General features: G+C 37.8%; 2 protein-coding genes across 3 annotated transcripts; both read right to left on the bottom strand.

Annotated features, from left to right (window-relative positions):
• Positions 1-28,337: 28,337 nt before the first annotated feature.
• LOC149833089 (putative methyltransferase PMT18) lies at positions 28,338-32,628 on the bottom strand. The gene is made up of 6 exons (XM_090014898.1): positions 32,358-32,628; positions 30,812-31,506; positions 30,302-30,512; positions 29,537-29,834; positions 28,983-29,450; positions 28,338-28,856 (listed from the first exon to the last, which is right to left on the bottom strand). Exons 2-6 carry the CDS (start codon positions 31,499-31,501, stop codon positions 28,637-28,639), a joined length of 1,887 nt encoding a protein of 628 aa, XP_089871024.1. The 5' UTR covers positions 31,502-31,506; positions 32,358-32,628; the 3' UTR covers positions 28,338-28,636.
• Positions 32,629-62,230: 29,602 nt separating this feature from the next.
• LOC149833088 (ARM repeat superfamily protein) lies at positions 62,231-141,185 on the bottom strand. Of its 2 annotated transcripts, none has more exons than XM_090014896.1 (27): positions 140,911-141,185; positions 139,923-140,015; positions 138,360-138,532; positions 136,741-137,014; positions 136,600-136,667; positions 136,445-136,514; positions 135,998-136,354; positions 122,590-122,669; positions 122,453-122,504; positions 122,114-122,267; positions 121,842-121,929; positions 120,907-121,009; positions 120,741-120,831; positions 116,798-116,877; positions 111,762-111,959; positions 95,784-96,032; positions 94,964-95,059; positions 94,757-94,851; positions 94,582-94,639; positions 93,775-93,865; positions 93,609-93,682; positions 65,672-65,899; positions 65,482-65,555; positions 64,429-64,535; positions 63,825-63,943; positions 63,661-63,738; positions 62,231-62,707 (listed from the first exon to the last, which is right to left on the bottom strand). In XM_090014896.1, the coding sequence occupies exons 1-27, from the start codon at positions 141,070-141,072 to the stop codon at positions 62,474-62,476; spliced, it is 3,546 nt and encodes a 1,181-aa protein (XP_089871022.1). In that variant the 5' UTR covers positions 141,073-141,185; the 3' UTR covers positions 62,231-62,473. The 2 variants fall into 2 exon arrangements, with proteins under 2 accessions (XP_089871022.1, XP_089871023.1); XM_090014897.1 differs by having other exon boundaries at positions 122,462-122,504; positions 140,911-141,179.
• Positions 141,186-142,114: the final 929 nt, after the last annotated feature.

Raw genomic sequence — 142,114 nt, 5'->3', positions numbered from 1 at the left:
CACGAGCTATTTTCAGATGCAGAAAAAGCTGACACCCAAGCAAGCTCGATGCAAAATGTTCCTAGCTGAGTTTGACTTCATTTTAGAGTATAAGGTGGGGAAGACCAACGTTGTTGCGGACACCCTAAGTCGCAAGACTGAACATACAGTTGTACTGTCAGAGCCTTCCGAAGTTCACTTGAAGGGCGCATTGCTGGACCACATCTGCGGAGGAATGCAACAGGACCCAACAATGCAACACTTTGTCTCTCTGACGTAGGCGAGAAAGACTCGACAATTTTGGCTACGGGACAACCTCTTTATGACTAAAGGGGGATGTGTCTTCTTGCCACAATGGAGAAGCCTTTGTCGCGAACTGCTTAAGGAGTACCATGATACTTTATGGGTCGGTCATCAAGGTCAGGAGCGGACCTTAGAACTCCTTGAGTGTGGTTACTATTGACCACAAATGAGAGACGAAGTTGATGGGTATGTGCGAACGTGCATCATCTGTCAGCAAGACAAGGGGACAAACAAAAAGATTGACAGTCTCTTTGAGCCTCTACCAATTCCAGAACGCCCTTGGAAAAGCATTTTCATGGACTTCCTTGCTAGTCTGTCAAAGGTAGATGGCCTCAACTTCATCCTGGTGGTGGTGGATCTTTTCTCTAAGTACGCCACATTTATCTCAGCTTTCAAGGAGTGCCCTACAAAGAAAACTGTGGAGATGTTCATAAAGCATGTGGTGAAACACTGAGGTGTACCAAGAAGCATTATGAGCGATCGTGATGCTCGCTTTAAGAGCAAATTCTGACGTGAAGTGTTTCGGCTACTTGGCTCCAATTTGTTATTTTCAAAAAGTTTTCACTCACAAACCGATGGGTAGACGGAGTGCATCAACGAGGTATTGTAGTAATACCTCAGGAACTTTTTTAGTGACAATCTGAAAGACTGGGTAAAGCTCCTAGATGTGGCCCGATTCTGCTACAATATTTAGAAGAGTGAATCATCTTGCCACAACCCATTTGAGATAGCTACGGGGCAACAACCGCTGACCCCACACACTCTAGCCGCACAGGAGAAGAGAAGGTCATCCTTTGTCTATCAATTTGTTTGAGAATGGTACGAGCAAACTGAGCTAGCAAAGGCATTTTTGTATAAGGCGGCCAATAGGATAAAAAAGTGGACAGATAAGCATCGGCATTCCGCTGGGTTCCTTGTTAGGGACCAGGTGTTGGTGAAGCTCTATTCGGACTGCACATGTATCTTCTATGGACGACACCGTGGACTGATCAGGAAATACGAAAGATCATTCACCATCACCAAGAAAGTGGGCAACCTAGCATACAAGCTGGATTTATCCCTTGACTTCAAGGTGCATTCAGTGTTCTACGTGTGAAACCTGAAACCATTCCGTACGGATGAGAAGAATCCAGGACGTAGTGTGTCACAATGTGTTTCTATCATGTAGAGGGCCCCGATAGCACAACGAGCCAAGAAGCATCTCAGCAAGATCCTTTGCCACAAGGTAAATTACTTGGGTGAAGCAAAAAAGTATTTGGTGTAGTGGGAGAAGAAACAGAGCCGACGTGGGGGCCAACATTCTAGATAAAGAGTCATTGTCCGGTTGAAGTCAGAGCATACCGTGAAGCAGATGGCGCTGAGGGCGGTGCATGATTAAAAAGAGGAAGCTTGTTCTCCTGTGACCTACTTTGTACAGTTGTGTCCGGAGTTTGTTTTGCTTTGATTGAGTCTTGATGTAAGTGTCGAGTCACTTGTAACTTTCTCCAGGCCACCCTTGCACTTTGGTTCAGGTTGATAAATACCCTGAATGGTTACCCCGTAGATCTGAATTGTAATGAGCCTGTGTGCAAAATTGTGAATGAATGCAAATGCGTTGAGCTTTCTTTGTTCACCCTCGTTGTGATTGCTTTCAAGTGATTGCAAATTCTCTTCTCTGTCGTTCTCTCTCACTCTCTATTATCAAATCTTTCGCAGCGGCAAGCGATCGATCGAAAGGCTTGTGGCGGTAAGGAAGGATCGTCACGTCGCACTGGCCTATTGAAGAAGTAGATCCGTGACAATAAGTGTCACATGCTAAATTCCAAGGCCAAGGCTCTTCGAGATGCGCAACAATAAGAGTAATAATGGATAAATATTTAGTATTGTATGCAACTATTGAAAATAAATTACAATTTTTTTTTATATTTTTTAGATGTATAATTGTTTAGTAGAAAATAAGTTTTGAACCACGTGATTCCAACACGGCCTTCAAAAATTAATCACTTATAATATACCAAAGTTTAATGTCTAAAAAATTCATAGTTATTACATCCAAAAACCACAATTGAATAATTAATTTTCGCTAAACAAAATTCATATATATATATATATATATAAGTGTGTAACCTTTATGTCGAAGTAACGTCGGATGTGAGCTATTCCTTTTGTGTGTTTTAAAGGCATTTAGCGGCAGTCTTGAAACGCTTTTAAATGCCTGGGCGGAAATTGACCTTTAGTGATGGTAAAAAAATGTTAGTTTTTTTTTATGTAAAACGGGCGCCTGCCGCTAGCGTTCGATAACAGTGGACGACCATCTCTGCTGTTAAGTATTGTATGCTTAAAAATCAAAGAAAAAGAAGGAAAACTAAAGAATTAGGATTCCTCAAAAGCAGTTAACCAAACCAACTTTTTATTTATTTTCATCATTGGTGCAATCTATTGCCAAGGCGATCTTCACTATTTTAACCAACAACAATTCAACAGCAAAAACATTAAAAACAGCTATAAAGTGTGCATCTTTTTCTTGATTGGTGATCCAACCAACTGTATAGTCCTACGGTGGTTGTGATTTGAGCATGGATATCAACATCGTGTGATGAAGAAAGCAACACAACAAGTCTATGGGCTCATTAAATCATCTCAGGAGAAGTCCAACCTAATACATATTTCATCCTGTTTTCCAATGTTTGTAAATCTTGGCTTGGAAATAAGGTTTTCAATGGGTTTGTGTCAGATACCCGACCCAAGCAGAACCTAAATATCCAAGCATGGGAACAAAAAAATATCCATTAAGTGGCACGATGAGGCTTCCTAATCTTTATAGTTTCATATTTTAAAGAAACAAATGTGTTTTTTTGCTTCAGTGTTAATCTCATAAGCCACAAAGATATAACGCCAGTTCTTCTTCTAATCAAGCAGACATGAAAAGATAATGTAATCGACAAAATCTGTATAATGTCATCTTAATTGCATATGTTCATCTATACCTTGATACACACACTTGTACTATTTAATCCATAAGTTGAATAAATTAGAAATATTAAAGATACCACAGGCTATCTGTTGTAAGCAGCTCTCTAGTAGAAGAAGAGCACCTCTCTTTTAAGTTTTTTTCTAATGACAAGGAACCTTTACGAGAGCCGGGTCACTTAATGGGTCAGTCCCTGCAACCCTTTAAGCAGCCCACCTATTGAACACACCCTGTGGAAGTCGAACCTAGGATGAAAGGGTTAGCACCTTTTCCACAGGCCAGCTGCCACTTGGGTGATCCGAGCATGTGTCAGATCTCCTTTAAGTTAAATATAATAGAATAGTAAAAGCATTGCAATAGAAATGCCCGTAAGCAGCTCTCTAGTAACAGAGAGCAAAGGCTGACTAGGTATGCTCGATCGTTTTCGTTTTTGGATGGAAAGAAAAAGTTTCATTAAATAAATCAGGAAACTTTATAAAAGATCCCCTTATCATATAGCTAATAAGAAGCTCGGCCAAAGCCAACAAGGGTTTCGTATACTTGGCTAGATGGGTCAGCTTAAGGCGTTTAAATTGAAGGACATTAGTTTGATACGCGAGGCTGTCCCTTACCACAAAATTGAAGCCAATAGAACTACAAAAATTGAAACAGGGCTATAGTCAAAATGACAATTCTCAGATAAGGGGAAATCCAAACCATCACGATCGTTTCTCCCAGTCATAAAAAAAAAAATCATAATTAACATCATCTCAACATCTAATGCGTGATTGGACCCTTGGGGTTGAAGGGTTCGGACACAGTTTAGGTCAAGGTCTAAATGGGCTAACTCAGGTAGAAACGGTAGTGGGTCCTGACAGGTTTGGGGGAAAAAATAAGTTCTCTCAATGGGTGCAGCAGAAAAAACTTAAAATTTGAGGGATGATTTCAGACCCCCTATTACCAAATTTGAGGGTCAAAGAACTTGGAAACAAGGAGATGTAAATTTTAGAAGTTGGGGGAGATTTCACTGGGTTTGGTACAGACAGACCTGACTTATAAAATTGAATTCTAGATGATGAGAACACAACAAATCATAAAATTCAAAGGGTTAGTTAGAGACACACTGAGAAACACAACACTCAAAAATCATATTCAGATTCTTCACGGTTTGGGCTGGGGGATTTTTGAAATCTGACTAAGTTTGGGAAGGTAAGGACCGCTAAAACTCTGATTGGCTATATATTTGGTTGATCAGACCTTAAGTCCTTAGGCAACAACCTAAGCTCCAATAAGAGTGCACACAACCTACTGGAGGCCAGTAACCAGAGAGTGTATATATATATATATATATATATATATATATATATATATATATAGAGAGAGAGAGAGAGAGAGAGACGCCCTTTAGAGAGAGATTGAGAAAGAATTTCAGATTTCATTCATCATATCTCAAAGGGATAAAATAAAGGACCTTATATATAAGCATGGGAGGCCCTCACAAGTACATTTCACAAGCTCTTGAAAATATTAAAAGTAGACTAAATTTGGTAAAACCTTCTTGGATTTCAAATTTGACTAGCCTCCATAAATAGCCAGGCCTCTTCCCTATTATTGGCCCCTTCACCTTCTTAGCTCCCTCATAATCAAACCTACACGCCCTTCCAACAAGTCCAGAAATAGAAGGTGATGCCCCTTGAGTGGACCCCATCAACTCAATAGTTCAAAATTAAGGGAAGGAGCCTCATGCGTGGGCCCCAACTACCCAAGCAATTAGATCCTTGGGTCTCAATCAATACGATCCATATCAACATCTTTTCTATTGGACTTTATGTCCTTAAGCTCCCAAGCAAAAGCATGACAGAATGGTACTTAGAGCAGACTTTTGGGGAGCAAGAGCAAGCCCCCTCCCCCCCCCCCCCTCCCTCCCATATGCATGATAGTCAATGGATCGGATTCAGATCAGCCAAATACATCGAAAAGCCAGATTTGGATTCAGATCATCTTAGAACAGCCAAAAATCATAAAAATGCTCATACAGGATCCAGTTCGTTTGCATCCCTACATGTGGTACTCACATGTAACAAAGATGCTTCCGAAGAACACCGTGTAACAACCAATTATTTACTGGAGAGGGGCCTAAGAGAAGGTTGCCCCCCTCTCCGCTCTCTTTTTCAATATTATGGGAGAAAGTTTCAATGCCCCTTTTCATAAAGCAAAGGCCGTTGGATTTATTGACAACCTCCAATTTTCTGGTTTGAAAGACCTTTTGATGCTTCAATATGCTGATGATATCTTAATTTTTTGGATATGCCTCCTCCTAGCAGTTGACCCGTCCAACTGATCGTGGTGGGTTGGGTAATAAACGATTTTCACTGTTGAACTCTGCCCTCTTTGTGCTGGTAGTTATGGAAAACTGCCAACAATGACGCTCCATGGTCTTCATTTCTCCAAAATAAATATAATTTGCACGGTAATCCTCTGCACTGGTCAAAGAATGTTGCATGGTCTCGTAGATCTGCGGTTTGGAAAGACATTGTCAAATGTTTAGTGATCTTCAAGCAGTTCGTGCTACCAGCCGATTACATGAGCTATTTCGAAGGATTGGGACTTCCCCTCCTCATGTTATGCAGCTTTGTGTGAAGCTGGGGCTGATTAGTTGCCGAGGGTAACCTTGTGGATCGTTGGACTATCACCTCGTGCAAGATTCTTCACCTGAACGTTGTTAGCAGGAAAGATCAACACCATATCCAGTTGGCTAACCGATGTATTTTGTGTAGGGATTAAGTGGTTATAGGGCAATTATTGGGGGAGGGACTTCCTCCAACAGTTGCATATCTCTCAAGAGTCACGTAGAAGTTATGTAACAGAAGAATAAACATAAACTAAAATGAAAGATAATAATACAAGTTAATATACAGTTACATACACTTGGATCAAGAGATGCAACCCTTCGAATTAAAGGGGCACTTCTCCATTGAAAAATCTTACAAGAATTTGGGAATCCCAGCATAATGAATTGAAAGGCAAGAGGTTATGAATAGAAATCTATTAGTGACAATTTATTGTGTAACTATGCACACCCTTGACTCATGTTCACTCATTTTCGTGTCTTATAGTTCTTATAGTGGTATGAGCGCAGTCAATTCTTATTTGTGTGTGCCTGATCGGAGTAAGCAGTCGAGCCTTGATACAGATCATGTAGACCTCGATCCAAAGACTCAGTCAGCTAGGGCAGTTGGGCTTGGTGGGGCCTACATAGGGGCATCCCCTTATTTTTCGTCAGGCTTGAGTGGCATGAAACCCTCTTAAGAGAGGGGTTATAAGGATGTTAAGAATAAAAAAGAAGAGAATAAAGAGTTTGGCTATTTCTGGAGGTCAGGATTTCAAAAGTAGCCTAGTCAGCTTGGAGCCTAAGAAGGCTTAACCAAAATTAGGAGATTTTAAATATTTCATGCAACTTGTGTATGGGATTAATAAAGGCCCCTTATGCCTATATAAAGGCTATGCATTTTTTTTTGGGAGTATGAATGAAAAGTATAGATCTCCTCTATTTCTCTTTGTTCACGTCTCTCTCTCTCTCTCTCTCTCTCTCTCTCTCTATCTCATGTATCTCGCTCTCTCTGAAACTCACCCTCTTATACTTTTTGCTCTAGTTGTATGACCTCCTTTAGGTCGTGAGAAGCTCTGTTTAGGTCTTCGGGTGCTGCCCAAGGTCCAACCAAGTCTACACATAAATGAGCACGTGGATCCAGTGTGAACAAATTGTCCCAAGCCTTCTCTGGTGAAGTAGACCTCATCTTGTGAGTCCAACCTCTTTTAAAAGTCTCTCCCTTGGTCTCAAAGGTTTGAGTAAGTCTGAATTTCCTTCCCTTATTACCTAGCTGAGTTTGAATTCATTGTGATCCAGTTAGGCTTACCCAAATCCTACTGTCCCTATAAAACCCGTTGGGCTTCAAAAAATTTCCTAGACCAAACTGTGAAGAGTCTGGTCTTGATTTTTGGACGAAAGGTACTTCAAAGTATCTTCAACCAACCCTCCAATTTTCAGAGCTAATTGAGTTTTCAGTGCATAGAACTAAGTTTTTTTTAGTCTGGATTGCCAAAACCATGACCAACATGTCCCTGCCTACCTGAATATTTTGGCTACTTCAAAAATATGTATCTTCTTGTTCCAGCATCCTCTAAACCTGAAATTGGGATTGAACCTATCTTACGATGTCAGAAACTCACTCACCAAAGTTTTTATTTTTCTATTATACTATTAGGCAGAATCAAATTTTCTCCTAGACCTTGTCTGAATTTTATGACCTTGTCTACCCAAGTTAACCAAATTTACTCATATTTGAAGCCTCAGCACATGCTCGCATGAGTTCATCAACATATTTGCCTAAGAGATGAACATGAAGTTTGGTGGTGTTGAAAATCGCATGACCGATCTCGAGACTAACCTCCAACGAATCACAAACATTATGCAACAACTATAAGGGAGCTTCCAAGCCGCTCAACAACAATTCATATTTGTCAACTATAGTGAAGGCTTCCATGAAGAGCATAACGATCTAGAAGACAAGGATACACAATAATTCATTCTTGGATCGCACTCGAGAGAGCGAGAAACAAGTCACAAAATCTTGGTGTTTCACTTATGCGATCAATAAAAATCTATTTTCCACTACAAAATAAAGAGGTAATAGATACGGGGTATTAAATACGTTTTCTAAACATCATAGTTAAAAGTAGTTATTAACCACGATTTAATAAGGAGTCGTAGCTAATAATGGGCCATGAATGATATGTTCTGACCAATGCTTTGCAAGTTTGTCCTTGTATTTTTTACTACTTCTTGATTTATAGCCGAACTTAGGAGGATCACTTGGAGCATGTGAGGGTGGTTCTACATATCCTAAGGGACCACAAATTCATAGCCAAGAGGTCCAAATGCAGCTTTGAACACCTTAGAGTATCCTACCTTGGCCATAATGTGGACAAACAAGGTGTAAGTGTGGACCCCGATAAGAATGAGACTATGCTTTCTTGGCCTATGTTCACATCCATTAAGGCCTTGAGAGGATTCCTTGAACTCACTGGCTATTATCAGTGGTTCGTAAAAAATTATGGTTATTGTTTTCCCCTTAACGACAATGTTGAAAAGGAATACATTTGCATGCTCAAAAGGGTTTGTCGCTTTTAAGAAGCTAAAGTGAGTCACGTGTGAGGCTCTCGTGCTAGCCTTAACAAAATTCTCCAAGGAGTTCATTATGGAGATCGATACATGTGACATCAAAATTGGTGTGGTCTTGATGCAAGAAGCTCACCAATTGGCTTTCATAAGCAAAAGCCTTACCAATCGTGCCAAGGCATCATCGACGTGCAAGAAAGAGATGCTCGCCATTATATTAGCACTTGAGAAATAAAGACCATATTTACTCAAGAGGCACTTTGTGGTCCACACCTACTATAAGAGACTTAAATATCTCATGGAACAATGTGTCTCAACCCCACTTTAGCAAAAATAGGTCGCCAAAATGGTAAGGTATGATTTCAATCTCCAACAAAAGAAGGGTCCAAAAAATCGTGTCCTCGATGCCTTATCTCGGCAAATGAAAGAAGTAAAATTAAATTTTCTTTCTGTTGTAATTTGTAAGGTGTGGGGAAGACTTGTAAGATAAAAAAAGAGAGTAAAAAAATACAGAAGTTGAAGAGGATCGTCGAGGAGGATCTGAGTAGCCACCCCTACTACCAGGTGAAGGATGAAGTGGTCTTGCAGAAGGAAAGGTTCTTACTTTCCGATGATACTGAAATCATCTTCAGTCTTATCCACCATTATCACCCGTTCCCTTGAGGTGATCATGAAGTGGTCTTTAAGACTCAACAAAGGATCAAGAGTGAGTTTTACTAACCCAAAATGAAAAAGGATGGGGTGAAGTTTGTTAAGGAATGTCTTGCTTGCCAAGCCAAAAAAATATGAGGCCATCAAACCCATTGATTACCTACCTTGGGTTGAATGGTCTTACAACACCTCCTTTCATTCCTTTACCCAAATGACCTCGTATGAATCCCTTTATAGCCAGCCTCCACCCAAAACCTTGACCTATGAAGGAATAAGTGTCAAATCCCTTGAAGTGGACCGACAATTAAGGACAAAAGATGAACTTCTGTGAGAACTCAAGGATAACTTGGCAAAAGCGCAAAATCAAATACAACAAATCCATGACAATAACTGAAAGGATAGAGAATTTCAACTTGGAGATTGGGTTTGGCTAAAAATAAGAACTTGAACACAAGTACCAGAGCAAAAATGGACCATTTACAAGCTTACTCCCATATACTAATGACACTTGCCAAATCCTGGAGCATATTGAAACAGTAACATACAAACTCAAGTTGCCACCATCTACAGATATCCATCTGGTATTCCATGTATCAAGGATAAAGGCACATCATGGGAACCTTTCTGAAGGAGTGGCGGCTACCCCAAGCAAGATAGAACCCAAAAGGCCAATTCAGGTTCTCAAAAAGAGGAAGTTATAAATCAATGATTGACAGGATAAAAAGCACCTTGTTGAATGGAGTGATGAAGAATCACCAACTTGGGAGTTTGAATATAACCTCTGGAATCATTATCTCGGATACTTGCATAGTTGACTAGGCAAAACTCAAGGAGAATGAGATGATACATATCAGATAGACCCGAATCAAGGAGCTTAGTCGGCTAGGCAGCTTGGTGGCACCCACGCAAGGGGTGTCTTCCTATTTTTTGCCAAGTATTAGAGGGGTTATGAGTATGCTAAGAATGAGAAATGGGGGAATAAGGAACTTGGCTATTTCTGAAGGTCGGAATTTCAAAAATAACCTTAGTCAACTTGGAGTCCAAGGAAGCTTAACCAAAATTAGAAGATTTTAAATATTTCATAGAACTTGTGTATGAGATTAATGAGGGTCTCTTATGCCTATATAAAGGCCATGTATTTCTCTTTTGGAGCATGAATGGAAATTATAGATCTCTCTATTTCTCAGCCTTGTTCACATCTCTCTCTCTCTCTCTCTCTTTCTATATCTCATGTTTCTCTCAATCTCGCCCTCCGCTACTTTTTATTTTGGTTTCCTAACCTCTCGTAGGTCGTGAGAAGCTTTGTTTGGTCTTTCAGGTGTTGCCCAAGGTCCAGCCAAGTCTACAACTGGTCAAGCTCGTAGATCTGTTGTGAACATACCATCCCAAGCCTTTTTTGATGAAGTAGACCTCATTCTGTGAGTCCAACCTTTTTTTTAAAGTTCTTCCTTTAGGTCCTAACGTCTAAGTAAGTTTAAATCTTTTTTCCTTATCACCTGGCCGGGTTTGAACTCATTATGACCTAGTTAAGCTTACCTAAATCATGCATTACCTATAAAACCTGCTATACTTTAAAAAAATTTCTAGACCAAATAGTAAATATTTTGGTCTTGATTTTTAAACATAAGGTACTTTAAAGTATCCTTAACTAACCCTTTAATTTTTAGGGCTAATTGAGTCCCCAGAGAACCAATTCTTTTAGTCTACTAGAACCATAAACAACTTGTCACTAACCTAAATATTATAGTAACTCCAAAAATCTTTATCTCCTTTGTTCCCATGTCTTCTGAACCAGAAATTTGGATAGAACCTTTTTCTTTAAGGTGGCAGAAACCCGCTCACCAAATTTAGGATGGATAACCAAATTTTCTCCCAGCTAAATCCAACGACCCTATCTACTTGAGTTAACCAATTTTACTCTAGTCCATTCTAGTATCCAAACCCTCGGCCCACACTCGCAATAGGCCCACGTTAATCGGTCAATCTCCATAACATTAAAATGAGATTAGCGTATAAGAGGTAGGTCAATACTCTTTGAAAATTCTTGACAAACAATGAGAATAATCTTGTTTGTGCAAAGCCATTTTCGATTTTTCGAAACAAGAATATCATACATGTTAAGTGGTGACCAATGCATAAGTGTGCCACCACCCATTGCTTAGAAAACTTGGTGTTGTTCCCAACATGAGAAAAATCAACACTTTTTTCACTATTCTCTAGACATATGAAGAAGAGAGTAAGATTAATAAAAAAATATGTGTTGTTGTCGAAGACCGTTGGTTGCCACCAGAGAAAAGTAACTTCTGAAGTAGACCTCCACTGGTTGACAAAAAACCACTGATTAGGCTAAGTTAGCAGTGGTGTCTGATTGCCAAGAAGGGAAGAAAGAAACCAAAACCTTAATATAAAAAATTTTAAAAGAGAGAGAGAGAAGAAAGAGAAGAGGCATTGCTAGATCATCGAAGGCACAACATGATAGTTGTAAGGCCTACGCCAGAACCTTCTCTGATAGACTGAGGTGCAGGTCACCAAAAATCCTTATTCTTCCCACCGAAAGATTTGGCCAATGGTTGTGAAGTCGTGGCCTTTCGGCCAAGGGAACAATTCAATCATCAAAATCAGAACATCACTGTTGCTCGATAGTCGGCTCTGGAAAATCTCTCTCCAGAAGAGGGGAGGAGAGGAACTTGAGCAATAGGGTTCAAGGTCGAGACCCTTCTTTTGTTATATATATATATATATATATATATATATATATATATATATATATATATATATATATATATATATATTACACTTTTATTTTAAGTGTTTTTAATTGTTTGAAATTATAGAAAGATACTCCCGAATATTTGATATGTGGTCGGCTTTCTGAGAAATTCCAAAAACAAACTTGTATTGTTGAAAAAGTAGAAAGGAAGGGTTTCAGTTGATTAGAAACAATGTTATAACTTTTAAATATTACAGAACAATGATATAACTTTTTGAAAAATTATAGAAAAGTGGTTATACTTTTTTGAAAACCATGAAAAGCTTCAAAATAATAGAAACATGATTCTAATTTTTCATATATTACAAAATATGATAATAACTTTTTGGATAATTATAGAAAAGTGGTTATACTTTTTTGAAAGCCACATAATTTGTTATTTTTATTGTTTATCATATAGAATTGCATAAAAATATATGTTTATTGTGTTTCATCGCATGATTAGATCTTATTAGTCTTGAATTGTTGCATGCTTAAATTTTAGGTTATAATTAAATATTTTATTAGAATCATAAAGTTTATAAATATCTTATTCTTTTGTGATCATGCCTCATTTTGAAGAGACTTACTACAACAACAACAACAACAAACAACAACAACTACGCCTTCATCCCAAAACAATTGGGGTCAGCGATATGAACCAAAAAAGAAATTCATTTTGGGTCTTCCACATGAATCCTTTTCCTCCAATCATTTCTATCCAACGCCATGTCCTCGGTGAGGTTCAAAGCATTCATATCCTTTCCTATCATCTCCATCCAAGTCTTCCTAGGCCTACCCCGACCTCTTTTAACTAATATATTTTCCCATTTCTCCAACCTTCTAACTGGAGCATCATTAGGCCTTCGCCGAATATGTCCAAACCACCGTAAACGATTCTCTCGCATCTTATTTTCAATGGGTGCAACACCTACCTTCTTACGTATCTCTTCGTTCCGAATCTTATCTTTTATTGTATTTCCACACATCCATCTAAGCATCCGCATCTCAGCTACACTCATTTTTTGAATATGATGTCTCTTGGCAGCCCAACATTCCGTACCATATAGTAAAGCGGGTCTAATAGTCGTCCTATAAAACTTTCCCTTCAACCGCAATGGCATTCTACGATCGCACAGCACTCCAGTAGCACTTTTCCATTTCATCCACCCAACCTTTATCCTATGATTTACATCTCCATCAATTTCTCCATACTTTTGAATGATGGATCCCAAATATTTGAAATAATCATTCACCGGTATATCTTGCTCACCAAGCTTCACTACACTCCCATCACTACTTCGTTGCTTACTAAACCGACATTCCATATATTTAGTCTTACTCTTACTCAACTTAAAACCTCTAGCTTTCAATGTTTGTCTCCATAATTCTAACTTAGCATTAACCCCAGCTCTAGACTCATCAATCAAAACAATATCATCAGCAAACAACATACACCACGGTACATTTTCTTGAATTGATCTCGTAAGCTCATCCATCACTATCGCAAATAGGAAAGGGCTTAAAGCAGATCCTTGATGTAACCCAACCGTTATCGGAAAATTGGTTGTCACCCCTCCACAAGTGCGGACATTGGTTACTACTCCTTCATACATATCTTTAATTATACTAATGTACTTGAGAGAAACACCTTTCTTCATCATTGTCCACCAGAGAACGTCCCTAGGTACTCTATCGTATGCCTTCTCTAAATCAATAAAAACCATATGCAAATCTTTGTTCCTCTCTCTATATCTTTCAATAAGTTGTCTAAGAAGATGTATAGCTTCCATAGTTGATCTTCCAGGCATAAAACCAAATTGATTCTCCGATATCATGACAACCTTCCTCAACCTAGACTCAATCACCCTCTCCCAAAGTTTCATAGTATGACTCATGAGTTTTATACCACGATAGTTTGTGCAATCTTGTATATCACCCTTATTCTTATATAAAGGCACCAAAGTACTCTTCCTCCACTCATTAGGCATCTTATTTGTTCGCCAAATCAAGTTAAAAAGATTTGTCAACCATTCTAAACCTTTCTCTCCCAAGCATTTCCAAGCCTCGATAGGTATACCATCTGGGCCAACTGCCCTTCTTGATTTCATTTTCTTCAAAGCCTCTGCAATTTCTTTCTTTTGAATCTTGCGCATGAAGTCACGATTTATCTCATGAAAAGGAATGGAGAAGTCTCCAAGATCTTGGGCATGACTATCATTAAATAGCTTATCAAAATAATCTTTCCATCTCTCCTTAATCTCCTCATCTTTGACTAAAACCCTTTGCGTTTCATCTTTGATACATCTAACCATACCCAAATCCTTCGATTTCCTATCTCTCATCTTTGCAAGCCTATAAATATCCTTCTCGCCTTCTTTGGTATCCAACTTGTCATAAACCTCCTTATATACCTTAGCCCTCGCGTTTCGAACAACTTTTTTAGCTTCCTTCTTTGCTATCATATACTTCTCCAAATTCTCATTATCACGACTCTTACTTAGATTTCTATAACACTCTCTTTTAACCTTAATAGCTAATTTGACATCCTCGTTCCACCATGATGTATCCTTACCTAGTGGTGCACCGCCTTTAGACTCACCCAATACCTCCTTAGCTACTTTTCTCATACCACCCGCTATCTTATTCCACATTGATTCTGAATCCTCCTCGAGACACCAATCAACTTCCTTAACTACCTGCTCTACAAACATTCCTTGTTTAGCTCCTTTCAGTGCCCACCACTTAATTCTAGGATCTATCCTATGTCTATCCCTTTTGCGGCATTGTCTAATTCTAAGATCTAAAATTAAGACTCTATGTTGTGTAGCTACACTTTCTCCTGGTATAACCTTACAATCGATGCAACAACCCCTATCTCTCTTTCTAAGTAGGAAAAAATCTATCTGACTCGTATTAACCCCACTTTTAAATGTTACTAGGTGAGACTCTCTCTTCCTAAACCAAGTGTTTGCTAAGATCATATCATAGGACAAACAAAAATCTAAAATCCTTTCTCCACTTTCATTTTTTTCTCCTATACCATAGCCTCCATGGATATTCTCAAATCCATCCCTACTAATGCCTACATGTCCATTAAGGTCACCGCCGATGAAAAGCTTTTCTCCATAAGATGTCTCTTGTACTACTCCATCTAAATCTTCCCAAAATTGATGCTTAATGGAATCATCTAAACCTACTTGAGGTGCATAAACACTAATAATATTAATAATATCCGTACCTAATACTAATTTAATAAGTAAAATTCTATCACCCTTCCTACGGACCTCAACTACATTATCTATAAACTGACGACTCATAACAATCCCTACTCCATTCCTATTCCTATTTATTCCTGTATACCAAATCTTATATCCCCAAGGTTCTATCACTTTAGCTTTCTCACCTACCCATTTGGTCTCTTGAAGACATAAAATATCAATCTTTCTCCTACACATAACATCTACTAACTCTACCAACTTACCAGTTAAAGACCCTATGTTCCAAGTGGCTAACCTAATTTTATGGTCTTGGACTAACTTCTTTACCCCCACCCGTCCAACAAAGTGAGGGAACCCTTGCCTATTTGACACCACACCCGGGCGCCGGTGTGACGTGTCGCTTCTGGGCGACGACCTAGCAACCCTTGCACATTTATCACTGCCTCCGGGCCTAGAGAGTACAGCGCGTCGCTCAGTAGGGAACGCCCCAACGAAATTCTCATATTGGTTCATTTTCATAGGATATGACAAAGTTTTTATGCTGGCTGTCACAGGCCTACCGCAACCCTCCTCCTTTATCCGGGCTTGGGACCGGCAGTGTATAACTACACAGGCGGAGTAGACTTACTATTGGATAAAATTAATTTATTAATCCTAGTATTCTCTCTCTTTGGGAAAATAACAAATATAATTATCATGGTCGGGTTATCAGAATTTGAAAAATTGAATTCAACCAATTTTGGCATACGGAGAGTGAAAATAGAATATTTGCTTACATGTACTTTCATGTTCTTAACAAAGTAAAACCCACACTCTCAGAAAAATTGAGTGAGGAGAAAAAGAAAAACCTTAATAAACTTGTTGTGGATGATAAAATTGCAAGAGCAACACTCTTAACATTCATGCAAGATAACTTAATATGAGTGTTCGAAGATGACATTGCTAAGAAAATGATGAAGGAGATTAGGGAAAAATATGAAATGACTTGATAGACGCATATCCAACTTCTCATGGAATAGTATAATTCATACAAGATAAAAGAATCCGACAATATTGTGAATAATGTCAATCGCATGTTAGTGACGATGAAAGATCTTGCATTAGCTGAAAATAAAATTCTATAAAAAATATAGATATTTGTTGTACTGAATAGTGCACATCCATTATGAAAAATGGTGTCAGTGGCCATAAGATTAAACCAGAAGAGCTTGACTCTAACCGAGCTCCCTTTGCAATTGGCTCTTGAACAATAGCATATGAATAAAGACAAAAAAGAGAGAGATTATGAACACACAAGCATCCATTTTTGGACCTTCTCAAGGGTATCGACCTAAGGGCCCAACATTTAAGAAATTCAATAAGTCAGAGAATTTTAAGGAGCGTTAGATGCAAAATAAAACTTCATGGGTTGCATAAAAAGGAACATGCTTTGCCTGTGAAAAATCAAGGCACTTTAAGAAATATTTCCCAAATAAGTCAGAAAGAGATATTCCAACAAAGCAAGTGACCGAATGGCATGAAATAATCTGCATAGTTTCTAAGACACTGATTAGTGATGACAACCTTTATGGACAGTGGATTGACTCAGGTGTGGCACGTTATATAGCCAAGACAAAGGAAGGAGTTGTAGAACTAAAAGAATTGAAACCAAGCGATCACAAATTGTATATAGGCAATAACACTTATAGTGATATGGTTAGAATTAGGACCTATAGACTACATCTAGATGAAAATAGTTTATTTTTTACTAATATTTTGTATATTCCTTCTATGAGAAGGAATCTTCTTTTTGTTATAGACTTTGTTAAAAAAGAGCTTTGAAGTTTGATTTCATTATCATAAGGTGATTTTTGGAAAACATAGAAAAATAAAGTTCAAAAGTCATTACAATGTAGATCATGGTCTATTTTGCTTAAATATTTTACTTCATTTAATGAATAAAGCATTCATTGTTTCTTAATATATTGATTATGAATTAAATATGGATGCATATTTATGAAATTTATGGTTATGACATATTAATGTTAACAAAATGAAAAGAATTAAGATCATGGGTTTGTTGCCTTCATTGAAAAACATGAATTTTAAAAATTGTGAACCATGCCTTTCTAGTAAAATGACTGGAAAACCCTTTCTAAATAAAGTGAAGCATATGAATTATTAGCCATTATGCATACTAATATTTGTGGGCCCTTATCAATTGAAACACATAAAAGAAAATCTTATTTTATCATATTCATAGATGAATAGTCTAGGCATAGTTACATCTACCTCATTTTTAGAAAGTCAGGAGCTCTATAATAGGTTAAGGCATATAAATATGAGGTTGAAGGGTTATTAAGAAGAAAGATTCAAATAATGAAAATTGATATAGGTGGTTAATATAACTCTAGAGTGAAGAAATAAGACCCTAATGGATATAGCTAGATCTGTGTTAGTATGTGCAAACCTTCACAAAAACTTTTGAGAAGAAGTTATAAGCACTACCATGTATATTCTTAATAAGGTCCCATCTAAGTTAGTAGAGTTTATACCATATGCATTATAGGCTGCCAAAAAGTTAGATCTTAGTCATCTACGAAAGTGAAGGTCGTCAATGTATATGTTAATTCTTAGTCAATTAAGAGACAATTTAAATAGTAAAACTTTAAAGTGCATTTTTATGGGGTACCTAAAAAGATCAAAAGGTTATAGAATGTATAACCCTAAAAAACATTTATAGAAAGCAAAAAAGTTTATTTTTTAAAAATAAAGAATGTAGCTTTGATCTTGAAGAAGATGATGTCTCTCTTGATATCTTAAATGAGTCAGAGGTGCAAATTCGAGAACTCAAACATCATGATTGAGTTATTAATGATGAGCAATATCCATAACCTTTAGTTGGTCAAAAAAGATTAAGAACTCCCTCATCTTATTTAGATGTTTATTACTTATATTTGAGTGAAGAGATATGTTATTTCATCAACAACCTTTAGTTGGTCAACAAATATTAAGAACTCCTCCATCTTATTTAGATGTTTATTACTTATATTTGAGTGAAGAGTTATGTTATTTCATGTGCATGAAAGAAACTCTTGATACTTTAAGTTTTCATGATATTATTGCTTCAAATGAATCTAAATATTGGATAGAGGTAATGAAAGATAAGTTATACTCCATAGAATGAAATGAAGTTTGGGAACTAACTATAGAGGGTTGCAAGGCAATTGGTAGTAAGTCGGTTCTAAAATATAAACTTAAGGCAAATGAAACTATTGATAAGTTCAAGGCAAGATTGGTTGCAAAAGGTTACTCTCAAAGTGAGAGAATAAATAATGAAAAAATGTATTCACTTGTAGCAAAATTACTGTCAATTTGTATAATATTAGAATTCGTGGCTTATTTTGATTTTGATCTATATCAAATTGATGTAAAAAAAAATTCTTAAATGATAAACTAAAAGCGAATATATATGCAACAACCAGAAGGTTTTGAAATTGAAGGTCAAGAAAATAAAGTATATAAGTTTAATAAACCCTTGTATAGGCTTAAACAATCACCTATGTAGTGGTATTTGACTTTTCATAAAGCTATAACCAAATTGGGTTCTGAAACAAATAATTTAGACCACTGTGTATATGCCAAGAAAAGTATGAGTAAATTTATAATTTTAACATTATGTTAAAATGACATAGAAATGATAAATAAAACTAAGACTTTGACTTCTCAATTTGAGATGAAAGATATGGGTGAAGCATCATATATCCTTAGAATTAAAATTTGAAGAGATGGAAAATTTAGATTATTAAACTTAAGTAAAAAAAATACCTTGACCACATCTTTAAAAAAAATAGAATGGAGAGTATCAAGGCAAAGTCTACTCTTGTAATTAAAGGTTTGAGATTGAGCAAAACTGATTTCCCAAAGGATGAACAAGAAAAATTAAGTGTTTCCTATGCACATACAATTGAAATCCTAATGTATGTTATGTGATGCGCTATGTATGATTTAAGCTTTGCAGTGAGTATAGTAAGTATAAAATAGAGCAATCCTAAAAAATTTCATTAGAAAGCTGTGAAAAATATTTTCTAAATGAAACAAAAGAAAAGTTATGCTATGAAGCAGATGAGCTAAAGTTTATGGGTTATTTAAATGCAAATTTTGCTGGTGATAAAGATGAAAAAAAAACTACTTTTGGCTGTGTTTATTTTAAGAGGTGGAGCAATTGTACGGTCATACAAAAAATAAGGGTGTGTGATACAACATGCTCAGAAAGTTGAACATATAACCTCTAACATGGTTGTCATATTTAGTATTTGGATAAGTCACTTCTAGAATGATTTGAAATTTGATATTCCAAGACATTCAATTCAAATTTATTGTGATAACAAAGGTGACATATTTCTAATTCATACCAGATAACTCTAAAAGTAAACATATTAAGATCAAATATCAATATGTGCATGACACGATTATGAAGAATGAAATATTAGTGAATTATGTTTCATCAAGTGACATGGTAGCTGATCACGAAGAAAGTTTTCTCTACGCATATGAGTCAAATAAAACTCCGGTAATTTATATATTAAAATGGTGTTTGTATATAACCTATAAAAAATGTGTGAATAGTATACAATGCAAGAAAGTATACTAATGCAAAACCCAAAAGTGAGAGCAAGCATGATAACGCAAGTTGCTCTTTATGGCCAAGTGAAAGATATTGGAATTAAGTGGTCATAAGGCAACCATTAGAGAGAGGTTACCTCCAATGATTGCATATCTCCCAAGAGTCATGTAGAGGTAATGTTACATATCAATAAAAAACATGAACATAAACTAAAATAAAAAATTATAATAGAAGTTAATATACAATTACATGCACTCTTAAACCCTTGGAGTTGAAGGGGCACTTATTCATTGGACATGTCTCAATCCAACCCCCCCCCCCCCCTTTAAGTTCACAAAAAAGGCCTTTGGGACTAGTTTTACATGGTATGAAAATTCTTACTAGAATTCAAAAATTCCAGCGTACCGAATTTGAAGGCAAGAGACTGTGAACAGAAATCTGCCCATGGTGATTTATTGTGTAATTGTGCATGCCCATCCACTTGGGTTCACCCATTTCAGCGTGTCTTGTAGTTCTTATATTTTGTGTGAAAATGACAATGAATAAGCATTACATCTTTGGTGGTGCCCATTTTTTTCAGAATGTATTCACCACATCCTGTCCTAAAATCTTGCTCCAAGTCTACTCAATATCTGGATTCAGGCAACTGATTATTGGCCCACCTTCTTTCAAGGCTTCGCTGAAATGGCTTAAAGTTTGGAGGTGAACGATCATCTCGGCCCTGGTGGCGCATTTGTTAAGAGCGGAATAACAGGGTATTTGGCAACCGGATGTCGAAGCGATTCTCTTTTCCATTCAGAATGACGTCTTGCTGCAATTTTGATCTGGTCTAAATCTGACCTTGCTTGGATTTACCCGTAAAACCCGACAGTGGATGAAGCCTTGTCATCTTCCATTTATTCTCTTTAATAAATTTTCATTATTCATGTCTAAAAAAAAGACAAATTAACCATTCATAAATACATCATCATTTTGTATGATTCCATTGTTTCCCTGAGCAATTGTCCTGCTACCAAGGATGATAGTTGTCACCTTTCCATCCAATTCAAAAATGATTGAATGCCAACACCACGCTTTTGTTTATGCATGCATATGATTAGTTAATACAACAACAACAACAACTACGCCTTCATCCCAAAACAATTGGGGTCGGCGATATGAACCAAAAAAGAAAATCATTCTGGGTCCTCCACATGAATACTTCTCCTCCAATCATTTCTATCCAATGCCATGTCTTCGGTGAGGTTCAAAGCCTTCATATCCTTTCCTATCATCTCCATCCAAGTCTTCTTAGGCCTACCTTGCCCTCTTTTGACTAATATATTTTTCCATTTGTCCATCCTTCTAACTGGAGCATCATTAGGCCTTTGTCAAATATGTCCAAACCATCGTAAACGATTTTCTCTCATATTATTTTCAATGGATGCAACGCCTACCTTCTTACGTATCTCCTCGTTTCGAATCTTATCTTTTATTGTATTTTCACACATCCATTGAAGTATACGCATCTCAGCTACACTCATTTTTTGAATATGATGTCTCTTGGCAGCCCAGCATTCCGTACCATATAATAAAGTGGGCCTAATTGTCGTGCTATAAAACTTTCCCTTCAACCGCAATGGCATTCTATGATCGCACACCACTTCAGTTGCACTTTTCCATTTCATCCACCCAACCTTTATCCTATGGTTTACATCTCCATCAATTTCTCTATCATTTTGAATGATAGATCCAAAATATTTGAAACAGTCATCCACCGATATTTCTTGCTCGCCAAGCTTCACTACACTCTCATCACTACTGCGTTGCTTACTAAACCGACATTCCATATATTTTGTCTTACTCTTACTCAACTTAAAACCTCTTGCTTCCAATGTCTGTCTTCATAATTCTAAATTAGCATTAACCTCAGCTCTAGACTCATCAATCAAAACAATATCATCAGCAAACAACATACACCACGGCACATTTTCTTGAATTGATTTCGTAAGCTCATTCATCATTATGACAAATAGGAAAGGGTTTAATGTAGATCCTTGATGTAACCCAACTGTTATAGGAAAATTGTTTGTCACCCCTCCACAAGTGTGGACATTGGTTACCACTCCTTCATACATATCTTTAATTATACTAATGTACTTGAGAGAAACACCTTTCTTCATCATTGTCCACCAGATAACATCCCTAGGTACTCTATCGTATGCCTTCTCTAAATCAATAAAAACTATATGCAAATCTTTGTTCCTCTCTCTATATCTCTCAATAACTTGTCTAAGAAGATGTATAGCTTTCATAGTTGATCTTCCAGGCATAAAACCAAATTGATTCTCCGATATCATGACAACCTTCCTCAACTTATGTTCAATCACCCTCTCCCAAAGTTTCATAGTATGACTCATGAGTTATATACCATGATAGTTTGTGCAATCATGTATGTCACCTTTATTCTTATATAGAGGCACCAAAGTACTCTTCCTTCACTCCTTAGGCATCTTATTTGTCCGCCAAATCTTGTTAAAAAGATTTGTCAACCATTCTAAACCATTCTCACCCAAGCATCTCCAAGCCTCGATAGGTATACCATCTGGTCCAACTGACTTTCTTGATTTCATTTTCTTTAAAGCCTCTGCAATTTCTTTCTTTTGAATCTTGTGCATGAAATTATGATTCATCTCATGAGAAGGAATGGAGAAGTTTCCAAGATTCTGAGCATGACTTCCATTAAAAAGCTTATCAAAATAATCTTTTTATCTCTCCTTAATCTCCTCATCTTTGACTAAAACCCTTTGAATTTCATCTTTGATGCATCTAACCATACCCAGATCCCTCGATTTTCTATCTCTCATCTTTGCAAGTCTATAAATATCTTTCTCTCCCTCTTTGGTATCCAACTTGTCATAAACCTCCTTATATACCTTATCCCTCGTGTTTCAAACTACTTTCTTAGCTTCCTTCTTTGCTATCATATACTTTTCTAAATTCTCATTATCATGACTTTTACTTAGATTTCTATAACACTCTCTTTTAACCTTAATAGCTAATTTTACATCCTTGTTCCACCATGATGTGTCCTTACCTAGCAGTGCACCGCCTTTAGACTCACCCAATACCTCCTAAGCCACCCTTCTCATGCAACCCGCTATCTTATTCCACATTGATTCTGAATCCTCCTTGAGACACCAATCAGCTTCCTTAACTACCTGCTCTATAAACATTTCTTGTTTAGCTCCTTTCAGTGCCTACCACTTAATTTTAGGATCTATCTTATGTCTATCCCTTTTGCGGCATTTTCAAATTTTAAGATCTAAAATTAAGACTCTATGTTGTGTAGCTACACTTTCTCCTGGTATAACCTTGCAATTGATGCAACAACCCCTATCTCTCCTTTTAAGTAGGAAAAAATCTATTTAACTCGTATTAACCCCACTTTTAAATGTTACTAGGTGAGACTCCCTCTTCCTAAACCAAGTGTTGGCTAAGATCATATCATAGGACAAACCAAAATATAAAATCTATTCTCCACTTCCGTTTCTTTCTCCTATACCATAGCCTCCATGGATACTCTCAAATCCATCCCTACTAATGCCTACATATCCATTAAGGTCACCGTCGATGAAAATCATATCTCCATGAGATATCCCTTGTACTACTCCGTCTAAATCTTCCCAAAATTGACGCTTAATGGAATCATCTAAACCTACTTGAGGTGCATAAACACTAATAATATTAATGATATCCGTACCTAATACTAATTTAATAAGTAAAATCCTATCACCCTTCCTACGGACCTCAACTACATTATCTATAAACTCACGACTAATAACAATCCCTACTCCATTCCTATTCCAATTTATTCCTGTATACCAAATCTTATATCCTCAAGGGTCTATCACTTTTGCCTTCTCGCCTATTCATTTGGTCTCTTGTAAACATAAAATATCAATCTTTCTCCTATACATAACATCTACTAACTCTACCAACTTACCAGTTAAAGACCCTATGTTCCAAGTGGCTAACCTAATTTTATGGTCTTGAACTATCGTCTTTACCTTCACCCGTCCAATAAAGTGAAGGAAACCTTGCCTATTTGACACCACACTCGAGCACCGGTGTGACTCGGCGCTCCTGGGCGATGATCTAGCAACCCTTGGCCATTTATCACTGCCTCCCGGCCTATAGAGTACACCGCGTCGCTCAGTAGGGAATGCCCCAACAAAATTCTCATATTGATTCATATTCAAAGGGTGTGACTAAGTTTTTATGTTGGTTGTCACTGGCCTACCGCAACCCTCCCCCTATATTAGGGCTTGGGACCGAACAGAAAGAGAAAAAGGAATTACACAAAAAAAAACCCTCGATGATGAATCATAACCAAAACAGAAATGCAACACAATGATCAAATCAGATAAATCCTATTTGTGTGAGGAAAGCATACCTGGAGGCCTCAACAGTGCCTGGAAATCGAAGATCGTGTAGGGTTCTCCGACGAACAGTGGTCGATGTTTCCTGAAAAAAAAAACATAGAAAGGAACCACCATGCAGAAAAATGCCCCAATCGTGAGGGAAGAGGCTGAAAACCACCGTGCAAGAAAAGCCCCAATCTTGAGGGAAGGAAGATGCCTCTTTCTAACCCTCCAATCGTGAGGGAATAGGCCGGAAACCATCATGCAGGAAAAGCTCCAAATCGTGGGGGAAGAGGCTGGAACCCACCATGCAGGAAAAGCCCCAATCGTGAGGGAAGAGGCCTCTTTCTGATCTGCCAGGCCCCAGGCCCCAGTATAGATGGGAAAATCAAGCAAACTCTAGGACGAGAGACCTACTTCTTGAGACGCCAACGACGTCGTTGGTTCTCCGACGAGGGTTGTCGGCGAGTGTCGAACGAGGTGTTGCCGAAAGATGTCGCAGGGGGAGACACTGGCGCGGGGGGTCGGCGAATCGAGGGAGATGGGGGCGAGGGGGGGAGGGGGTCGCCGAAAGATGTCGTAGGGGGGGGGGGGGGACACTGGCGCAGGAGGTACCTGGAAGGTGGCTGGTGCTGGGTGGGCTCTGACGAGGGTCCTGCCGTGCCAGTGGGTCGAGGTCAAGCGAGGAGAGGGAAGAGCGATGTCTTAAAACAGTAACGGAAGAAGCAACTACTAAATCTCTTCAAAAATACATTGCTTGCCATTCTCAAAGAAACAGGTAGGAAGTCATATGATTAGTTAATGCAAATCAATAATTTCTTTTGGTCATTTTAACTCTGAAGATATTCTCCACCTGGGGGGCAGGCCTCAGCTGAGGGTTTCTCATCGTCAAAAAAAAATGAAAATATTATGCTGGTAAGCTCTCGTAAACTCTGCCCACAAGGGCTCCGCACATCTGATAGGAGCGACTTGTGGATGTCACTCACTAAGCAAAGTTGACGGGGCGTCACAAGTTCAAACCCCACAAGTGAACCCTTGCCGCAAGGTCAAAATTGAGTGTACTCCTCGGTGGGCAAGGGAGACCCCCGGAGGCCAGCCAATGTGTAGTTGGTTGGGGGCTGTGTTGTTTCCTTTGCATTATCCAAAACAAAAGTTCTCATAAACTGTTACAGAGATCACTTAATCTATAATGGCACATTTGAATACCCATGATCTCCTCCCTTGAGTAAGGATGGCAGTGGACTTAGGGGAAACGGGACCCCACCCGGCCTCACACCATTTGGACAGGGGATGCAGGACATGAAACGGGGATGGAGGTTAAAATCAAAACCCATGCCCCGTGCCGCCCTATCTTCAATCCTCTTTAGGGATGACAATGGATCGAGGGGAAACAGGGTCCCGCCCCGCCTCGCCCAGTTTGGATGGGAGATGGAGGACATGAAACAAGGATAGAGGCAGGGATGGAGGTTAAAATCAAAACCCGTGGGGGGATGGAGGGCAGGATTTTGAGAAAAGGGGGCGCCCTGGTCCACTGCCATCCCTACCTTTGAGGTCGGATCTAGGGTGAAGCATGTACTTCTGGCCCAACATGGAGGGGTGCCAGCCAGAGATCCTCGGATATGATATCACAACCTCAGATCCCAAGGATCCATGATTATCTCGGGCATGAGATCGGAGTAATTTCCCTAGAGATCCTCGGATCTCTTGGCCCTGAGTAGGATCGAAAATGGGGCTCACATTAGATCCGACCCTCGAGCAAAGGAGCATCAGAGATCCCTAGAACCACAACAATCTCAGGTTTTCTGGTCCAACCAAAATTTCAGAGATCCAAGATCGTAGGGTCTCATATTCATTGCATCAGATCTGAGTTTCAAGGCAATTTGAACACTTCGCAATCGAATCATGAGCTGTCACTTTTTTTTTTTTTAGGATAAGAGCTGAGACTTGATTTACATAACATAATCAACAAGCCCTGATAGCCACAGTGGCGACCCAAACCGACTATTTAACTTAAGAACTTGAATAACTGTAGAACAAGGTCCCTTTGTTCCTATACCACAAAAATTTCCGCTCTCATTAGCCCTCTAGGGGCTGAATGGAACAATACAGATCCAGAAAAAAAAAATATTGATAACAAGATGAGAACCTCTAAAAGGAAGGAACAAAGAGGCAGAAAGGAGAGCCCACAGTAGGCCATGCCTTCAGTCATATTGGGTCACATGGCACACGCTTATAAAACAATTAGTATGGCATAGGTGGTCTGCATAACACTTGGGCATTTGGGTATGGCCCATAATGAATGCACCAAAGTGCTATGGGCCCCACGATTTCCAACGTTCACAATCATAGAGGAGAGGTCCATCTACAACCACTTCCTAAAACAAAAAGATTTACCATATGCAATTCTACATGCAATTATGAACAAGTTGAATGAACCTAACAGAAGGTATTCAAGTTTGGCTCACTTGAGGCAACCTCAAGCTTAAGCCAAGCCTGAGTTGCACGAGCAAAGCTCAAGCTGGCTCATTGATGAAAAATAACACTTTTTTTAAAGTTGAAAATAGTAGAAATTTGACCCTAATCAAGCTCAAATTAACAAAATAGATTCATTGTTTTAAAGCTGCGTGTAATTATAGGATTTGTGCCCTAAACTTATTGCTTGCCAAACAAATACTTCAACCAAATCCCAGCAACAGGATTTAACCCCCGGAGTGTCGATCTAAGATCTACCGGCTATCGGGGCTGGGTTTTTCCGTGTGACAAATAAAAAAATGATATAAAATATATTTATTATGAGCCTATAAAAGTCAAATCAGGCCAACCTGAAAACTCATTGTTCATCCTCGGCATGCCAAGCCTAGTTCATAAGTTTGAATGAGCCGAACACGAGCTAAGCCACGAATAGCCCTTTCCCAGCTCTGCTTGCAGTTTATGGGTCTAGCAAGATACCCACATATATCAGGCTTAGACAAGCAAACCAATGTTCTCACATATACTCACAGTCATGTTGGCAAACATTTAAAACAGCAAAATAATGGCAACCAAATTCTCCTGAGAAACAAATAATTTTTATATTTCTCATATGTTTGTCAGCAAATTATTGGCAAAAATAAATAAAACAAAAGATATTTTAGGAATAAATAGAAAATAAAAAATATAGAGAGAATTTAAAAAGTACTGTTTCTATTAAATAGACGAGATATTGGTACACATCATGATTCTTTTGTGTAAACAATAATGTCACAATATTTTGGCCATTTGAACAATGACCAAGATATATCATTTTTTGCAATATTTTCAAAAATAGGGCAATATTTGTCACTATGTTACAGTACCATAAAAAAATCCTATAAGTAGACTCAAATATTGGAAAGGTATAGATTAGGAAAATCATAGTCATGGAGGGCTGAAATGTTCTGAGTGGCGAAAAGATTAAATTCCCCGATCTTTTCTTGATAAAAGGAGAGAAGCATTTGGCCGGATGGTGTCCAAGTAGCTCTGGACTAAATCCTCCTCTTTAAGGAAGAATGATGCTTCCCCACTTGGCAATGGAACAAACGTATCTTTTTAGGGTGATGTTGCCTTTTGTATGTCATTAAAGTATTGGTTACAAAATAAAGGGGATTCTCTTCACAACCTTACATATACTTTAAGCGTTCGATTGCTGGAGATAAAATATCTTGTTGAATTTTACTTCCATGATAAGAAACTTTCAGAAGTTTTTATCCCAAGGAGAATTTATCTTGTGTTTGATGATATTGGAAAAATATGTGGGAGAATTTATCCTACGTTTGACAGCAAAAATGAAAAAAGTTCAAAAATTTAGCTGAGTCAAAAGAATATGTAATCAAAACAAAATGAAAATCAATATCAAAACAAAATCAATATAAAAAATATAAGCCACACAGTGAGGAATCAATTTCCACACTGAGAGAATGAACAGTAATCTTAAAAGCCATTAGAATCTGTCAGATCTTCTCCACAATAGATCAAATGTGACAGACACCACTGATATTAATTATGAATGTAATCTCAGGAGCCACGTGATTGGTCACAGACCTCATTGAAGATGCTGGAAAATGTAATACCCAACAAGAGCATATTATAGAATTGATTCTTGGTCAAGGATTCAGACTAAACCTGAATTAGGCGTTTAAAGAGAGATATCATGACCAAGTTGGTCAGTTTTGAAGCATCTTATGCCTTGTCACCAGACGGATCTATTTAAAAGATACCGTCATAGCGCTTTGATGCATTTTAGATCGTATTATATAAAATTCATAAAAATCCAGACATGCTGTTCTTTATACCGCATACAAAATAAGCCCCATCTTACAAATCAGGTGAGCTTACAAAGCAGAAGATTTCAATAGGTCTTCCCCACAGGTTGCTGCAAGTGACACAAACGTTCTCTTACAGGAGATTACCTAAAAACATGTGAAAACCCCCTGTTTTATTTACATTGATCTTCAAAAGGAAAAATTGCGTAAAACAGAAGGTGTAAGTCAAAAATAGAAGGAAAAACAGATGAGCCTTATAAGACTGCAAGCAGAGAGCCTTGTGGCACCCTAATTTTTGTGGAAACAGGAAATTCAGCAAAGATCCAAAATTTTCTACTACTGGTTTGCACTGCCGGTCCAATATGTTTTAACAGCTAGAAGGATTTTCTCAGGGTTAAAGGGTCCACTCTCATGGTCCTTAATCTCGCTTTTCCATCTCATCCCTTCTGTTATCCCTTGAATCTTGACAAGAACCTCAACAGTGTCTCTGAATATCACAGTTCCTTCAGGTCTCAGAATCCTATCCATCTCCAAAAGAATGTTGGTTATGTCACACCTGCATGTTATTAGAAGCTTCATTCAGTAAGGCCTCAAACAAGATGATGGCACTAAGATAAGCAAGCAAGCAAACATATATTGTGTGTACTACCATAAGTCTGTATATGTAGGTTAATTATGTTACCTGTCCTGATAAATACTGAATACACCGCCAGCATGTATCAGATCATAAGTCCTAGGATATGTGGAGAAAGCTTCACACCAATCTTGGTATGTACCAATGAAGCCTCGTTCATAGATTGCTCCGAGAGTATCATGTTTGGAATCAGCAGGGACAACATTCATGACCCACACAGGAGCATCAGCCAGTGCTGCTGCAAATCCTCCTAAATAAGCATTCATATCCATGACATTTCTGTAGCGTCCCTGTGTAAGAGATGGAATAATTCTCTTGTAATACACCAGGCGTTCCTTCCATAGCTGTTTATCCTCTTCAAATTTCTTGGCAGTGATTCCCGGGATAGAGCCACTAGAAATTCTTGGTGGAACAGCCATAGACCTCTCTGGCCATTTCTTCAGCGCTCCTCCAGCTATTTCATCTGCGCTTTGCACTTCTGGAAGTGGGGTTATACATGTTTCCATCTTTTTGTACCTTTATAAGAAGATAAATCAAGCAGCATCAGCAAGAGTTAATTGACGTTTACAGACCAAACCAAAGAAAGAGATGGGGCTGATTACCAGGCAGCATCAGGATTGTCATCCTTGCAGATATGTGGAACTTTATAGACCTGTCTACTTTTCACACATTCAATGTGGTTGATGGGTTTTTGCCAAACAGCAAGATCATTCTTCTCCACCACCTTCTTCCAGCATAGATGCTTGGCCACATCCTCAATGGCATCTTGCTCTTTTTTCAAATCTTCCGGGGTTCTCTGCCATCCTTTATAGTACTTTTTCCAGCGAATTGGAGGACCAGATAATATCCAGTAACCTCCTGGTCTTAGAACTCTGTCGACTTCAATCAAATAAAGCCCATCTGGAAAATAAGTGACAGATCTAATGCAAGTTAGTAGAAAAGTTGAAGCATGAACAAGTGCAGATCTGCACAATGAACAGTAAAACGCCACAAATGCAGGTAGCATTTTTTTGCTAGTTAAGCTGGGGATAGCCCCCATGGGATGCAAACCCAAGACCCTCGGTTATGATGGTGCCATCTGACCATCTAGATCTCATAAAACCTCAAATGTGGTAGCACTTTCTATCAATCTCATGACAAGATACTCTGGATCAAGCAGATTGACAGAGCTTGATTTGAAGGAAACAAATGAATTGTGATTAAATAACCAGCTTCCCACATATTCAGAGTGCAAGAAGTTAACATAGGTTCAAGAGTTTCCAGTTCTGTCATTTGAAGAAAGGAGAACACTTCATAAAGCAACATTTAAAGAACTTCTCAAGAATATCCAAGAAATATCAGATGAAAGCAAGGGAGAAGATGCTCACCAAAATCATACCAAGGGATCAAGCACCTTGAACAGTGGGCCATGTCAAAAGATCGAGCAGGATATGGGATCCGATCTGCTGCCATCACTCCAATCATTGCCGGAACACCCCGCTCCAATGCAAACTGAACCTGCGCTTCATGTGTATCCCTTGGCGCGAATGACATTGTCAAGATGTTTCTGCTCAACAGATAAGCACCCCAACTAGCCACCTTCATCAACCAGTCACGAGCACATTGATCAGATTTCACCCATAGGTTTCTTGCATTTGAGCTATGAATACGTTGAGCAGCTCAAAAAAGACCAAAAACAAAAAGCAAGAAAAAAACTTGACAAAGTAATGAGTGAATCTACCAACAACTTGAATCAAGTTTCATACAAGATGCAAAAGACCATTTGAAACCAACAAAAGAATGTTGAACTTGAGAAAATCATCAGATCAAGAACATCAACCACAAATCAAACACAAAAGCAGGTAAGCAAAGACAACTGGGTGGATCAAGGAACTTACTCCACATCCAGTATCAAGGGCAGTTCTGATGGATCCTGAAGCAAGGGGGATGAGCTCACCAATGTCATCAATATACGCATCAGCCCCTCGTGGAAACATGGTACCTCCACCAGGAAATCGGAACTTATCTGCCTCAACTTGGATCCAGTTCTGAACAGCTTTTTCGATTGTCAGCTCTTTGTGTGGGACATTGTTATACCAAGCATAATCCCGGCTCTGAGGCCATGTGAATGGGTTCTTATAGTTAGGCGGAGCAGGGATCAAACACGTCAGGAGCTCCTCCTTTGCAGGGCAATGCCGCTCTCGGTACATTAACATCTTCTTCTCAAATTTCCTCGCTCTTTTTGGATCTTGACAAGGGGTGTATTCACTGTATTTCATGTCGCAGGGTGGGATTTTCCGGGAGACGGACAAAGTATCATTGACTCCTAGTTGATGGTGAGCTTCGAAATCCAGTGTTGATGATGAAGGATGGACAACCGGATGGGAATATTTTCCAGAGTTATCTTCGCATCCCACTTTCGGAGTGATGCCTATCCGATCAGCAGTAATGGGAGATAAGTTTTGCCACGACCCAAGGATATAGAAGATAACACACAGGGCACTAACGCCTAGAACCCAGGAAAGACGTCCCCTCTTTGATTCCACATGATGGGGTTTTGGAGATCCTCCACTGTATTCATTAGCCATTGATCCTGTCATAGTAGCACCCATAAACATCAGACATACAATACGTACCTTGAGAGAGAGAGAGAGATGGGTATACAGGGGAAAACTCCATTAACAGTACCTAGTAGAAGATCTTAACAAGAGTTTAAACTTGAAAGACAGGTGCATGGGAAAGAGCTCATATATATCCAAAGAAAAAACAAAGAAGGGCAGCCACTTTCTGTCATTCACGAGCCAAAAATGGAGTTTATGGAGGTGGGTATGCTATGTAACGAATATACAGGCAGAGCTAAAACAAGAAAAATGCTAGAACTCGCAAAAACAAGAACCAAAGTAAGCAGAAGGGCCTACGGGAAGGGTCCAATCTGATGCTTAAGAAGAAGAAAAGGTATCCAAAGATCTAAAAAGAAAAGAAAACAATTCCTCCCGTAATAACCCATATATGTAAAATGACCAACAGGAGGAAAAAGAAAACCTCATATATTGGCAAAAAGCATCACATTACCAATTTCCTCATCAAAACTCTTACATAGAACCACATAGTACAGATAAGAGAAACAAAACAAAACCACAAAGCCCACCAAGAAGTTCAAAGAAAAGGGAACAAAGAAAAGGGAAAGGTTCACATCTCTACAAAAGAAACCCGCACTCTTACAATCGTTTTCCTTACCAAAAGGAAGAAAGATGTCACATTTGAATCAAGATACAGAAACAAAAAAAGAGCGCCCCCTTCAATCAATAAAAGGAAACACTTAGAAGAACGATCTTAATGAATATCAACCATCACAGTGATAGAACAAGGACAGACGTCAAGAACAGAACCAAAAGAACAAGAAACTCCAGTGAAAACCTGAAAACCCAGAAGCCAAAAACCCACCTTAGCTCAGAAAACCAGGAACCACCATAAGAGAACCCAACACCCCTCAGCTCTAAAAGCCAAGGCTACAAGAAAACCAGCAGCCTTCCTCACTCTGAAAAAACCACCCTCAAAATACAGCCCACCTACTAAGAGAAAAACCCCACATGAGTAAGACCCCAAAAACCCATTAAATTTTTCCAAAAAACCACCGACACAAAAAACCTCCTAAAAGTCGATGAAAGCAGCCAACCCCACGTCGTCATTCACCCCCAATAAGTAAAATAAGCAGAGAAACAATAGGGAAAATGAAGTCTGGAAAAGAAAACAAAAAAAGAACCACTTACCTCTCTGATTTGCGGTTTCCAGATAAGCCTTCACCAAAAGGAGCCTTAAGTATTGAAATATAATAATGTCCTTTCCAGTGTCGTAACCTGTAAAATACAAAGGAAAAAAATAAGGAATCCAACAAGTTTTCACACAAAAATAAAGAAGCCCACAATGACCATTTATTATATTATATCACTAAGAGCAGTGAAAAAGTAGTCTCTCTCATCTATGTTCATTTTAGACGTGAGGATCACCGTTGGCATGAGGTTTTTTTCTTTTTGGTTTTCTTGTAAAAAAAAAAGTCTGGGGCTTGATCTGAGATCGGTTACGTGGCAAGCATTCCAAGAGGCAAGAGAGAAGGAATAGGAGGAGACTGACCAGGCTAGAAACGCTCGATGAAAAGATGAGTAGGTTTGTATGTTTATCTATTCCTTTCATTTGTAGTCAAATCGGCTTCTAAAGGAAACAAAAGCAACTGAGTTTTGAGATGAGGATGATAATTAACTCATTAATTTTATTTAAGGGGGGTTGCGGATCACAGTGGCAAACGTTTTAAACCGTAATTCTCGTTTTTCAAAAACTCGTGAGAAATTGAAATTTTTTCATAAATCTTGCATTTTTTCGGAAAAATCTGGGCAATAAAAAAATTAATTTAAATATATATAAATTATTTTTTATAAGAAAATATTAATAAAAATTATTTAAAAATAAAAATAGACATTTTTTCATGATAAATTGCTGTTTAAAACGTAAATCGCGGTATTTATGTTTTTTCATAAATCTCACAAGAAATTGCCGTTTTAAACTTTCAGGCAATTTCTCGCGATATTATCGATTGTCACTATGGTATGGATGTTGTTGTTGGGCACTTTATTCCAAATTATTGGAAGAGGGCGCCTGATGAGATTATGCTTCGGCTTTGATCGAGTTTGACCATGGACGATCCAGATAGCATCATGGCAGCTACATTATCATTTAAAAGCTCCTTATAGCAAGACTGATTTGGAGGAAACGGTACCTTTTGTCCAATTTCAGGGGTTTAATACTTGGTCATGTCAACTTAGCCACAGAAATGAGCTAGAAATCATAGGTGCCTGCCTTGGTAACCTAATTGGACCTCATAGATGGATTCAGCATGATCCAAATACTAGGAACCCGATCTTGCATCATGTTTTTTCGATCAAAAAATACAATCTTATAAGCCTAGAAATATCATACACTATAAGCTATTGATTTTTGAAGACTCATGAAATGACCAGTATCCCAATTGGACTTGATGGATTCAGCATGATCCAAATACTAAGAACCGGATCTTGCATCAACTTCGCCACAAGAATGAGTTAGAAATCATAAGTGTGAAACCCAATTGAACCTCATAAATGGATTCAGCATGAGATCACAAAGACAGAAAAATAATTAAATAATAAATTTAATTTGAAGATTAAAATGTAATGCAATAAATGACATATTTGCTGACAAAATGTCAATGTAAATAAATAAACAATTAAGATCACAAAAGATTAAATAAAACCACGTTTATAAAGTGCCGTATTATGATATCATCTTGACACGAGACACACACGCTAAGTGAAATTCTCATTTCTCAGTTCAGTAATAAACGTTTGATCAAAACTATAATTATGAGGGCTGTACAGTTTTTACTAAAACTAGTTATGACCTAATCTGACCAGGAAAGTGGTCATAGCGTGCATTGAGCCTGGATTAGACAAGACAGGATAGAGCTATGGAGTTATCAACTAATATGGTCATAGCATAGTACTTGACCTAGGCTAGAAAGCAGCACGGACTTTGTACTTTGGTTGGTCTTACCAAAGCAAACTTAGGTGCTTGTGCATTTGAGCCCTAACCAAACCTAATCGAGTTGACATTGTGGTATCCAGAGCAATAATGGAAGAAAGAAATCAACGAATCCTTTTACATCCCTATCCCCATCAATAATAATGTTCTTGAATTCTTGAACTCTTATGATTTCTGAGTTATATGGATTTGGGTCGCTAATGCAAATGAACCAAACTTGGGTCCCCATTGTGGGGACATCTTAGCATCTGACTTTAACAGACAGGATCCAGTGGGTGGGATCTCTGTGACAAACATTGCAAGATTTATTTAAAAAAAAATTGTGATAATATCATGAGAAATTGCCTGAAAGTTTAAAACGATAATTTCTCACTAGATTTTCAAACCGCGACAAATATCGCGATATTTATGTTTTTAGCAGATATTTATCATGAAACCCTCGAGATTTTTACTTTAAAATGTATTTTATTTATATTTTCTTATAAAAATTACTTTTTATATTTTTTTTTTATTGCTGAGATTTTACCAAAAAAACATGGTATACATGAAAATTTTCAAAATCTCCCGAGTTTTTGACTGACGATATTTTGCCGTTTTAAACTTTTGTCACTATGGGTGGGATCATGTTTGACCATCCTTTGTGAGCACGCCATCAAGTTGAAACGGGGGCTCCTCGTCCCATAGAATTGCCACTGCCATCCAACTGGCCAATTCACCCACAAGGTAAACGTATCATGCACCCATGCCCACGCTGCTAATAAATGATTGATTCACAGCTGTTAGCTAACTTTTAGAATTCGTTATAAAAAAGTGTTTCGCAAATTGGTCCCTGACTTATAAACTATTTTCAAAATAGTCCCTATTATCTTATGCCACTTTGCAAATCGGTCGCTGCCTTTTCATCAACGGACAGACAACAAATTGACAGTTCTACCATTATAAAATGCCCACTAATTTGCAAAAGGTTACTACCCTAACAACTGTTTGATGAAGGGCATTTTGGTGACAGCCGTTGACAGAAGGACTAGTTTGTAAATAGCCATGAGAAAGTTAGGGACTATTTCGTAAATGCTCTATAAGGCAGTACTAATTTGCCAAAAACCCTATAAAAAGTCTCTTTGAATTTAGGTCATTTTAAAGTTTGTTTTATGACGAAGTCCCTGTAAAAACGCGTAACCCTCTGAGCCCACTAGGGAAAGGCACCTGCACACTCGGTGGGACTCAAACTTAGGACGAACGGACACCCTCCCAGGTCACCCCAGTGACAGTGGGACTGGGGAGAAGGTGTTGACCCCTTTGTCTCAAGTTCGACTTCTTCCACCGGATGTGTGGGTGCTTGTAATTGGTGGGCTTTATAAGGACTTGGGTGTCATGGCCTCACTTGAGAGAAATTATAGTTTTAAACTTTAGGGAATTTCTCGCAATATTATCATGAGATTTTTATAAATCTCACGATATTTGTCAAATTCCTCTGCTACATGGGGCTTAAGAGATATCTTGTAGGGGTATGCCTAACCCCTTGCCTTAAAAAAAAAAGGTCTTACCAACAGCCGAGCCAAGGGTGGGCATGAGTGGGCGGTCGCCCACCCCAGAATTAAAAACCGAGTTGACTTGGGACTCAACCGAGTCAACTCGACTCGGTGCCCAACCCCGAGTCTACTGCGACTCGGCCGAGTCAAGAGTCAGGACATTTCAAAAAATTAGGGATTGAGGGGTTGAAGTTTTCCATTTTATTTTCATCGTTTCATTTGTGTTGCTACTTCACCCATGCCCACCGCTCCGCCACTGGTGCCGACGTAAAGAAGCATCACTGTCGTCCGCCATCACGCCGAAACGTCAGACCACCGGTTGAAGGCTTGAAGCAGGTCGGTATCTCTCTATTTTCCCTTCTTCTTCTTCTTTTTCTTTCTTCTGTTCTCTTTCATGTTTTCTGAACGGTCCTTTTTTTGACATTTTTAGATTTGTTATATGTAAAAAGCTAAACAAAAAATACACAAACACTAACTGGGTCGAATGGTGTTTGTGTATTTCTTGTTTATATTCTTCTAAATTTTGAGTAACTATTAATTTCTTTTCCATACAAATCTCTTGGTCTTTTCTTTCTGATTATGATTTTGAGTAACATGGTTTGATACCTAGCCTTATAGAAGATTCTCATTTTCATTTTGCTCGATCTTTTTTTGCAATGAGATTTGACTCATAGAACATTGCCTTATTTTTTTTCGTTGCATAGGAATGGATAAGTTTATAAAGAAAAGGTCAATCATTGATAAATCTTCTGTAACTCGAGAAGGAGAACCAAGTCAGAAAATAAGCAAAACAGAAATTGATGAATCAGAGTTACCTGCAGACCCTGCACTTCGTCCTTCTATTTCTAGTTATCATCCTAATATCCAAGATAATGTTCGTAGAGCATATATGATCGGTGGTCCTTGTCAACTTCGAGATTGTACGTTTCAACTAAACCACCAAAAACAAAGGTCCATTCCAGCTTGGTATGATGAGTATAAAGATTGGTTGGAGTATAATACAAGTAAGCATAAAGCATATTGTTTGCAGTGTTATCTTTTCAGGCCAAAAAGCACAAAAAAGATTAGTGCAGAGGCATTCGTATATGAAGGATTTGATAATTGGAAAGACAAGAAGAGGTCTGATAAACATGTTGGAAGCTCTAGCAGTTTTCACAATTCAGCACGAATGAAGTGTCAAAATTTGATGCTACAAAAATAACATATTGATGCTATACTTTATAAACAAAGTATTCGATAAAAAGATGAGTATAGACTTCACATTTGGGCAACTGTTAATGCAATCAGATACTTGTTAAGTCAATGATTAGCATTTTGAGGGCATGATGAAGCTAAAAAATCTCTTAATAGAGGAATTTTTATTGAGTTGTTGAAGATATTTGCAAAGATCAATGATGATATAAATAAAGTTGTATTGAAAAGTGTTTCAGAAAATAACAAATTGATATCTCATGATATACAAAAGGATATTGTCAAGGCTGCTTCTATACAAACCACAAATGTTATTGTCATGGAACTTGAAGATACTTTTTTTTCTATTTTACTTGATGATTCTCATGATGTATCAACTAAAGAACAAATGGCTATTGTTTTACGGTTTGTTAATGAAAAAGGTGGAGTGGTTGAGCAATTTCTTACTCTTATGCATGTTCTTAAAACAAGTTCTATGTTACTCAAACAAGCAGTTGAAGAAGCATTTTGTAAGAATAAATTAGGCATATTAAGTTCACGTGGACAGGGTTATGATGGAGCAAGTAATATAAGAGGGAAGTTTAATAGATTGAAAAGTCTTATATTACATGAAAATGCATCTGCATATTATATTTATTGTTTTGTACATCAACTTCAATTGGCATTAGTTGGTGTTGCTAAAAAAATTCATTGCTTAATGTATTTTTCAATATATTAGGCAGGTTGTAAATTTTTTTCTCCACTTCATGCAAGAGATCTGAGCTTATTCAAGAAGCAAAATTTATGCAAATTGCTGAAGCACTAGCATTGGGTAAACTTGAAACAGGACGAGGATTAAATCAATATATAAGTTTCAAACGATCTAGTGATACTCGGTGAGGTTCTCATTACGATGCTTTGGTTAGTTTACTCAATATGTATTCTTCTGTTATTCAAGTGTTAGATTTCATTGCAGAAGATACATATTCAGGAAAAAGTTCACATGCAATTACTTTATATCATCAGTTGCAAGATTTTTAATTTGTTTTTTGCTTACATTTGATGTGTAAAGTTTTAAGAATAACTCATGATCTTTCACAAGCACTTCAACAAAAAGATCAAGACATTATGAATGTTATGAGTTTAGTCACTACATCAAAACAGTGCCTTCAAGGTTTGAGAGACAATGGATGGGACTCTCTCATAAACAAAGTGTTCATGTTTTGTAAGAGATCTGATGTTCTGATTCCTGATCTAGGGGACTCATATACACCTCAAGGATGACCAAGACGTAAGGTTGGAAAGATCACTATATTGCATCATTATCGTATTGATGTGTTTTATACTATTATTGATTTGCAACTTCAAGAGTTGAATAATCGTTTCACTGAAACAAATACATAGCTTCTCATTTCAATGGCATGCTTGAGTCCAAAGATTTTTTTTTTTGCTTTTGATAAAGATAAGTTGATTCGTCTTGCTGAGCTTTACCCTAAGGACTTTTCTAGAGTAAACATAATTAGACTTGAAAATCAATTGGATATATATATTACAGAAATGTGAAACAGTGATCAGTTTTCAAGTTTAAAATCTTTAGCAGAGCTAGCAGAGATGATGGTAGCAACTCAAAAGCATATTGTATTTTCTTATGTGTATCTATTGATTATATTTGCATTAACTTTGCCAGTTGCAACAACAAGTGTTGAAAGAGCATTTTCAGTTATGAACAATATCAAATGTCCTCTACGTAATAGAATGAGAAATGAATTGATCAATGATGCTTTGGCTACTTACATAGAGAAGGAGACATTTGATACTATCAGTGATGATGCAATTATCAATTGTTTTCAAAATATAAAAAATAAAATATTCCAATTGCAAAATTTTCATGAATTTAATTGTTTGTATTTCTTAAGTGAACAATCTTTATTTTAGTTTAAAAGTACAATTTAAGGTTTTATCTTATTATGTTCATAAATTTAGTTGTTTGTGTTTGTAACAATTGTTATTTTAATTCAGAGGCTTATTTAAGTTTTATCTCTCCACGAACGACTGTTCTTCGAGCAAAAAAATTCTTTTTCTGCAACTAGTCTGAATAAATGGATCGTCCTTCAAGACCATAGGATTATCCCTGAGACCCAAAGTCTGCCCACCTAACAAAAAACTTCTGGCTCGTACCAATTTAGCTAACAAAGAAGCACCGTCTTAACCCTCTTCATGTTGGTGGTGTGGCTGGAGCTAATGTTGTTTTATTGCATCCTATCACCGTTCAAAATAGGAGTATTCCTAGTCAATGGGCTATGTAGATCCAGTGTCCAAAACCTGCCTGATCGGACCTATACTGTCCAGGCTGCTGGGCATTGTCACAGGGACACGCTATTTTGGCTGCATGTCTCTATTATTGTTAATAATTTGCAGAGATGATGATTCGATACGGATTAGTTTGGATAACCTTTTATTATTGTTAATAATTTTTATTACTTCTTAATAATATTTTAATATGAAAGTTTTTTACTATTTGAATATGAAAAAAAATATTGAAAGTAAAGAATCGTGCCCTTGTGTCTTATTTTTGAAAAAAAATCTTCGAACTTGTAAGTTGAACCCGTGTCCTCGTGTCCACCTGTCTTTGTAGCATAGCTGTTGAGTGGCCCGTATAACTATGATCAAATGAATAAATAAGAACGCACCAACAAGGGCTCCATGTGATTGGTAGGAGCTGTCACTGCACGTCTCCTTGTGATGGGACGTTGCAGGTTCAAACCCCAATGATACGATTGAATATTAACCGGTGGGAGTCTGCCTAACCCCAGCTTGCCTTTCTCTCCACATTATTCACTAAGTTCAGATGTACGTGAAAGAGATGGATGCATTAGCATACTCTGTCCAAATGTACAAAGTGAAATGTACCACACAATTCGTATTATACGTTTGGTGCAGATTCTGCTGCCCTTTGCTTGCAGACCAGAATCCCACGGTGACGTGCTTTTCAAGTTCTTTTTATGCCACACCAACTAACGTAAATCTGCAGTTCTGTACCATCTAACCCTCCCGGAAAGAACGGTGCAGATGGCCCTGCAGTAGCAGGACTAACCCATTAGCTCAATCTTTGAACGATTCATATCTGTGTGAAAAACACCAACTTTATTTTACATTAATTATTGATCCAATAGGGTAGTTGGCAAGAGCTGTCAGTGTACGTCTCCTTGTGGTGTGACGTTGAAGGTTCAAAACCCAATGGTACGTTGAATAATAACCGGTGGAGGTCTGGCTAACCCCAGCTTGCACTTCAAAAAACAAAATATATATATATATATATATATATATATATATATATATATATATTAATCCACTATTCATGTGCCGTAAGAGCCTAACCCTAGTGAAAAAAATTGCACCGAACCCACAAAGAGACTGTTACATAGGTAGAGGTGCACCCAAGTTCGTGATTTTTTTTGAAAATTAGGGCAGGATAATATAGATTTTCCATTTTTAAAAATAAAATATATTTTTATATTGATACATAAAAATATATTTTTATTGAAATATAATTAAAATTATTAAAAAGATATTAAAATATTAAATGTTAGTAGTGTGTCCATTCATGTCACCGGAAAGAACGGTGCAGATGGCCCTGCAGTAGCAGGACTAACCCATAGCTCAATCTTTGAACGATTCATATCTGTGTAAAAAACACCAACTTTATTTTACATTAATTATTGATCCAACAGGGTGGTTGGCAAGAGCTGTCAGTGCACGTCTCCTTGTGGTGTAACGTTGAAGGTTCAAAACCCAATGGTACCTTGAATAATAACCGATGGGGGTCTGGCTAGCCCCAGCTTGCACTTCAATATATATATATATATATATATATATATATATATTAATCCACTATTCATGTGCCGTAAGAACCTAACCCTAGTGAAAAAAATTGCACCGAACCCACAAAGAGACTGTTACATAGGTAGAGGTGCACCCAAGTTGGTGATTTTTTTTTAAAATTAGGGCAGGATAATATAGATTTTCCATTTTTAAAAATAAAATATATTTTTATATTGATACACAAAAATATATTTTTATTGAAATATAATTAAAATTATTAAAAAGATATTAAAATATTAAATGTTAGTAGTTTGTCCATTCATGTCACCGGGACACGCGACCAAAATGGCGCATCCCAATGACATAGCAAACAGGTTAAAACAAATAGAATGTTTTCCTAAAAAAAACAGATAGAATGTGGATCGGTTACCCATCTGAATCACATTCATGTTTAAAGGATATGGATCACCGTACCAGCATCCATATAAAAGGTTGGTAGAATGTGGATTTGTGATGCAACCTGATGCAGGTGCTCCGAGCCATCCAGATTTATTGGATGATTTGGGATCCATTTGTTTTGAGTTTGGTAGTTTTTATTTTTTGAATCATTTGTAATGATACTAGATCTAAGTAATTGATCATCCTCTCCTTTTAGCATTTTAACAGTTCGGTAGAATTAGGATGTTTTCCTTTAAGAGATTATCAAGATAGGGATTCAGAGTCATCAAGATTGTAATCCATCTTCTATATATTGATGAGGTGGATAGAATTTAGAGGCGAGAGTTAAATTATGAGTTTATTTTCAGTTTATTGATTTTTTTTGTTATTTTTAGTTATTTCTTGCTTTTGCTTTCAATTTCTAGTTTTTCTTAGATATTCTTATACTACAAGAAAACATGTCATTACCGACCATAAAAATGGAGACCATAAATTATTAGAGTTTGACTTGGAAGAATAATTAGGGTAGCCAACACCATTTGTCCTCTAGTTGTTCATATTTAATCTTTTGTACGGACTAATTACCTCTTTCTCTTCCACACTTATATGGTTGCATTTGATGGGCTAGGCAATAATTAATTTTTTATTTTAAAGTGTTCTGTAATAGCAAAGTTTGATGTGTTATATTTTTATGCAATAATTGAAGTGATCTATAATAATCAAAGAGCAATTTTTGTAAGAAAAAAAATTACACAATTTCATGCAAAATTTTCAAGAATTGAATGACTTCCCATATAATTATGCAAAAAAATTATGAAAATTTGTATAATTTCATCCACATTTCCTTCTGATGGAGCAAATTTTCCTCAAACTATGTAGAAGTTCTATACAAATTCACACGATTCTATGCAATTTTCTTTCTAATTGTACAAATTTTTATTAAACTATGTGAAAGTTTTATATAAATTTGTACGATTTGATGCAATTTTTCTTTTATTTAAGAGAATTTTTTTCAAATTATATGGAAGTTTCATGCAAATCCACACGATTCCATGCGATTTTTTTTCTAATTGAGCAAATTGCTATCAAACTATATAGAAGTTCTATATAAATTCACACGATTCTATTTGATTTTTTTTCTAATTATATAAATTTTCATCAAACTATGCAGAAATTTTATGCAAATTTGCATGATTTCGTGAAATTTTCCTTCTAATTGAATGAATTTTTATCAATCCATGCAAAAGTTCTATGCAAATTCGCAAGATTCTATACAAAAACTATGCTAGTAAAAATATATTTTTTAAAAAAAAGTGACTTTTGCTCATGCTTTTTATCATTATCTATATCAAAGTTACTAGCGATCATATTTATCGTCAGTTTGCTTAATATAACTTATGATATTTATCATCGGCTACTTTTTAATATATATATATATATATATATAATGATAATTATTATCGAGTTTAATCTATACCCAACGATATTTATCGTTGGATATTTTTGACATATATGTTTTTTAATATAAATATGATAATATTTATCATCAAATTTAATTACTATAGCCGACAATATTTTATCTTTGGCTATTTGAACATATATAATTTTTCAATATAACCGACGATAATTATCACCGATCAGCTTTGAACAATATATGTGAAGATATTTATCGCCGGTTTTAGTTAGTATAGCCGACCATAAATATTGCCGCCTTTAATTACTATTACCGATGACATTCTATAGTTGACCATTTTATATTGACTATATCATATCGTCGAATTTATTTTTAGATACACAATGATATATAAATATCATCGAAAATAGTAATATAAACCATCGTAAAGAGCCAACAAAGTGCGCAATCATATTTATCATCATTTATGTTATTGGCTACCATAAATCATATATTGTCGACGATAAATAACATGGGCTTGTAGTGTTAGATTATTTAGCTTATAGCTGTGTTCGGGTATCAAATGTGTATGTTTCAGGAACGCTCTTCCGGAATCACTAAATCACCACCTTAACTGGATCTGGGTATGGTTCTTGAGAATTCTATGAAAATCCGATATATATGATATGTGAACGGAAAAGTTATAAACATCCTTGTCATGGATTATTCTGGTTGGATATGAAAAGGGGATCACAAATCCATATTATACCTGATGTTTATGTGGATATCCGATATCCTTGAACGTGCATATGGTGCGAACTTCAGATGGGTAATTGATTCACACCCTATAATTTTTTTAGATTTTTTAACGAACAAATATGATTTTTGATGATTGAATATTTTTGAGAATTCTAAACCATTGATTTATTAAGCCTTAAACTATCATGCTTATGTTTGAGAGCGGATCTCCATAAAACCTAGCATGTAAATTGCATCCTTACCGTGAGATTTAAGAAAAAAAAACATGAACATCTTGATTCATACTCCGGGAAGCATATTTCTAGCAAACATATTCTAGTAACTCTCTCTCTCTCTCTCTCTCTCTCTCTCTCTCTCTCTCTCTCTCTCTCTCTATATATATATATATATATATATATATATATATATATATATATATATATATATATATATATATATATATATATATATATATATATTGCCATTGTGTTTTTATCATGTTATTAACCCAATATTCATATTTTCATACATCAAATGTTTTTCTTATATTTCTATATATTTTTAAATTTAAATATACAGATATTTTCATGAGATTTTTTTTTAATCCATCAGATTTTTATGACCAAATCAAAAAATTTCTTTGAACACATTTTAGGCCTTTCCCTGGTGGCTGGTTGGACCTGCTGCCAATCCAACTATAGGCCATATAATAACCATTGCAGTGTGGGTGCTCTCTGTACCCCGTGAACAACCACTATGCCACCAAGATTTGGTGCAACCAGATTCTTGAAATTCCAAAATTGAGAAACATAAAGGATGATGAGTTCCTTCCTGTCAGTCTCCATAGTGCAAATTTTACCACAGTTTTTTCTTTATGACCAAGTCCTTCACCAAAGCAGGTAATCTGTCGGTGGATATTATCTCGAGATTTTCATAAATCTCGCTATATTTGTCACTGTGGCCTTTACGTTACCCACCAGTCAAAAGCACCCACGCACCCGGTGTGAGATTCGAACTTGGGACGAAGGGGTCAGTAGTACCTTCTAATTTTACTACAAAGGTGTTGTACCACCTGAATAAATGGTGAGGGTCCAACCAAAACAGTTCATTTTTACATTGGTGGTATCTAGGGGCAGGGACCACTGTAAAATAAAAAACCTTGTCTCCTTGGAGACATGACAAAGAATAAAAAAAAAAGGAGGGGAGGGGGGGCTCAAATAAACAAATAAGAACAGCAATAACTACAAGGTGGACCATGAACAGAAATTAAGGGGGGTAGAGTAAATTGCAAGAAATGAAGGTTACAACAAAGCAGTAGTGGAGAAACAAAGGAAACTAGCAGGGAAAGCGCGTCCTCTGCAGGTAAAGCAAAAAGAGATGCAGTCAAGAAAAAACTCAGTAATCTAAGTGGTCTCCATCAGGAAAGCTATTCAGTCAGTAGGCAGGGGTGGCTCACTGCTTAAGCTTTTCATGGAGATCAATCTTAGCATGATAACTTTTGGCCAACTTCAAATTTATTTTTTTTTTAGATTTATAATCCGAATAAACCGCACTTGGCATGAAGACCTGATTGTGCTGGCTCAACATGTCATACATATGGTCGTAGTGCTGACAGCATAAAACTCTGAGGCTAGGACCTCTGTTACCCTTTGGCTTATGGAAATTGAACCTTGCCCATCTACCAGCCAAGGCCCCACCCCTCTACGCCAACCCTTCTTGAGACAGCATCTTGAATTTGAATTAACTAATCATGGGTCATTATGGTTTGAGGCCTACCAACACGATCTTAAAGTCATTAATACATGTCATTAAGGTTGGTGGGATACTACCAATAAATGGACATTTATGGTTTCATGTGTTGGTCTCTTTTGAGTGGTGATTTGGTTTTCATTTGTTGAAGGTGGAAACTTGCAGTTTTGGATCTCATTCCATCTGTGTCATTCCCATTGCCATACTCCTTCTGGGATCTCATTCATGCAAATTGTTTCGATCAAATCTTACCCTATAAATAGATTCAGCATAGTAAAACCCTTGTTTTTTTTTCAAACATAAGATTTTTTAAATCAACAAAATTTGGCACTTTTATAGTGGTTGATTTTTCAATTACCAGTTTACCTATTTTCACTAAATGAATCATGTAGATCACATTTATGGGGCCATATAGGGGATGAGTGGAACCAAGTTGAAAACACTTTTGGGTTTGCTATGGTTAAAGATAAAAATTTGAGATACATCTTCTAAATGCTCAATAATTGAGTGATTTGTGTATTGGTAACGACACTTCGTAGGATGACGACTACCTACCTTCCTCTTTCACAAAGACAGGGATGCATCAGGAAGCACCTTGTCTTTTTGGTTAAATAGTTTTTGAGTGAAATGATTTTTCTTTTTGGGCTTTTTTGCAAATTGGTCCCAGCCATTTAGCCCATTTGCGAAATAGTCCCTGGCTTGTGCCATTTTGCAAATCAGCCCCCCGCCTTTCTCACTATTATTTCAAACCGGCCCTTTTTGTCAACAGCTGTTAGTTTGATCATGGTCCATGGTTAGCTGGTTACCAAAAATGCCCTTTATCAAATAGTTGTTAGCAAGGTTGTTAAATGTGATGAGGCTAAGCGAGGCGTTGAGCCTGCGCTTCGCCTCTGAGGCGTACGCCTCTCACAACATAAGACTCTCAAGTATCCGTGGTATTATCTAAAATATTGTAAAAATATGTGGCATCACACTCAACGCCTCGCACTAGTGATCTTACTTCTCTTGGAGGGCTTCGTATCACACTCTCAAGTGATCTTACTTCTCAAGTATCCGTGGTACTTTTTTTATATTTACTTTAAGCGCATCACAGCAACACCTCAGTACCTTGAGCATGCACCTCGCCTCTGAGGCGTACGCTTTAGGTAGTGAGGAGTACGCCTCTCACAACAATGTTAGTTAGTCCCTAACAATGTTAGAGGTATAACTGCCAATTTGTCAGACTTTTAACGGTTCCCTAACGTCTGTTAACCTCAATTGGATTGCAAACGGGTCAGATTCAAGAAGCCAAAGTTGCAAAATTTTAGCTGTTATCGTCAATAGGGAACAATTTGCAAACCAACATAAGGCAGGGACTATTTTGCAGGCAGGGATCATCCTGACAGGAAAAACTCTCTCTTTTCCAGTAAATTCTTTATGTCATATAACCATGGTTTTCCGTTATCCTGTTTCGCCAAATTGACTTTCTCAATCTCTTTCTTTTGAGCTACTTTTTTCTCTCTTTCCCGGTATGAATCTCAAATTTTTTAAAAGAAAAAGAAGGTTTTTCATGAATTTTTTTTTTTGAAAAGGAGTCCGAAAACAGGATCCGCCTTTTTTACGACGAAGGAAAACCCTCACCGAGAACTGGGTCACTTAATGGGCCCATCTTCCTGGATTTAGCTGATGTGAAACGGTAAAACAATTTGAGCTACCATTTGAAGCCATGTGAGCTTGGGCAGTTTAGGAAAATATCTTTTAAATAATTCTCTTTGGACCTATTCACTCAATCTCAAGCTTGTGGGGTACTACATGTAGGGCAAGACTGGCCTAACTTGACTCCAAAGATTGGCCACAATATAAAAGACAAGCTGGGCCCTTGAGGTTTGTCTAGCTAGATGGGTATTGTATATGTGTAGGGTAGATTCCGTTCTCATGTAGGGGAAGTATGAAAGACTTGTTTTTTTTTTAGTCTTACGTGGTGGCGCAGACACGTTTGGAGACTTGCATCCAAATTTGGCCAGCTTCCTTCAGAATGCTTAGATGGATATGAGCAATGTCAATGTCACAAATGGAAAATCTCAGCAATCATAATTTGACCTTCTTTAAAAATACCAACCACATAAAACATTTTTAAAATAGAAAAAAACATAGGGTAATTTACATATAGGCACTGAATGTATGAGAAATGTATGTTTAGCTGTCTCAGGTTTCAAATATTTAAAATAAGTGTGTTCATTTTTTTTAAGAAATTGCTCATATGACCATTTGAGTTATTTTTATTCACTTTAACTTTTAGTTAACTCTTTAAAATGACATTTTTCACTTTTTTCTTTTTATAAACTACTGGATGTTGCGTTTGTATGTCCTCATTCTTATAGCTACATATAAGGGTAAGTAATTTTGAGCGTAAGAATTAACACTGAGCTGCCAATTTGAAAAAGTGAGGTGTTGTCTTTGACAAACTGATAGTGTGAAATGGTAGGATTGTGCATGAATTTACTAACATAATTCACACTGAAAGAAATATCAGACCGTGTTATAGTTAAATATTAAAGAGCCCCGACTATACTTCGGTGGTGAGTAGGACCATGAAAAAGAGCATCTTCTCTGCTAGTTTGTCATCTTGTAGCCATGGGTGTATTGATTAGTTTGGAATTTTGTATATCGGCACGTTCAAGTATGTCTTGAGCATAATTGGCTTGACACAATATGATTCCTTCATCGGTGGATTTGACTTTGATTACAAAAAAGTAGTGGAGTTGTACTTGACATAAGCCCTTTATGTCAAACTCTTTGAAGTTTCAATATGAACAACTCAATAAAGATTTTCTAATTACTTGCAATAATCATGTCATAGGCATAAATGAGTAAAATGTATGGCATATATATGAACATAGAAGAATTTGCAACGCTGCAAAAGAAACCCATATAGAGAAGAAAAATACTTAGGCGATCAAACCCGGCCCAGCAGACCTGTTTGTGTCTGTATAGTGCCTTCTTCAGGCAGCAGACATGATTTGGGTTCTTTAATTAATCCTCATACCCTGGTGTTTTTTTCATAAAAACTCTTTCATTAAGAGCCTTGTGTAAAAGCTCATTCTTGACATCTAATAGTCTTACCTTTCCCACTGTTTTAGGATAGCTATAGACAATACAATTCTTATGCTCACAAGTAGGGGTGGCAATCGTGTCGGGTTGGCGGGTCGACCTGACGGGTTGGCAGGTCAGCATACCTCAACCCGAACCCGACCCTTTTATTAAACGGGTCGGCTGTGGCAAACACGAACCCGGCCCATTTAATAAACGGGTAACTCAACACAACCTGTCAACCCATTTAATAAATGGGTTGGGTCGGGTAAACGGGTTCTCAGGTTCGCGGGTCAGGTTGTCGGGTCGGGTTGACGGGTCGGGTTGGTGGGTTGGCGGGTCGGGCTGGCGGGTTGACCCGCCCGCCTAACAGCCGGGTTGGCGGGTTGGCATACCCCCAACCCGAACCCGACCCGTTTAATAAACGGGTTACGCAGGTCGACCCATTTATTAAACGGGTTGGCTTAAGCCCAACCCGAACCCGCCTAAGAGGCGGGTTGGCGGGTCGTGTCAGGTTTTGCCACCCCTACTCACAAGTCGTATGAAAGGTAAAAAAAGACTTGTAAAAGTTTGTTCCCTCAACCTGATTGAAACCACGGGTAACTAGGCGAGCTTTTAGTCATTCAACTTTTCCATCGGGTTTAAGATTAACCTTGTACACCCACCTGGATCTGTCTATATTCATTTCAAAAAATTTCAAAACAAGATCCCAGGTATCATTGACTCTTACAGCTTGGATCTCCTCATCCATGGTTGCCTTCCATCTTGGATGTGCAAGAGTTGCCTTGATGGATTTGGGTTCTTTTGGGATATTAGAATATGTCTCGTGCATGTTCATATATTTGGGATTTGGCTTGTATATCCCATGCATGATTCTTGTAATAAAAGTGCGGGATGTTTGCAAACAAGGAAGACACAAAAGTTACGTGGTTCGGTCACTGACGACCTACATCCACGAGGAGAACAAGACTGGCTTTTTTATTCAGTGCATTTGTTGTACCCATTACAAGTTTATATAAGCTCCTCACACCATGAGGTGATAAGGGCAAAGATAACAGCTGTAACAACTTAACAAAAAGATGGCCTCCAGAAGGAGACTACACAGCTGGGTAGGGCGATAATGTTTATCTAGAGGAGATAAACTTGCTATAGTTGGAATACCTATAGCATATCGGATAACACTCCCCCTCAAGTTGGTCTGCTAATATCTATGAGACCCAACTTGCACATATTCATTTGATGCTTTTCACGAGCCAATGCCTTGGTGAAAATATCAGCAGCTTGATCTTCGCTGCTCATATGAGTAGTAACAATCTCCTTTTGTTGAACCTTTTCACGAACAAAATGACAATCGACTTGTATATGTTTCGTTCTTTTGTGAAACACAGGATTAGCACCAATATATATAGCGGCTTGGTTGTCGCACTGAAGTTCCATTGGATCATTACTTTCAATGCCAATGTCCTTAAGAAAATTTTTCATCCAAACCAACTCACATGTGCATAGAGCAATAGCTCTGTATTCAGCTTCTGCACTTGATCTTGCCACAACAGTTTGTGTTTTGCTTTTCCAAGTGACTAGATTCCCTCCAACAAACACACAATATCCTGATGTAGACTTCCTATCGTTTGGGTCTCCTGCCCAATCAACATCTGCACATCCCAGAATTTTGGAGTGGTCATTTCTTGTCAACAAGATTCCCTTGCCAGGAGTACTCTTAATGTATTTCAGAATTCTATGGGCAGCATCAAGGTGAGTGGTGCTTGGGCAATGCATAAATTGACTGATGACATTAACAACATAACAAATGTCTGGGCGAGTAACAGTAAGATAAATAAGTCTTCCAACTAGTCGTTGAAAGACTGAAATTTCATCCAGAGCTTCTCCTTCATCTGTGCGCAGCTTGTGACAGGGATTCATGGGAGTATCGGCTGGTTTGGATCCGAGAAATCCGGTTTCTTTTAGAAGATCCAAAGCATATTTTCTTTGACATAAGAAGATGCCTTCTTTGGAGTGGGCAACCTCTATTCCCAAAAAATATCGAAGTTTTCCAAGGTCTTTGATCTCAAACCTGCGATGGAGAAAATTTTTAACCTCCTGCATAAAAGAAATATCATCTCCTGTAAGAATAATGTCATCAACATACACTATCAGTATAGTTATACCAGACTTTCTTTTTGCAACAAACATCGAGTAGTCGGAAGTGCACTTTTTGAAATTCAGTTCCTGGAGAGCCTCGCTTAGTTAAAAAAACCATGCTCTTGGGGATTGTTTTAATCCATAAATGGCCTTTTTAAGTCCGCATGCCATTTCTTCCTTTTGCTCATATCCTAGAGGTAGTTTCATGTAAACGATTTCTTCCAAGTTTCCGTGCAAAAAAGCATTTTTGGCATCCAATTGGAATAGTTTCCAATTTTTATTTGCTGCAACAGACAACAATGTTCTTATGGAGCTCATTTTAGCAACTGGAGCAAAGGTTTCAGAATAGTTTATTCCTTCCACCTGAGTATACCCTTTGGCAACGAGCCGAGCTTTGAATCTCTCAATGGTTCCATCGCTGTGATATTTAATCTTGTAGACCCATCGACATCCTACTGCTTTCTCCCCCACTGGAAGCTTTGCGAGTTCCCATGTATTGTTTTTGGTTAGAGCCTCTAACTCTTCGTTCATAGCTTTTCTCCACCTTGGATCAAGTTGAGCCTCTTCATAGGTAGTTGGTTCATGATGTTGATAGGTTTTGGTCAAGAATGACAAGTAGGAGGGGTTTAGACGGTCGAGGTCAAAACAAGTTTCAATAGAATGGGCAGTGGTATTGGTAGCCAAGTAGGTATAGTAATCTTGAAGTCGTGTGGGGGGGCGAGTGATCCTCGCAGAACGCCTGGTATTCTGGTTGCTTCCTTCCAATATGGAAACTTCATTGATCTCAGTTTGATCTGAAGAGGTTCCAGGTTCAGATGAGTCACTTGAGTTTTGAGGTACAAGTTTTTGAGAAGAAGAGATGTCATCACACCATGACAGACAGGGAAGAGTGGGAGAATGATCAATCTCCCCCTGGCTCATGTCCATGGAGGAACTAAAGAAAGGCTCAGTTTAAAAAAACTTCACATCTTGAGAGATAAACATGATGCGATTCTCAGGATTAAAACACTTATAACCCTTCTTTATATTGGAGTATCCCAAAAAAACACATTTGATGGCTCTCTTTTCAAATTTACTCCTATGTCTCTCTTGAACATGAACAAAAACCTTGCACCCAAAAACATGCATGTGGGACATAGAGATATCTTTGTTGAGAAGGGTCTTCAAGGGAATAGTATTTTGAAGAGTTCTACTAGGAAGTCTGTTTATAATGTAACAAGCAACACTTATGGCTTCAACCCAAAAAACAGATGGAACGTGCATATAAAACATGAGAGCATGAGCCACATTAAGCAGATGTCGGTTTTTTCGCTCAGCCACACCGTTCTGCTAGGGAGTGCCGGAACATGAGTTTTGGGGAACGATGCCTTGTTCATCCATGAAGGTTCTTATAGATTCGTTCACATACTCTCCCCCATTGTCGGATCTAAGCACCTTGATTTTTCGCCCATATTGTCCGTACACCATTTTATAAAAGACTTGAAAGATTTTTGAGACTTCATTTTTTTGCTTCAAAAAATATATCCATGTGACTCTTGACTTATCATCTATGAATGTAACATAGTACTTGTATCCTTCGTGGGACACGCTTGGTGCTGGCCCCCACACATTCGTGTGCACAAGATCAAACACATCATCACTTCTAGTGTTGGAAACTTTAAACGGAAGTTTAGATGATTTTGAAAATTCACAAGCATCACAAGCATGAGAAAGAGGAAGTAAATCAGAAAATAATTTCATCAAAACTGGATTAGATGGGTGTCCTAAACGAGCATGTCATAACCTGCTGGCTTCTTCCTTGCTTTGTCAAGCTATCAATCCGTGCATAGTCGTGTCTAACACATAAAGACCATCCCGTTCAACCCCTTTACCAATCATCTTCTTTGTCTTCATGTCCTGAAAAACTACATCCTTAGGTAAAAAAATAGCAAGACACTGATAATCCTTTGTAATACGACTAACTGATTAGGCTTGAGGGAAATTTTGGCACATACAGAGCAGTCGATTTACCATTTTGGAAAAAAGATGCAGTTCCCTCACCTTGGACAGGAATGGATGTCCCATCAGCTATAAAAACCGTTTTTTTTAAATCAAAATGTACGTTAGAGAGAAGTTGTAATTTTCCTGTCATATGATCCGTGGCCCCTGTATCGATGATCCAACTTTGATCACTTCTACTGGATAGTAAGGCAAGATGATTACCTGTAGGAGTATCTCCAGTGGTGGATTTGCTGCTAGTAAGATGAGCTTTGCTGATCTGCTGGAAGAATTTGGCCAGATCATCTATGCTGACAACATTGGCAGCATCAGATTTTGTACCCTTGTCACGATTCGATTTTCCATAGAGATCCCAACATTTGTCTCGCATGTGTCCCAGTTTTTTGCAATAGGTACAACGGCTCTTCTGACGAGTTCTATGCCAATCTTTGAAAGGTTTTTTTTCGGTAATCATAGCTGAGTGATCAACGCCTTTATCTATTCCTTTGACTTAAGCAGAAAAAACGACATTCTCTTGATTATGATTGTCAAGTTTGGGTTCAGAACGCATAACTCGTCGTCTACTTTCTTCCTTTTGGATAATAGAGCAAACCACATTAAATGAGGGTAAAGGAACAGTAAGAAGTACCTGACTTCGGATGTTCTCATAGTCGTCTCCAAGACTAGTCAAAAGAGAAAAGACTTTGTCTTCTTCTAGCCTTTGTTTCATGATGTTAGCGTCAGTCGTAGGGGGACGATACATAGTGAGTTCATCCCAAAGACTCCTTAATGCATTGATATGCACATGTAATGGCTTCTCACCTCTTTTGGCATTGACGATTTCTTGTTGAATGAAAAAAATACGAGCTAGATTATTCTATTCTCCATAAACTTCATGCAGCGAGTCCCATATCTCTTGAGTTGTATCAAGGAACATATATCCTTCTGCAATGGTTGGATTCATGGAATTCAACAACCAAGACATCACCAGATGATTGGTAGATTCCCATTCATCGAATTTTGGATCAGTACTTTCTGGTTGTTTGATCTTCCCCGTGACATAACACAGTTTAGATTTCCCGCTAAGGAAAAGGCTTGCAAACTTGGCCCAACTCAGATAGTTGGAGCCATTCAACGAAACTGTAGTGATCTTCAGCGTGGGGTTCTGTTCATGAACAACCATCTTCACGCCTGATTCTGTCATGGTGGAATAGTCGATCTTGAGACTGCCAGGGCTCCCTCTTGTTGGCCTCAATCACCAATGAACAACCCACAGATCACCCGGATAGCAAGGGCTTTGATACCATGTTTGCAAACAAGGAAGACACAAAAGTTACGTGGTTCAGTCACTGACGACCTACATCCACGAGGAGAACAGGACTGGCTTTTTTATTCAGTGCATTTGCTGTAGCCATTACAAGTTTATATAAGCTCCTCACACCATGAGGTGATAAGGGCAAAGATAACAGCCGTAACAACTTAACAAAAAGATGGCCTCCAGAAGGAGACTACACAGCTGGGTAGGGCGATAATGTTTATCTAGAGGAGATAAACTTGCTATAGTTGGAATACCTATAGCACATCCGATAACACGGGATTCATTACCTTGAGTGAAACCAACACATTCTCTATGAGTGGGTGCAAACGTGTTCAGATTCTTCATTATGTCCAGCTTCACCATTTTCACTTTGCTGATTACTATTCTGCTCGGCATTATTGCTGTCGTCATGATGAACAGACTGATTTGTATCCATGTTGACGATCTGGTCCTCTGATCGTTGTTCACCATTTGTGTCTGATGCAACATTCAATCTAAAATTAGATTGTTTAATCTGTTGGAAAGTAGGCATGTGAGTCATGTTTTCTTCATGAGAATTGTTTCATACATCGTTTATAGACTTGTGGATCATGTTTTCTTCATAAAATTTGTCCCCTGCATCATTTAATTCTTGGTTTTCTCAGTCACTGTTAGGTGCTCAAATCGGCCTCAATATTCTCTACCTTATAGAGAGAGGAAGGATTAAGAAAAGACATAATTCCTTCGTCAAAAACTGTCTCAGTTGGTGGGTGAAAGCACTTATAACCTTTTGACTTACACTGTAACCCAAGAAAACGCAAGGCAGTGATTTGGGATCAAATTTGTTTGAACAGTATCCACTCAAACATAGAAAGTACCTACATCTAAAAACTCTAAGACTAGTGTAGTATGGGTGTTTGCCAAAGAGTTTGAGAAAGGGTGGCTCCATTTTCATAGTGGAAGATGAGAGTCTATTTATTAAAAAATTTGTTATAGCAAAAGCCTCCACCCAAAACCTCTTCTGGACGTTCACATGAAACATCAAGGTCAACCCTAACTCCATGATGTTTATGTCTTTTTGCTCAGAGACATTGTTTTGTTTGGGTGTCTTTGGGCAAGAAACTTGATGTTTTATCTTGTTGTCATCAAGATATTTAAGGAGTATTCCATCCAAAAATTCACCTCCGTGATCGGATTGAAAAATTTTTATATGTTAATCAAATTGACACCCATTATATTTGTGAAAATAAAGAAACCAAACAAAAAAAAAAATCTCATTTTTTCATGAGCAGTGTAAAGCGTGTGGTCGTCGACAAATACAGCATAAAATTTGAAATTTTCTTTTGAAGTCACTGGTGCTAGACCTCACAAGTCAGAATGAATTTTTTCAAAGGGTTTCTCACAAATATAATCTGGAGGAAGAAAAGGAAACCTGAAAGATTTGCCCATTTGGCAACTTCGACAAACAAAGTCCTTATTTTGGCAATCAGAACTACTAATAACAATAAGATATTTTTAAGCAAGATGTCAAGTTATGTTGAGCTGCAGGTGCCCAAGATGCTGGTGTCATTTATTTTTTAGGCTCGCCTAAAACTATTTGAAAAAAAAAAACATGATTGTTGTCGAGGGCGTAAAGATCTCCTTGCCCACTCTCGGTTGCAATTGTTCGCCTTGTCTTTCTGTCCTTAATTTTACAACCGAAAGATAAAAACTCAAAAGTGTAAGGAAATTTAGACGTCAATTAACTTACTGAAATCAAATCCTTGGTAATCTTAGGCACGTATAAAACATTTTTAGAGTAATTGGCATTTGTTTAGAATCAATTCTAGCATCTCTGATGTTGATAATAGGAAGTTTTTTACCATTTTCGATGACAACATCATTGCCTGTATAAGTTTTGAGATTGAGCAACTTACCTACATTACCGGTCATATGTGCAGTGGGTTTGGTGTTGGGAAACCATTTGGAGTCCTGACTATCAGCAACAGTTAGCGCAGCGAGCGTCTAGGGTATGTCCTCATCCGGAAAAGAGTGACTGAATATGTTGTAACAATTTATGGTCGTGTGATTTCGCTTGTTACAGATCTTACAGACAACGTCATTTTTCTCCTTGTTTTGAGTTGCTTCTTTATCAGAAGCATTTTTTTTATTATCTCCTCTCTGTGGTTGCTTTCTTGCATCCTATTTCCGCCTAGGAAGAATCCTTTTCCTCTGGAATTGAAACGTTGTTGTCCTCCTCTGCTCTTTGAAAGTTCATTCGTGTCTCATAGCTTTGAAGCAGAGGCACAACGTCCTTGTAAGGAGGGATTGGAGGTTTCAACATTGTTGATACAAACGATTCATAACCGTGTCCAAGGCTCTGAAGTAACCAGAAAAACTTTGTTCTGTCTTCAACGGCCTTGCCAATGGCAGCAAGGTCGTCACGCATTGATTTAAACTTTAGAATGTACTCAGTTAATGGAGAGGGTGGTGTATGTTCTCCCCCCATGATTCACTTAATCCCACGTCTGTGGTGTTCGGGGGTCAGAATGAGCACCACGTATACAAGCACACGGGGCTCGTATTCCTGTGTATGTTAACATCACTTAGCATTGCAGTCCGGTGTGGTTGCAAAGACTTAAGTACCCTTTCTTACTATTATTCTTATAAAACCACGATTTGAGAAAATAATAAAAATGTCCTTCATTAAAAAAAACGGTTTAAAAAAAAGACAAACATGTCCTCCATCTAGAAAGTCGAGGATGATGTTGACTCTTCAAAGTCTACACAGCGAAACGAACCTTAATCGTTTCGCCGATGGTGATCCGGCGAAACGATGGTGAGTCGACGATCCGATGGTCATCCGGCGAAACGAACCTGAGCCATCAAAAATGTCTGTTTGAACTTTTCATCACCATCTTATTCTTCTTCCTTCTCCGTAAAACACCGTAAAACCCTCTCTCTCTCTCTCTAGAGAAGAAATTAAGGGAGGCAAAAAGTTTCCCCTGGAGAAGGCCATGAACATCAACCCTCTCACTCTCTGTCCCTTCTCTTTCTACTTCTGTGCACATCCAACAGATGATCCTACATTGCTCCATCAAACACCGACTGACCTACACACTGACTGTAGCATTGTTCAACTTGAAGAGTTGTGGAGCTTGATTCAGAGTTTTTACCCTTACAAAAGAGGGGCCTGAGGGCTCCTCCTAGCGTGGGTAGCATCATTCAACTTGATGAGTTGTGGAGTCTGATTTAAAGTCTCCAACAAGCCCCACAACGATTTATAGTGTTATCCGGTCTTCCAACAATGATTTGTAGTGTCTTCCGCAAATCACTATAGCGATTTGTAGTATTATTCAGTAAGCAAATCGTTGTAAATCGCCACCTAAATTAGGACCAACTTTTCAGGGTCATATCTCTCTAACCGAAGCTCATATTCCAAATCTGTGAAAAATGGTGTCTTCGTTATTGAGTCTAGTTTATTCTTATAAATTTTCAGCGATTTCTATGATCATTTCATTCCCCATTTTAACTAAAAACCCGCACAACTCATCAAGTTGAATGATGCTACCCACGCTGGGAGGAGCCCTCAGACCCCTCTTCTTTAAGGGTAAAAACTCTGAATCAGGTTCCACAACTCTTCAAGTTGAACAATGCTACCCACGTTGAGAGGAGCCCCCAAACCTCCCTTCTGTAAGGGCAAAAACTCTGAATCAGACTTCACAACTCATCAAGTTGAATGATGCTATCCACGCCGGAAGGAGCCCTCAGACCCTCCTCCTGTAAGGGTAAAAACTCTGAATCAAGCTACATAACTCATCAAGTTGAATGATGCTACCCACGTTGAGAGGAGCTTTCAGACCCCTCTTCTGTAAGGGTAAAAACTCTGAATCAGGCTCCACAACTCTTCAAGTTGAATGATGCTACCCATGCTGGGAGGAGCCCCCAGACCTCTCTCCTGTAAGAGTAAAAACTCTGAATCAAGATCTACAACTTATTTAGTTGAATGATGCTACCAACGCTGGAAGGAGCCCCCAAATCCTCCTTCTGTAAGGGTAAAAACTCTAAATCAGGCTCCACAACAGTCAATGTGCAGGTCAGTTGGTGCTTGATGGAGCAATGTAGGATTTTCTGTTGGATGTGCACAGAAGCAGAAAGAGAAGGGAGAGAGAGAGTGAGAGGGTTGATGTTCATGGCCTCCTACAGGGGAGATTTCTTTCTCGGATAATCCTGCAGTGCAGAGACTAAGTCTTAAATAATCATCTTCGAGACACTTAAGTCTTTACAACCACTTCTTTTCTAGAATCATCATTTTTTTTGGCACCAATGGAGGAGTGGGTACTTAAGTCTTTGCAATCGCATCAAACTCCAATGCTAATTAATGCTGACAAACATGGGGATACGAGACACACATGCTTAAATACGTGGTGCTTATTGGGACCCCCCTAACACAAGGTGTAGCTAACTGCCCTCTTCGGTGGGTCTGCACCTTTCTTTAGCATAATCATTTGTTGCTGGAACTCTCAATCTTGAGAGTCCTGTAAGAAAGCACCGATCAACAACATCCGTATCTCCCTCGGGGTTTCAAACCCGACGACCATCCCAAGTACATTATGTCACAACGTACTCGTGATCCACCCCTTCACCAATCTACCAGATTTTCGCCAAGCCACGAAAATAGCGTTCAGAACTTTTTTCCGAGCAGCACCATACTATCGGATACTGTTATGATCGGATATGTCATGGGAGTTTCATTGGTAAGAAATCCTTGCATGTCCTGACTCTCAACAAGAGCCAAGACTTGTGTTTTCCAAAATTGTAAGTTTGAGACATTCAAAGTTGCTGGATATGGGTAGATCGCAGTTGAAGATGATCCTAAGGTACCACTAATTACATTTGACGCAACTATGGATGAAGAGTAAACAAAACTCAACTTTGGCTTATGGCACTCTGATACCATAAAACGAGAAAAAAAGGACTGCAAAAGGTTTATGTGGTTCTATATGTGAGGTCCTACGTCCACGAGATCAAAAGCTCACTGTAAGCTCTATGTATTATTATTCATATCATGAGATATATATTTATACATGCAGTACACAACATTTTAATTTCCCTCCTTATCTTCTATTGTCATGGAGGGATTTTTTGAATCATAATCAGATTCTATATCCTTCTCTTTTTTTGGACAATTCTCCTTTTTTACGAGTCTTTCTTCTTTAGTTTTCATGCAATGTATATCACACTCCTGATGATTTTATGTAGTTTCCTCCTTGCTCTTGTTGTGACTTTTCTTTTTTATTTTCTTTGGATGAGCCTCATCTTTATTTCCATTCTCTTTGGTTTGTTGAAGATAACGATAGATCTCATTAGGTCCATCCTCAATTCTTATTTCTTTGGGCCCTGTTTGGATGTTGCCAAAAAAAAAACTGCTTTCCAGAATTTTCGGAATTTCTACTAGAATTTTGCAACATGATCCAATGGTTAGGTTTTGCTTTTGGAGCATAGATCTATGTAAATCAAGTGTGTACCTACATAGGTTACGGTGGTACAATATATATATGAAAAAATATTTTGTACCTTCATGGTTAAGGAACCCCCTAGTTGAAACTCATTGCGGAAGGTTGTTTAACCAAATCAAACTTCATGAGTGTACTCAGTATGGTCCTAATAGTACGAATAGACTCTTGGATCATATTATACACCATTGATTTTATGATTTTATGAAGGTTGAAAGTGTAGTACATTATACACCATTGATTTTTCTACCCTTGTAAAATCTTACGTACCCTTGGATTTGTTAGAGAACCAAGTCCTCAAGATCAATATGCAAGTATTGATCCAATACAGGATGTAGGTCAAAAACCCATCCAAGATGAGGTTGCCAAATGTGAAGTTCATGATAAAGATCTCAAGAGTTATGTTGGTTTGGAAAATCTTGAGCATGAAGTTAGCAGTTATGACTTTCCAAGAAAATTAGAAGATATAAGAGGAGGTTGCCAAGCTCTCAAAAGTTCTAATGTTGTTAAGAATCTCACAATGGGAAAGTGGTTGACGTTCTAATGTAGTCTCTATTTATAAAAGCATGATAAATAAAATTGAAAAAGGCGGAGAGAGTGAGAGAGGTCAATCATTATCGTGAATGTAGGTCACCCTGACCGTGCGCATTAATGCTCGAAATCGCCAGGAAATGTCAGTTTTTTACAACCCTCTTACAACTGTGTAGTAATTCTTTGAAAACCCAGAGAACACAAATTTCACTTCTGCCCTATTTTTTACAAATGATTTCTCATCATAGATCCTGTCTTCGAGAGCCCTCTTTATATTCCTGTAAGGGGTTGATTTGGGACACATCCCTGTGAGAAATTTCTTCAACCCAAGAGATACATCTCTTGATGTCTAAACATGCAAGTTTATATTAGTGTAGATTATTATTTATTTAATTTAGTTTAATCAGTTTTATTCTTTTATTGTTACATGTAAAATAGTTGTAGCCTTTGGGAGAGAGTGCCTCCCAACGGTCCTCTTATGGCCACACGACCTTAAATTTCAACTCATGAATATGAGATTTGTTGAGTCAGTTACCACCCACTTATCTATTATGTTGCATCCTTTCTTGTTTTATGTCATACTGCTCTTCCACCACAAGCGCCTCAAGCGCGCCTTCTAATAGCGTTAGGTTGTGTTTGAACGGCCCATTTGTGGTGATTAGGATCTAAGATCTAAGATCCTCTATTCCTGCTTCATGTGTGTGTGAGAGAGAGAGAGAGAAAAAATATTTGGTACCAATGAAGTTACGGAACTATTGATTAGAAATCACCTCTATTTTCATATTTTTTTCTGTATTTTGTAGATTAGAACCCACAAATTTTTGGCACAAATCTACATGGTTTATTTTGTAGGAAATGGTTTTTGAATTATGTGATTGACATAGGTTTCCTAAGGGTTTCAAAAATCAATGGCCTGCAATGTACCAAAATTTGATGGCTCAGAAAATTGTGGTTTTATGTTGAAAAAAAATGATCCAAGGTCCGATACTTTGCAAACAAACCATGTTGAACACATCTATATGGTTAGACTGAGTCAACACAGCTTGCAACAATGATTTCCACTTAAATAGTTTTGTTCCTTCATTAGTATCAAATATTTACCTTATATATATATATATATATGGGAAAATATTGACTACCTGCGACAGTACATACTCTCTAAAAGAAACAGCCTAATTCATCACATTTTATTGTTTTTTTTTTTGTAGATCAAACCCTACAGGTACGATTTACCTAGTTTATTTTGAATTACCCAATTGCATTGTATAAGCAGGATTTTTGAACGCTTCAAAATTCAACGGTCTATAATGTGTAAAAAATTCATGATTGAGAAAACCATGTTTTTGCATCGAAACTGCTGGACCAAAAGTGCATTCCCTAGTAAAAAGATGAGTGGAGCCCTAGTAAAAAGTTCAAAACTCACAGGTGGCATCCCTTGCCACAAAGTCAAAGCTAAGTGTACTCCTCGGCAGGCAGAGGGGACACCAAAGGTCTTATCAACTGGAGGCCAGCCAATGCATAGTAAGTGACGAGGAGTTTTTCCTTTAAATTATCCCAAAAAAAAAGAAACTTTTTTTAAAACAAGCAATCATCCAATTATAAGGAACTGTACTACACGGGCGGAGATGTAAATATTTGGGATCCATCATTCAAAAGTATGGAGAAATTGATAGAGATGTAAATCATAGGATAAAGGTTGGGTGGATGAAATGGAAAAGTGCCCAATTGTTTTGGGATGAAGGCGTAGTTGTTGTTGTACTACACACGGGCGGACAAATATGATGTCTGATTGATGGCTGTAAACGAAGAGACATAGACGCCCTGTTAATGAAGGGGGGCAACCACTACCTAGCGCTACCGGGTTAGGATCGAACACCTTATCTATTATCATTGAATGTGCTCTCTTAAACGAGTCCTCAAGTGTCTTCTCAACATTCACAATTGGAATTCCAGGTATAGATAAATCCTTGTAACAAAAGAAACTCATGGCACAGCAAGCACTGAAGGAACTAAACGACAAGAAGTTCACACTGGACACAAACGGCACTTATATACACTTATATCCTTTTGTTTATAAAAGGTTTGGTTTTAAATAAGTAGGCACTTTATTTTTTGACAGAAATAAAATGGTAGCTTTTGGCTTCCATGAAATGGTGGAAATAGGGATGAGATACGATCACCGAGTCCATGAAACACACAAGTGATGAGAAAAACGAAGACCTCGAAAGAGCCCAGTGATTCACAAATATTATTTGGAGAACTCTTTGGCATATTGTATTCGTACGTTTTCCTGTACACGAGAGAGAGAGAGGGTAGTAACACGCCTTCTACCTCTTAAATATTACTACAAGTACCATTTGGTTCTACGTGTTATTTTTTCCCTGACATGAAAGTAGTAATTTACAAAAGGCCTGAACACTTCACGTGCAGAACGCCTGCACTTATGCGAGGCCTTGATATGGTATATTGGCATCTTTCACAAAAAGGTGAGTTTTTCTTTTGTAATATTTTACAAAGGCCTGCATTTACAACAAATAAAATATTGGCATAGAACATAGCCATCGGGTCACATTTCAATTGCTACCAATATCAGGTACGGCAAGTATCGCCATACATGATGGCAAAGCAGCATTGCAGAAGCATCAAGACAACCGTACAATCAACTTCTGAAACCTTTCAGCAAGACAGTGGTTATTGCAAGATTCGTATACCTGAACTAAAGAGCTCAACGCCATAATCATGATTGTCTTCCTCCGAACAGCAGAGGCATGACTGTCATCCTCATTCTCCACCGTAGTAGTTTCTGAGGATTGATGAACTGCCTCGTAGTTTAGTGAAAACATGGACTCGAACCATTCTTCTAGAAAGGGTGCCTTCTGTAGGAAACAATGAAATGAAACTTAAATAAATGCAGAAATCCTAATGAACATTGAATATATGACACAAATATAATAATTTACCAGATAGTCATATTAACTCAACCGCGGGACTCAGCACGTGTGTGTGCATGCGTGATTTATGTCAGCACATTTTGATAACAGAGAATCTAGCCAAAGGGAACGCTAGGTTGCAAAAGCACTAAGTTATATAACTCCAGGTAGCAAGGCTGACTGCACCTCTACCCACTGTCCAAGGCTTCAAGCTCGTATAACTTGAGCAGAAGGGTTTCAAGCCCATAACAATTCCTCTTTTCAGGCCAGCCACCCCAACTGTGTGTGTGTGTGTGTGTGTGTGTGTGATTTATTGATCTAAAATACACACATATCACACCATCATTCATACTGCATAAAGCATAAACTACCAAGACAAGAAGTAATATCATTAAGAAATATGAACGACATACAAAAATATAAATGATTACAATGAAACAGCTACTTACAATTAAAATCAGGAGATATGATAAGAACATATATGGTCATCGACACAAAATTGACTGTAATAGAAACATGTTTATGTCTATAAGGTATCACAGCATATCCAACATCAGTGCCAATGCAAGTATGCAAGGCTTTTGCATGTGACATAGCAGAGAGCATGCAAATGGCCATGATGCCATTGGCAAATCCTGGATCTAAAATTCGCTTTCATAAATCTTTTTGCTGTTGGACCATGCATTTAATATAATCAAATACTGGTATACCTAATTAAACATTTCTACTTTCTCAATAGTCGTCATGGTTTTATAAATGTATATAGAACATGAAGATGTGCTAGATTCAGTTTATTTAGCTGTCTTGAAAAATACAACAAAAAAATTCTGGGTCATGTCGACATTCAGAATGAGAACAAACTTTAAAATCTGGAAGTGAACAAAGATAAGAAAACCAACCTTTAGGAGGAAATCTTTTATAGGCCGAGGGTCATCAGGTGAAGTAAGGCTAAGCACATGCAGTGTAGTTGATGCCAACTGCCAACAAAACTAAATTGTAAGACATTCTCCTTGTAAGGAACCAATAAATAGGAACATGCAAGATTTAGATTTCACAAATTAACCTGTTCCTCAAGTGCATCCCTGTACTTGAAACTTGAGGGAATTATAACTTGGTCTGACTTTAAAGTTTCAAGTACATGCTCCAAACCTTGGAGGACATCAGAAAAAAAGTTTCCAAAATCTGTACCAGATAAACAAACTATATTAGGGACTATATATGATTGGCAGCCAAAAGGATACTTAAAAGTTATTAGGTCCAAATCCCCCAAAGGAGACAGGATCATCATGTTCCTAATTTCATTAATTTAGTTAAAAGTTATTAGGTCCGCATCACCCAAAGGAGACAGGATCATCATGTCCTTAATTTCATTAATTAGTTAAAAGTAATTAGCCCCACATCAGCCAAAGGAGACAGGATATACCCAAAGAGAATAAATGAAAACATCCCGAACTAATTATTTTAGATAGATGCTAATCATGAGGTGAAAGATCAACCAACGATCAGCCATTGCAACAAATGGCAAAAAAGGTAAATGTCAAACTTGAGGGTAGGACACCAGCACATGGAGAGTTGTCCAGCACTAACACATTCATCTTGTCACAGGAAAAAATCAGAATGATCCAAAAGTAATAGGATATAAAACGGTTAGTTATTCTATTCCTTACCATGTTTTGCCGCTGGTACAGCCAATGCAGCAGCAGCATGAATGCGAATCTTGAAATTTGATGAATCGCGGAGGAGAAGGAGAAGAATACTGTAAACAGAAGGCGCCCTGACAAGAACCAATATATTGTTCAATGTTTATATGAGTGCAAGTCACGACATTCTAGTTAATCAAAAGATCTTCCAAGTCAATTAATAAATGGATTTCGTTACATGAATCATGTCCAAAATAAAGCAAAAAAAGGGCCACGTCAAAGCATTCTGGAACATTGCATCCAACAACCAACAAAAGAGGAAGGTCCATAACAAGAGACACAAACAGATATACTTTGTGCACCATTTGCTTCTATAAACAGCAAGGTCCATAATAATACTTATGAAAAAGAGGCGAATAAGGATAATTGCATCTTTAATGCATATGGAGTGGAGTGAAATATATTATGTCACATGGACACTTCACTTAACCTGTGCATACCATATGTCGAAGCGACATGACACTCAGACACACCAGGACATTTCATGGACACAGTCAAAACAGTGTCGGACACGGTCAATATTGTGTCATTAACATATCTATTTCCTTTTATGATCTTGATTATTTATTTTGTATTCACTTGCAATTTTTTCTGTTCAAAATTATCCTCAATTGCATTACATGCTGACTCATTCCAGCGTCCATATCTGTGTCACATAGATTATATGAATAAATAGTACATATCGCAGTTATAACAGAAAGTAGGAATAACAACCCTTTCCTTTAACTCTCACATAGTTTTGCAGCACACAAGAAAATAAACTGCTCCCTGGAGGTTTAAACCACCAATCATATACATGATTTCAGAAAATTGTAGTTTTTTATATTTGCAAGACTGATACTCCCCCTTGAATTTTCAATAAACACAATTCATTCGACTTTCCAACATGATTTTCATTTCACCAAAAATTAAGAAATTCAAACAAAATGAGGAAGAACTGAATGTTCCAAATCCTCTTTTGCATGATGATGCTTTCTATTCTAAAAGATGACATATAGCAGAAGAAATAAGCATGCTCACCAAGCCATATCATGTAGTACCAATGTTTCATTGAGGAAAAGATTGGAAAGAGCATGGCAAACATTCCATTGGACCTGCAGGACAACATAGCAAAGTCGATTCTTCTGCAAAGTCATTCTTCACATATCTCAAAAAAAGACATGAATCTTGTGCATAAATATCACAATTTTCAAATGAAATAAGCAAATACCTTAACATTTCCAGTAGTAACACATGAAACAAATGCTTGCACCATCCTTTCTAGCCAATATGAGCCATTGGATGTTAGCACAAATCTGATACTAGGCACATGATCTCCTTTTGCTTCACACAAAGATACACGGTCCATGCTGTTGCTATCTAAATTGGGACGTTTTACACCCATGAAATCAACAAATCTTGACAGATTGCCAAGAGCCCTCACTGCGTTTGCCTTGACCTGCACAAACAAAAGATATGGGGTCAGAATCTAAAACATGAAATCTGAGCAAGATTTTCTAAGGAATAGGCGCTCATAGACAAGATAATATTTAATAGTTGCATCAATCAGAGAGCTTCCCAGCAGCTGAATATGCAATAAGAGCCCAGATAATTGAAGTGTCCCTCACTCCAACCTAGGCTTTGATACATATTATTCTTATGTCCTACAACTCCAAGAACATATATATACACACACACACACACACAGTTCACGCGTGTGCATGATGCACACACATGCACAAGCACAGACAGGTACATACTTATAAAGAGTAAACATTTTCTGCACTATAGATAGTACCATAAATCTGACCCAACAGGTGTCTTTCATGTTCATTTCTTAGGAAACTGAAACACATATGATGGTTCATTTCTTAGGAAAGACACTTTGTATTATGTTGTTTGAAGAATAAAAAAGATCTTTCCAAATCATGAAATTTAGGTGCATTGTGGCCCGTTGATTAGTGAAGTTTAAAAAGCCTGTCCACACATCACAATCACGACTAAAACATGATTTTTACTAGATAAACTACACCAATAATATATGTAAAGTTTGATCCACACGGCACATACAATGTTAGAAAAAAATTGTGGTGTCTACTAGATAGCAACTATCATAGCACTTCATATATACATACATATGCATACATAAATGCAATTGTTACTGTCTAGCAGACCCCACTAATATAGGAACTCCATCACTAGGGATTTTTGCTTTACTACTGCCAGTCAAAGTCAGAAGGAATAACATCAGGTGCAAAGGAATAATAGAACGCTTGCCATATCAAATGGCCAACACATGTTCTACAAGTGGTGTGCTATGACAAGGCATATAAGAATGAAAAGTGGATGAAAAAACAATCTTTGAAGTAAATGAAACAAAAATCGATCAAAAATCAAAAGGTAATATCATGTTTTCAGACTATCATGGCGATAAAGGTGATATTATTTGCCAGAAATTCATAGGCCATGTCACATAGGTGTGGAGGTTGCGACACGGCAATTTCAAAAAACTTGGGTGCAGGGGTGCGGATATATATATATATATATATATATATAGTTAGAGAAAGAAAGAGAGTAATGGGTTTGTGCTAAATGAAACGTGCTAAATGAGTTTTGCAGGGTTTTTTTTTTTGTTATTAATTCTGACTGTACAGATGTGATCTATGTACTTGATTTTATGGAGATCAGCTCTTGAAGTGTTTGATTCCGACACATGGGTGGGTTTTTATAGCATTCGAAAAATCAACAGTCCAAAATCTTTGTACATTTTTGAGGCTCCAAATATCATTTTTTCATCAAAAACACATGATCCAGGTGTGGATTCCTCGTAAATCGGCCATGCCCAACACATTTATGGGGTCATAACTGCGAAAAAAAACACCGGAAGAGCAGAAAAACCCATTTAGCACATTTCATTTAGCACGGACCTCTCTCTCTCTCTCTCTCTCTCTCTCTCTCTCTATATATATATATATATATATATATAACTGGTCTTGGTTAGGGTTAACGGAGCCCACTTTTGTACAGAAATGAACCTGTGTGGTTGATTTCACCTGACACAGAGGAAGTCGTGTCCAAGTGTCGCATCCGCATTGGTGGGGATGGGACGTGGTTTTGTTGCCCTGTTAGAAGAGTACATGTTACATAGTTCATAGGGCCGGTAAACAATCCGAATAAACCGAACAGGGGCTGTTTGGGCTCGGCTCATTTATAGCCACTACATGTTCAGGCTCGGCTCGTATAGCCGTTTGAGTTGAGCTCGGCTCGTATAGCCATTTGAGTTGAGCTTGGCTCGTATAGCCGTTTGAGTTGAGCTCGGCTCATATGTGCCCGTGCCAAATGAGCCAATCTCTATCTGGCTCGCCTAATTAAAAAAACATTTTTATTAAAGAGTGCACTGCAAGAATGTAACCCTTGACCTGTTAGAAGTAAGCATACCCGTCCGCCCAGTTGACCTAACATGCTTTTCTCGACATATACGACAACAACAACGCCTTCATCCCAAACAATTGGGGTCGGCGATATGAACCAAAAAGAAAATCATTGTGGGTCCTCCACATGAATCCTTCTCCTCCAATCATTTCTATCCAATGTCATGTCATCGGTGAGGTTCAAAGCATTCATATCCTTTCTTATCATCTCCATCCAAGTCTTCTTAGGCCTACCCCGACCTCTTTTAGCTAATATATTTTCCCATTTCTCTATCCTTCTAACCGGAGCATCATTAGGCCTCGCCGAATATGCCCAAACCATCGTAAATGATTCTCACTCATCTTATTTTCAATGGATGCAATGCCTACCTTCTTACGTATTTCCACATTCTGAATCTTATCTTTTAGTGTATTTCCACACATCCATCGAAGCATACGCATCTCAGTTACACTCATTTTTTGAAAATGATGTCTCTTGACAGCCCAACATTCCGTACCATATAGTAAAGCAGGTCTAATTGTCGTCCTATAAAACTTTCCCTTCAACCGCAATGGCATTCTACGATCGCACAACACTTCAGTTGCACTTTTTCATTTCAACCGCAATTGATGGAGATGTAAATCCTATGATTTACATCTCCATCAATTTCTCCATTCTTTTGAATGACAGATCCCAAATATTTGAAACAATCATCCACCGCTATATCTCATCACTACTTCGTTGCTTACTAAATTGACATTCCATATATTTTGTCTTACTCTTACTCAACGTAAAACCTCTTGCTTCCAAAGTTTGTTTCCATAATTCTAACTTAGCATTAACCCCAGCTCTAGACTCATCAATCAAAACAATATCATCAGCAAACAACATACACCATGGCACATTCTCTTGAATTGATCTTTTAAGTTCATCTATCACTATAGCAAAAAGGAAAGGGCTTAATGCAGATCCTTGATGTAACCCAACCGTTATAGGAAAATTGTTTGTCACCCTCCACAAGTGCGGACATTGGTTACTACTCCTTCGTACATATCTTTAATTATACTAATGTACTTATAAGAAATACCTTTCTTCGTCATTATCCACCAGAGAACATCCCTAGGTACTCTATCGTATGCCTTCTCTAAATCAATAAAAACCATATGCAAATATTTGTTCGCCTCTCTATATCTCTCAATAAGTTGTCTAAGAAGATGTATAGCTTCCATAGTTGATCTTCCAGAAATAAAACCAAATTGATTCTCCGATATCATGGCAACCTTCCTCAACCTATACTCAATCACCCTCTGCCAAAGTTTCATAGTATGACTCATGAGTTTTATACCACGATAGTTTGTGCAATCTTGTATATCACCCTTATTCTTATAGAGAGGCACCAAAGTACTCTTCCTTCACTCATTAGGCATCTTATTTGTTCGCCAAATCTTGTTAAAAAGATTTGCCAACCGTACTAAACCTTTCTCACCCAAGCATTTCCAAGTCTCGATAGGTATACCATCCAGGCCAACTGCCTTTCTAGATTTCATATTCTTCAAAGCCTCTGCAAATTCTTTCTTTTGAATCTTACGCACGAAGTCACGATTCATCTCATGAAAAGGAATGGAGAAGTTTCCAAGATCCTAGGCATGACTTCCATTAAATAGCTTATCAAAATAATGTTTCCATCTTTCCTTAATCTCCTCATCTTTAACAAAAACCCTTTGCGCTTCATCTTTGATACATCTAACCATACCCAGATCCCTCGATTTCATATCTCTCATCTTTGCAAGCCTATAAATATCCTTTTCGCCCTCCTTGGTATCCAACTTGTCATAGACCTCCTTATATACCTTATCTCTTCGCGTGCCGAACTACTTTTTTAGCTTCCTTCTTTGTTGCCATATACTTCTCCAAATTCTCATTATCCCGACTCTTACTTAGATTTCTATAACACTCTTTTTTAACCTTAATAGCTAATTTGACATCTTCGTTCCACCGTGATGTATCCTTACCTAGCGGTGCACCGCCTTTAGACTCACCCAAAACCTCATTCGCCACCTTTCGCAGGCAACCCGCTATCTTATTTCACATTGATTCTGCATCCGCCTCGAGACACCAATTAGCTTCCTTAGCTACCTGTTCTACAAACATTCCTTGTTTAGCTTCTTTCAGTGCCCACCACTTAATTCAAGGATCTATCCTATGTCTATCCCTTTTGTGGCATTTTCTAATTTTAAGATCTAAAATTAAGACTATGTTGTGTAGCTACACTTTCTCCTAATATAACCTTACAATCGATGCAACAACCCCTATCTCTCTTTATGAGTAGGAAAAAATCTATCTGACTCTTATTAACCCCACTTTTAAATGTTACTAGGTGAGACTCCCTTTTCCTAAACCACGTGTTGGCTAAGATCAAATCATAGGACAAACCAAAATCTAAAATTCTTTCTGCACTTTCGTTTGTTTCTCCTATACCATAGCCTCCATGGATACTCTCAAATCCATCCCTACTAATGCCTACATGTCCATTAAGGTCTCTGCCGATGCAAATCTTTTCTCCATGAGATATCCCTTGTACTACTCCGTCTAAATCTTCCCAAAATTGCCCCTTAATGGAATCGTCTAAACCGACTTGAGGTGCATAAACACTAATCAATTAATAATATATGTACCTACTACTAATCTAATAAGTATAATTCTATCCCCTTTCCTACGGACCTCAACTACATTATCTATAAACTCACGTCTAATAACAATCCCAACTCCATTCTTATTCCTATGTATTCCTGTATACCAAATCTTATATCCCCAATGTTGTATCACTTTTGCTTTCTCACCTACCCATTTGGTCTCTTGTAAACATAAAATATCAATCTTTCTCCTACACATAACCTCTACTAACTCTACCAACTTACCAGTTAAAGACCCTATGTTCCAAGTGGCTAACCAAATTGTATGGTCTTGAACTACCTTTTTTACCCTCATCCGTCCAACAAAGTGTGGGAACCCTTGCCTATTTGACCCCACCCCTGGGCGCCGGTTTGACACGTCACTTCTGAGCAATGTCCTAGCTACCCTTGCCACCTTATCACTGCCTCCGGGCCTATAGAGTACAGAGCGTCGCTTAGTAGGGAACGCCCCAACGAAATTCGCATATTGGTTCATATTCATAGGATGTGACTACGTTTTTACGGTGGCTGTCACTGGCCTACCGCAACCCTCCTCCGTTATCCGGGCTTAGGACAGACAGTGTATAACTAAACAATTATGCACAGGATAAAAAACACGGCCTAAAAATGTATAAAAAGCAAGTTTTTTTTTTAAAAGAAACGACATGAAAATGCCAACAAAAGGAGAATTTGGTGGAAGTACATAAAAAAATACCTTGAATCGTCCCTCATCGAGGGGGGCATCCTCCGTCGCCCGTGTCGGATCGCCCAAAGCGTGAAAACCCCCTCCCTGTCGCTGAGAGAGAGAGGGAGATAGATGTGCGGTGGGAGCTTCGTCTACCTCCGGCGACTCAGGTTCCGACGAGCTTCCTGCAAGAGAGAGAGAGAGAGAGAGAGTTAATCGAGTTTGAGGGTTGGGGGAAGGCACCGACGAGCTTCGTCTACCTCCGGCGACCCAGGTTCTGATGACCCAAAGAGAGAGAGTATCTGGTAGTCGAGGTTTCAGATTGCGTCCCTGCTCTGCGAGGGGCGGACGCAGAGGGTATCGCCGGCGGAAGATGGCGCACGGGGGTTCTGGCGTCAGGTGACCTCCGCTGAGGTGGGGTGGATGCCGGCAGTGTGTCGCCGGTGTCGAGAAGAGAGGCAAAAAGAGGGTCGGGGCTAGGGGTCTGGAGTGAGGATCGGGTCGGGGTGAAGCCGACTGATTAAGGCAACAGGTGGGTCAGTGGTGACGTCGTGGGACAGGGAGAGGGTTTGGGGGTCGCCCGCAGGAGGAGAGGTGGCCGGAGAAAGGGGTGTCGGCCGGCGTCTGGTGAGGGTGCCGACGTGGGGGCGGCTCCGGCGAACAGAAGAAGACGAGGGAAGCAGGCGAGCGACAGTCAGGGTTGTTGGGAAACGGAGGCCATCGGCCTGCGGGCTGCCGGAGAGCGAGGTCGGAGAGAGGCGAGCAGGGGAGGAGAAAGGAGGTGGAACAGGGGGGAAAAGGGCTGGTCGGGGGCGGTGGTGCTGTCGCCGGTGGCTGTGCTCGCCGGTGGCGGCGGGTCAGGAAAGGCGACGAGAGGGAGAGGGCTGCGGCGCAGGGGGTTCTGCCCCCTCTTCGACGGCGGACTAAGGTATACAAATTTGCTCTTTTAGACAAATTGGTAATTTCCCGATTGCTTACCAGGGCCCTTATTTTCTTCTGAGCCAATGGCGTGGGGTGAAGCTGAGGGAGAGGATGGGTCCGCTTTTCTCGACATATGTGGTATATAAATTCCATATAAAATATATAAAAGATCCTATACGAGATGAGCCGAAATGAACACCCCTTGTTCATGCTCGGCTGGGCTATCTATACTGAACGATCTCATGCTCGACTCGCCATCCAAACGAATTGAACACAAATGAGTTTGGAATGAGCCGAGCCACGAGTCGCTCGGTTCGTTTCCCATCCCCAGAAATTCATGATATGTTAGGAATATTGTGTTTGTAAGGGCAAAATAATCAGATGTATTTTTATTATAATGTCATTAACTGATTGCATTAAGGGTAAACCAGTCTTTTGTCGCACCCTAACACAATGTTTATATATTGACTAATGATAACAGAACCCACAAGGGAAAATCGTAGGACTTTTTGCTAGACTCCTTTTGTCTTCTCCCATTCCCTCCTCACACATGTATACAAATCTCAGTCGAGGCACAAACTTTTATGGTATCAGAACTCAGATCCAGGAGAGTTCCATTAGATCCAAGCTTTTAGTCTTTCCTTCTTCTTCTTCTTCGGTTGTCTTTCTTCTCCTTCCATTGTCCTCCTTCTTTCTTCTTTCTCTTGTTTTACCTTCTTTCTTCTATTTCCTTTGTTGGTCACTGAATCAGGCAGTCTGATTCAAATCCATTGTCTTGTTGATCAGATCGTGTTGATAAGATTTGACCTGAACAGTATTATATCAGGTTCAGATCTGATATTTTGAATCAAATATCTCGCTGCCTACCCAGTCTTTGTTTATACAGATTTCCATATTTCTGATCAGATCTGATTTGGATTGAAACCGTCTTACCAACATCAGATCTGAATCCTCGCATCAAGATATGTATTGGATCTTGATTCCTATAGCCAATTCAAATCTGTGTGCCTCTTTCTGTTCTTTTCCTTTTGCTAATATTGTAGTCTTAGTCCTGTTTTATTCACATCCTGCATCTTTTATCAGTTTTGGATCAAAACATGTTACACTAGCTGATTGATTGATGCTCGTATGAACTGGTATTAACATTCACGAATTAAGATAACCTTTGTCGGATTGCTACAGGTCGTCTGAAAAAAAAGAGGCGCATGTTACATTTGTTGAGTTATCTTTCTTATTTTCTTTTCTGATCCAATTACATTAGTGTTTTCGATGGCTGCAAATTTGTCTTTTCCTCTTCCCATAAATTCCTTTTTTTCTTTCCCATCTTGTTCCAGAGAAATTGATAACTTCCAACTTTACAATCTGGAAGCGTCAAACTACTCCCTTTATTGAAAACTTGGATTTGATGGGACACCTGAACGATTCTAATCCCATGCCCCCCCCCCGAGTTCCTTGTAGAGATGTGTTGAGAAGCAGTCACCGTACATATGCATATGGGTAGTTTGGTAACTGCTTAAGAGGTCAAGGGCATTATTGTAAACAAGGTGTTTTAGTCTAATCTCTCTATTTAAGTGAGATTAAACCTAATGAGCATTAATGATTCTCTCTCTCTCTCTCTCTCTCTCTCTCTCTCTCTCTCTCTCTCTCTCTCTTCTCTGATTTGCTAGAAACCCTAGCCGACTTCAACATGGTATCAAAGCAGGACGTAGCTCTGGGTGTCTGACGTGATCGATCCTCACGCTGATTGGGTGGCGTTGTGTGTACATAGTGAAGAGCGATCTGAACAGAGACAAAGTTGATCGCTGTGTGCAGCAACTACAGCGATCGCTGTGTACAGAGTGTACCGCGATCTGGAACTTCTCCAAGCCAGTAGAAAGATGATCGGGTGGCGCTGTGTGCTAGCATGAACAGTGATCTGAACAGCGTGAACAGCGATCAGCCTCTCGAGCAGGAACGTTGATCGGGTGTGCGTTGTTTGTGTAGTAGCAGGTATGTGCGCGTAGCAGCAGGGAGACTCCGACTGTGTCGATGGTGGCTGATGATGGTTGTGTGGATGTCGACAAGGCCTGCAGTCTCCATCATGATGAAGTTGTGGTATGCGTGTTGTCGGAATTTTTTTTAGTCGTGGTATGCATCTTGTTGCAGTTTTTAAGGTAAATAGTTCAGATTTTATCAGGGTGATTAAAATCTGGTAGAGTCGGCTTCCCAGTTGATAGTTGGTGCACACGTTTGTTTTGGATCTGAACAGTGTATTACAGTTTTTTTTTATATATCAGATTTTATCAGAATAATTAAAATCTGGTAGAGTGGGCTTCTCAGTTGGTAGTTGGTGTGCTCGTCAGATCCAAGTTTTCAGCAGTTGGTAGTTGCGTGTGGGTGTATTTTCATGGCTGAAATGCAGAAGTTAAACATGAAGACTGAAACTGTGTCTGATTATAAAGCCTTTGCAAACCCTTTTTCATATGGATCATTTGTAAAGTTGGATGAGACTAACTATGCTAGATGGTCGCGTACGTTCATGATGTCTGTTTCAGAGCATCGTAGAAAACATATTTTGTAAGAAAATGAGCCTATGGACAAAACTGAAAAGTATGCTACATGGGAAGAGGACAATGCTATTGTCATGTCTTGGATTATGAATAGTGTGCAACCTCACATAGTGTGAACACCCCAAATTTTCCAAAAAAATCCAAAAATTCCTTCTTTGCCCCTGGGTCCATCTTTTTGAATGATCAGGTCAATTTTTGATAAAATTTCCATTCATTTCTCAGATTTGTTGGAAACCAGACCCAATTTTCATTTCTAACCCATTTTCTGAAGGATTTTCCAAAGAACAACGTTAAAACTCTCAAAGAACCCTTCCTTTGTAAATATTTTCAAATTTTATAAAATATTTTAAAGATCCTTTTATTTTCTCGTAAGTTTTAGAGTTTTATCTTAAAAACACCGAAAAAATGTGGAAAATGCCGAAAGAAAATGACAAAAATAAAAAAAATCAAGAAAATATGCCGTTTAAACCCCTTTTGAAACTCATTTTGCTAAAAAACTCATTTGAAAAACCATTTTTATGTAAAATCCTTTTGATGGAGCCCCTTTTTGGAAATTGGGAAAAGCTGTAACGGCTCCCTCCCACTCTCGAACTCTCTTCCTCTCTCCCTCCATCGCACCCTCTTCCTCCTCCACTCATCTCCAACAACTTCGATCCGTTCCTGAAGCTTCTTCCCCTTCTTTAAAAAGGGCACGAAGGAGAAGAGTTGGGCATCCATCTTCACCCTACCATCCTCCTCTCTCACGACCCGTCTTCACCCCACCATCGCCTCCTTCTGCATACATTGTCTTCCCTCTTCCTCTAGTGCTTCCCCTCTAAGCCGTTGAAGAAACTTCAAATCCTCTTCTTCAAAGCTTCGAAGTCTCACAATTGCAAACAAGGTAAGGACTCTTCATTTATCCCTGGCATCCCCTCATCTTCATAAAGTTTTAATGCATGTTTTAGAGTTCATTTTCCCCTATTTTCATCTTCGTTATCTGTATTTCTTCACTTGCGTTGTAATTTTTAGTATTTATTTCTATTTAAAGTCTACAGTGGATTTTTGATCTTTTCTTATATGCCAATGACCGACGATGCCTCACCGATTCATCTAGGTGTTTGGACTTCAATTTTATCTTTGTTATCATCTTACTTTTTTTTATTTCCTGTAAAATTTTGCTTATGGTATAACCTTGTATTGATCTTTATTTCTTTTCTCCCTTCTGAGGCATCCGTGATAGGATCAACCTGCTCTTTCTTAGCAGGACTGATCTATTATTTGCTACAGCAATGGAATATACAGAATTCCAACATTCCTTTTTTTTTTTGAAATTTCTTTAGCTTAGGCAATTTGAACATCTACTCGTTCGGTTTTTCCCCTTTACATTTTCCATTTCCTTTGTTATTGTTTCTTCTTTATTTTTATTTTATTTTTTATTCTTTCCCTTTTCTTCTGTGATTGGTGGTGTCATTACCGATCGTTCTTTGTTTTTCCGTTCAACATTACTTGTGTTTATTGCAAGTTATTTTTATTAACCTATCATTTCGTTTTTACTAAATTCACGCTTTCATCGGTATTTCACCCCCCACCCCCCTTTATTATAATCAGTGAAATATTCTCTTAGATCATTACCCATATTGCTTGTTGTTCTGCATTTTGGGTTCTTTCAGTTTATCATATTTATCTCTTCAGCTTTCGTATTAACCAAAATATTTCATATTTTATCTTTGCATCACTTTTTTTTTCTTTTATCATCAACCCATCTTCATATATACCTCTGCCCTCGTTAGTTGTAAATGCCCAGCGTGTCACCCGTTATTGTTTCCTTTAACATGTGGTGCTGCTGTGCTATCTTGCCTTAGTCGTTTTAATTCTGCATCTCGTTAATTGGCTACATCTCAATAGATTTATTATGTATCTTTCCCGTTATCATCCATCCGTTGTTGTGTAATGCATCAAACCCCCTGTGTCTTGCTGTTATATTTCCTTCTTCATCAGCATCCAATTCTTTATATTTCTGTAATCCACCATCCATTGTTTCACAGCTATCCTGCTACTCATGACCTTTTCCTTTTACCCTTTCATTTTATCATATTACATAAATCTCTTCATTTTGTTTCAGCTTCCTCCATGAAACAGTTTGTTTTAAACCTTCCAATTTGTACTATCAATTCATACAGCAACTTGTTCTGTGTCTAATTTTTTTTTTTTTCATTCCTTATGTGAAGTATTATTTGTTTATTGCTTCTGCATGGCTGAAAGTGTAGCTCAGCATTTTAGCTTTAGAATGACTCACAGAATACTCCTGCTATAGTGCTTTTGTGTATATGCTTCCTAAAGCTTTCATTATTGAACAGTTTGATTATTGTTCTGCTCTTTTGCAAAATGCTTTTGTCTGCGAAATTTGGCTAGCTTTCTTGTTATGCTTGTCCAAACCACCATGCTTCAACTTGAGGTTTGTGTGCATTTTAGTTATTCATTATGGTTTTTTTTTTCTCTCTCTCTTTTCTGTATGTGCATTTTCGTTTTCTTTTTGTTATCACTAATCGCTATCCTGCTGTCCTCCTGTATACGAACGAGGCATGGGTTCAACTATTGGACCCCTCTCGAAAGTAGTTTGTGAAATGTGAAAAATGGCAAGAGAGTGTCATAAAGGGGTTTTGATGAAGATTACTGCAGCTATCTGCTCAAGGACCAGCTTTCAACAGCTTCAGAAGATGGTATTGTTGTGTTATTCATTCTGTTCTGGCTCCATCAGATTGAGCCATGTCATGGGATTTCATTATCTAAGTTACTTGAAGAAACAGATCAGTTTAAATTTTCTTCCCACTGAATGTATGCTCACTCATATTCAAGTAGTAACCCCTTTGCAATCCACGTTCACCCTCACCCTCCTGATGCATACTCTCCATTGCTGCATTTATTTTATTTCATATATAGCATTTAGGACTTATAACTCCGCCTGTGTAGTTATACACTGCCGGTCCCAAGCCCGGATAAAGGAGGAGGGTTGCGGTAGGCCTGTGACAGCCAGCATAAAAACTTTGTCATATCCTATGAAAATGAACCAATATGAGAATTTCGTTGGGGCGTTCCCTACTGAGCGACGCGCTGTACTCTCTAGGCCCGGAGGCAGTGATAAATGTGCAAGGGTTGCTAGGTCGTCGCCCAGAAGCGACGCGTCACACCGGCGCCCGGGTGTGGTGTCAAATAGGCAAGGGTTCCCTCACTTTGTTGGACGGGTGGGGGTAAAGAAGTTAGTCCAAGACCATAAAATTAGGTTAGCCACTTGGAACATAGGGTCTTTAACTGGTAAGTTGGTAGAGTTAGTAGATGTTATGTGTAGGAGAAAGATTGATATTTTATGTCTTCAAGAGACCAAATGGGTAGGTGAGAAAGCTAAAGTGATAGAACCTTGGGGATATAAGATTTGGTATACAGGAATAAATAGGAATAGGAATGGAGTAGGGATTGTTATGAGTCGTCAGTTTATAGATAATGTAGTTGAGGTCCGTAGGAAGGGTGATAGAATTTTACTTATTAAATTAGTATTAGGTACGGATATTATTAATATTATTAGTGTTTATGCACCTCAAGTAGGTTTAGATGATTCCATTAAGCATCAATTTTGAGAAGATTTAGATGGAGTAGTACAAGAGACATCTTATGGAGAAAAGCTTTTCATCGGCGGTGACCTTAATGGACATGTAGGCATTAGTAGGGATGGATTTGAGAATATCCATGGAGGCTATGGTATAGGAGAAAGAAATGAAAGTGGAGAAAGGATTTTAGATTTTTGTTTGTCCTATGATATGATCTTAGCAAACACTTGGTTTAGGAAGAGGGAGTCTCACCTAGTAACATTTAAAAGTGGGGTTAATACGAGTCAGATAGATTTTTTCCTACTTAGAAAGAGAGATAGGGGTTGTTGCATCGATTGTAAGGTTATACCAGGAGAAAGTGTAGCTACACAACATAGAGTCTTAATTTTAGATCTTAGAATTAGACAATGCCGCAAAAGGGATAGACATAGGATAGATCCTAGAATTAAGTGGTGGGCACTGAAAGGAGCTAAACAAGGAAAGTTTGTAGAGCAGGTAGTTAAGGAAGTTGATTGGTGTCTCGAGGAGGATTCAGAATCAATGTGGAATAAGATAGCGGGTGGTATGAGAAAAGTAGCTAAGGAGGTATTGGGTGAGTCTAAAGGCGGTGCACCACTAGGTAAGGATACATCATGGTGGAACGAGGATGTCAAATTAGCTATTAAGGTTAAAAGAGAGTGTTATAGAAATCTAAGTAAGAGTCGTGATAATGAGAATTTGGAGAAGTATATGATAGCAAAGAAGGAAGCTAAAAAAGTTGTTCGAAACGCGAGGGCTAAGGTATATAAGGAGGTTTATGACAAGTTGGATACCAAAGAAGGCGAGAAGGATATTTATAGGCTTGCAAAGATGAGAGATAGGAAATCGAAGGATTTGGGTATGGTTAGATGTATCAAAGATGAAACGCAAAGGGTTTTAGTCAAAGATGAGGAGATTAAGGAGAGATGGAAAGATTATTTTGATAAGCTATTTAATGATAGTCATGCTCAAGATCTTGGAGACTTCTCCATTCCTTTTCATGAGATAAATCGTGACTTCATGCGCAAGATTCAAAAGAAAGAAATTGCAGAGGCTTTGAAGAAAATGAAATCAAGAAGTCCAGTTGGCCCAGATGGTATACCTATCGAGGCTTGGAAATGCTTGGGAGAGAAAGGTTTAGAATGGTTGACAAATCTTTTTAACTTGATTTGGCGAACAAATAAGATGCCTAATGAGTGGAGGAAGAGTACTTTGGTGCCTTTATATAAGAATAAGGGTGATATACAAGATTGCACAAACTATCGTGGTATAAAACTCATGAGTCATACTATGAAACTTTGGGAGAGGGTGATTGAGTCTAGGTTGAGGAAGGTTGTCATGATATCGGAGAATCAATTTGGTTTTATGCCTGGAAGATCAACTATGGAAGCTATACATCTTCTTAGACAACTTATTGAAAGATATAGAGAGAGGAACAAAGATTTGCATATGGTTTTTATTGATTTAGAGAAGGCATACGATAGAGTACCTAGGGACGTTCTCTGGTGGACAATGATGAAGAAAGGTGTTTCTCTCAAGTACATTAGTATAATTAAAGATATGTATGAAGGAGTAGTAACCAATGTCCGCACTTGTGGAGGGGTGACAACCAATTTCCCGATAACGGTTGGGTTACATCAAGGATCTGCTTTAAGCCCTTTCCTATTTGCGATAGTGATGGATGAGCTTACGAGATCAATTCAAGAAAATGTACCGTGGTGTATGTTGTTTGCTGATGATATTGTTTTGATTGATGAGTCTAGAGCTGGGGTTAATGCTAAGTTAGAATTATGGAGACAGACATTGGAAGCTAGAGGTTTTAAGTTGAGTAAGAGTAAGACTGAATATATGGAATGTCGGTTTAGTAAGCAACGAAGTAGTGATGGGAGTGTAGTGAAGCTTGGTGAGCAAGATATACCGGTGAATGATTATTTCAAATATTTGGGATCCATCATTCAAAAGTATGGAGAAATTGATGGAGATGTAAATCATAGGATAAAGGTTGGGTGGATGAAATGGAAAAGTGCTACTGGAGTGCTGTGCGATCGTAGAATGCCATTGCGGTTGAAGGGAAAGTTTTATAGGACGACTATTAGACCCACTTTACTATATGGTACGGAATGTTGGGCTGCCAAGAGACATCATATTCAAAAAATGAGTGTAGCTGAGATGCGGATGCTTAGATGGATGTGTGGAAATACAATAAAAGATAAGATTCGGAACGAAGAGATACGTAAGAAGGTAGGTGTTGCACCCATTGAAAATAAGATGCGAGAGAATCGTTTACGGTGGTTTGGACATATTCGGCGAAGGCCTAATGATGCTCCAGTTAGAAGGTTGGAGAAATGGGAAAATATATTAGTTAAAAGAGGTCGGGGTAGGCCTAGGAAGACTTGGATGGAGATGATAGGAAAGGATATGAATGCTTTGAACCTCACCGAGGACATGGCGTTGGATAGAAATGATTGGAGGAAAAGGATTCATGTGGAAGACCCAAAATGAATTTCTTTTTTGGTTCATATCGCTGACCCCAATTGTTTTGGGATGAAGGCGTAGTTGTTGTTGTTGTTGTTGTATAGCATTTAGGACTTATATTACACATCATCGTTCCTTCCAATTCAATTCATCGTAGTTCACCCATCACATAGCACTTATCATTATAGCATTTCTACATCATATCATCTTTATCATGCTCACCTCATCAGTCCCAGCTTTGTCGCTGGTCAATACAGGGGCTACAGGAGAACATCCTGTACCAAAATGCAGAAGTTAGAATAAGTAAGCCCAAAGATAATTAACTCAGTTGATTCCAGCTTGGTTACCGTTTTGCCCTTGAGGATAATGAGTCACAGTTGTTCCAGAAAATGTCCATCACTGTTGTACACAGCTGCCTACCAAGCCACCAACTATGGCTTTATCCATAGTCCCCTCTTTTACATCACTACAATGTCAATTACTTTCACACACCACCACCATCCAATATCTTTTGATTTATTTTTTGTACTCACTGTACATCCACCACACTACCTCCATCATGTCATACTCTCATACTGTTGCACAAGTGCTTAGCTAACAAAAATGGCAAGGGATAAGGTGATGGTGATTTGTGGTAGTGAGAAGAAGGCTTCATTGGGAGTCGATCAAGTCATAGATCATAAAGTCGAAGATGTTAAGGTTGTTCTGAAAAGGGAGTTTCTTAAAGGTGTTGATATTTTCTATAAATCTGTAGGTGGGAATATGTTTTATATGTTTGAATGCCTTGGCAATTTATAGGCGCGTGATTGTCATTGGGATGACCTCTCAGCATCAGGGAGGATATGGCTGGAAGCCATTGGGTTATGCAGGGTTGTATGAGAAACTACTCACCGAAAAGCCAAACTGTGGCTGAAATTTTCCTAGGTCCAGTATGGCCATTTGTGTATGGAGCATCTGGAAAATTTACATAAACTCTTTTCGTCTGGAAAGTTGAAGGTATCTGTTACTCAAAAGCAAATTCTTTTCTTTTTTTTTCTTCCAATGCTGTGGTGGATGCTGTAGAATATCTACATTCTAAAAGAAAGGTACTCATGGCTCTACAGCCTACTCCTTTACTTCCCTACATATTGTTGCTGCACCTTTACTTACTTACAGCACCTGTTCATCACTCTCTTCATTCATGACCCCATTCTCTTCATTATGCACAGCATCAACCGTGTCATCTGTGAGTTACAGCCTCATCACCAACACACGTTTTCTGCTAATGACACTATTCACCCTGTAGCCTACCACAGCATATGCCATCACATCCCAGTTCATTTCAATATGTCCACGGTATTATCAGCCATGTCCTACGCTACCACCATGCATTCTCGTAGCCCAGCACGCTTATAATTCTCTTCATCTGCTGCCCCTTTACTGCCAGCATCTTGAATGATGCCCACAATCCTATATATATAACCCACTATCACCCGTGCCACTTTTACAGATTATACTCAGCAGCACCCTCGCTGCTTACAGCGGTGCTACCCACTGCTGTAGTCCACTAACTGACCCCTGTGTACCAAGTGTCGCATCTCTATTGCATCTGGCATCGGTTAGGTCTACAGCAACTCGCAACACATCCTTCTTCATAACCGTTCCTTATCACCCTGTTGTAGTTCGCATCATCACATTATTTTACAGCACTTCTACAGCACATGTCCACAACCCTTGTTACTCCATATTTCCAATTTACAAGCCATAACACCACTTCTTTTGGCCATACCATGCACCATATCCCTGCAACCTTGTAACATATGCACCTGTAGGTACCTTCCAGCTTCCCAAACCCATCTACAGTGATACTTACCTGTGCATCAACCTCTCATTACTCACCTTTCTAAAACACAGTCACCTTTATCATCTGCTGTTTTCCCTGTCTTCTGTGTATATCATTTTAGCCACACCTTTTCATTCATCATCCTACAACAAATACCCTTAACCTAATCAGCACTATTCGTCACTGCATTCTATCAGGTCACTATGCCTCCTCCACGATATTGCTACACATTGTCTGCATAGCCCCTTTGTTTTCACTGTTATAAACTCATGCACACTATGGCACCATCACATACAGCCCCATTGCACAGTATCTCTGTGACCCCCATCCTAACACCACTATTTACTACAACTTGTCACAGCAGCACTTCATTCCCCACTTTTTTAATTCTTCTGAACCCATAGTGGCACCTTACTGCACCTCACCTTCGGCATCCACTTTACCTTTCATTGTATCTATTACCTTCCTCATAAAACAGTCACTACCATAACCCAGATCTACCTACCTCACTTACCATCTAGTGATAGTCATCATATCTCAATCCAGTGCCTGTTCCAAGATCTAGTTATGTTAGGTATTACTGCAAAAACCAGTCCCCAGCAATACAGCATGAGTGCATACCCCGTTTTCACCTCTCCTATCTCACCAGCTATTGTATATGTCATATATATATATATATATATAGGTATATATGTATGTATATAGGTATATATATGTCATTTTTCATCTTTCCATCATGAATATCTTGGTATATGAGCATTTTACCATTGGCATCTTTGAAATCCATATGATATGTGCATTTCTTTTCTATTTTCATACTAATTCAGTGTTTTTGCAGGGAATATGTGGAAAATATCATTACTTAGAGTTGTAATTTCAATTTTAAAACGTTGTAATAAGTTAGGTCTTAATGAGAATTTACATTTTCTGCTCTAGCATAGAATGTATGAGTGTAATACCCATAAAATTTGAGTAATGTTATACATATTGGGCCTAGGATCCGTTACCCGGATCCAAAAAGAAATATAAATATGAGTATTAAAAATATATACGTAATAGTAATGTTTAAGAAATAAATAATTAAAAAGGTATTATAATAAAAGAATTGGTAATTGGGGTTGGACCCAAATGGATCCAACCTGTGGATCCACCATCCACTTTCGCACTGGATCCACGTTTATGGTGGATCCAGCGCTAAAGAACTAACCCTGATCCACACAAAAGTGGATCAGGCATGGCGGGTCGCAGAGTTCGGACCCGAACCCGGACCCGGCCGAGTCTTATAAAAACTTAAAGATAAAGAATTGTGCCTAGGGCACGATTCTTGACAAGGCACAAGAAAGAGGGGGAAAGTTACGAAGAGCGTAACCTACTCCCTCCGATTTTCTCGGGAGGGAGGGGGTTTTCAGCTCGTTAAAGAGGGGGTGGAGGGGAGTCTTGCCTTTCATCCTGTCCTCAATCGCCTGAGTTTTTCTCTAGGGATTTTGCGCACGCCGACAGAGTCACCAACGTCAGGGAGTTCCGACCACCTGTTGCTGCTACCACCAGCCGTCTACAATCGTCGGCCACCTCCTGTGTTTTCTTCCGTCGAAAAGAGGTAGGGAATCTGTAGCTTTTCTTGATTAGGTCATGGATTGGATGTGGTTGTGATTGGGTCTATCAAAGGGAGGGGAAAAACATACTCGTCGTGCCTACTACCGAGATCCCCTCTGGAATCTCAGCTGCCGGTGAACTCGAATCCAGTAGATGTGGGTCCCAGCGGCCATGGTGTTTAGGGTACATTGCTTGTTTTTATGTTCTTTATTTTCTGGTAATCGGTGGGTCGGTCGAGAAAGCACACCCATTGCATGCTCAGTTGTTCTTGTTAGGGTTCTTGGCTGCCAGGAAACAAAAGATAGTAGATGATTTTGGGGTTTCATATTTTAGAGTATGATAAACCTAGTTTTTTGAGAAAGGGTTCGAATCGTGGTGTTGGGAGATCAGAATCGGGGTTTTCTGTGGTGATGACAGCGATTTTGGGGGGGGTTCTTGCTAAACCCTAACCTGGCAATACCTAATCCCATCGATTTGGGGTTTTGTTTTAGTATCAGGTAAAACTTGATGAGGAGTGCCGATTCTTGTTTAATTTTTCTTGGTTCGGTCAATGAAAAAAAATATATTGTTTTTTATTGACAAGAAATACCTAGAAATACTGTTCTGATCTGTAATATCTCCCTGATTTTCTTTCTTGTGTTATTTGGGTGCGTTGGAGTCTATTTCATTTAGTTAAACTTAACATACTTCTGTTAACCGATCTTTTGAGTCTGTTTCATTTAATATTACCTAGCATTGTTTATATAACCCATGTTATGCTAATTTGAGTCTGGTTAATTTAGTAAAATCTAACCTATTTATCTCCTTGATTTGGTGTTATTTCGCTGATTAGCCGATCCTTTGAGTTTGTTTCATTTAATATTACATAGCATGGTTTATGTAACTCCTGTTATACTAATTTGAGCATGTTTAATTCAGTAGCACTTAACATGTTCAGATTAATCCCTGTTAATCGATTGGTGTTTGTTTCATTTAGTGAAACATAGCAGGTTTACGTAAATTCCTGATTCATCGTATGCGTCTAATTCATTTAGTAAAACATACCATGAATTTCAGTTAGCTGAATGAAATATGGTTCTTTCTTTGTTTTCCTGAGTAACACAGCATGTTGTAGGATACTTAGTCTGGCAAGTATAGTAAGTGGCTGAACAGATTGTTATTGGCTTTATTGTTTCCTTGCGTAACTCAGCATGATATATGGTACTTAATTATTCGGTAAAATGTTATGCAATAACTGAGTGATCCATGTTTTGTTTTAAGAATTACAGGCTAATGGTATCTAGTCGTCACTTCTCTTGTGCATTGAATGCCCTGTGTTTGTATAACTGAAATAGGCTGAATGGGTTTACAGTTTCTGTTATTTTCGGCCTAGATTCCACATAAAACCGCAAGTTCTATTACATTCCAACTTCTATTTTTAGATCAGGAGCTGTACATCAGTGAAGTCAGTGGAATCATAAACTAATGATCAAACATATGCATTAACTGCTTTTAGTCAGAAAATGTATGATTTGAATTGCTTGTATGCAACATGTTAATTGCGTTCGAGAAATGAGGTTGTTATATTGGTTTCAATCATATAATGGTGCACTTAGTGACATGGATATGTGCATTGCCTAAAGGGGCAATATGAATGGGTTACCCAATGCAGGTACTTGTACTATTGACTTGTGTGCTATGTTAATAAGAGTGATGAAAACTTAATTGTAATTATTGTGTGCTTGATTGGTTTAAAAGCATCGGAGCACTCTGAGTGGAATTAAGAAATCAATGTGGAAAAAATATAATTATGGTTTATACACCTTTGTAAAATGACTAAGGTTGGGATCTACTGTTGTGGCAGTAGAAGGAAGTTGGGAAATGCCCTGAACTTCGGGAAAATGATTAACTAATGAAACCAGTTTTTGAGGCTTACCTTGGAGAGGATAAGTGGTACAAAACTTCGAGGACTTGTGTTGTGTTTCGAGCGTGAAGCAGCTCGTTGGTCCCCGTCCTCGGAGTTAGGGACCAGGACTACCTATGTGTCCTAGGTGGTAGTTTCATGTCTTCTGCAGAAGTTAGGGATGCATCCTGTCTTGAGTAGAGCCCTTGGGAGATTCTCTCGGCTATTAGTCGCTCCCTTGAGGATTAAGTCTCAGTTAGAATGTTCGGGTTAATAAAATACTCTTGAATAATATACCACCGAACGTTCTCTTCTGAGATGGTCACATGTGCCCGTGCGTACCCGCGGAGTAAGATAATTTAAACACAATTTAGTGCAGTTAGGTATCACAGTGAGTGAAAATATTGGAGATATGCTTATGTTCTTTAACATGCTTTATATTCTGAGCTTGTGACGATATAAAATTGTGAAATGTGTAGATATGAGGTAGTTGAACAACTATATGAGAGGTGTACATGTTAATGCTATGATTGTTGCAATACACATCTCACTTATTGATTAATGTTACATTGTGTTATTATTATGACGGTTGCATACCATACCTCTTTTGCTTCTTAATGCTGCACACTATACTCAATTGCTCAGTTATGATTGTTGTATAAACTGCTTACTTGTTTAGACATATGTTGAGATTCACCTTTGACACCCACATCACATGCTAGATTCATGACATACCTGCATTAAGAGTTACAGTTTTCCTACTTAGACGTGGTAGTCTAATTCTTATAATTTTTATCAGGTAAACAATTATACTTATGAGCGGTTGCGGGATGAGGCATTGGATCGCGATTGTTGATTTATTGTTCCAGTGATTCCTTGGGTTTATGGTAATTCAATATTCATTTCATAATGAAATTAAATACATGTGTTGAGTTTTCTCTCAAATGTAATGTTCTGAAATGCTTAACCCTATATTGGATATTCTTTCCACTATTAAAAAAAATTCACATAAATCTAGGTTAAAATTTTGAAGTGTTACAATGAGCATGCATTTTTATGGAATTACTTGTTTTCATATCATTCTTTTATTATTTCTCCAAAAAATCACAAATGGGCACACGAATGGCACGTGCACCATTTTATAAAGGTGATTAATCCTAAGTTGACGATTTACATCAATGGCCATAGTCAGGATGTGAACAAGACTTAGGATTTTCATCTTTTATGGAATAACACTGGATCCACATTGGATCCTTTTTAAAAATCATCATATTTATAAATATTTTTTCCTTTTATCAGAGTTCAATTTAAAATTAACTCAAAATATACCAATGGCCATAGTCAGGATATATTGAGAATTAATTTCATCTTAAACTCTATAAAAGCATCAAAATATGTTTTATTCTTTACCTGAATTTAAATATAATTATCTTATAAAACATTCAATGATCATAGTCGAGGATGTATTATATCTTCAATCTTATTTTAAATTCATTTAAAAAAATGAAATATGCTTTTCAAATTCAATTTCAAAACCCTTCAACTCATTCATCATTTAAGATAGAACACCATCATATTTTTAAAATTCTTTTCCAAAATCCAAGTGATCTCAAGTATCTTTCTCCAATCTCTATTTCAATTCATTCTTCTATCTTATTTCAAAGATTTAAATTTCAATTTCAAAGTCCAATTTGACTTTGAAATTTCAAATTCAATTTTATATTCAAAATTCCATTTCAAATTTTAAATTCAATTTCAAAGTTCAAGTTAACTTTGAAATCTCTTATTCATCTTCTAAATTCAAAATTCAAAATTATTTTTATCTTTAGATTGAGTCTTGATTCTCAATTCAAAGTTTTGAGATTGATTCTAAATCTCAAAAGTTCGATTCTTTTTCTAAAAGTTTTAAATTCAATCTGGGTTTTAAAAACCCAGACCCATCTTCAGAAGTCCTATCTGGACTTTCAAAATCCAAATCCAAAGTTAGAACCCAATCCCAACTTGGATCCAGATTTCAAAATGCAATCTCCACTTTTGGATCTCAGACTTCAGATCCAAAATCCATTTTTAGGATCCAGAATCCAACTCCATATTGGATCTCAGACTTCAGATCCAAATTCCATTTAGGATCCAGAATTCAATTCCATCTTGGATCTCAGATTTCAGATCTGAATTCCATTCCAAAATTCGGATCCACTTCCATCTTGGATCTCAGATTTCAGATCCAAAATCCATTTAGGATCCAGAATTCAATTCCATCTTCGATATCAGACTTCAGATCCAAATTCCATCTTGGATTCCAGATCTTGGATCCAATTCCATTTAGGATCCAGAATTCAACTTCATCATTAGATCTCAGACTTCGGATCCGATTCCATTTTTAGGATTCAGATTTTGGATTCAAAATTCTATCTTCAAATCCAAAAACCAATTCTCATATCCCATATTGATCTATCAAACCCAATTCTATTTTTCAAACTCAATTTGGAGTTCTCGAATCTCATTCTGATTTCAAATTTTTAATCTAGAATTCAATTTCATTTTCAAGCTTTATTTCCTCTCCTAAATCCACATTCAAAGTCCAAATTCTGACTTTGAAACTTCCTTTCTTTTCCCTTTATCTCAAAACTATTCTTTTCAAAATCTAGATTTATTCTCCCAAAACTCTGATTATTTTCAAAAACTTAGAACTTCAAAATATCTTTCCTGATCCATCTCAAGTTCTAAATTAGACTCAATCATTTCTTCACTCCATTATCAAGTCCATCTCAGAAACACTTGGAAATTTTCAAAACATTCTCTCAAAAGAGCATACATCTTTGCATTTACACAAGCATGATTTTTTGTGCATTTTCTAGACTTAGAATAAATTCTTAGACAATATCAAAGCAAAGCAAAAGACATAAATTCGATCCTAGGTTCGATTACCCCTGGTAAATGCGCCAGGAACGGTCGAACCTCGTACCGACGAGCGAATCCTATCTCCCAATCTTTCCCGCAAATATTTTCAAAACAGAGGCGAGTAATTTTCTAAATATTTTCAAAAATTAAGGTCAAGTGAGACCGCAAAAGAGTTCCTCTCTCTCTTTCTTTTCTTTTCTCTTCTCTCTTCTTTTCTTTCTTTCATTTCTCCCCTCAAAAAGGAGAAATAGAGGTTGGAAAGGAAAAGAGAAGGAAGAGAGAAAAAATTTGCGATGATCACACATAGTCGACGGGCTTATTTGTTACACATCTGCAAAACAAATATGGGATAATTTGCAAGATACTTATTCTCAAAAAACTAATGTTAGTCGTATTCTTCAAGTAGGACAGGAGATCTATAAATTGCAACAAGGAGAGCAAACTTTAGCCCAGTATTATGACTCTGTGAAGGCAGTCTTTCAAAGACTAAATGCTAATAGACCATTATGTTGTGACAAACAAAAAATACACCAGGAGCATACCATGGTAGCACGGTTCCTGACTGGCTTGTCAGCTGAATTCTCAGTTGCCAAAGTTCAGATGTTGACAGGCTTAGATGTTCCCAATCTTGCTGAGGCATATAATCGATTGAGCAAGCTTGCCATGTCCCTTCCTTCATCTCAATCAGAATCACAACTTTGTCTGTTTCCTATGGCCGAGGTCGAGGTTTTCCTTCCTAATTCTCGAGGTCGTGAACGTGGTCGAGGCACGGGAGGACGAGGGAAGCTCCAGTGTACCTACTGCGGGAGATTTGGGCATTTAGAAGATAGATGTTTTGACAAGAATGGATGGCTTCCTACAGCACAAGTGGTCAAACCCGAGTCTCCCACTATTCCTCCTAGTGATTCGGTCACACTCACTAGTGCTGAGTATAATGATTTGTTGGCACATCTTCCATCTAGTTCTCCCATGGCTGATATTGCATGCTCTGCAGGTGATGAATTATCTTGCCAAGGTAGTATGTGGATTATTGATTCAGGGGCATCTAGTCATTTATATGGAAATAAATGTAATTTTTCAAATTTGCAGTGTTTCTAATCATAAAAAAGGTTGTTCTTGTTGATAAGAGTTCCTCTGCCATTATTGGCCAGGGAAATTACTCCATCTCCCCTACTCTTCAGTTATCAAATGTCCTTCATGCCCATTTATTCCCTCAAAATTTGTTATCTGTTAGTCGTGTTGCAAAGGAATTGAATTGTCGAGTAATATTTGATCTTGTTTGTTGCACTTTTCAGGACTTGCTGACGAGGAAGACGATTGGTGGAGGCTATGAGGAAGGTGGAGTCTATTATCTACACCAACCAATTGGCTTTGTTCATTCGGCAGTTGAGACCTCTGAAAAGAAGTCGTTTTTGGTTCTCAAATCTAAGTCGGGTCTGGACCCAATTTCTATAATGGATCGGATCCAGATCTAAAGTGATGAATGTGTGTTGTAAATATGTATATTATTAGAGGGTATTTTAGTACCCTAAAAAAAGGTTATGTATTAGTTATATATTAAACCTTTAATAGAATGAGAAACACGCTGAAATCAACAGATGTGTTTTGCATCCCCTTCTTCTTCTCGTTTTTCTCTTTCCTGCACAGGTGAATGTGGAGGTCTTCACTCTCCAACATGGTATCATAGCAGCGTTGAATGTTGGGCCTGAGATTGTCTTCCAGAAAGATCGTTCCTATCCAACTCCAACTCTGCGTGCATGTTTCTTCCTGGTAACCCGACCTTTGCGTGCGTGAACTCTGCGTGCGTGTCCCTATTCCCCTTCGGCCCTGGTAAGAGCCCGACTTCCTTTCAGATCTGATAAGCCGACCTCTGGGTACGTCTCCTCCATCCTTTCAAATCTGGTAACCTCTCAGCGTGCCTTTTAAATCTGGTAAACCTCTTCAGCCATTTTTCTTTCTGTTTTGTCGAGACGTGCCATTATCCTCTTCAAAACTGATTGTTCTATAATCAGTTAACTGCCCCAGAGGTGTTCACTTAAATCTGCATATTCAGTCGTTAAGATTAATGCTTGTGGTGTTTCCTCCTTTTTTTTGAGTTATTAATTGTCCTGTTTTCATGTTTTTCAGATCTGAAACCACTTCCACGTTTTGATATTCATTATTGAAGTGCTTTAAGTCTGAATACATTCAAAGATCAATATTGTGCTGCCACAGTTTGCAATATTCTGTTTCACCTTTTTCATATTCCTCTGTGTGATTTTCAAGTCGTGTCTCGAAAACTGTTTAATCAGTTACCCATTTGGTCATACCCGAGTTTAATAAGCCTGTTTAAAAAAAAAAGGCTCGGGTGACTGAATTTTTTGTTTGATTCAGATTTTTCTCTTCATCTTCTTTTACCAATGGACTCAACCTTCCCACAGTCAGGCCTTTCCTCCAACTTCCTTAGCCAATTGGTCTCTGAAAAGCTGAACAATTCCAACTTCTTGACTTGGAAAAGGCAGATTGTTCCTTTTATAAGGAGTCAGGATCTCTCTGGTCATATGGATGGATCAGTCGCAATCCCTCCAGAATTCACCGCGCAGGAATAGACAGACGATAAAGGGGCACAATGAAGTTCTTGTTGTCATTCCCGATGATTGTTCAGCCAAAGAGTTGTGGGACAAGTTAGTTCAGACATATTCACAGATCTCTGAAGCAAGAATTTTGTTTCTCAAACGAGAATTTCAAATGTTGAAGAAAGATTCGATGTCTATTATGGAGTACCTGAATAAAATGAAAGGCATTACAGATCAACTGGCTATTGTGGGATGTCTCGTCAGTGATAAAGACAAAGTGCAGCAGACCTTGAGTGGATTAGGGTCAGACTATCATGTTCTGGTGACATCCTTGTTGTGTCTCCCAGAACTTCCAAAATTTGAAGATCTTCGTGCAAAACTACTACAGTATAAAATGACCCTAAAAGGGTTCTCTGAGGACACCCATATTTATTCAGAAACTCAAGATGTGCTGGCCACGGGACTGACTTATGGCAGAGGCAGAGGAGGAAATTCTTTTCGAGGAAAGGGAGGACAAGGGAGAAATGTCTTTAGTGGTCGTGGTATCCTTCCAACGCCCAATATACAGGGACAAAGGCCTATTCCTACATGCTTCCTATGCAATAAGAAAGGACATATTAAGGCAAATTGAAGATGGAGGCAATTAAAAGGATCCTTCGGTATTTAAAGGGAACGGTCGGAGATGGGCTGGTATATGTAAAAAGGTCTCAAAATGAAGATGTACTTTTTGTTATGGCATTTTCTGATGCAAATTGGGCAGGAGATCCTAATGAAAGGAAGTTGGATTAAGTTGTGTGTATATTGGTGGGAATATTGTATCCTGGGGCAGTAAAAAGCAAAAGGTTGTAGCTATATCTAGCAGAGAAGCTTAATATAGATCTATGGCTGCAGCTACATTAGAAGTAACATAGATTTGTCATTTGTTGAATGAAATATGGGAAAGACTATCAAGATCAATACTTTTCTGTGATAGCCAAAGTGCAATCAAAATCTACATGAATCCAGTACGGCATGGAAGAACAAAGCACATTGAAATAGACCAGTGCTTCATCAGATGAAAGATAAATGATCTTGAATTGGAGACGAGGTTTGTTAGGACCGAAGATCAAATTGCAAATGTTCTTACAAAGGGGCTCACCAAGCAAAGACTCTGGCTATTGAAGTCCAAGTTGTCCATGATTGTAAACCATGTCCAACTTCAAGGAGGCTGTTAGAATAGTGAGACGTGTGCATACAAGGAAATTCTTGTAATTTTTCATTGTTTTAACCCCTTTCTCTTATCAGGGGTAATGTTATAATTGGCCTTCTAATCATAATATAAATAGAGAAATTATAAGGGACAACCCACATTGGGAAATTGTCCTCCTTGTCTGCCCTAACTCCCTCTTTCATCTTTTCTTCCATATGTGACTGATCTTTGGGAAAATATATTCGATATCAAAGTATAAGAGCGTGCAAGTGAGTTGGATCTTTATCCTATTCCTATCCAACCGAAGGATATTCAGGTGGATAAGGTCCATAAAAATAATATCCATTTTACAAAGGGGTCATATTTGAAAGAAATAATGTCGGGTTCAGTCAGATCCAAGTCATAATCGGATAAATAAATAGGTCAGAACTGGTATAATCTATTTCATAGAAAACCCAGATCGAGAATTCTACCATTTGTTCCAGGCCAGCTCCAGATCTGGAACCGGACACACTCATTGAAAGTAGAAGAATCCAGTGTTGGGTCAGCCATGACCCAACCCATATCCCACCTGTTTGCATCACAACCTTCAAGACATTTCATCTATTTTTATCTATTTTCCCAGCTCCAAACAGCCGATGTTCATCATGTAGAAGGGTAGACAGACAGAGAGTAATCAAAATTTCAGTTTGGCTGTCATTAAGCTATTAACCAAAATATGCAACAGAAAAAAATGATTTCTGCACTCAAACATGAATTAAATAGAAATAACTAAATGAATATAAGAGCAGGTATCTACTTCATGAAAAAGAAATAATCATGGGCAAGAAATATGGGAAATAACAATGCACCAGAACATGAACTCCAATTAAGGAAAAGATAACAGATATTTGCCAAAATAATTTAAAGATTACCTTATCATTGTCATGTGTTAGCCGCAAAGCACAATCAACTAAAAGGGATAGCGAGCCTGAACGAATAGTAGGCCCTTCCATTGTGAAGATACTCGTTAGTTCCACAAAGACATTCAAAGACATGGAAACAAACAAAAATAATCAGATGTTGAACCATTAAGAATACCAGTTAAACAGCAATCAAGATCTGCATTGTTTGCTTTATAACGTAAAGCATCACATATATTTGCTAAAGCCCAAGAGGCAGTTATCCGTACCTGAATAAGAAAGTTTTCACATCAGAGGCATAAATGTAAAGATTTGCATACTTCAACATCATATTCATGAGCATTTTTTAAAACTATTTCAAATATTTAAAAACCAAGAATTAATGAACAATTGCCAAAGAATAACCTTTTAGGACTGATTTAAAGAGTAACGTCACAAAGGCTTATAAAATTGAATAAACCAGCATCTATTAATCTTCAAAGTGTTGCAACCAAATAAGTGGGAAGTAGTAACCATTTTAAGTTGCAGTAATAAGTAGGGCCGACCAAGAACATCTGGTGCCCACCTTCAGAACACTTATTTGGTATTGACGTTTCAAAATAAAAGTTCAAACATTCTTGAAAGGGTTCCTGAGAGAAATGTTTCAAATCCACTCTTCTTTCAAGATTTCCAATAAAACGTTTAGTTCTGACATCTTCAATGATATCACAATTTTTAAATATTACAGTTAACAGCAGTGTTGAACAAACCATTCGTGTCAAACTCTATACTCTGAAAAAAAAAACAGAGACCACAATATTGACAGAAAATATCAACTCTGATGTTTTCTAAACCCCTCTATTCATGTTTGTGCTTTAATGCTGTTAAAATATTAAAGATGAAAAAAGTGTTGCAAAACAATGACTACAGAAGAACTTCTAAAAAATGACCATGCAACTCTAGTAAGGATGCTCTGAAATACAAATATACAAAAAAAATCCAATACCGAGACCAACTCATCATGTGTGTTGACCTCTACAGCATGGATGAGCTCCCCCAAATTTCTGCACCAAACATAAATATATTTCATTCATTACTCCATGTGACACCAGAGAATCAAATATATAAATTTTTTATCGCAAGTTCATTATCGGAAGATACTAATATGATTCAATGCTTACTTTAAAGGAATTTGTTGAAAACACGCAATGACTCCAATAGCTCGACAAGCAGATGACCTTACAGATGGAACGTTATCATGCAATGCAGCACTTATCTACAAATAATGGTGCAAATTATCAAGTGAATAACAAGAAATATTAGATATTATAAACCAACAATTAAACTGAGGAAATAAGATTAGGTTATCCAAGTAGCACTGTACGTACAACAGAGGAAAGAATAAATTCCTGCTTTTCCTTTGTGAGAGAAAAAAATACTGATGATGTTAAACCTGAGAAGCAAGTAATTGATGTTGCTCGTACCTAAAGAAATGAAAGTCTCAAGCTTCAGAAATTTATTCAAATAAAATAGGTTCAAAGTCCAATAACAGAATCATATTCAATGAAGAAAGTAGATTTAGAGCATTGATATCATGTGAAAGCAATTCCACTTCAGGATGATGACTTGGATCTGCCTTCAATCACTATTAACAATAGGGAACCAGGAAAAGGTCTATAGATGGTACAATCAAGCATTTCGGTGATAATTTTCAACAGTTCATGTTTTTCAGTTTTTTCTTTTTTTTTTGTGGAGATAAACTGCTCATAAATCAACTACCAACAGAACTCAAATGGCTACATTGTCAGAGTCAATATCTTTTAAAAGTAGTAAATAGCAACAAACAGTCATAAACCAATTTCCATATATCACATCAAAGAATGCAGGCAGCTTATGTTCAGTAATTCTGGGTCGTCAACTGGGACAGGGACTGGGACGGGTGGAGCAGGAACTCCGTTGGACTGAATCAGCCGCCAACAGGAATGTGGTCGTCTAGGTCATACCTGCAGAAAGAGATGGTGGACCCCTAACCTCTGATTGGACCGAAACCAATTGAAGTCATACAATACTTTTCTATCAATTCCCACGTCCTTTACAATGTCAGAGGCTTTCAAAACTGGCTTACAGATTTAAGTGGTAATTTACCATCCATATATATATGGATACTCAGGAAAAAACAAAAACCCACTTGGCATTACACCTACTGACCATTGCAGCAGTATGCAATAACATTGGGGAAAGATGCTTCTCAATTGCCTCACTCCAGTGCTTGCTTCCAGATGAGTCCACAGAGTGGTTCTCCTTTGAGACTTCCTGAGGATTTATCTGTTCAAAGAAGGGAGCTGAGGAAACCTTGCTCCTTCTGGGAAAATCGGACATTGTATCTAATAATCTGTCATCCAAATGATCATCCATGCCTTTAAATCCAGATACAGCTCGAAGGAATTCATCTAAAACCTGCAATATACAAGTAAAACTAAGAAACAAGATACAACAATCGAATCTCAGAGGAATATAGTGCTCAACATAAGATTAGTATATGGACATAATGCACATATACGCACATGCATGCATATGCAAAAACATACATATGCACGCAAGTCTGCACATATACACATACACAATATATGGCATATACCCATGCCATAATAAATTCCCAGATAATTAAAGTCGACAATTGTTGTTCACAATAGCAATCACCCAGAACAAGGTAATACTTCAACCGAGAAAGTGGATGCTGAAAAAGGTGATCACAGATCTGTTTCACCTTCTGGCGATGTGGGGAAATCCCTAAGCTTACTTTCTAGTTGTTTTCTTAACAGAAAAGTCATATTTGAAGTCCTGAAATTAAGTTTGCAAGGATATCTCAACTCAGCCGTCAACAATATGCAGTTGAAAAACAGATTGAAAAGAAAAACAGGGCACTGGATGGAAAGGTGCTCGTGAATCAAGAGCTCCACAGCTTGCAAAGAGAACTAAGCAAGAGCAGGTGGATTGGGAACAGAAGCACTGTGCATTTCAATCGATCTTTAATATCCAAACAGCAGTAGAGGATTGCTTATTGATGAGGCAGTGTTGAAGATCATCGAGCCAATATATGAGATATCAAGACTTTTCTGGAAATGGAAGGGAAATTGAACAATGAAGCAATGGCTGGGCTTCGACCAAACGTGTGTACACATTTGTGAGGCACATCGAAATAGTCAAAGATGGGATAATTATCCAGTTTTTGTTAAACTCATGGAGTAATGAAGAACCAAATACAATAAAGCTTAGCAACAATTTGCAAGAGTTTCCAAGTCATCTCCTTCTAATTGAACACTTAGGTAAAGACCAGTAAGGCTAAAATATATGCTCATATATGATAAAGATAAGGTATGCATATGATATAATTAACATTATCATAAATGAAAGCCACAGCTAGCCCATGATGGCAAGATGGAAAAAATACAGTCAACAACTAGTCCATGATGGTTAAATCTGCAGCCCACTAGGCTTATGCTACATATTCTGAAATAGCATATGCAAGTTTGTATAATAGTAATTAACATGAACAGCTTGCTCTCAGCAGACTTTCATGAAAAATAGAAATGACAGTTGATAAACGAAAGTACTTACCAAAACTATCACTTGATGTTCTTTGCTTTAAATTTTCAATTAATGCCCTTTCTATTTCTTATTTTTCATCTTTTACCCAAGAAAAAGTTAGAGTTGATTCTTATGTGTTAAAATATGCACATATAAATATATATCTATACATATACTTATATATATATAAGTATATATATACATATTTTCTTTTTTTCTCTTTTTTGTACACCCAAAAACCCGATGGGGGTATTTTGGTAAAATCCATGTACTTTTTACTTTGTAGGTTTTTCACTTTTCTTCCTTTTTACCTTTTCTTTTTTTCATAATGTAGGACCACAAGGAGCCCCACTCTTCTAGTCGTTGGGGCCCCAACAGTCATATTTATGACTGTTGGGGCTCCCAACGACTAGAAGGGAGCCCCCTTGTGGTCCCTCTCTCTTGCTTTTGATCCTCTATAAATAGAGGGCTTTCCCTCTTGTAATGTTATGGGCTTTTCAACCCACTTCTCTTCTTCAATAATATTTGTTCTTGCCGTTTAGGCACTTTACCCCTTAGTGGGTTATGTATGCACTTTAAGTGCTTGTGTTCTTGGCTCCTCATCTAAAGAGTGCTTTGCATTGTTGGGCTTCCGCTAGTTTCATTACATGGTATCAAAACAAGGTTGGTGATCTTGTCTTCCAACTAGTTATTGCATTGGGAAGCGTGCATCTCTATTCTTTGAAGATACCAAAGGTTATTCTTGGCATCCATAGAGCACGAATCAAAAGTAGAGCTCTCTTTTAAGCTCAATGGATCCAATTATCTTATGTGGGCCTCCGCTATGGAAAACCACCTAAGAGGTAAGAAACTTTGGGGTTTTGTTATAGGAACTACTCCCGAACCTTCTCTTGTGCTCACTAAAATTGAAGGTAGGGTTGAAAAAGCTTTAAATGGCGATGAGCGCATCAAAGCTATCAATGATCACCAATCCAAAGTAGAGGATTGGGAAAGTAACCATGCCTTGGCATGGTTCATGAACAATGTTGACCTCAAGAATTGTGCCAACATTGCTAAGTTAAGAAAAGCCAATGAGGCATGTTTCTTTCTTAAGGGTATGTATACCAAAAAAGACCTAGCTAGACAATTTTTTTGTCAAGAAAAAATTAGGTCTACTAGACAAGCAGATATGAGTGTTCGCGATTACTTTAGTACTTTAACCTTCTTTGGGATGAACTTGCTCGCCCAAGTGGGTGGCTCCGGAAGATATTGAGTTAAGAAGAGAACAAATTGAAAAAGAGCATTTCTTTCAATTTCTTCATGGGATTCGGCCGGAATTTGAACAAGTTAGGGCATCTCTTCTTCATAGAAGTAAAGCTTTACCTATTGAAGATGCCCATGCCGAAGTATGCCAAGAGGAAACTCGTCTTGGCATAAGTATTAAGAGTGATGAAATTTTGGCCGTTACTAGGCCCGGATCAAATGTAAAAACATATAGACCTCCCCATTTTTCAAAAAATAATGGGTATAGAAAGGGAGTGATTTGTCACTATTGTAATGAACCGGGGCATATTAAGCCGGTTTGTCCAAAGCTCAAAGGAAAGGTGGCCGCGGTTGGAGAAAATTCTCCAAAGAAGGAAGAAGAAAATGCTAATGGATGAGATATCAAAGAAACTCTTTGCTATATTTTCGAAATTCTCCAACATCTTCTCAAGACTTCTTCACCATCAACATCGAGAGCCGCCATAGCCTATTCTTCATCACCTCCAGGTATGAGGATACTAGACTCCGGTGCTTCCTTTCATATGACATCTCATAAAAACTCTCTTTCTAATGTTTTTTCCGAACCCATATCTTCCTTTGTGTCAACGGCCGATGGGACATCTTTAAAAATTGAAACTATTGGAACACTTGATTTAAAATCCTCTCAAAAATTTTTTGTTTCCAAAGTAAGAGTAGTTTCAAAAGTTAACCTAAACATTTTTTCTGTTTCTCAAATTACCGATCATGGATGCCAAGTCTCTTTCTCACCTAAAGATTGCAACGTGCAGGATCTCCAATCAGAGAAGTTGATTGGGCAAAGCCATAGGAGGGGCGATCTTCACTTTATGGATTTTTTGACTCTTTTATCCAAGTCATTTTGTAATCATGTAAATGACAAAAGTATTGAAGTTTGGCATAAGAGACATGGCCATCCGGATTTTTTAAAGATGTCTCTTTTTTCTTTTTTGGACAATACTTGTAAAGACAAACACATGACTTGTAAAGAGTGTATTTTTGGAAAATCTAAAGCTATTTCATTTTCTCAAAGAAATTATGTTCTCATTCAGCCGTTTAAGCTTGTTCATTTTGATGTATGGGGACCCTCCTCTGTTGTATCCAAAGAAGGTTTTTAATATTATGTAGTTTTTGTTCATGACTTCACTCGATTTACGTGGATTTACTTTCTAAATCGCAAATCTGAGGTTTTCTCTTTTTTCAAAGAATTTCATGCAATGGTTAAAAATCAATTTCTAGGAAACCTATCCATTCTTAGATCCGATTCGGGAGGCGAATATATGTCCAAAGACTTTCAAAACTACTTAAAAGAAAACGGAATTTGTCATCAACGTTCTTGTCTAAACACTCCGCAACAAAATGGTCTTGCGGAAAAAAAACATAGACACATAATAGAGACCACAAGAACTTTATTAATTTCAAAGAACATTCCAAAATCTTTTTGGGTTGAAGCGATTCTAACCTCAACATATCATATCAATAGAACCCCTTCATCCTCTTTGAAAAATCTTTCTCCGTTTGAAAAACTTTACAATATGTCTCCCGATTATAAAAGACTAAGAATTTTCGGGTGTAAATGTTTTGTTCTAACTCACAAAAATGATAAACTTTATTCAAGAGCAATTGAATGTATTTTCTTAGGATATGGCAAAAAGCAAAAAGGCTACCGATGTTTTGACCTATTCAATAACAAACTTTATATCTCAAAAGATGTCACTTTCTTAGAAGAAGAAAATGGTTTTTCGCATAACCTAAATGAAAATATTAATTATTCCTTTTTGTTTGACTTGTTACCTCAAGAAAAAGTTATAGATGATCATGTTGAACCTAATGAAACTCTCATAGAGGATCATTTTGAACCTCCAGATGATGGGCAACATGACCTACATGAAAACTTAGAAGAAAATGTACCAAGTCACACACAAGTTTATTCTAGAAGGAATGAAAGTAATCCTCCTTGTGCCCTTGAGAAATTCTCTCAAAACAAGTCAATAGAAGAATCCTTTCAAAGAAGATCAAATCGTATCTCTAAAATACCAAATAGATTTGTATCTTATGATTCTTTTTCTCCAAATTTTCGAGTCTGCTTTTTAGCTCTTCACTCATTCCATGAACCATCTCATTATAGCAATGCTAAACAATATGCTCGTTGGAATGAAGCAATGGAACTTGAACTTAATGCACTTAAAAAGGCACAAACTTGAAAAATTATTGATCCTCCTAATGACAAGAAACTCATTGGATGTAGATGAGTTTTCAAAGTAAAAACTAAGAGTGATGGCTATTTAGAAAAATATAAGGCTCGATTAGTAGCCAAAAGATATGCCCAAGAATATGGGGTGGATTATGATGAGATATTTGCCCCGGTTGCTCGAATGACTAGTGTTCGAGCCCTTATTGCAATAGCTTCTATTTAAAAATGACCTATTTTTCAACTTGACGTTAAGAATGCCTTTTTTAAATGAGAATTTGAGTGAAGAAGTTTATATGGAACCACCTCCTGGCATGAATTTAAATAGTAAAATTTTGAAATTAAAAAAGGCATTATATGGTCTTAAGCAAGCTCCTAAAGCTTGGTATGACAAGTTTAGTAATGTATTAATCAATTTAGGATTTATTTCTTGTTATATTAACACTGCTCTTTTTGTTAAGAAAACAGACGACTCCATTGTTATTCTACTTCTGTATGTTGATGATATGATCATCACTGAAAGTGACAAAAAGGGAGTAAATGAGGTTAAGGTATTTAAGTGGCATACTCTCCGCAAGGATATATTCTATCTCAAATGAAATTAGCAGCAGACAATTGTACCAAGTCAAGAGTATCTGATGAAAAGAAAGTTGAAACTCCTGAAGTTATTAATGCAAAGTTGAGACTTGAGGATGGCGTTCTACTTGAGGATCCCACCCCCTATCGTCAAATGATTGGATCCCTTACTTATTCATCACACGTCCTGATATAGCTCATGTGGTTCATGCTGCAAGCCAGTTTCAGCATGCGCCTACTACAGTTCACATGGCAGTCGTGATGCGAATTGTGTGATACATCAAGAATACCATCTCCAAAAGGTTTTTCTTATCCTCCTCTTCATCTCTTGAATTAACTGCTTCTACTGATGTTGACTGAGGAAGAAATCCCAATGATCGAATCTCAACTACTGGGTTTTGCATTTTTTTAAGTGAATCTCTCATTTCATGGAGATGTAAAATGCAGCAAAAGGTTTCACTATCGTCCACTGAAGCTGAACATCGGGTCATGGCAATGACAACTATGGAAATCGCATGGCTTAGAAGTCTCATCTGTGACATGGGTGTTCTCATTACATCTCCCACCAAGATGTGTAGTGAGAACAAAAGCGCGATCTACATTGCAAGCAATCATACATTTCACGAGCGGACCAAGCATATTGAGATGGATTGCCATTATCTTCGAGACGAATATCTCAAATGAATTATCACATTACCATATGTTACTTCAAAATATCATTTGGTTGACTTCTTAACCAAAGCGCTTTCAACTCCGCGTTTTTTGTTTCTTCTTGGCAAACTTTCGGTCTTCTCCCCCATAAAGTTTGAAGAGGCGTGTTAAAATATGTACATATAACTATATATCTATATCTATCTATCTATATATATAAGTATATATATACATATATGTATATATATACATATTTTCTTTTTTTCTATTTTTTGTACACCCAAAAACCTAATAGGGGTATTTTGGTCAAATCCATGTACTTTTTAGGTTTTTCACTTTTCTTCCTTTTTACCTTTTCTTTTTTCTTTTTCTTTTTCTTTTTTCTTTTTTATTTTTTCATAATGTAGGACCACAAGGGGCCCCACTCTTCTAGTCATTGGGGCCCCAACGGTCATATTTATGACCGTTGGGGTTCCCAACGACTAGAAGGGAGCCCCCTTGTGGTCCCTCTCTCTTGTTTTTTATCCTCTATAAATAGAGGGTTTTGCCTCTTGTAATGTTATGGGTTTTTTAACCCACTTCTCTTCTTCTTCAATAATATTTGTTCTTGCCGATTAGGCACTTTACCCCTTAGTGGGTTATGTATGCACTTTAAGTGCCTGTGTTCTTGGCTCCTCGTCTAAAGAGTGCTTTGCATTGTTGGGCTTCCGCTAGTTTCATTACAATATGTTTGGCTTTCTAATGAAGATATCTTTGTGAAATGGCTCAGAAACTTTGTCTATCACCACCGGGCATGATACATGGTTTCAGCCTGACTGTCATCCCCATACTCTGTAACAGCAAAAAAAAATGTTTTGATTCGGGACGGATCCGGACCCGACCCGGACCACCGCCTCTCGCTGTCTTTTAAGACAGTGAGGCAAACGAGAGGAGGGTTACGAAACCCTCCTCACCGCCCTTCCACCTCGACTCTCTCATCTCTCTCCCCGACACCCACTGCCTCTCGTCTTCCTCGATTCACCGGAGACTAGCGTCAGCCCATCGCCGTCGGCAACTCTCTCCGCCGCCGCCGACCACCAGGTACGCTCTTCCTCCCCTTCTTCTCCTTCGCTCTTCTGTCTCTCTCTCTCTTTCCCCCCTCGTTTCTTCGTTGCGCAGGGGGGGGGGCTCTCTGCCCCATTAAATCACAGGGGAGGGGCAAAGCCCCCTCCCTGCGATTCTTTTTAGCGAGGGAGGGGCGCCCCTCCCTGTGCTGTGGTTGGTAAGGGAGGGGCTGAGCCCTCCCGATACCTTCTTGTTGCAGGGACGAGGCCCAGCTCCTCCCTGCACTCTTGTAAGTAGGGGAGGGGCTGAGTCCCCTCCCTACTACCTATTACGGTAGGGGAGGGGCTGAGTCCCCTCCCTGCTACCTATTACGGCAGAGGAGGGGGTCGGCCCCCTCCGTGCTACCTATTACGGCAGGGGAGGGGGTCGGACCCCTCCCTAATTATTATTATGGCAGGGGGGGTCGAGCCCCTCCCTGCTCTTTGTTTCGGCAGGAGAGGGGCCGAGCCCCCTCCCTGTAACTCTTCATTCTTTAGGCGGGGGCATCGCCCCTGCCTCCGTTGTTTTTCGACAGGCAGGGGCAAGCCCCCTCGCCTCGTTCTTCCTTGGCAGGGGCCGAGCCCCTACCTCTGTGCATGTTCTTCAGACAGGGGTGAAGCCCCCTGCCTCTCTTTTACTTCGTCAGGCAGGGGCGCAGCCCTACTTGCCCTCGCTCCTTGAGGGCAGGGGTACAACCCCCTGCTTCCTCGTACTTTGCCGAAAGCAGGTCAACAGGGGCCTGATGCCCCTGTTTCTGCGTCCTTCGCGTTAGGTCAGTGGCAATGACTTCGACCTTCTGTTTTGCGGTTAGCGTGATAAGATTGTCGCATATTTGCATCTACAACGGATCTCACTCGCGCTCCGCGACCCGAGCCGTCAGTCGTGTACATCCGCAGACGCCAGCAAGCTCGTAACTCTCCGAGGTAGGGGAAGATTGCACGGAAGACTTGGATAATTGAATTAAGTTCAATTAAACTAAAAACGACCATTAAATAAATATATATATATATACAAATATATATATTTATACGAGTATGCACTTAACTCGTGGACGCAGTTTCGCGATCCTTGCCCTTTACCTTATGTCAGTCTTTACTTGCCGTCACGCATCGCGTCGAAGTTTAGCGTCGCACTTCTGCTTACCGCGCTTACCTTATCGTCGCACTCTGCGCCTAGGCTCTTGCTTTTGCATATGTGTTGGTATTGCCTTGCTATTGCAGATGACGTGCAGGTTCTTGCCCTTTGCGTATGCCTTAAGGGCATCCTCATGGAGGATAGAAGGGGCATTTACCACTTTCTCTCTTGCGACGAGAGTTGAGTTGGGAGTTAGCATTACATCATCGTCTTAATTCAGTTTCTTGCAGTCTCTATTGTGCACCTACTAGTTTTTCGCGAAACTAACTCATTCTATGGGTACAGGTGATGATTAGGTATACCACAGGCGATGGCGCGATGGCAAGATGGCTCCAAGACGTTCTTCTTCCGACTCTTAGCTCGTGTTCTGTTGTTTGGGGTTTTGTAACGGATTTTCCTTGGGATATCCGGATTTTGTACTATTTGGAGAACTTAAATGAAAGCAGTTTTTCCAAATGTTTGCAAGTAGCATGGGTTGTGCGTTTTGGTTCTTTTAGCTAACGCGCCCAAAGTTGTCAGCTTGCCTTTCTGAAATTAACAAAAGTATAGTCTTCCGTCGATTTCGTAAACCATTTTTGAGATGAAGAGATTCTTTTTTAGTCTCTTGACTGTTTTTTTCTGAAAGGTTTGCAAGTTTGAAATTTTGGGGCGTTACATACTCAACCATTGCAATGACATCATCTCTACTGGATTTTTCAAGTATTTTCCTTTCAACTACACTAGTTTTTCTTTCAAGAGCTTTTAGCATGGATTCTCCAACCAAATATGCATCTATACGTGTGATGACTGTTAAATTATGTAATCAACCATGTAAACTAATATATATATTTTATATATATATGGTAATACATATACATAAATTATATATATGTATATATATCTACTTATTATATATATAAAATATATATATTCCTATTGATTAGTTGTAGGGGTAGTTTAGTCTTTTTACAACATACTATTTTTTAATATGTTTTGTAATTATTTTTCTTTTTCTTTTCATTTTATTTTTTTTTGTTGTAAAAGGTAGTGTGTACCTTGGAGGGGCCCACCATCAAGTCGTTGGGCCCCTTCCAACGGTCACATTTGTGACCGCTGGAGGGGCTCCAACGACTAGAAGTGGAGCCCCTCCAAGGCCTCCACTTCCTCTATTTAAACGGGCTCGCTCCTTGTGTATTTTTATGGCTTTGGGTCAAAGCCCAAGCATTCAATAAAGCCTTTTATTTTTTTAGTGCATTTGTGAGATTGATTTGTGCCTTTGTGCACAAGTGTTCTAAGTGTTCTTATTGTGCATGTGTGCACGTATTTGTTATCAAGAATATTAAGGTCTTGATCTAAATATCTTGTTGAAGATACTGTCACATGGTATCATAGCCTCGTTGAAGAAGGAGGATCGTGCATTTCTTTATTTTTTAGTGCCTCGGAAAACGTGCCTTCAAGCTACTGAAGTTTGAAGTGGATCACCTTCTTTGGGCAATATTTTAGAAGCCTCTTTTGTAAAGAAAGATTTGAAAATCTTTTGAGGTACGTGTTATTTTTCAACTTCTATCATCTCTAATGGGCGAAAAGGACTCTCACTTCTCCCTTGGGTTTAAACTTAATGGTTCAAATTATCATGTTTGGGCCGGTAATATGGAAGTCCATATTAAAGGAAAGGGGCTTTGGGGGTATGTTCAAGGTTCGATACTAGAACCCAAACCAAAAAATTACAATCGTTTGAAAAGGGGGATATTAAGATCCTTGAAGGGGAAGAAAGACAAAGGGCTCTTGAAGAGTATTCAAGAAAGCATGACGAATAGGAGATAAAAAACTTTAAAATCTTGTCTTGGATTTTTTCATCCGTTGAAACCAAGATAAACGCCAACATCATTAAGTTCAAAAAAGTTTCTGAAGCTTGGTTATATCTTGAGAAAATATATACTTCAATAGATTTGTCATACAAGTACTATCTCCAAAAAAAGGCATTGACCCTCCAACAAAATAAGATGACTATTCGAGAATACTTTGTTGAATTATCTATGCTTAAACAAAATGAAGTGGAGAAGAAATCGAATTAAGACACAAACAACTAGAGGAAGATCGGTTCTTCAATTTTCTAAATAAACTTAGACCCGAATTTGAACAAATTCGGTCCTCACTTCTCTTCGCCTTCACATCTCCATCAATTGAAGATGTAATCACTAAGTTAAGTGGTGAGGAAACCCGTATGGGGATTAGTAAGGGTAATCCTAACATGTTTGTTACTTCTTCTACTCAAGAAGATTGTGAAGGGGTAAATGTCATGTCAAGACCGGGGAATAATGTGAAGGCCTACAAACCTCCTCACTTCAAGAATTAAGATCAAGAAGGAAACGATCGATATGGCAAAAGAGACTATAGAAAATTAAATTGTCATTTTTGTAAAGAACCGGGACATATCAAACCCATTTGCCCTAAATAGAAAAAATTAATTGTGATGGCTATGACATCCCAACCGGAGGAACGACCATCATCATCAAATGGGGCTCTTTCTCTTCAACAAATAGTGGAAGCTTTGCAACCTCTTCTCAAGAGAGGCATTTCCGGAGCCGCTATGTCAACTTCTTCTCCTCCCGGTAAGACATGTTGGCTTTTAGATTCTGATGCATCTTTCCACGTGACCCCAAGTGCTTGTTCTCTTTCCGATTTTTCTAAAAATACTCTTTCATCTTTTGTCTCAACAACTGATAGAACACCTCTTGAAATTAAATGAATAGGCAATTTTGAAAAACAAGATTTTTTTGTTCCAAAAATTCATCTAATACCAAAATTAAATTTAAATTTACTTTCGGTCTCTCAACTCTCGGAACATGGTAGCGATATAAAATTCTCGTCTAATAAATGTTGGATACCGGATCGCCGGTCCGGGAGGTTGATTGGGGAAGGCTCTAGGAGAGGAGACATCTACTACGTTGATTTTCTCCAAGTTCCAAAGAATCAATTTTGTAATGTTGTTCAAAACAAAGATATTCATGTATGGCATAAGAGATTGGGACATCCCAACATTGTTAAAATCTCTTACTTGCCTTTTATTAAACATCTTTGTAAAGAAAATTTTTAATGTAATGAATGTATTCTTGGGAAGATGAAAAGTCTACCTTTTACTCAAAGATCCATGTTTGCAACAAAACCCTTTGAAATTGTTCATTCCGATGTATGGCGTCCGGCTCGTGTGATATCTAAAGGAGGATTCTCATATTATGTGATTTTCGTGGACGATTACACAAGGTTTTGTTGGATATACTTTCTTAAACATAAACATGAAGTTTTTTCAACATTTAAAACTTTTCATATGATGGTTTTAAATCAATTCAATGGAAGTTTAAAAATTCTTAGGTAGTAATCTAGAGGTGAATAACTTTCAAACGAATTCAAGAGTTATCTTGAAAGTTTTGGTATTCTCCATCAAAAAATTTGTCCAAAAACTCCTCAACAAAATGTGTTAGCTGAACGAAAGCATAGGCATATCATTGAAACAACTAGAACCTTACTCATTTCGCAAAATATTCCAAACTCTGGGTTGAGGCAGCGCTTATTTCGGTCTATCTCATAAATAGACTTCCATCAAAAAATTTAAACAAGATTTCTCCATTTGAAAAATTATACGAAAAAGAACCTGATTATAGCAGGTTAAGGGTTTTTAGATGTAAATGTTTTGTCCTTACTGATAAAAATGACAAACTTTCTCCAAAGGTCATTCCTTATGCCTTTCTTGGTTATTCTGAAACCCAAAAGGGTTTTCGTTGTTATGATGTTAAGAATAACAAATTGTATGTTTCCAGAAATGTGAGTTTTTTGAAAAATCTTAGTGGCTTCAAAAGTCTTGAATCTCATGATGAGAATGTAGATTATTCCTTCCTATTTGATCTACTAGCTAAATACGATGATACTAATGATGATGAGTCAAATCAGAATGACTCAAGTGATATTGAAACCGAGAAAATCATTCCTCTAATCTTCCCATCTCATCAACATATTGATAAATGACCACCTAGAGATCCCATCACCTATATTCATAGAGATAGAAACACCTTTAGAAGTGCTCTTAAAAGATATGATGATGCTAGTAGGATTGCTCCTCAAAGTAAGGAGAACCTTCGTAGAACCGAAAGAAGTAGAAAAGCTCCCTCTAGGTTTATCTCATATGACTCTTTTTTACCTAAATATAGATCATGTCTTAGTGTCATTCATTCTTATATAGAACCTAGAAACTTTGAGGAAGCACGTAAGTGCCCTGAAGGGATAGTAGCAATGGAAAATGAATTCGGAGTTTTGAGAAGAGTCAAAACGTGAGAATTTCAAGACCTTTCTAAAGGTAAGAAAAATAATAGGGTGTAGATGGGTATTTAAGGTTAAAACCAAGAGTGATGGATCTATTGAGACATATAAAGCTCGATTGGTTGCAAAGAGATATAATGAAGAATATGAGATTGACTATGAGGAAACCTTTGCGCTTGTAGCTCGAATGGTCATTGTCTGATGTCTTATAATTGTTGCCTCAATCAATAAGTGGAACATCTATCAAATGGATGTTAAAAATGCATTTCTAAATGGAGATCTAAATGAAGAAGTTTATATGGATGCTCCACCAGGAATGGAGACTCCCAAAGGGAAAGTGCATCTTAAAAAAGCACTTTATGGTTTAAAACAAGCCCTCAAGGCTTGGTATGATAGGTTTAATTCTGTAATGAAAGAAAATGGTTTTTCTTCCGGTTTTACTGACACTGCTTTATTTGTTAGAAAATTCAAATTGTATGTGGATGATATGCTCATCACTGGTAGTGATTATAACGGAGTTAAGAGTATAAAATCAATTTTGAAAGATAAATTTGAAATGTCTGATTTGGGTTTTCTAACTTATTTTTTGGGTATTGAAGTAGCATACTTTCACAGGGGGTATTTATTATCTCAAACTAAGCTTGCTTTTGAGATCATTGACAGATCAGGTATTATAGATGAAAAGATTTGTAAAACTTCTGCTATAGTAAGAGCTAAAATGAAAATTAATGATGGTATTCCTCTTTCGGATCCTACTCCCTACAGACAGCTTGTAGGATCATTGATGGATCTGAGTATTACCAGACCAGATATCTCTTACGCAGTCCATATTGCAAGCTAGTTTCAACATGCAACAACATCAATCCACATGAGTGCCATCTTGCGAGTCATAAGATACATAAAGGGTACTCTAAATAAGAGAGTTTTTTTGTCATCTTTTTCTGATTTAAAATTAATTGCTTATACTGATTCTGATTGGGGAGGTGACCCAAATAACCGTCACTCCACTATTGGTTTTTGTGTGTTCTTAGGACACTCACTGATTTCATGGAGATGTAAGAAGCAATAAAAAGTTTCTCTATCCTCGATTGAAGCCGAATATCGTGTCATGGCGACTACTACCATGGCGACCACTACCATAGAAATTGTATGGATCCATCAATTGCTAGAAGACATGGGGATCACAATAGAAGGGCCCACCAAGCTGTGCTGTGACAACAAAAGTGCAATTTATATTGCAAAAAATCACATTTTTCATGCGCGGACTAAACACATAGAGATGGACTGTCACTATGTTCGTGAGGCGTATCTCAAAGGAGTCATTGACCTTTCATATGTCACGTCAGAATATCAGTTGGCAGATTTCTTCACTAAAGCTTTGTGTGCTCCGCGCTTCAACTTCCTCCTTAGCAAACTCTTGGTCATCCTGCCCTAAGTTTGAGGGGGGTGTTAAATTATGTAATCAACCATGTAATCTAATATATATGTTTTATATATATAAGGTAATACATATACATATATTATATATATATGTATCTACTTATTAAAATATACATATAATATATATTTTCCTATTGATTAGTCGTAGGGGTAGTCTAGTCTTTTTACAACATATTCTTTTCTGAATATGTTTTGTAATTATTTTTCTTTTTCTTTCCATTTTATTTTATTCTTTTTTGTAAAAAGTAGTGTGTAGTGTACCTTGGAGGGGCCCACCATCTAGACATTGGGCCCCTTCCAATGGTCACATTTGTGACCGTTGGAGGGGCTCCAACGACTAGAAGTGGAGCCCCTCCAAGGCCTCCACTTCCTCTATTTAAAGGGGCTCTCCCCTTGTGTATTTTTATGTCTTTGGGTCAAAGCCCAAGCATTCAATAAAGCCTTTTATTTTTTTAGTGCATATGTGAGATTGATTTGTGCTTTTGTGAATAAGTGTTCTTATTGTGCATGTGTGCACGTATTTGTTATCAAGAATATTAAGGTCTTGATCTTAGTATCTTGTTGAAGATACTTTCACACTACCAGAAAATTTGTTCTCTAGGTTGTCGCTCTGATACACAAGTCTATCACAGGAAGTTCCAATTTGGTAGCACAGTAATTGATGTACAGATTCAAAATTTTCCAGTTTCGCTCGGTATGTAAACTAGTAAGTGATTATTGCATAGGAGATATTGACCTCATAAAAGAAGATAGTAAAGTACAACAAGAATGTCATATTGATAAAGGATATGAATGTGTTTCTCAAAGTCGGCATGGGCTGAAATATCTGTTTCCAACAATATGCAGAAAAATGTTGCATTTGTCATTAATAGGCACAATGTAAGACCAACTTTTATTAAATTACACAAAATCATCTAAAGAAATTGCCAGATTTTGAGTGTATTTTGTGTTCTTTAATGAATGCAAGTAGAAAACGTGAAGAATAAGAGGGGAAAAAAAGGAAAAAGATTGTTAAAGTTCCAAAGCCATAACCACTGGGGATGAGTGATCTTATTCCTATGAGGACCTTTCATTGCCTATAGGAAAAATTACAAAATACCCTGCAGTCAATAACAACAATGAAACAAGTAATATACATATTATGAATGCACTACATATAACACTGAAAATGGCATTTAGCACCTTAGAAATAGCATACACTGAAATCTTTTTGGATTCGTTGTGGACGTGAGCCATATCCAGACATCAAACGTCCCGCATTTAGGTTTCTATAATAAGACATGGATATGAATATTCTCAAACGCTTCATCCTCCTAAAAAAGGTGAATGTTGTTGCCTTTGAATAATGCTTCATTATTTGTTTTACTTTAGCATGCCATTGTGGGTACTATCTTTTTTTATTTTTTTCTTTCTACAAACCAAACAAGAGTAAATGGATGTTCCATGGTTAGAATATGGATCTACCTAATATCCTTATCATGTTGGACATATATTGTCCAAGTAATCAAAGCTATCTTAGGGTTTCTCATGTAGGGCATCTGCAGTCAACTGGTTTTCATTCAGACGCCTGAAAAACACAGGTACTAGTAATCTATCTATAAAGATTTTGAGTCTAACCATGGCATCTGAGATGTTTTCCATGCTTAGTCTAGAGACTATTAGAAAAAGATATTCTGATTTTTCCATGTCTAGGGCATCATATTGCCTAACTCAAGATGAAATGGTCACACTCTCATGGAGACTCCTTTTTCTTAACCACAATGCCCGAACCAGTTATTTTGCAATCATAATAACAGGAAAGATGTACTTGCAACATTGTGTGGTATCCAGATAATTGGTAACATGCAAGCATACATGCATATATTCATGAATGAACTAATAAATAAATTCATTAGCATTTCCTCCAAAGAGATAAAAGAGGAAAAACTCGCCAGGCAGCAAAGAGGACAAGACAAAACAAATAGGAATTTTACTTTAATGGCTGCAACAACACATTTCCCTGCAGCTGCCTTTGAAGCATTTCCAAGATCACCCTTTGATGAGTTCAATGTAATTTCTGTGGTAGGACTATCGAAACCAAATCGCTGTACAGCTCCAAAAACCACTGAAGAAACCTTATCCCAACAAGTAGACATTACATTGGGGTAGTTGTGCAAGAGTGATTTGAGTGCCTGCAAAAAAGTACCATCAATAGAAGTAGAGTCTGCTTAGTCAAGTTTTAGGTCAAGTAAAATTTGATTAAAAATCACTATATACAGCAACTAACTGTGCTGAAAAAGTAAGAACTACTTGTCAAGAATTTCTTTCATGCTTCTTCCAGAGATGTGTTGAAGGTAAGTAATGGAAGGTGAAATTTTAGGAATTCCTCTTATCCCATTGTTTTCCGCTTTCAATTTCATTTAATTGAATGCATAAACAAGTGTTTATCAGTAATAAGCATGAAGAAGACCTCAGCCAGGATATGATCCTGATGCAAGGTCGCAGAAAAATATTTCCACCCACAAAGATTTATCAGACATGGTCCCAATATTATTGAGGCATCCAGTATCCACTAATGTGATGACCTCCTATTGGCACATAACTGATGCAAAGAACTACTGTATTCTCTAAAATATTTACAATGAATAAAGAGTATAGCTGGAGTTATCAGCCCACAATGCATGCAGCTTTGTAAAGAAGGTTTAATGAAAAAACTAGGCAAAGCCAAATAAGTGTTATTAACTAAGGTCAAAGGGAGGATACAGGAAAACAAAAGGTCCTTTTATAATTTAGACCAAGCAAGATTGATAAAAAGTCACAAGGGAAGCAACCAAACGCACTGAACTTCTGGAAAGAAGAATATGACATGTCAAGAACTGAGTAGCAGAAGAGGCCTCACACAAGGTTTTACATGTTGGCAACAACTGCAACATGAAGCATGCTCATGTCTAAGATAGATCTACAACAAACAGGTACTCAATCTTTTAAGTAATAGAACGCTAGTGAAATAACAATTTAACCCACGGAGATTCACATTGCAAGGCACCAATTAAGCTAACTGAAAGCAAGAGTGACTTTTGAGTTAACTTTCCCAGAAAAAAGTACAGCCCTTTCTCTGCCAAATTATCATCATTTCTAGTATCCTGATCTAATACAACAGATTGTTATCCGGCAGAATTTTATAGAATACTGGAAATTTTGTTGTATAAAACATGATACAAACATCAGAAAGAAGTAAAGAAAACAAAAGAACATTGAAGTCGCCTCTAATAGTAAAATGAAAAAGGACAAAAATCTGTTATAGCGTAATCTTGGACTAGATTGCAAAGGTTGCAATGAAACTCTATAAATGATCGCACATGAAGGAGAGCATAGATCAAATCCAGAAGTGCTTTTCAATACAAGTGAAAACAAGCTAGAGATTTAAACTGTGCAAGGTCAATTAAATTGGAGCAACCCAAATGTTGCCGTGAAAAGACACCATATCAGGGATCGATGGAAAGGTTTTCAATGATCTGCTAGATGAAGAATTATTGAGTGAAGCAAATGAACTAGTTCAATTAAATCAAGGATGAAAAAATAACGTACAAATGAATGATGTCGAACTATAATGATATAAAAATATATCATTTGCTCAAGCAAAGTATGCTCTCATAGGCAAGAAAGTGGCTGCTTTCCAGATGAGATTGTTCAGAAAATCGTGACTGCATGAAGAATAGTTAGTGAATCGAGCTTATGACCTTCCTGCTATATATTAGATCAAAGGTTGTACCTAGTTACCAACCACAAACTATTGAAATTATGACTTACACATAGGAGTAGGACTGGTGAATGAACCAAGCCTCTCACAACCAGCTCGGCTTGGCTCAATAAGGAATTTGTTCAGGCTCTTGAGATAGGCTTCAGCCCAACAAGCCTATTTTAAGAGCTTATCAACTTTAATGAGCCGAGCTTAACAAGGGTTCAATGTTCACCATGTCATAATGTGTTGAATTGGTTGCTAAATGTGGCTTACAAGGGGTTGGAGGCCTAGTGCTTCTCTTTATTCTTCTTTGGAAATTTTCTTTTTTTTTAATTCAGACAAGTTTTGGAGTACATTTTTCTCCTTGTCCTTCATTAAAAGATATTCCTTTATTCAAGCAAGCCAGGCTCCACTCAGCTAGAGCTCATGACATGCCAGCTTGGCCTTGGCACTAGCTCGTGACAAGTTGAGCTTAGTTTGAAGCTTGAGCTCATATTGAGCCAAAACAAGAAACACAAATTGGGTCATTATGCTCGTTACCAACCCTGCTTATGAGATGTAAAGACCACACATAATTGAAGGCAAGAAGTCTCACTTTCGCACAATTTCCATGGCTAGCAGTTTGCTTCAATACTAGCCAACAAAGATGCTTCCAATCACAAACCCATATTGCCTTATATCAAGTGTATTCCACCAAAAGCTCCGTACCATCCAACTGGCTCCATCAACTGACATCACATAATTGAAAAAGAGAACCAATTTCAGCCAATCCTTGAACTCCTCATCTCTACTGTTATTCTCAGTTTGATCCACCATGAAGAAGAGGATGGTTCTACATGAACGTTCAATGTGATACATTGTTTACAACACTGGGTAAAACCATGTAGCAAAGAATATCAATTCAACAGGATATCTCCTCTTCAAAAAGGACTGTAATATACTATTATCTATTAATTGAAAAGGAGATGTCATTTCTTCATCTCCTTATACCCTCTTTCTGAAGAAGTCTCCCATGAAGGACAAATCTCATATTACACTTATTACAGAAATGCACATCTCATAGGCATCATATATAGTCATACTTCTTTTCTCTTCTTTTTCCAGAAACGTGCTTCTGTGTGCATCATAGATTCATAATTGCAGTTTTACTCCTTTAATATAGGATAAAAGTACACTTACATGTATTGCAATTATGTTCACATGATGTACACATTTAACTACACCCCAGGCAGAAAATCCAGATAGAAGTGCATTGCATATTCTATTAGCAAAAAGTTTCATAGATTCACAATATTTAATCACAGTTATGAACTCATTTAAGAAATATACATTTTGACGATAAATTTATTCTTTGTTGCCAGAAATACAAGGGAAAACAAAGTTCAAAAACCTCTAGGACATAAAGGGTCAAACCAGTGTCATCAAAAACGTGCCTTGAGGCACAAAAGGCGTGCCTCGCCTTGAGGTGCGGCCCTATGTGCCTCAAGGCACAAAAAAATTTACAACAAGATTTCTAAGACATAATCAACAAGATTTTTATAGGTTAATCTCATATATTTTCCAGTTATTTCAGTTATGTAATCAGTTTCTTAGTATATTTTAACTTGTATTAGTTAATCTCATATATTTTCCAGTTATGTAATCAGTTGTTTAGTTACTTTTATATGTTAATCTCATATTTTTTAGAATAATCTCATATATTTTAACTTTTGTAGGTTAATCTCATATATTTTCCAGTTATTTCAGTTATGTAATCAGTTTCTTAGTATATTTTAACTTTTGTTGGTTAATCTCATATATTTTCCACTTATGTAATCAGTTTTTTAGTTACTTTTATATGTTAATCTCATATTTTTTAGAATAATCTCATATATTTTAACTTTTGTAGGTTAATCTCCATATATTTTCCAGTTATTTCAGTTATGTAATCAGTTTCTTAGTACATTTTAACTTTTGTTGGTTAATCTCATATATTTTCCAGTTATGTAATCAGTTTTTTAGTTACTTTTATATCTTAATCTCATACTTTTTAGAATAATCTCATATATTTTAACTTTTATAGGTTAATCTCATATATTTTTCAGTTATTTCAGTTATGTAATCAGTTTCTTAGTATATTTTAACTTTTGTTGGTTAATCTCATATATCTTCCAGTTATGTAATCAGTTTTTTAGTTACTTTTATATGTTAATCTCATATTTTTTAGAATAATCTCATATATTTTAACTTTTGTAGGTTAATCTCATATATTTTCCAGTTATTTCAGTTATGTAATCAGTTTCTTAGTATATTTTAACTTTTGTTGGTTAATCTCATATATTTTCCACTTATGTAATCAGTTTTTTTAGTTACTTTTATATGTTAATCTCATATTTTTTAGAATAATCTCATATATTTTAACTTTTGTAGGTTAATCTCCATATATTTTCCAGTTATTTCAGTTATGTAATCAGTTTCTTAGTACATTTTAACTTTTGTTGGTTAATCTCATATATTTTCCAGTTATGTAATCAGTTTTTTAGTTACTTTTATATCTTAATCTCATACTTTTTAGAATAATCTCATATATTTTAACTTTTATAGGTTAATCTCATATATTCTCCAGTTTTTTCAGTTTTTTCAGTTATGTAATCAGTTTCTTAGTATATTTTAACTTTTGTTGGTTAATCTCATATATCTTCCAGTTATGTAATCAGTTTTTTAGTTACTTTTATATATTAATCTCATATTTTTTAGAATAATCTCATATATTTTAACTTTTGTAGGTTAATCTCATATATTTTCCAGTTAATTCAGTTATGTAATCAGTTTCTTAGTATATTTTAACTTTTGTTGGTTAATCTCATATATTTTCCACTTATGTAATCAGTTTTTTAGTTACTTTTATATGTTAATCTCATATTTTTTAGTACTTATTTGAGATTTTTTATTTCTTAATGGTTGTTATTTCATCAATAAAGTATTTCTTTATTTATATTTTTAAATATTTTTTTAAAGTTTTCAAAAAAAAATTTGAGGCTTACACTTTACACCTCGAGGCTTACGCCTCGCCTCGGTTTTTGGTGGAGCGCCTCGCTACGCCTCAACGCTTTTCACAACACTGGGTCAAACACATAACTATGATGCAAATTGAATGCATTAAGCATCCACCTCACAATTGCCTGAATTGATCAGCAAAAATACATGGATAAATCTGACATATGCAACCTCCAAAACATAGATATTCAAACAACCTTTGGACATTGAAGGAAGGAAACCTGTATGTGACAATATGCTTAGAATATTAACCTGGAAGGCTTCTAAACATATGCTAGGATGTGTGAAAACTTCAGCAAACTGGAACATCGAAGCAATTAAACTGGACTTCCCTGATGCACAATACAGAAAAAAGTGCAGTTAAATATTAGAAAAGCAAGAGACAATATAAATTAGGGAAATTCCATTTAGGGGCCAACCTTTTGCCCTTAATTCCAAATATGGGCCTCATGTTTGTGAAATTCCAAATATGGGCCTCTGTTTTCCTGAAAACTGCCAAACAAGGGCTTGCATTTGTCATTGTCCTTTAACTCAGGTTAAATCACCAGTCAAATTACAACGGTGATCATCATCATTAAGAGTTCAACTTCAAGCTGTTTACTTTTTCTTTTTTTATGAGGATGAATGAGTGTTTTTTAATTTTCAAGCAAAAATAGAAGAAACCAAAAAGGAATCACATTTTCCAAGATGACAGATGTGGACCTGAGGTCCCTATTTGACTGTTTTCAGGAAAAGTTTGACCGAAAGTGTGGCCACATTTTTTAAATAGTAGGCAAAAGGTTGGCCTCTAAATGGAATGTTCCCTATAAATTATCTCCAGGAATCAAAATGTAAAAATAGTGCCTACCTGTTAAATAAAGGAATCCTTGATTCACATATTCACATTTCCAGATGACCACTCAAGTACATAGAAAATAATATATTCGGCACTTATTCATTGGATCAAACTCCCTCAGAACAACTACAGTATAGTTTATCTCATTTCAGGTGTAAATTATTGCAATATATGATCCTAAAGCAGGTACCAGAAAATGGAAGTGTCTTGGACAATTCAATAAACAAGAATGGAAGGAATAGAGTAATAGCCAGAGTTTAAACACATTGAAGGGAGAGCAATCAGCAGTAAACAACAGAAGATAATGTGAAAATTGAAGTTAGTAAGCACTTTACGGAGCCATGGGAAGAAATATGAAATAATATCCTTAACTCGGAAAGCAAAGAGACACTTCTAGATGTGATTTTGACATCACACAGCATAGAAACAGAAGCACTGAAAATGCCACATAGGAGCACCTAAAGAGCTTCAGACTGAACATTATTTCATAAATCCATAGAAAAGCTGTCAGTAATGGGTGTGCCATATGCAAAGGAAGGTGAAGATGTGGACACAGGTTATCAGCGTCACTTAGACAATTAGAAAAAACTTTTACTCTTCCAGATACAAACTTCATTAGACAAATTCCTTAAGACAATAGCAACATAGTGATGCTGGGATAGATAAAGAGTTTGCCACCTACAGATGGAGGAAAATTAGGTAAGCACCAACTGATATGAATTGTTATACTTGTTCTGCTTCTGCATATGAGTGCCAATAAGAGGAGATGATGACGATGGTGATATAACTCACAGCCAAATGAGATTTTTCAACAGCACTAGAGACGACTATCTCATTACACGCACACACGTGCGTGCGTGAACATGTTTGCAAGCTATGAGAAAAGAAAAAGGTTTCACACGTAGAATGTGGACATACACCACACTCACATGCACACACATATTTGCAAGCCATGAGAAAAGAAAAAGGGTTCACATGTTGCATGTGAACCTATATCTTCACATGTATAAAACACACATGCACGGAGTTCTATGTATTTTTATGTCCCTCCCTCTTGCGCACACACAAATAGTAGCTTGGCATGCAAACATACTGCTGATATATGTTAACCCTTATGATCTGGGAATAATGGTTGCTAGCTGTCTCCATTCTCAGTGTGAAGCATTGGTAGAAATAGAAGCTTATGTTCTCTTTAAGCACATCCTCTTTCTACAAAAATCTTATGATAAGAAATGAGTTTTCCATAATTTGATTTTCCCATCTCCACTGAATTAGAACTTCAACTGACAAAGGCCTAATAAAAATCATGGAATTGACGTCTCTGAGAAAATAAACCTTATAAGATGCCTTCTCATCATATGCAGACACAACTTAAGATTGCATTTTCCCACTCGAACACCAGAAAGCTGCAGGTATAGTGGATGAAGCACGAAGGAAAATCAGTTCTAGTTTCAAGGAAAGGATGTTTAACCCATTAAGATCAGGTGGAGTTGTCCTTATATGCCAATGGGCAGTTCAGCTAGGTTTTATCACTTCCCATTTTATATCAGATCCAAAATTTGAATCTAGTTCCGAACTGATATTAATCATGCTCATGTTCAGCTTTCATTATGGTATGCATGTCACACCCATACTGGTCATTAGGCTCAGGTACATAACAGGTTGCACATAAACAAGTTCATAGGCATCAGGTTCCACTTCTATGTTGGGTATAGTTTAGTTGTAAACTACATCAGGGATATAACACTTTGGAATTGAGTTCAGAAAATATTCCACCCTATCATTAGTTCAGGTTTGGTTTTTTTCAAGCACAAAGTTGATAGCTTGCCAATCAGGTTGAGCTAAAACCAAGCCAAGAAGCTTAAACTTTCGGAGGACCCAGTGCTTGACCTGTGTGTTTTTGTTGCATACGTGAACCAGCCTGGCTTAAGTACTTCGTGTGACCTATGTCACATGGGTGCGGGTGCGGCGCAATTTCAAAAATTTTGGACACGGGGACTCGGCTATATATATATATATATATAAAAGACTCGGTCAAAGTTGTGCCCATTAGGGGACAGGTGATGAGTTGTGAAGCCTGATTCAGAGTTTTTTTCCTTACAGGAGTGGGGGAGGGGGTTCCCCCCGGCGCGGGTCCCGCTGCCCCCCCCCCCCAAGAAATTTTTTTTTTAATTCTGTAGCCCAGAAAATTTAAAAAAAAAATCCAAAAAATGGACCAAAATGATCCTAGGTGTGTTGACCGCACCCAGGGTCGGGTTGACCGAGTCCGAGCCGCACCCGTGTTGTTGCGTGTCGACGCGGGTGTGTCGACCTTGGAGCCGAGTCCGTGTGACATGTTTTAGTCAAGATAAATGTTCTACATACTCATCAAGTTGTTGGTGTTGCTTTGGGCTTTCATCTTCTTGGCCCAAGATAACTCAAAGCCAACTACATCTTATCTGGTCAGTTTGGATGCATCCAAACGGATCAGATACCTGATAGAGTTTTGAGAACCATCCAACTTCCATGAGGTGTGGTTGAGCGAGAGAAAGAGGGGAAGCCCATGTTGGATTTGTGGGAGAGATTCATGACTACCACTTCATTGAGAGAGAGAGATGGTTGTTCCCTATTATGTTAAAAGCTGGTTAAGGATGGGTGTTCCCTATTATGTTGAAGAGATGGATGTTCCTTATTGTGTTGAAACTTGTAGGAAAGTGCATAGGATCATTCTTGAAAAAGTGAGTAAACAGATAATTGCATTTCATGGCAAAATGCAAGTTCCCATCTCACCACTTTTTTCCAGCTAAGTTGGCACATCCAAACAAGAGTAGGTTGCTGATGAAAACAAAGATTTTCTTTTCAAATGCTAAGAGTTAGTCCTAGGCATTTCCATAAAACAAAACTTTTTCAAAGCTTCTGTTGGTGATAGTCATGATGCAGGGTCTGGGGATGGATGCTAGTATTTAGATGGATTACGATGCAAGGAATGTTCATACCCCCTATTGGGATTGTCTCCTCATCCATACGTATAGTGCTTCTGCCTCAAGAGACCATATGGAATAGTTCAAAATTTCCACAAACCCTCAGCTCTATGCAACTACTTATATTAGCATCAGAAGATTGCTTTACAAACCCAGTCATAGCACGAACATCCTTGCATAAGCTACCTCCCAGAAAATGGATAAAGTGGGACAATGCCAGGATGAAATGGAACATTTAGCTCAAAAAGTTTGAGGCAATTGAAGAAACAGCTAATGACTATGTCAACAAGATAACAGTGGAGAATGGCATTATGGAAATATTAAAATATAAATACATTCATATAACCAAATCCATTTGGCAACCAATAACAGATATGTGACCAAATAAATGACAGCATACCTGTTGATATTTCTTCTTTAAGCATTTCCATGACTTCAACAGATGGAGGAGAGATCAAAAAAGCAGTCCCCAAACAATTAATAGCAGCACCCTGCATGACAGACACTCTTGGACATAAAAATGGTATAATAGAATTTAAGAGCATACAAATTCTAGCAGAACTAACCACTAAGCTGGTCTCATCTGTTTTAGCTGAAAAGAGATCTTGTGATCTTGCTTGCACAGATGCAATAACAGTAGCCAATAGCTTCCCAGGCATTCGAGCATATCTATTACCAGAGGAATGAAAAAACAAACGAGTACATTACTCAAAGAGTAAAAGGCAGAGAAATCTAGTTCAAAAATGACATCAGATCGAAAGTGAAAAGGCCTACAAATAAGCATCAAGCATGCTTAACCCTGAAAAATAAAGAGCTAAGAAAAAAGTTAATGGCAAACAGAACAATTAAAGAAACAAAGCACAGAAAATTTGCAAGAAAATGTTAAAATTGGGCATGTTAATAGGATAAACAATGGTACTAATAACCTTATGCTATCTGGGAAAGGTGTGATATCAGTGTCAGGTGCATGAACGCAAGTGTGCATGCAGAGTTGCACACATAAAAAGAAATAGAAAAGCACAGCATGTCTGATCTTTGAATTATACAGAGAAACAGGATGTTAAACAAGTAATGTAATGCATGAGAGACTACAAGTCTACAAAATATTATTTACTGCATTCCGCGATTCTCTGTTGATTATATAAAAGAGAAAGAACATTTGCTTTCAAAATCATCTAATGCTTTTAATTTCATGAAGAAACACCAAACTTAACCACCAAATGTATTCTTCAAATCAAACAATAAGGGTGGCCTAATGACAATTAGGAGTGTCCAAAAGTGTTGAATACACCATGAACTAAAAATTCCAGTGCCTTGAAGCATCCGAGAACTGCTTCATCATGTCCAACATGGATACACTAACACTGGTGCAGCTAGTATCCAATGAAAACAGGCAACAAAGAATATAGATCTGACTCTGCCTGGTACCAACTGAATGTTGAGACACGTAATATCAATTTGAAAGAAAAAACGAGATTCATATATAAGACAGAATGCATACGGTGTAGCAGAAACCAAAAGCATAAGGACTTTAAACAACGATGCCAGCAACCCGCTATGGTTTTCATGTTGAATCAGGTAAAGAAGTCCTGCAGCATAAACATATAAGAATCACATTCCATGAAGAGCATGCAGAAGTAGAAGAAACATCTTTGATGGCATGAGAGAGCAATAGCAGCTAATTCCAGTATATAGTATATATACTGTATAATATTTTTCTGAACCATTTTTTCATGTAATTTGACATATATCTCATGTACAGCTTTTTAGTACCTGAGTGAAGTTGCATCACAACTTGGCCAAGAGATTTCGAAAGTGTTGTAAACGAGCTACATCTGGGGAATTCCTTGTACTCTGCTACTTGCAGAAAAAGAGAGGAAGACCCATCAAGTAATGCAGCCAATGCTAAAGCCGCTGTCATCCGCACCTATAGATAAAAGAAAAGAAAAGAGTAAGCTACACTATCAAGAGTTGTCGTTAAGGAAATAGTCAAGAGAAACATATGCTCTCCGTGATAGTATTGGACATACATTTTCTTTGCCAAGTACAAATACATAATCATCCAAAGATAATAAACAAAACTGAAAAGACAGCACTAGATGGCAATACCACCTTTAGTACCGGGTCAAAAAGCAAGCAAGTCACTAAAGTTGGCTGGTAACTCCTGAAAGATGAGTATGAAATAAACTCAAGTGAGAAATGGAGGCTTTCTCAAAAAATTAAAATATATAAAGCAGTATATGGCTTACCATGGTTGCAAGACGTCATTTGTTGGCAAAAGCATTGGCCATTGAGCACTTAGTGATTTAGGATCAGCTTGGCAGAGATCCTAACATTTTCAGTTTAGAAAGTAAATTTCATTCATTCTGGAACTTTTTATCAGTACAAAGTACAAACTACCCTAACTATAGCTGCATTGAATTAATACTCAAAGAACAGTAATCTTGAGAAAGGCACAAGGAATGCATATTATTCTGGTAGTCATGCAATAATATTTATAAATTACCGCCATTCTCTACATGAACTGCTCCTTATGCCAATGAAGTAGTTCACCATCAGTCTTCCATAGACACATGAACACAGCAATTAATTATATAATATATATATATATATAATTTACAATTTTACATAACTTTACTGTTTTTTATTTTGAAATTCTCGGTCACACAAGATGAAAGAAGCATGTTGCTTCAGGCTTCTCAAGCCAGCCCCCAAGAATTTAAAAAGCTTCATGGTAATTGTAGTCTATAATAAAGGTATGTCTATCAAAGGATTGGGTTGGGGCTGATTATGACCTTGGTCTAACAAACTCAAGTTTGAAACCAATGAAATATATCAGATTAGTTGCTTGTGTTGGATTCATTGGATCTGAGCAGTATATGAGCCTAGATCTTATTTGTGAAATTCCAAACAGCATTGGATAGATGGACTCAATGGTTAAGTTGTTCCAGATGCCTACTTGAATAAATACTTTCAAATAATTTATGTTAACTTTGTCTCTTTCATGGTTTTGTTCTTCCTTCAGATGTAGCTATATCTGATCCATCTATATTTTTAGTATTGCCTGATTGTGCATAATTAACTCAAGCCAACAGGCAGTGACAACTTCATTGTGGCGCAACTTCTTGGTCTTCTCTCCGAAATTTGGTGTGTGGTTGGCAACTTCTAGCCATGTTATGATAGCTGAAGTTATACATTCAGTTGCAGACTTTGCAAATCAGGTGAGAATTACTTTGTACCATACCTCTAGTACTTTACTTTTGTCATGTCTTATTCTTATCCTTTATGTTTGTACTAATTTGTAGACAGCGTAGCCTGGTTTGTTGAAATTTGACACTCCTCAACCTAGTTGCTATGACTTCACCATTGCACTTTATCTGCATTATAATTGTTTTAGTTAACTGTTGTTTGCTTTTCCAACTTTGAGAGAGTAAGTACCCTCTAGGGGAATATACAACCTCAATCCCTAAGAAAAATCTGAGAAAACCAAGGTTAGTAGAATAAGTCTAACTTGATCTACTCCCTTCTTATCTGATCTAGTTATAACCTGAGGAATTCTTAACATACAAAGCAATGTCAGTATAACCAGAAGTATATCGTGATTGAAGAATCAAATACAACTATTGCAAAAAATAGTTTTTTCAGGTGATATCTCTCGGTTAAAGCATCATTTAGTCAGGACACATCATAATGTGCAAGCATTCGCGTTAAGCAAACTGCATATGTCGTAAAATAGCAATTGGAGCAATTACTTGATGATTTGAGAGGAAAAAGACAAAAAAGAGAGATGAATGAAGCAAAATGGGGTATAAGGAGCTCTGATAGGATGTGTATTACGAAGATGAGCTCCTTACTTCTGATCCTACAGCCCATACCATACGATCAGAAGTAGGAAGTTTTGCAGCGAAGACAAAAGGTGTGGCTGGTGCCAGTAGTAGTGTTACGGCTGTTGTTGCGGGTACAAAAAGAAGAGGAAGAGAAAGAAGAGCGAGCTCTTCGAGAAAAGGACTAGGAGGTAGAGGTACAAGCTCTATTAGGAGTTTTTTTTCCTCCTAGAACTGTGTTAATATATATATATATATATATATATATATATATATATATATATATATATATATATTGTAAACCGAAATACCCAGCAAGGGTAATTCGGTCTTTCTGCTGTAATAGGCATCAACCCATTAGGGGCTAACAATCTTTTATTCATTTTACTTTTCATTCTTTTTACTTTTTACTTTTTATTTGTTTTACCTTTTTCGGTTTTTGTGTTTTGGGGGCAACTCCAGGGAGCAGCCCAAAAGCCATATTGGAGCTGCTCCCTACTGGCTCCATTTGTTATAAATAGGCCACAAGGCCTTGTATTGATCTATCCCTCTCAAAAGAGTTTTTCTAGTCAATAACATATATATTTGACCCATGTGTGGGTGTTTTAACTTATTCAAGTGATATACTTGATTGAAGTGTGTTCTTGCAAGTCTATAAGTGACGTGTTTTAGTGTTGATCCATTTCATTAGGGCGCAATAAATTTGCAATCGAAATTATTGACAGGTCTAAAATTATTGACGACAAAAGAGTGGATACTCCTAAAGTGATATATGCAAAGATGAAGATTGATGATGGAGAACCTTTATATGATCTACTCCATATCGGCAGATGATTGGAGCATTGACATACTTGATCATTAGACATAGAGAATGCAGTTCACACGTCAGTCCATTTCAGCACTCTCCTACCACTGTGCATATGAGTGTTGTGATGCGTATTATTAGATATTCAAAAAAACTCTGCTTCTAAAGGATTATTTTTATTGTCTTCACCTCTTAATTTAATTGTTTATTCTGACTCTGATTGAGAGGAGGAGGCCAAAATGACATATTATGTGTTTTTTTAAGAGATTCTCTGGTTTCATGAAAATGTAAGAAGCAATATAAAGTATCTCTCTCCTCCACAAAAGCCGAATATCGAGCTATGGCAACTACCACGACTGAAATGGTATGGTTGAGTCATCTATTCAAAGATATGTCAGTACATGTGACAGAGTCATCAAGACTATGTTGTGATAACAAGAGTGCTATTTACATTGCTAAAAATTACACTTTTCATGAGCGCACTAAACAAATTGAGATGGACAGTCAAAATGTTTGAGAAGAATTTTCGAAGAAGACCATTTTACTATCATATGTAACTTAAGAATATCAACTTGCAAACTTCTTCACAAAAACCTTGCCTTTCCCGAGGTACCATTTTTTATTGGATGTCTTTTCTCATATAAATCTGATTATTATGTATTTTCATTTTCTTTACTTTTATTTTTATTTTTTTTCAAATAATATATTTATTTCCAAACCTCATGGGCTTTTTAGGGAATCTAGATAGAGTCGTTAAGACTCTACCCAATGGCTAGAATTCTAACTGTTTGGTAGGTCCTAACCAGTGTTTTAAAACTCGTCGAGTCAACTCGGTGACTCGGCTCGGCTCGGCCCTCCAGCTCAACCCGGCAAGCTTAACTCGGGCTGTGAAAACTCGGCTGCTGACTCGGCTTGACTCGGGCGAGTTCTGGGATGTTTGAAATTTGATTTTTTGGGTATTTCACATACACATATTCACTTTTGTACTGAATAATACATCTTTCCCATGAACTGTCAGGAAAGATTTTTTTGAACAAATAGTTGTTATAGTATATAAATCAAACAACAAAGCATTCTAGTCTATAAACCCAATTAACAAAGAATTCTATGCATCTAAAAGCAGGGATTTTTTTCAAGACACATGGAGATTGGAGAGTTAGGACCTAAGGATTCCTTATCTGAATATCACATATTACTTTACATACATGATGATACAACTTCATAAAAAAACTCTGCTTCTATAACTAACATTGCCCCATCACCACCCTTTCGTGGACCACTAGAGGTCCAAGGCAACTTCTAGTTTTCCACTTTATGTTCTTGTAAATGATAGTTTATCTTATACAGTGATACTTTTCCCCAGTCTGTAGCATCGGGTGCAGCTTCTGGGCCATTTTACCAACATCATCTGTCTTTGTTTCTGCCCTTTGTCTAATTGGAATCTTTTTTATTTAAGAGCTGGGCATCATGAATCTAAGGCCTGCAGCAATTTCACTTTTCCTAACCTCTAATCTTAGGCATTGAAAATTTTATTCTATCTTCTTTCGAGCTGCTAATAGTTGTTTGAATTCTTTCAAGGTGATGCATGGTGAAAAAATCTGTCCAACTCCATTATGTGTTCTTTGTTTGTCCAAAATAATGAATCTCTTAACTCGACCTGCCATTCTCTGTATATTGCATGATCCAAGTGACTGTAATCCATAATCACACAGGATACCAGTGCCATTGAGATCATGTAGTTCCCAAGGGCTATGAAGGTGTTGATGTGATGAATCACTCTTGTAATGAATAATACATCTTTCCCATGGACTGACAATTTATATATTGTTTTTCTTTTAAAATCAAAAGTTAACAAAACCCGGTCTGAGTCACCGAGTTGACCCGCCGAGTCACGAGTCAATAAAGAACGAGTCGAGTTTCGAGTCACGGGTTTTAAAACCTTGGTCCTAACAGCTCTCTAGGAGCCTCTTCTGTGTAGAATTCTAGTTGTTGGGTAGGTCACATTTTGTCACACAAACATTAGGTCTATTACAACATGTTCCACTCCCTTAGTAGCATCATCCCCTTGATACTTCCATTTCTTCTCAAAAGAAGCGTGGTAGACGCAGCCGATGGTGACAACAATGTTGCCACTGCGCAGACGACGACAAAGAATGCTTAGGTGGTAGCAGACGACGGCAAAGGGTGCTCCGACAGCAGCAAATGACGGCAAAGGGTGCATCGTCAAAGGGAGCTCTTGTTATAGCAGATGGTGCAAAAGTTTATAGTTTAGGGCAAAAACGGAACGTTTAGACTTTGAAGAGTTAACATCATCCTCAACTTTCTGGATGTAGGACATTTGTGTCTTTTTCTCAAACTGTCGTTTCCCTTTTTTGGATGGAGGACATTTTTGTCATTTTCTCGAACCGTCGTTTCATGGCGGGAAAGGGTACTTAAGTCTTTGCAACCGCATTGGACTCTGACGTTAAGTGATGATGACACACACGGGGATACGAGCCTCACGTGCTTATATACGTGGCACTCATTCGGACCCTCGAACACGCACCTGCGTCTTCTAGGGAAAACATATAACATGCTTCGAGTTGAGCCATGGCGGCTAGGTCTTTGTGCCTGGGGCAGTTTCTCGAGTAAAAATAAAGAAAAAGCTTTGAAAGCATGTGGCTGACTGATTGTTTACTAATACAGGTTTACGTACTACCTCCCTATCCCTGCCATATTGTCAAAAGTTTAAAGTTGCAACCACATGACCTTTAATTTCATGAGAAAATGAAATTTTTGCGGTTCTTGCAGTTTTATTGGCAATATATTCACAAAATAAATGAAATTAAAAAATTTAAATTGTAATATGTATGCACACATCAACATACAATTGTGATATTTTCATTTGAAAATATCACCATAATTTCAAAATATCATGATATCATTTCCTAAAAAAAAGTGAAATTATGGCTTAAAGCTATTGACAAACCGATCTAATAGATCTACTTGTAACAAATTTATAATTCCTATATAGGATTGGTTTGTAGCGACGAGGATTTAAGCACAAGGGCAACAGATACACGTTAAGCATTGGAAGTATCAAGGAGATGATGCTACTAAGGGAATGGAACATGTTGTAATACTAAGACCTAATGTTTGTGTGACAAAATATGGCATTTTCAAGAAACTTGAAAAAATACCCTGATATTTGGTCCGTACTCATATATGTGGATCCATATGAGTCCAACTCAATCGACTCTAGACTACAAGATAAGAGCTATATATTCGACATACAAAATGATTCCCACTCATACACTACCCACAAAATGCACGATACTACTATTTTACCAATCCAGATCTAAATGTCAAGGAATCCAAATCTCTTTTTAGCACTCATGAAACCATCAGTTTTGAATGGAAGTCTGATTCAATCCAAATGCATCAGTTCCACTGTAAATATTGTTGGACAAGGGCTCTGCCTACCTGGCTAAGGGTAAGGGTGTCAGTGGGTTGGGTTTGGTTCTGACCTAGGTGGAATTAGACTCTGACCTGATTTGTATTTTGCTTCCCAGTTGATCTCATATCACTTCCTCTTTTATTCATATTTTAAATTGATTTCTCGCTTCTTATCAATTTTAAAATATCTCACTTTTGCTTCTCGTTTTGTTTTCCGCTTCCGCTTCCTAATATGGTAACCTTGGTTCATCCAACTTGAATCACATAATCAAATATGGATCTAGATCTTGTTAAGACTAGTCGACTACTAATTAGTTTCAATGTTTTATCTTTAAAGTTATTATTTATTCTTAAAAGATGGCTCTTTAAAATTTTACAAATAATGAGGGACCTCTTTGTAATTTGTTTATTAGGCTAAACCTCTATTTAAAGAAGAGGTGTTTAGCCCTAAAGGTAAGTTAGGATTTTTTCCTTCTCAGTTGCGCTCTCTCTCTCTCTCAGTTCCTGTGCAGTATTGGGTTTCTCTACATGGTATCAGAGCTGGAGGTCGTGGGAGCGTAAACCAGAGTTTGATCTGCGACAGAAAAAAAAAAAGGTGTGTGCTCTACCTTCTTTAATTTGGGTGGCATAGATCTGATAACAGATCTATTGTCTGACAAGAGTCAAGACATAGATCTGTAATCAGATCCATAGAGCTCGGCAACATTGTCGTCATCTGGACTGTATATCGTCAACTGTGATGTCTTCATGAGTTGTGATTTTATCAACTGGACCTGGATTCAGTCGTGAATCTGAAGCAAATCTTATAATGTTAATCCTGGATCTGGATGAGAAAAGAAATTTCTAATTAGTATGGTGGAACACTTCGATCAATCTGGGGTTGCCGTGAATGGAGTATCGCAACTTCTATTTTTTTTTTGTACTGTGAGCAGTCTTCATCGGAACTGTGTTGCCGTGAATGGGGTATCGCGTGGTTCAATATTTTTTCTGCCGTGAATCCTGTATCGTGAGCAGTCTGCATTGGAACTGAGCCTAACATAGTTGTGATTAAATATACAGATTTTTTTTGTGTCGTGATCAAAGATGGCATGGAGTTTTTTTTTGGTTGCTCCTGTAGAGGAGATTGGAATGGTTCAGATCTGATCTCAGATCTGATGTAGTGTTTCTTCAAAAAATCGTGGGGTGTCGTTGCTTATGCAGTGTGTCGAACTTACTGTGGGTTCGTAACATACTCAGATTCAATCTGATAAGTTTTTTTTCAAATTTTTTTTGTCGTACATTGCAGCAGTGTTGTCTTTTCCTGCATAAGCTTTCTTCATTATGGCTGAAACTCAGAAGGTTGATTCTAAGACTGAATCTACTAGGGAATATAAGGCTTTTGCGAATCCCTTTTCGTATAGGTCTTCGGTGAAATTAAATGAAACTAACTATGCCAGGTGGTCTCGAACCTTTATGATGTCGGTATCTGGACATCGTAGAAAACATATTTTGCTGGAAATTGAACCGAGTGATAAAGTGGGAAAATATGTTACTTGGGATGAAGATAATGGCATTGTTATGTCATGGATCATGAACAGTATTGAACCTCATATTGCAGACGGTCTAATCTATTATAATACAGCTAAACAGATGTGGGATAATCTTCGAGATACTTACTCTCAGGAAACAAATGTGAGTCGTATTCTGCAAGTGGAACAAGAAATATATAATTTGCAGCAGGGAGATCAAACATTGGCCCAGTACTATGCATCCGTTAAAGTTGCCTTTAAAAGGCTTAATGCTCACAGGCCTCTGTGTTGTTCAAAGCATAAGGATCATCAAGAATAGACCATGGTTGCTCGGTTCCTCACAGGGCTATCTTCCGAATTCTCGGTTGCTAAAGTCCAAATGTTAATTGAATCTAATGTACCTACTCTAGCTTATGCATACAATCGCTTGAGCAGACTTGTTTTTTTCTCTCCCACAATCTCATCATATATCTCAGACATCTGCCTTAGTTGTTCCTTTTGGTTATGGTCATGGAAATACTCTGAACATTAGAGGACGTGGTCGTGGAAGAAGTGTGGGAGATAGAGGTAAACTTCAATGCACATTTTGTGGAAAATCCGGGCACTTAGAAGACCGTTGCTAAGATAAACATGGGCGGCCTTCCTTTCCTGCATCGAGGCCTAATGCTCCAAAAGCTAATGTTACAAAACTAGATGTAGCAAATGCAAATGAAGCCTCGTCTCCCAGTGACTGCATTTTCATGAGTCGTGCTGAATATGAACAATTGGTTGCTCTTCGTCCTTCAAGCTCCTCCTCTCATGTAGCCGGTGTGGCCTATGCAACAAGGAACCATTTTCATCTCAATGATAGTAAGTGGATTATTGACTCAGGTGCATCTAGACATCTATGTGGAAATTCTCATTATTTTTCAGATATAAAGGATATTACTACTCATCGGGGAGTCTCATTAGCAGATGGGAGCTCTTCTCTGGTAGTTGGTCAGGGAAATGTTTTTACATCTTCCTCCTTGCATTTGAAAAATGTTTTTCATGCTCCTTCATTTCCTCAAAGTTTACTTTCAGTGAGTTGTCTTACAAAAGAGCTAAACTTTAGAGTGATATTTGATCTTGTTGGTTGTCATTTTCAGGATTTGCTAACGGAGAAAAAGATTGGTGGAGGCTCTGAAGAACATGGAGTCTACTACTTACATCACCCAGTAGGGCACAGTTTTGCTGCAGTCGACTATTCCTCGAGTCCTGTTCAGTGGCATCTTCGTCTTGGTCATCCGTCATTGTCAAAGCTTCGTCATGTCATTCCTTAAATTTTCTCTACTACTTTATTTCAGTGTGAAGCATGTCAATTGGGCAAGCATCATCGAAGTTCGTTCCCTTCTAGTCAAAGTCAGTCCAGTCATAAGGTCTTTGAGCTTCTTCATGCGGATGTATGGGGTCCTAGTAAGATTCCTACTAGGACTCAGTATCGATATTATCTTGTTATTGTTTTTCTAAGTTGTCTTGGGTATTCCTAATAAAAGAAAGATCTGAAGTTCCTAGTATTATTAAGTCATTGATTCTTGAAATAAAAACTCAGTTTGAATCTGTTGTTAAGATTATCCGCATTGATAATGTCTGAGTTCAAAACAAAAGCCTTGTTGCAATTTTATCAAGACCATGGCATTCAACCTCAAACCTCTTGTGCCTATACTTCCCAACAAAATGGGGTGGCTGAACGAAAACACAAGCATCTTCTTGATATAGCACGTATCCTTATGATTCAATCCAATGCTCCTGCTTCCTATTGGGGTGATGTTGTTATCAGAGTCTGTTATCTGATCAACTGTATGCCTTCATTATCCATGGACGACAAAAATCCTTTGCACATCCTGAAGCCCAATGCTCCTCTTTTCTCTTTCTCGCCCAAAGTTTTTTGGTGTATTTGCTTTGTGCATAAACTTGGACCTGACCGTGATAAATTAGCAACTCAAGCAATTAAATGTATTTTTATAGGTTATCCAAAGAACCAAAAGGGCTATCGATGTTATGACCCTATTTCTCATCGGGAGTATGTCAGTGCGGATGTATCTTTCCTGGAGTCTGTTCCATATTATTCTCATACTGGATCTCAGATGCAAGTTGATCTAAATGACTCCTTTCCCCTTCCTATTCCTCCTTTCCCTTTGGAATTTGTACTTCCATTACCGGGTCCCACTCTACCTTCCTCACGGTTTCACAATCCCCCATTGGTATATGTGCATAGAGCTCCACCTCATCCTGAGCCTTCTCTTTCTTCTTCTCCTGAGGTAAGTATTCTTGGTGACAGTGATCCTCCTGTTGATAATAACAGGCCAATAGCCCTACGTAAGGGGACACGACAATGTACCTTATATCCTATATCTCATTTTGTGTCTGATGCCAGAATTGGAAGTCAGATGAAAGCTTTTATTTTCGCCTTATCTGTTGAAACTATTCCTTTGAACTATCAACAAGCAGAGCTTGATAGTAGATGGAAGCAGGCAATGCAAGAGGAAATGGATGCCTTATTGTCTCAACAGACGTGGGACCTAATTAATCCCCCAGTGGATGCAAACATTGTTGGATGTAAATGGGTATATACCATTAAGTATCACTCAGATGGTTCTATTGAAAGATACAAGGCCAGATTAGTAGCAAAAGGGTATACTCAGACATATGGTGTTGATTTCTTTGAAACTTTCTCTCCTGTCGCACGAATGGGTATCATCCATCTAGTTCTCTCTGTAGTTGTTCACCATGGATGGTGTCTGTGTCAACTAGATGTAAAAACTGCATTTCTATATAAGGATCTGTCAGAAATAGTATACATGCAGCAACCTCCTGGGTTTGAGGTTGAGGGGGAGTATCAGAAGGTGTGCAGGTTAAAGAAGGTGATATATGGTCTGAAACAAAGTCCTCGTGCATGGTTTCAAAAGTTGTTTGACGTGATGTCAAAGTTTGGCTTTAAGCGATCAGTGTCAATCACACATTATTTATCAAGAAAACTAACTCAGGTCTAGTTGTTATGGTGGCATATGTGGATGACATCATCCTTACAGGAGATGATATGAACGATATTGCAGCTACAAAGGCTCATATTCAAAAGCATTTTGTTACAAAAGATCTTGGTCCTCTTAGATACTTCTTGGGTATAGAAGCTGCCAGAAGCAGTGAAGGCTTGGTTTTATCTCAACGTAAGTATGTTCTTGATTTATTAAAAGAAACAGGAATGTTGGGAGCCAAACCAGCAAATATTCTCATGGATCACAAAGTTCAGTTGTTGGAAGAAGAGTCGAAACCTGTGGATAGCAAAAGTTATCGCTCATTAGTAGGGATGTTACTATATGTGACTGTGACTAGACCAGATATTGCTTTAGCAGTAAGCAAGATTAGCCAGTTTATGAAAAATCTGAATGAAATACACTGGAATGCTGCAATGATGATTCTCAGGTACTTAAAATCTTCCCCTGGAAAAGGGTTATTATTTAAGAAAGGGGGAACCCTAGAGATAGTTGCCTACTCTGATGCTGATTATGCTGGATCTGTTAAGGATAGAAAATCTACCACTGGATTCTGTGTGTTTATGGGGGGTAATTTAATTTCATGGAGAAGTAAGAAACAAACCGTGGTTGCTAGGTCGAGTGTTGAATCAGAATATAGGGTTATAGCCCAAACAGCAGCTGAATTGATGTGGGTTCGAAATGTATTAAATGATCTTCAAGTGAAGGTCTCATCTCCTATGGTGATGATGTGTGATAACAAGGCAGCTATGTATATAGCAAATAATCTTGTGTTTCATGAGAGGACAAAACATATTGAAGTTGGCTGCCACTATGTAAGAGATATGGTTCAAGCTGGACATATCTCTACCAAGCATTTGAACTCGGAGGATCAAGTTGCAGATATGTTTACAAAGCCTCTTGCTAGGCCCAGTTTCTCAAAATATTGCAGCAAACTGAGCATGATCGATATCTATGCTCCAGCTTGAGGGGGAGTGTTGAGACTAGTCGACTATTAGTTAGTTTCAATGTTTTATCTTTAAAGTTATTATTTATACTTAAAAGATGGCTCTTTAGAATTTTACAAATAATGAGGGACCTCTTTGTAATTTGTTTATTAGGCTAAACCTCTATTTAAACAAGAGATGTTTAGCCCTAAAGGTAAGTTACGATTTTTTCCTTCTCTCTCTCTCTCTCTCTCTCTCTCTCTCTCTCTCTCTCTCTCTCTCTCTCTCTCTCAGTTCCTGTGCAGTATTGGGTTTCTCTACAGATCTGATTTGGGTAGATACTGGGTTTGGCTAACTAGGCAAACTCTAGAGGATTCATGTGAAAAACATAAAACAGGTTGGGTTTGTTAAATTATATGTATATGTTTGTGTATATATAATTTTATATATATATATATATGTGTGTGTGTGTAGAGAGAGAGAGAGAGATTGTATTTCTAGGTTCCTCTTTTGAATTTTTTGTATTTTGAATTTTTCATGCCCTTTATGGGCATTTTTTTGTATCTTTTGGCCACCAGCCATTAGCTAGTCCAACGACTAGTTCATCTAGCCACTAGGCTATTCTAACTGCCAGTATACCCTCTGTTTTGTAAATATAAGCGGTTTTGCCCTTCTTTGTTGCTCATGCTTTTCTCAAGCATTTCTGGCTTAAACAATTTATTATTTTTTATATTGTGCTCTCTCACTTTTGTGCCCATTATGTCTTATGTGTGTGTGTGCCTTTAGTGGCCTTTGCTATTTGCCCTTGGTGGCTTTGTGAGTATTTCGGTGCTTCTTGCTTTTGTGAGCATATTGCTCTTTTGAACCATTCCATTACAGAGTTGGTCCTAGTTCTGACATGGATCCGAATGCATATGCCTATGCAAACCTGGAATAAGATCCAAGAGAACCCAACCACGTGGGCTGCATTATGATATATGCTAGATCTGGCAGTATCAACAGGTAAGGTTGTAACTCCAACCCATGTGCATCCCTAATTGACACTTACTGATAGAAGCCTGGTTGGCCAAACTTAAAGATGCTGATCGAATTATCCACCTCATTAAGTACGCATCCTGGAAAGGGTTAAAGAGTACACAATGACAAGCCAAAGCAAGTAATTTATCAGTTTGAAGTTCATAGCAAGTTTATTTCATAATTCTTGTAGAAAAGTTGAATGGGCTAAGATTATATCAACTTGATCCATCCTAACCATCTCAAACAATGTTGTAAAAAACATACCTGAAGGTATACTGAAAGGGTCTGAAATACATGTTTATCATATTTTATCATAGGGTACATGAAGCAAAGATTTCAAAAATCTTCTTCTTTTGTTTCAGTCCTACACATTCTTTGTAATAATCTAAGAAGAAAGTCCCTCTCTATTCTTTGCTTTGAATAGGGTGAATAAGGAGTGAACAAAATCTCAAAAAATATAATCAAAAGTACAAAAGAAATTTTGAAAGATGTCTAAAAATTTGCAGACAAAAAAAGAACTAGAAACTAGTATCTTATGACATGACACATCATAAAGTACAAAATGATATGATCAGATACTGTACAAACCATAGTCACAAGTATCGGTATCGGCTATATCTCGGCGAGGCTATTTCTCGCGATATTGTTTGGTGATAAATCTCGGGAAATATCAGGGCTTAAAAAATAACAAAAATAAGTAAGAAAATATCATGTTTTGAAAAAAATACATAAATAATAAAAGAAATAAGTAAAAATGTAAAAGAAAGAAAAAACATATTTAAAATGTAAAAAATAAATAAATACATTAAAACTAATTGATAATATTGTGATATTTTACCTATATTATTGTTTGCTGAATTTACAGCAATAATATCACGATATTTTCAAAATATCACCGATATATGTGACTATGGTACAAACACACCACTTTTTCAGATATAAGGGAAGTGGGTTGTATTATATGGACCTATGACTTTACAATTTATTATATTTATTGTATCATACAACACAGCTTCTACAAGATTGATGATCTCAATAGAACTGCAATTCCAACACTGTTCAACTAGATGAAGGGAAGAAAATAGTTACAATAGCACCAAGATACAAATTCTAGTGAATCATTAGCATTACCTGAATACAGATAATGGCAGCTGTTCTAGCCTTAGAGCTTCGAAAACGGTCTGCAACCTTAGGTTTTCCATCACTATCACTTTGTTCAGAATCTGATGTAGAATAACCAGTTACACATGGCAAAAGACTTCCTGAACCATTGTCATTCAATGGCTGCATCTTCATTTTCTCTCTTTTCCGCAGATGGGGAGGTCGATAACGTCCATGCTCATTTTTTGTAGAATCCCCCAATCGAATAATTCTGTTTGGAGTGCAATGTTCCATAATACTAGAACTGGCATTTGGACAACTTAACGATGATCTATGAGAAAGACCATATGTGAAGAACATTTTCAGTGTCGCCACAAAGCCAGCTACCTACATAAGTTACACGTTACACAATTAACTTACAAATATCAGAAAGTGATGATAACAAAGATGTGTCAAACTAACAAAAGGTGCCCTTACATGCTCAGAAATAGGTGCCTTCCGATCTGCAAGTACCAAATGCAAGCAGCGCAAAAGAGAAGCATAATACCTAAAAAAATAAAGAGGCGCTCAACAACACTGTAAACAAATTGAGACATGGAAAGTGGAAGCCAATCCAGTGAAAGGAACAGTACTTAGACATCACACTTTCTTCCACAAGAATGTTCCTTTCAGCCAATGCATCCATCTCTGTCCTCAAAACCTAATAAAATTTATACATACATAAGATGGATATAAAGTAGACTTGCATCACTTTTAAAATCAACCAGACATACCTCAAGTGTTGATCTCCATTTGTCATCAGAAACAGAAGATCCGATTCTTGAGAATGCATCCCCTAACATGGAAAATGCTACGCATTGAACCTCCAATAAATTTTCAGACTGATGGAATTTGGTTCTCGTAGTTATAGTGTTATCGTGATAGACATATGAACATGGTTGGATAGACAAACGTGTATGCAGAAAGGAAACAACACGAAGAAGAAGTTTAACCAGCTGAGAAGTCTGGCATAAAGACCAATTTCCACCACTCCTGTTCACCAGTTCTCTGCAAGTAGTGATTTCAAGACAGCAACCATGACATAACTAAATGTTTTTCATAATTGTTAAATAGCATCCATAAACTTTCTTATCATCAGATATTGATAAGTAAAAACATTTAACAGGAACGGCTTCCATGGTTTATACTAACCACATTCTGAAAACCAAGAACAAATGCACTAAAATCTAGATCAATCTTATAGGCAATGGTTTTTCATGTGTAATAATCAAAAAAATTTCACGCAACATACAGCATAAGCTTTCCAACAACACTGAAACCAACCAACTGCACACAGACAGACAATCCAAAACATACATTAGGTAAACAACAGCCACCTGTGATAGAACCATCAACATTGAACAATTACATAGAGCAATTGACCAAGAGACAAAGCTTAGCACTTGAGAATTTATTCTCAATACAGTATCCATGAATCAAGCAAGGTCTTAGAGAAGAAACTTTGAAATATGGTTGCACCTAAAATGAAGTCCAACCATTGAGAAAACAGGAAAACTCAATATAGAATCAAAACAATTTGATGCATCAAACAAGGTCTTATAGAAGAAGCTTATAAACATGGTTGCTGCTAAAATGAACTCCAACCATTGAGAAAATGAGCAAAAGGTTTATCTCAACAACAATAATTGAGAATTTAAATCCCTAACTCCAAAAATCAGCTGGATTAACCACAAATTTGCCCACCTCGAAGAACTTCACCTTCTCAAGGATGATTTTGGTGATCTTAAAATTTTACTTTTTGAAAACCTAAAATGGATTTTGCCATTTTGCCTCTTCAAAATACTCAAATCCAAACACCCACAGGCATTTATACCTTCTTAAGGATAACAGGATGTGCAACAAAATAGATTTGGTCACAAACACCTGATAAATTTTATTGTATGATTTCAACAAACAAAATCATGTCAATACCATGACATGATTTAATAAAATTCTATTAAAATCTGGTTATTTTTGTAACAGACATCTCAACATTCAAATTTTACTGCAAAGAGTAATGATATACGTCATCGACTCATCATGGTCTTCAATATGAGCATAATGCAATACGAATTTTTTTTATACTGCCAATGCATGGGTTGAAGAAATACCATGTGTGCCTCAGCATTCAAAAAACAAATGACAACCAATGCATAGATCAAAATGAAGACATGATGACAAATACACCACACTTGTTATTATAAATGTTTCAATGCAAAAGAATATTATTTTCATTTCACCCAAAAAAAGCAATGCCTTAGTAGAATGTCAAAGGCGTAAATTCGTCATAATACACTGGTAATGCAAAAGCTATTAACAGAGAAAAGCTGTTACATTAAAATCAAAATCTCACCCAAGGATATGTAAGGCTTCCATCAAGGTTCTGTTCATGCCAAAATGTTGCACGTGATCCCTTCCTATAGAACTAGAGGTAAAACATTCTACAATCTTCTCAAGAAATCCAATCATAAGAAGGCAGCAACTTAAGTTCAACTCCAGTTGCGCTCGGAAACTAATATCATAAATCTGCATACATACAGAAGCAATATCACCAATAAAAGACTAAGCATGGAGGATCAAAGAAAATGCCAGCAACCTCTGATGTAACCTGCTACAGTCATCCACAGAGCACATTAATGAAAGTCGCTAGGGGAAGGCTAATGTCATAGTGTAGACGTTGGAAGAAGAATGGTGTTGGCATCAATCAAACAGCTCTCAAGAATACGATAAGAATCACAGATACACATATATTTCATCTTACAAAATTACTAGAACAACTAAGCAGTACAAACAGCAAAAAAGTTAACGAATTATGCAAGCAATCAAAAAGTAGAACTATGTCACAAAATGAGCAGACAACTTGGGATTTCTAACAGACTGCTGAAGGCAACTGTAACATTTAGATGGAGAACTAGTAATGCAAGAACCCTGAGGGATGCCAATTTTTTACAATTGGTCATGTCAAACTGGAAAAATACCAAACACATGCAAAGCATTATGAATTAGCATGCAGATTCAAACTACATCTGAAGCATGAGTTAGTAGCATCATGACAGGTGTAACAAACATTTGCAAATGCTACCTGGGACTAGTACCAGGACAGGCATACACAAATAAATTTTCTAATCAGGGAAGTCCCAGGGTTCCACCTTAATTTAAGAATGATCATAGTGGAGACGTGAATTAATTTAAGAAAAATGGATGTGATGCCAATTAAATCATTTGCATTAACCAGGTATAAGTCATCATACAGTGCCAAAACAACTAACCAACAGACACTCTATAAAACAAAGAAAAACATAGCATAAGTTGATACAAAGAAGTTCAAAATCATAATAACGAAAAAAGAATAAGTGAAAATATGACCAATGTAATTGTAAACTATTATATTCTTTAGCAATAAAGAATATTTAATGTTACCATAAAAACACTTTACTTGTTTCCAAAAGCTCGTCTCATAGGCTGACTGTGTCCACATTTGGGAACAGCACACAACACAAATGACTTATCACGTAAGGAAGATCGTAACGGAACTACAATCAATGAGATTGGTTGAATATGAAAAAGCCGCATGCCTTTGCCTAACAGAAGGCATCAGCACAATAATTTGTATGCAATGTGTAGTAAGTAATAGTTCTTTGATGATTTGCTTAAAAGGGGCACTAATTTAAGTGTTCATAAAAAACATAAACCGAACATCAGTATTCTAGAACCTCAAATTTTACCATCTATCCGCCATTACATGATTCACATAGAACATATGTAAAAATTGCATGAAGATAACCTAATGAATAAGAAAGACTCGTGTAAGACCACCGGGATGTACAAATAAATAAATAATAATGAAAAGTCCAATAATACACAAAACTAGCTTTCATTAATTGGCAAGGAAGAGACAGTGAACAAGACCGTTTACCAAGTGACATGTTTGAACAAGAGTACCAGCAGTGTCATTGGCTACTGGAACACTCGACGTCAATTCCACCAGCAGCATCACATCTGAAGCCACCTGAAACCACAGATTTGGACAATGGAAATATATTATAATCCAATGTTTTACGTTTATGGGCCCTCGTTAACAGTTGCACCAGATGAAATAAGTATTTCAGATGTGTCAAGAAGCCGTTAACTAAAAGATATATATCGATAAATGCACTATGAAACATAGTGGCTTTTAATGACTGGTCAAGGGGCCAAGCCTTGGTATTCTCCCTCTTTCAAACTGAAAAAAGATATATACAAAGTGAGTCTATCTTCTACGCTTTTCATAAATTTACAGATTTTTACTACATTATAGAAACCATGAGGAAAAATATAGGACATTAAGAAGAAATTATTAAATTAGAAGTTGGAAGTTTGCAACCATATAGAGCGAATTAGCAATTTTTCCCATCTAAACCAATTATCTAGATGCATCATGCCATGAACTTCACCTAATTTTACTCCATCTAAGAAGTGAAGGAAAATAGCATGGAAATTCGGAATTCCACTAACTCACATAACCTATGTGAATCACTAATGATGAACAGCATCTTTAACCCGTGTAAATTACTAATGACTAACAGCAAAACTATCAGTGATACCGCGCGAGAAATTTGCATTGTTAATTACTTAATGCCCAAAGAAAGAAAAACAATAAACATTTTTTTTCTAAATCGAAGTTCATTCAATAGGTTCTGAATTCCTCGTCCAGAACGGGTGTCCTGGCACAAACTGCATCCCCTGGCTTTCAGAACTTCATCGACCGCGATCCTAAAGGAAAAGAAAGAAAACTCGAGGCGTAGAGAAGAAAAAAGCTCCAGAAATTCAAGTTACATAAACGAATTTTCGAACGACCTGATTTACCAAAAGCATATCGAAATCAGGCATCTAGTCAGGCTAACGATGATCGGGAAGGAAAGTACCTCTCGAGGCGGCAGATCGGAAGCGGCGGACACTATGATCTCCGCCTGCGCGGTGAGGTTCCGAAGGAGCGGTAGAAGGGAAGGGGTTGAGGTGGAGGTTAGGGCCTCATCCCTGAGCGTCAGGAAGGCGGTCCGCCACGACCTAACTCTAGAAGCTTCCATGGATGAAGCAGCTCGCCGCCCTCTCTGCCTTCTAGGGTTTGGAAGGGGGGTCTCTCATCTGGGTTTCCGACCGGCGCCGGGGCAGGGAGATGGCGGCATTTCTCATCCCACTTGATCCGGGAAGGCCACCAAGCCGCGGTTTTGAACTTATTTAACGGGTATTTACATGTTGCGGAATTATCAGGGCCGTCCTTTAGTAATCGCTGGCAATCTCGGCGAGTCGACTCGAGACTCGTCCGAGACGACTCTGATCGATCATGTGTCGAGTTAAAAAAAACTACCTGACTCGGTTCAATGCAAAATCGGCCGATTTTTATTGGCAACTCGGATGACTCGGACGAGTCTTGAAAAATATCATCACATGAAGTCGGTCAAGAGTATGTAGAATTTTAAGTGAACCAGTGTCGTTGGATGCCAATACGGTTCACGTTATAAGACAGTAAAAAAAACAATAGTTTAAATTAAGGTGCAAGGGTCGATGCCCCAAGGGGGGTTGGCGTAGTGGGATGAGGGCCTAGGCCGCTAGGCAGGAGTTCTAGGTTCATATCCCATGAGCATCATCCTTTGAGCAAGCCCACGGAATCTTACGCTACCGGTATAGTGATCGTAAGTACGCCAAGCAAAGCCAGAACCACCAGGCCTCTGATCCAAGGGTGGTTTCTCCTTGTAAATATAAACAAAAAAAGGGTAAGGGTCGGAAACCCTACTCCTCTATCTCATTTTTGTCCCCCCTCTGTTTAGTGTATGTAACCCTACTACCCTCTTGAGTTTCGGACAAAACAAGGCGCGCCAGCGGGCTGAGGCCGGTAAAGGAGGCATCAGCATAGCATGGAGGCTATGTGGCAATGACTTTGGTGGCCGGTGAAGGACCGACGAACTTGCGTCTACCCTTTCTCTTTCTCACGATGTTTGTGGCGGCGAAGATATGAGGGTTCTCTCTCTCTCTCTGGCGATGGCAGCCCTTTTACAGCAAAAGCTTTGGATTTTGCAGTGACCCATATGCCCATCTCCATTTTTCATTTGAAATATACACTAATAGATT

The sequence above is a fragment of the Nuphar pumila genome, chromosome 7 (genome assembly GCF_984573655.1).
Source record: "Nuphar pumila chromosome 7, dmNupPumi1.hap1.1, whole genome shotgun sequence".
Lineage (NCBI taxonomy): Eukaryota > Viridiplantae > Streptophyta > Magnoliopsida > Nymphaeales > Nymphaeaceae > Nuphar > Nuphar pumila.
This window is presented reverse-complemented; position numbering and strand designations above follow the sequence as displayed.

What these genes read in the sequence shown, in the direction of transcription:
- LOC149833089 (XM_090014898.1), bottom strand. Translation starts at nt 31,501, where the DNA reads ATGGCTAATGAATACAGTGGAGGATCTCCAAAACCCCATCATGTGGAA. An exon ending in CCCTTGATACTGGATGTGGA is followed by an intron (nt 30,513 to 30,811) that starts GTAAGTTCCTTG and finishes TGGTTGATGAAG; the next exon opens with GTGGCTAGTTGGGGTGCTTA. An exon ending in GACAATCCTGATGCTGCCTG is followed by an intron (nt 29,451 to 29,536) that starts GTAATCAGCCCC and finishes CTTCTTATAAAG; the next exon opens with GTACAAAAAGATGGAAACAT.
- LOC149833088 (XM_090014896.1), bottom strand. Translation starts at nt 141,072, where the DNA reads ATGGAAGCTTCTAGAGTTAGGTCGTGGCGGACCGCCTTCCTGACGCTC. An exon ending in GAAGCCTTACATATCCTTGG is followed by an intron (nt 137,015 to 138,359) that starts GTGAGATTTTGA and finishes CACTACTTGCAG; the next exon opens with AGAACTGGTGAACAGGAGTG. An exon ending in CACATGATGAGTTGGTCTCG is followed by an intron (nt 93,866 to 94,581) that starts GTATTGGATTTT and finishes TTTCTTATTCAG; the next exon opens with GTACGGATAACTGCCTCTTG.